General features: G+C 39.4%; 1 protein-coding gene across 1 annotated transcript; it reads right to left on the bottom strand.

The window, feature by feature from the left end:
• Positions 1–3612: 3612 nt before the first annotated feature.
• On the bottom strand, positions 3613–93914 carry tusc3 (tumor suppressor candidate 3). The gene is made up of 10 exons (XM_044345979.1): positions 93758–93914; positions 58810–58979; positions 51545–51662; positions 47942–48082; positions 41582–41722; positions 41142–41231; positions 25797–25860; positions 20254–20328; positions 6653–6743; positions 3613–3884 (listed from the first exon to the last, which is right to left on the bottom strand). Exons 1-10 carry the CDS (start codon positions 93860–93862, stop codon positions 3869–3871), a joined length of 1011 nt encoding a protein of 336 aa, XP_044201914.1. The 5' UTR covers positions 93863–93914; the 3' UTR covers positions 3613–3868.
• Positions 93915–124887: the final 30973 nt, after the last annotated feature.

Raw genomic sequence — 124887 nt, 5'->3', positions numbered from 1 at the left:
GTATTCTTTTATTTATAATACTAAAGAATAATTTACCTACACAACTGCTGACACAGATGCCATCGTTGTTACTAGGGTCTGATTTGTCTCCACTCTTATGAATGGGGGGGAAACAAACCCTTTGCACTAGATGTCAGGAAAACATCCTGACTGTAATATGATATTGAACAACTTCAACACTGCACCCTGCATCTCTGGGGTGCTGCATTTTAGCATTTCATTTTTAATGCTCTCTGAACCAAAATCTTTCCTTGACTGGAGATATTATGTCTGTGTGGTCAATTCTTTGAAAGTAACTGGGAAATCAAGAGGGTTTTGGTTGTCTTTAATTGAGTTTTTCTTTCATAATACATTGATCTGAATTAATTAGATTTATTGGTATGTCTGTACAGATTTTCAAAACGTGCTCTTCAGATGTCACCATCTCGGATATGTAATTCTTGTGGTTGCTTTGTGTTGAAGTTGTTCTACATATCCCAGAATTGATTTTGATTAATAGCATTCTCAATATCTTCAACTTTCATGTATAATTTCGTTTTTTGTTCCTAATTGTACGTTTAGATTTGCTTCAAATTTCATTTTATCTAATGCGTAAGGCTGGGTTGTTTGTTTTTCATTTGCTGTTTTTCTCTTTTCTGATGGTCTTGCATTCTTGATTCAGTGATGAATTTGTCTCCACTGTCTGGGGCCCATCTGTAAGTAGGATTTAATTCATACAGCTTACTGGTTTCCCTTTTTGTGTCACTTATTTGACCTGAGAGTTAAAGAACACATTTATTTTGTTGTGGTCTGAAAGGGGGTATTGTCTGACAGTGAACGCACTGATAGTGTAGTCTACTACACTAGACCTGAGAGCTGAGGAATATGTGAATCTCCCTAAAGAGTCCCCTCTAAACCTACTGTTAACTATGTGCAGACTTAAGGCCTGACAGAGATCCAGTACCTCACTGTCATTTTGATTTATTTCAGAGTCAAGGTGGTTCTGATGGGTGATCATTGGTGTGGTAAACAGGGGAAACTGACCAAAAACATGGTTGTTGCCCTGTGAGTCAATGACATCAGGTTCAGTTCCTGTTCATCCATTCAGATCTCCTGTTAGAAGCATGTTTCCTTGAGCCCGGAAAGGTGATTTCTGAATGGAGAGTTTCATAAATGTCTTCATCAAAATAAGGAAAATCTGCTGGGGGTATATGCCCTCACTGGTTAAAAATGCTAATTGTTGTACAGAGTACCCTTCCAGATGTAGATGGAATCAGTGAAAAATGAGGTTGTTCTTCTTCCTTCCTCCTTTTTGTTGGATGTAGTTAGTGGAGAGGACCTCTGGGTTTTTGTGCAATGTCCTCTCCTTGTGTGTCTCCCTAGCTGTTCCACTCTTACATTTAGCAGGGTATTCAATCTCCCTGCTCTCTGCTGACAGCTGTGCTGTGCTTAATATTCATTATCTGCAGATCCAGAACAGACATATTCTGTAGATTTTAGTACAATTAACACTAACCAAACATTGTTTTTGTTAAATGTTTTCCTCAGACTGTTCATTTGGATAGTGTCATTAATACTGTACCTTAGAGGCTCAGCTTTCAATTTTTGGATGTTTGTAATGAGGCCTCATGCCACAAAGGATTCAGAGAACATAGTTTCATAGACTCACTTTGAGTTAGTAGTGAAAATCAGCCTGCGTCAAACCTTCACTTACAGTAATATACTCTTATGGTGAACGCTTTCTGGCTAATTTAACCATGCAAGCTGTGACTTTTTGAAGCAGTGAAGAGATGATTCTATATGATATTATCTTTTGTTCTACATCTGCCCTCTGTCTAATATCCACATTCATTTCACTCCATTTTCCAATACTTATCCCCCCGTAGGGCACATTTCTTCTGCTAATTTCCTCCACACTGTAAAGGAAAACAGTTGAGAGGGAAACAGACAGGAAATTCTGCTCTTAGCGCTGACAATTGGCATTGTTCTGTTTTATTCACATATATTGAAGCACAAATACTTCTAGCTTCAAGCTACAACTTGGCACTTACACATACTCTACACAAAAATGATCTTTTCTCCAGTAAAACTCTGGGTCCATCAGTGAGCTGAACTGAGGCTGGTTATTATAGTGATTATTCTACTCACAAAATAAAGAAGCATAAAGAGGGCGAGTGCAGCTATAATTATCTCACATCTTTTCAGGGTCCCTTCTTGCTAAAGGTAGTTATTCTAATTATTCTACCTCTCTACAGTAAACAGGAGGGAGCTTTAACCTTTGAGTTACTTCCATTGCCTTCATGTACTGACAAGATCAAATATACAATTCAACAAGTCAATAACAAACTGAATCAAAAGATATACAGTAAGTTCAATGTATTGCAGTGCCTGACTACATAAATAAAGGGAGGAAAAGCTGGAAAACTTAAAGTGCTATGCAATTTCAACAGCCTCCAGTAATGGTTCACGTTTCTCAAGGCCTGTAACAAAAATAGACAAGAAGTCTGAGAGGGAATAGTTTTTATTTTATTTGTCAAAAATGGTCTATCTGCTGCACCATTACTGTTCCTGCCCACGCACAGCAGCTTACATAAATGGTTTCAATGCTCCAACCCACTCAGTTTTTTAGTGGGCAATCCACAAGTGAAAGAATTAGAAATCTATGTATTCTCTAAATGACCCATGCTTCTCACATTCAGAAAGAAAAGTCTTATGTGAACTCATGTGATACTATTTTGCGTCTGTGATTTGCATCAGGTTTTGGTTTGAGAAGTGAATATTCATTTAGTGCAGTAAAAAGGAAGAATGTGGAGGCTGAGTTAGAAGCATTTGTGTTTAATACTCTTTCCTTGGGTCTGTGTCCTGTCTCATGAGTAAAATTGATATTTTATGTTAGTAAATCATAATAATAATCTTCGCCTAACATCACCCAAGTGCTTTTAGCTGCCACCTATTATCTGTTATATATACTGTATTTCAAAAGTGTCATTTGAATATATATCATTTATTAATTTGAAAGATTTTCGTAGATATGTATAATATGAATGTTCTGTGAGTTTATAGGGAGAGAGACAGGAAAAGAGCATATTTTTGTCCTTGTTCAAGAAAATGAATTCCAACCACACAGTCTGGTGTAAACTCAGTCTGAGACTAGCCTGTCTCAGTCCAAATGCCAGATGCAAATATTACAGGTTATGATAAATGACTACATTTATGCATTTCCATATATGCCAGTTTTATTATATATGCTGTTTATTGTTGCCGTTAATTAAAAACCGGTCACCTCCTGAACTGAAAGCTGGTCCGGAAATTTACCAGCTGTTTAGTTTAGTTTAGCATCTTTATCAGTACTTCACCAAAAAGCTGCATATTTATCATCACCACACAAAGAGACAAGAGAGATTGCATTTATGTAGATTTTACACATGGTTAGTGAGCTTTCCTAATCACTAATCATGAAACAAGTTTTCCGCTCCTGTGTTTAACTTTTAACAGTTCACTAAGGACCACTTCCTGTCCTTTCAACACCCATTTTACTTACACAATACATAAAAGTCATCAAATAGGTGTGCTGTCAAGTCTTTGAAAATATTCAACCATTGAAAGGAAACATAACAGAATAGCAGACACAGAGACATGCCAAACACTTTTATTTTCCAGGGTAAGAAGGAATAATTTACTTTCTGTTCAGCTTGCAGAGTTGATGATAGCAGTTGATAAAAAAAAAAAGAACATACAAATAAAAGAAACCACACCATTAATTCTAGACTCAATAGTGACACTGCCTCCTCCTCTTCAAGTATCTTCTCCTTTCAAGTATCTTCTCTTTTACTCTTGTTCTCTCACCTACCACCTCTTCGTCTCGGCTCTGACCTCCACTTCTCTTTTTTTACTTAATAAGAAAGCTGTGAGACAGAGAGAGAGATAAAGAGTCAGAGTAGAAAAAGGAGAAAGAGATACAACATGTTGATGATTTTTTTTTTAACTGAAACTTCAGCTTTAGAGTCTGGAAGCATGTAATCAGATAAAATTGCTCAAAAGATTGCTGAAGATGCATCTGCTTTATCAAACAGTAACAGAATCTGAGGAAATTAGAGTAGACTTAACCCTAAAAATGCCATTCAAAATTCAAAACATGCATTTCAATACTAGGAAATCAAAGAAGTCAAATGTAAATTTTAAATGGCTCATCTTGCAGTGCAATATGCAGCAGCACTGTCTAATTTAAATACACATCTGCTATAGAATTATGCCAGATCTGTGATGGAACTTTATTATTACAGTTTGAATATTGCTAAACAGATCAAATTACTATTGCAGGAAACTTAAAAATGCATTCTGAGTTGTCATTTTCATTTTTCCCCGAGAGCTCCAGACTGAAAGACACCTAAAAGCCACAGGTCAAGTACCATTAGCTATTGCACACTGTTTGACATTTGAATATATATTATTTTGTAATCTCCTATTTTTATTGTGTAGTTAAAACTTTTTAAAAGCTTTTCCAAGGACTCTTTAGGTTAGTTAGAGTTCCAGCATCGAAACTCTGCAGCCTGCCACTGAACACAACAAGACCAGAACACAAACCCCTGCTGTGTGTCTGCTGTGTGGCCTCAGCTAGTCTGAGACTGGATTCAACCTCTTGGGAACCAGTGAACCCAAATGCTTCATTCAACCTGCTGCAGTGGTTCTCATCTGGCTGTCACTCTGGTGACCCGAAGATCACCGAGTCTGCCTCGCCGTGCTCAACACTTTCCGGGAAGTTTGCCTCATCATAAAGCCTTCATCACCACGGAAACAGTAGGAAAACCATCTACCATGCTTCTGTCTCAGAGTTGATGCAAAGAGCTATGCAAAATTACATTTTTACTGGCTTTACTTAGAGTTAATTGACCGTCATTGTGCTTTTGACTTGTTTTTGATAACATTCATTAATTTGGGATTTGCATATGTATTTGTTTATTTACTAGGCCCTTATTGGAAAGCTGCCTTCTTACATTGCCTCCATGCTAGTTTGGTCCACTGGACCACTTTACACCAGGACTAATGACTGGCTTACGCTCCATGTCCCTCGTGTTCATAAAGAGCTTGGAAGAACTGCTTTTGGCTGCTTTTCACTGTCAACCTGGAACACACTACAAAGCACTTTAAAAAGTAATTCATTGGTATCTCTTGGTCATCCACTATCTCAAACCTTTTAACTTTTGTTTGTACCTTTTTTTAATTGATTTTGTTGTTACTCTATTTTTTAAATTTGTATTTATATGTTTATTTTAATTGATTGTCTTCTTTGTTGCTCGACATCATTGTAAATGAGGACTTTGCCCTCAATGATTTGAGGCAAAGACAAATAAATTAAAGACAAATAAATAATTTAATTCATTCGGCAGTAACTTAATTTATCCATTCAGTCATGCATTCATTTATTCTAGTTGTACATATGTATATATGCTTAGTGTTTCTCTTTCATCCCTTTCCCTTGCTAGTTCAAAAAAATATCTTGATTTATCGCCAAGTCGTTGTATTTGTGTATTCCTTTACGACAGAGATGGAGGTCCCTGTATTCATAATTTATGACTATATATATATAAATATATATGACTGATTCATTTTATTTTGCTCTTCAAAGCGAAGAGTGGTGCCCCATATAATTTACGAGCAATTTTCAAATAAAGTCCTAGTGTAACCTAGACAGTATTTTAGTCAGTGCAGCAGGTCAGCTGAACATGCGAAAATGTGAAACTTGACTACAATTCAACACATATATAAAGAATAAAGTTTCAAATCAAAAAATAATGATGAACGAATATTTAATGATGTTTAAATGTTTGTTTTTTTATATTTTCCCAATTATCCTGGTTCTTTCTGGGAAATGTCTTGGAAATCATTAAGACAATATTCTGCAATTACAGATCTGAATCACACCACAACTAACCTTCTATCAATGTGTTGAAGTCACTACACAACAATCGTTGGACTTTAAACCCCTCTACTGAGCTGACACACTGCAATTTGCTCTTAATTTCAAGCTATAGGTCACAACAGGGTTCAAGCCCCCATGACAGTAAATTTTCAGCCCTGGTGAAGTGCCCTCAACATCCTGAATGCCTTCCAGCTCCAGAGGTGAGTTTCTGTTCAGTCTTTTTTATGTAGTGGTAACCTTTAGCTCAAAGTGGGACGAAATTGCTGCTGTTCTGGACCACTAAGCTGGAGGGTTTTAGTGTTCAGACTCATTCACTAAATGACGACCTCCAGAAAACATCCATGGCACATTCACAACTTCTAATATTCAGGGTAAAGAGGAAAAATATGTGAATATATATATTGAATGTACATGAAAATGTCAGGGATATTTTAAGTCAAACTTAAAATCTGTGTTGAAGGTCTCTAGTATCGGTCTCTTGAGAAACAGCCTTGGCTCTGTGTAGGTTTTGGAGGGAGCGTTACCAATCGAGCAGCTGTCTTTCCATCAAACAAATAATGGAAACGGATGGATCCTGTTTTGGCCTGGATTTTTTCACTGTGCCTGCAATACCTTCGCAGTGATTTTATGTCAACTTCAGTGATTTTAAGATTCTTTGTGTGCTTGCATATTATGTTGGAATAATCGTTGACTATGCTGGATGAAACTTGTGCAAGCATCTGTGCAGCGGTACTGTATGGTTACTATAGTTACCTGTAGGGGTATCCATGATACTTGGACCTGAAAATGGAGAGCAGGAAGCTGAAGAAGAACACCACCAGGCCAAGGCCAACGAGGCAGATGACTGCAAAGAGACACACACAGAGAGACATCACACACGTCATCATGCTAAACGGCTTGTTGTAAAGGCTTCTCAAGGTAATTTATACTGAACTACACATAGAAATGGAAGCCACTGTGCATATATAGTATCAGAAAGCAAAGAATAACAGTACATGAATAACCTGTAACATGATATCTGAAACTGAACAAGACAATAACTAATAACACAGAGGAGTTCAATGCATTAGAGTTAACATTTTTTTCAATTTTTTGCAGGTCCTGCAGACACCCTGATATATAAATAATAATTACTAGACAATGGCCCGTGAGAATATTTTATTTCTGGCTGAAGGCATTCATTTAAATCATTTCACGCACATTATAAAGACTGATGCAACTCACTGTTTGATCTCTGTTCAAATTGAATGTGCTTGCAGGGTTTAAACATGGTGTAATACATTGCATCCTCTTCTCTTTATGTTGTTGGTTCACACTCACATGTATAGTAAACACCCACACAAGCCTTCACACACACGCCGAATTGATAGAAGACAAATTAGTTACTCAAACATTTGCTAAAATGCTTGTTTAAAAGCACACCTTAAACATTTCCTGGTGTTCTCTCTAATGACAAAAGCCTTTTATGTTCACATTTATTTAGATAATTCCTCAACGTATAAGCTATTGCCTGTTTCTCATTATCAACCCCTGCAGTCTTGCAGGAAAACTGTGTTTGCAACTATTATCATCTTATTTCCTTGGTGGCCATTCCAAAGTGAAATATACATAAGCATGATCTTTAATCTGCGGGGGAATTGTGTGTCTGCGTGTGTGGGTGTAAGAGTCTATGCACACACGCTCATGTAGCGGCTAATCCTTGAGAAGCACTGTGTTAAATTAAACTGTCACCACCGACTGATATTGTTAATCAGGGATTAGGATGAGGACCTCTCCTGGAGACTAAATAGTGAGATATCCGCTTGTTCTCAGTGTGTGTGTGTGTGTGTGTGTGTGTGTGTGTGTGTGTGCAAAGTTATGTGTGTAAGAGAGAGAGAGGGAGGGGGGGAGGCATAATGTTAGAACAATTTAGCTGGGAAAATGTAAGACAGATGGTCAGAGTGTCAATCTGTGTGTATGTGCTGTCATTCATTTTCAGTGTTTTAACAGTTTGTGTGTTCTGTGTGTGTGATGTGATCTGTGATCTAAGTGTGTATAAGGGTGTTTTCACACCTGCGCTTTTTAGTTTGGTTAAATCGAACTCTGGTTCATTTTCCCCCTCGGTGTAACTCGTTTGGGAAGATCTGACAAAAACAACCGCACTGAGACCCTTTAGAGGAGGTGGTCTTGGTCCTGTCCCAAACAAAAACTCCGGAGCAGTTTGTTTGTGGTGGGAATGTGATCCGATCTTGATCTGAGCCAACTACTAGGTGTAGTTTGAGCAAAATGTTTCTCGTAGCCAGGTGAGCTTTGCATAGTTGGATGCAGATGAGTGAATTTAACAGTTGCCAACAACTGACCTGGACTAGCACAACATAGTACGTTGTATTTGTCCAGTGGACCTCCTTCAGGACCTTCTTCTTGTGTTTACATTTTTGCTCCCGCCCCAAACACATCTGACCAATCAGCGGAGTCAGCGTTCTCATGTGGCTTGTGCTGCTGCATTTTGTCTCACTTGGATTTTTCTCTGTGTGAAAAGAAACCGACCAAAGGCGAAAATGCACCGAGTTAAACAGCTCATCACCTGATTCAGACCAGAGCAAATGAACTATAGGTGTGAAAACACCCTGAGACTACATTTGCTGCCATCGCTCAGCGTCAGCTCCTCCATAACCGTTCCCCTTTCTTTCTTGCAATTTCTCTGCATATCATGCATTTGCAATTCAACACGAGAATCATGGTATATACCGACAAACCTCAGGGGTTCTATTATACTGGGACTGAGCTCTCTCTCTCTCTGTCTCTCTCTCTCTCTTTCTGTGTCTGTGTGTGTGAGACAGCAACTGATATGACATTCAAGTCATAATCCATCTACCACAGGCATACAAACTTATACAAAAACACAGGATGCCCCACTCAGTAATAAGTATATGTGCGCTTTCTTATATTTCTATTCATGTGAAGACTGAAGGGCATCAGATACAAGCTCAGGGTAAAAAAAAAGAGACTTTGTCATTCTTTACTTTAAATACATTATTTTCAAGAGGTGAAAGGCTATATCTGTAGCTATATGAAGGCAACGTTGATATCTAATTCTAGGAAATTTCCTGACAAGTATTGCAATACAAACCTGTGTGTGACATTGACTGGGTGACTTGATTGAGAGGCATTGCATATTTGAGTGTGTGTCTCCAGGGAGGCCCCTCGTGCCCCTCGTGTTCCCTGGGTTGCCACATCTACGTATGTTCCTTTGAGCGCAGGAGCAACAGAACGTCTGTGTATCTTCATTAAGTATAGTGGGATGTATTTCCCATAGCTCATCAATTATCACTGAGAGGTGTCTTAGTATGCATCCATGGATAATGACACTCCCATACACACACGCACTAAGCATGCTAATATGCCAAGTGATTTATGACCTTGGCGAAATGACAAGTTGTTTAAGCTGAATGATTTCACTCAATGACAAAAGGTGGTAATCCCTCTTTTTACTGTGTGACTTGGCTCAAGTCAAATCATGATATATTGGCGTGGTAAAATATTGTATATTTACATTTCCCAAGCATGAGCAAGCCAATAACCATATTAAGTAAAGCCTATCTAATTAGCAGGAAAAATATGAATAGATATTATAATGTTAAGTGCAGTTCATTCTTTGATGTGCAACTGACACATTAACTGACTTAACTGCTGGATGTAATCACCCACAGTTCATTATTTTTTATGCCAAATGGAGACAGAAAAACCTGCTTGTTAATGTTTACACTGCACAATTACAAGGAAACGTGAGACTTTTGGCATTTATGTTAATGAAACAGATCTGACTGCTTACTTCACTTACTTACATTCATCAAATATAGTTAAAAATGAACAACAGTCTGCATTTTAAAAAAAAAAAATCAAATTCATTCCCCTCTGTAGTATTAAAAGAATAAACGAGGAAATAACTGAACACTGTCATCAAACCATGTTTTTTCATTACCATTATTTTATTCTATTATAATTTTTAGTACCTCGCCAGAAGAGAGAATATGGCTGCATGATGGACGGCCTGCTTTTTTCATCAAATTAAGCCAAATCTTAAGAAATAAAGAAAAGAACAAATGAAGAAATGACTGAACATTAGCAGTGACTTTCCCTTGGCTCCTTATTGTTATTTTAATGTGATTTGTTTTTGCTACACAATGACAAAATCTATTTTTTAATACCTCGGTTCTTTATAGTTCAGCATAAGGAACAGTTGTTACTGCACTATAAACTAATTAGGAGCTTTATAAAGAGATACCTTAAGTCTTTGCATTTCGGGGTCAGGTCCTATAGTTGGCTCGATTTCATTTAAACTCTAATAAGCTCTGCTGTCTTGAAATCTGGTATTGCTATACCGCATGTTGGCACTTCACCAGTAAGATATGGTAATTTTTGGGGTTGTGGCCTTGCTTTAAAGTTGTTTCTAAAGTATTTTGCTCTTTCACATACCCATCTCACTTTTTCCTGACTCCTCAACTTCTCTCCACTAATTTCGTCCACTAATCGGAAGATCAGCGGTTCGATCCGCAGCCCCTACGGTCTGCATATCGAAGTGTCCTTGGACAAGATACTGAACCCCAAATTTCTCCTGAAGGCTGTGCCACTGGTGTGTGAGTGTGTGTATGAATGATTAGAAACTCCTCCTGATGACCAGGCATGTAGTATAAAGCAATTTCAGTGACTGGAAGACTAGAAAGGTGCTATATGAATGCAGTCCATTTACCATTTACCCTCTCACCCCCCACCTACCCAAACGCATATATGAGTAGTGCATATGTATGAATTTCTAACTCCATTTACTCGTTCAGTAACTCCCTCGCTGTTAAACAGTGTGTGCACGCTGTGATTTCTGGTGCAGATGTCCATGGAAGCTGCAGATAACTTCCTGTAGCTGCACTCAGCAGTATGTAAGCTATATGCCAGAAATTTAACACCACATCCAGTGATTATACTACCATTCAAGCATAATCCTCTCTCTATTACTGACAGATGACTATTCTCTATGCTGCGTTTTAATGCACTTATTTAATTTGTGTGTCCATATTTGCGCATGTGTGTGTGTGCGTATTCGTCCCAGTGACAGCGGTTGGATATAATTGTTTATTCTATCTGTGTTTGTGTGTTGATGATGTGTGTGCTTTACATAACAGCATTAGTATGCTTGTGCTGCAGTTAAAAAAAAAAAAGTAATCTGCATGATGTGTTTGTTTCAGTTTATTAAAATTAGCAGGTGGTAATTATACAAAGACTGAGGTTGAATTAAAGTAGCTGATGTAATAAAAAAAAAATACATGTCTCTGTACATATTAAGAGGAGAACAAAAAAGGGGTGAGATGGAAAAAGAGAGGATGGAGACGAACAAAGGAACAAAAAAAATAGAGACCTGTTGGATGGACCGCTGAGAGAACTGATAAATGATTATAAATTGTCTGTACTAAACATGTGATGTATCAGAATTACACAGATGATAATTATATGAGCCCGCATGCATGTGTGTCCGTGTGTGCATGTAGATAAGTGTGAGTGTGCTCTTGTTCAGTCTGATACTGAGACACAAGTCTTGAGGTAGTTATAAAATCATTATCATTTTAATTGCCAAGCTTTAACATCTCAAGGAGAACTCATGGGTAAAGTAGAACAAAAAGTTGATAATCTTGCCTTTAGATTTTTTTAGTGTGTGTGCATATGTATATGCATAAGTGTGTGGCCTCATAGAAGCAATTGAAAGGCTTCTCAAGTTGCTTTTTCATCACACCGACTCTAATTAAAATCCACTTGTGTGTAACTGTGTCTCTGTGTTTGAGGCAATTACCAGTACAGGCTATCTAATATCTAACTCCCTTTTTCATAATCTAGGGATTATGCAGAGCAGAAACTCTGGTTGGGCAGTAAAGGAAGAGGTCAGAGGCCAGTTTGTCATTAGTGTGGTCAAGTGTCCACCTCACATTTGAAGTGATGAACGGTGTTATACCCTGAACACCTCTAGACGAGACTCATCAGGAGGTGTCGAGGGACTGTCAATCATTGTGTGTCTCTTTTTTTTTTTATTGGTGTGCTTTGTTAGAACATTTGTGTTTCCTTTTGACAGCACATGTCAGTGTTTGTATGTAGCAGTTTGTATGTATATGTTGATACTGTACACTTTTGTGGGTTATAGCTGTCCTGGTTTAACTTGCCGTACCAGGTGGTTGTTACGTAGAACCATCTCAGAAGTCGTCCTTGGAAACTATTTGGAAAAGGGCAGGCACTTTTAAAAAAATACTTGGCGACTGGATTGGTGGTGATTGGATCTGTCTATCACCGTCTATCACCGTCTTACATTGTGAGGCAGCGGGATTCACGAGATTGCAAGATCATGTGAGGGTCCTCATAAGACATTGACTGGTCTGAACCACTGGTGGTTCAGACACAAGCGTATAACTTGAAGCCCAACAAGATGGATTCTCACGTAATTGTGTGATGTTGTGATCTTGCAAATCTAGCTGCCTCACAAGGTAAGTCCTGGTTGACAATGTCACTAGACTGTTCGAAACAGAGACTGCACCATGTTTTTAATTTCATGTATTAAAATCAACTACATGAGGCCACTACTGATAGGCTTTCAGCACTTTGCCAGATTTGCTGTAGTTTCAAATCTCTCACCACTGGAGAAGGGAATATAAAATGAGAAAAACTCCATATTATGGCATCAATGGCATCAACTTCTCATTTTGTATTCCTTCATTAAAAAAAAAAATCTTTTACTGAGAAGAATGTCAGACTGTAGTGACATCTGTGTTGTATTTTAACATTGTATTCCACTTGCTCAGCCTTTAGTGGAAATCTGTGTCACTGCTTTAATCAGGGAGCTGCTAAATTCCTTCATACATGTTGAAAAAGACCAGTAATACTACAATGTGACAGCAATTACCAAACCAAAGTGTCACAATTAATTTGATGATACATTTTAAAAACAGCACAAATTGCACTTTATGGCTTATAGTTAAGTATTGTGTTTTGCTTCAAACAGCAAAAAAATCCCAGTTAGAAAATTGCCTTCTTGGCTAAGAATAAAAGCTTTAAACAGAGACCCCATTATTCTAAATTAACTCCTTAAGACTATCTTTTTCTCCAAGGATGAAAAAGGGCTGCCTCGTGGTTTCAGACTTGTTCTACATCCAGAGACATTTGTGACCTATTAAATAGGCACATCAGCTTGAAAGTTTGTCATCCGAGATTCACCTTCAGTGTAATCAGTGAAGTACATCTCAACCACTTAGTGTACGTTTGGTTGATTGGGCATTCTGCTGGATTGATTAAGGTTCACAAGAGGGGCAGTTTTGTGTGCCAAATTCTCCACCTCTCAAGAGCCGGTACACATTTCCAAAGCTACAGTATGGTACTAGGTATGAGAACATTTAATAAACCTGTATTCTATAGGTAACAGGCAAAATAGCATGTACTGAACATAATACATGTGCAGAGGAGCAGTAAATAAAGAAATAATGTAAATAATAAAGTAAAAAAAGGAAAAACAGCAGAAGTAATAAATGAGCACAATATCTGATTATTTTATGACATGTGGAGGAGATGCTCTGCATGAACATGAATATGTTAATGGATGGACTGCTGCACAAATTTTAGTTAGTTGATGAGACATTTACAAATGTGCGTTTGGCTTCAGGTACCATGGGAATCTAGGGAGACATGAGCCATATCAATAATATCTTCCACCTGCTCTGGTATGAGAGTCTGCTGGACTCAGGACAGCTGATTAGTTCACTCTCCTGTTCTGATACATTACAGATCCTTTAAATGTTTTATTTCTTCTGAGCATGTACATGTGTCCACCCATTTGTTTAACATTTTAATTATATTTATTTGACTTTTGAACACACACACACTTAATTAGTGTTTAAGCATAATGTTTTCCACAGCATTCATTATGATAATTTTGTGAAGAAGAGACAGATTTTTCATGGTTGCTGAGTTGAAGTGCTGCCTTCAATTTTTTGATTTGATTTTCTTTACTTCATTAATACAGTATGTGACAGAACTGAGTACATCCCTTGTCAATATCACTAAAATGTTTAGTAATTACAAATCATTTCCATTAAGTGCAGTTTTATTTCTTTTTAGACTAGAAGAATTAAGCCAATTCACTTGAAAAACAGAATGTTTGACTAATTAAACTATGATGAAAGATCCATATTTAAGAATGAACTGCAACAGAAGTCAGCACACCCTTTATTAGTGAGACTCCATTCTTTTATTTTTTTTAAATACTTTGTATTACTGATGACAGATTGGATCCTGCTGGACATGGATGATACCATTCTTGCCAAAATCTGTGGGAGATGTTCTGTCATTCTTCACAGATAATTATTTTCAGCTGCTCTTTGCTGGAGGGGTTTTGTTTCTCTACCTTCCTCTTTAAAATACTCTAAAGGTGGATTATTGGATTCAGGTCTGGGGACATATTTGCCAGGTCATAGTTTTCACTTTTTTTTCTTCTTTAAAAACTCTTATGTGATTTTTGCAGTGTGTTTGGGATCATTGTCATGTTGGAAAATTTCTTTCCCACCAACCTTCTTGAGAATACTACTTATCTTTTCATTCAGTATTTGGGTATACAAACGTGGTTCATAGTGCCGTCTATAAATGTCATCTCCCCTACATCTATCGCACTCACGCAGCCCCACATCAGCACACTCCCACCTCCATGTTTCACAGTCGGCACTGTGCAGTCGCTGCGGTATTCCTGACCAGGTCCAAGCCAAACATGCTGGACCCCATCTGATCCAAACCAATTTATTTTTGTTTCATCTGACCAAAGAATGTGCCACCAGTATTCATCAGGCTTCTTTTCATGTTCTTTGGCAGAGTTTAATCTTGCAGTTTTGTGCCATTTTGTGAGCAATGGTTTTCTTTTTGGACTTCGTCTGTAGAGGCTGACTTCATGCAAAGTCCTGCGCACTGTCTGAGCAGTCACTGAAACACCAATTTCCACAGATAATCCTCATGCCAAGTCAGAAGTCAGTGCCAAGTCATTTTTCGAGGACGGCCACCGCACCTTGTGTTATTGGTATTATGGGTCCTCCTGTACCTCCCAACCACTTCTGCAACTGTGCTCTGGCTTCTGTCCAGTAGCCTACTGATGATCTTGTACCCTCTCCCATCTTCCATCACAATTTGGTTTCTTACTTGTTCAGGCAATTCCTTACCATGTGGAGCCATGTTGCATGAAACACATCCAGGCCAAATTGAGAAAGTTGTTGTGTCCACAGGTTCTTTTATAACCTTGTTCAGGCAATTAGTCTTAATTGGAGGTCACAGGTGTAATCACTTTTGTTGCACTGACGTTGTACTTTGAGGCCTGTATTTTCAATTTAGTCTATCTAACCTATTTGTTTTTAATTATAAATACTTTTTAGTGATATTGCACAGTGGTGTACTCAGTTTTGTTATATACTGTATGTAGCCTATTTTGATTTCAGGCATAACAAAAATTTGGTTTATTGATTGTCTGAGGTTGGCTGGCCACCGCTGAACTGTGCCTTTAAGTGCTCCTTCACTGGCAAATAGAAAAATATTTGGGTGCGTACATAGACATTACTGTTGTTGTCAAATCAGATGTTAAATTCAAATAGATTGTAAGTGCAATTTGAGCAATTCTTAGGATTTTTTGCCTTTGTTTTTGCATCCTCGCTGTTTATTGGACAGGCAACAGTACAGGGTGACAGAAAACATGGAGAAAAAGGGGGATGACATGGGAAAAAAAGACGATCCTCAGCTGAATTAAAACACATTGGAGGTGGAGCCAAATCTGAATCCAGTATTCAGAAAATCACAAATAGTGGGTTTTTAATGAATAATTATTTTGTACAAATATTTTAAAAATGATTTCTTTTCGGGAAGAAAAAAGGACATGTCAAATAACAGCACACAGCAGGGATTTGGTTAGATTGCTGTCTCTGTCTCTCTGCTCTGGTTTGCTCTGCTGTCTGTCCCTGTGTTTCAAGGATGTATAAATAGCTGCAGGTCTGTGTGTCTAATGGAGCAGAGCTTTGGTTGAGTGGTCAGAGCAGTCACCCATGGTCTGGGAGATCTGGGTTCGAGGCCCAGTGTAGAAACTCTCCTTCACAAAATAGGTTATTGAAGAACATCTATTTTAACATTTTAATAACCTAAAATTAGAAGTGTAATAAAAACAAAAACAGGATTGTTATGCCTATTTCCCCTTTTGTTCAAATACAAATAATTTTGCCGCCTCAACATATGGTATTTGTGTCAAATAAGAACAACTTTGGCTCTTACATGAATGTGAAAATAAAAATACTAGGTCTATCAAAAAAAGCAGCATTTTGAGGGACTTTAAACACACACATGGGAGGGTGTACGATAACTAACTTTTAACTGTCTCAAGATTAATTTGATTAATTACAAGCGAACTGAATCATTTTCTTGTTCAGCCAAATCAGGTTTATTTTTCGATAAAGTCACAAAAAATCTACCTGCTTGTCAACGTTCATCAACCACAGCTCAAGTACATTTAAGGGTATTTCATGGATGAAATAAAGAAAAGGGATCTTTGCATGCCAAACTTAATCAACCATTCATCTGGCCTATCTTAATAATATAGTTGTGTATTCAGAAGCAGTTATGGGGGAGGTGAGGGGTCACCTCAGTGATTAACTGGAGAGCAAAACAAGTGCTTTTCATCTTCAGAGACGCTCCAACTAATTGACAGTTATGCAAATACACATCACACTAATGAAAGTGCTGCAATGATATGTGTGTGTGTGTGTGTGTGTGCATTAGTCTATCATCCACTTCTCTACACATATATATACTCATCAATATAGTTCTTCCAGTTCATATCTAGATTTAGATTGTGGACATCAACAAGGGTACCATGCAGCACAATCAGCTTGGCAGGAGTGTCTTCCTCAAAGCTGCTGATCTTGAGCTGGTTGAGATTGAACTCACAATTATTTAAAGTTTAAGGACATGTTTCTTTTGGCAAGTTTAAACTTTTTATTTATTGTGAAAGGATCTGTTCTCTGAAATCTGCCAACAACATTTTTTCCATTTGCTGCTGGTAAATTTAGAGATGTCCACCATTGAAATTTCTGCTGTCATTCAACTACAATGGGGGTGAATGGAATTGTGTTTTTGCTCCACATAGCACAGAAAAATGATATTTCAAAAAAAAAAAAAAAAAAAAAAAAATCAAAATAAATTGGCATTGTCCACACGGTGAACAGGTTTTATATAAAATATTTTTTGGTAGAAAGTCAAGTCAATTTTACTTATGTAGCGCCGAATCACAACAGAAGTTATCTCACAGCACTTTTCACATAGAGCAGGTCTAGACCAAGCAGCAACCTCTGGGACTGTAAAATGAAGCCAATGCAGAAGTGCCAAAAACTGCAGTTCCTTGAATGGCCACTTGAGGCTCCAAACACGAGTTATTCCCCATAGACCCCCATGTTAAAATGCCCAACTTTACAGCAAAAATAAACATGTTTACAGCCTGGTACAAAAAACGGTTTTGGTCTCTATAGCTTATTTCCCTTTTCATGACAACTGTACGGCCGTAGAGTTATGCATAATGAAAGACTGCTTTGAGTGACAGGTCCACCAGCCGCTAGGTGGCTTGTTTCAGCCATTCGGCCTGCCTCTTTGCCCATTTTTGATTGGCTGGGAATTAGGCAGCGTCACGCACTGCCAAGATTTAATTTACAGAGACCCAACCATTCAAACAAATAAAACATTAAAACATATATGATTTTTGAAAAGCTTGTGTAGTCAACCCCCCCCCCCCCAAGATTACATTTTGTAACATGCTACGATGTGTCTTTAACTCATCTTTCACTGTGCCTACTGTGCCAATGTCAAGATGCAAACTATGATCAAGCAATAGAACATGTATTCTGACAAAACATAGGCTAGTAAGCACAAAACATGAGAGGAAGCTCAAAAGACATTTGTCTTATTCAGCTGTAGGACAACGAGCCCAGAAACAGAAGAAAAGTTTAATTCTTTGAAAACATTATGATTCCTTTTGGCCTAAAAGTCTGTGTGTGTAGGTTAAGGAGCACACACACATGGACCTAATGACATCTGACCTAAAGGCATAAGGATGTCAAGGAGACATGAACAAGACTAAAAACCTGTGCCTTCCTCCAGCAGCCACAGGAGGAAAATGGACAGTTTTGGAAATTAACATCTTTGTTTTTCTTTTCAGACACAGACTGCCCCCACCCTGGATAGACCATTCTCCCTTCTTCTGCTAGCTAACCATCTCTTAGTTGTAAATTTTGGGAGAAGCCACAGGTTTTGGGTTTTATTCTGTATTTTATTTGGTTAATCTCACTGGTTTTCATGATGTTTTGATGACATCGGCATTGATGACAGAAATGAGTGAATATCCAATTTGCAAGCACGTAATTTTCAGATAGTTGATAGGAAATAAAATCATCTCCCTTTTATTTGAAGGTCAGTTTTCTCCTCACACAAAGAAATGAATTAGTAATAGAGGGGTTCACTCACTTATTTCTTCCAAAACACGCCTCCTAGACTATAAAAGTTTACAACTCTTTGTCTGGCTTGGCTTCTTTTTTGTTTTGCTTGCTTGCTGTCCGCTGCTGTGATGTCTTCTGTTTGTTTTTTTTTTCCTCTAAGCCTCGCCAGCCGTGTTGCATTTCTGCCATTGGCTTTTTCATTTTTCCCTGAGAGCTCCAGAAAAGAAACTCTCCTTAAGAAGAAAGACTGAAAGACACCTAAAAACCAAAGGCCAAGTACCATTAGCCATTGCATGCTGTTTGTCATTTTAATATATTATTTCTTCTAATCTCCTATTTTTATTGTGTAGTTTAACTTTTTAAAAGCTTTTCCAAGGACTCTTTAGGTTAGTTAGAGCTCCAGCATCCAAACTCTGCAGCCTGCCACTGAACACAACAAGACCAGAACACAAACCCCTGCTGTGTGTCTGCTGTGTGGCCTCAGCTAGTCTGAGACTGGATTCAACCTCCTGGGAACCAGTGAACCAAAATGCTTCACTCAACCTGCTGCAGTGGTTCTCATCTGGCTGTCACTCTGTTGACCCGAAGATCACCGAGTCTGCTTCACCGTGCTCGGCACTTTCTGGGAAGTTCGCCTCATCATCAAGCCCTCATCACCACGGAAACAGTAGGAAAACCATGTACTATGCTTCTGTCTCAGAGTTGATGCAAGAGCTATGCAAAAATTACATTTTTATTGGCTGTTAGAGTCTTGGCCCCTCGTTGCGTTTTTGACTCGTTTTTGAAAACATTCATTTGTTAATTCATAATTTACTTATTCAGTCATGCATCCATTCATTCACCCATTTTACTTGTATTTATGTACATATGCTTAGTGTTTCCCTTTCATCCCTATCCCTTGGTAGTTCAATAAATATCTTGACTTATTGCCAAGTCGTTGTTTTTGTCTGTTTCTTTACAACAGAGATGGAGGTCACTGTATTCAGAGTTCATGGCTTTCAGATATAAGACTGAGTAATTTAATTGAATTATTTTCCTCCTAAGTAATTAATTCATTATTAATTTACTGTTAATTAATTAACCAATAGAGGAAGTGCCCCTATTAACTTTACTAGTGCTTAATATTGATTTCAAGTGTAGTGTTATTCCTGCATAGCGTAGCCTGGAGTGGTTGGAAAGCCAAGCAATGAAATGTTATTTTCCAGTGATAGTGAATGGTAGCAAGAAAAATTAACTTCTTATGAAGTTAGAGAGTGTAAGTCCAATCTTAAAGAAAGGGAATCCTCCTGGCACTTAGGGTAAGTAAAACAGAGGATTTCCTGACTGTTAATGTTGTAGTCAGTAAATGTCCTTTTCAATGAGACCTAGGACTGTAAATAGGAACCAGAAGAATTTATTAAGACCTAAATTTACTTGCCTGTGACCATAAGAAATTTGGATTAGTTAACAAATTTCGAGCTGAACAATATCTGTGTGAATGTATGTGAGTAACTTATTCAAACCTTTTTTTTCAGTTATGATTTCAACTGTACATCTTATGAAAATTGACATTTTACAGGATTTTTGTTTGTGCTACAAAAAAATAAAACCTCTCCTTCACCAGTGTTACTTCCTAAAACATTGATTATGACAAAATGACTTTGGCTGTTGCAAGGATAAACCACTTACCTGCTCGCTACAAGGCGGCTCTAACCACTATGCCACCCAGCATGAATAAAAACATACACCTTGTTTATACCTCCTGACACCTGGAACACTCCAAAATTGGGGAATTGAGTTTGAAAAAGGAAAGAAAAAGGACAATAAGAAGAACAAATGTAGAAAACAATCTTCTCTACTTACTTCTCCTCTTGCCAACGTCTCCCTTGGAGGTGGCAGCCTCATTCAGCAGCACCATCCCCATGGTGATTGCAGCATCTGGGACAAGGTTGTCAAGGAAACAACACACTCGCAATACAGGAGAGGGAGAAGCTGGAAGTACACACTGCCCCAGAAGATCTGCTGGACACACACGTATGCACTTACAGATCACTAACATGTTAATTAATTACAAATCCTGTCCATGTAATACAATTGTATTTGTTTTTAGACAATACCCAAGAAGAATTAAGCCAATTCATTTGAAAAACAGAATGTTTGACTAATTAAACTATAATGAAAGATCCATATTTAAGAACGAACTGCAACAGAAGTCAGCACAACCTTCATTAGTGAGACTGCATTATTTTATTTTATAGTATTTTGTATGCCCGCCTTTGTTTTTGATAACAGATTGGATCCTGCTGGACATGGATGATATCAGTCTCGCCCAAATCTGTGGGAGATGTTCTGTCATTCTTCACAGATAATTCTGTTCAGCTCTTTGCTGGAGGGGTTTTGTTGCTCTACCTTCCTCTTTAAAATAGCCTAAAGGTGTTTTTATTGGATTCAGGTCCAGGGACATACTTGCCAGGTCATGGTTTTCACTTTTTACTTCTTTAAAAACTCTTATGTGATTTTTGTGTGTTTGAGATCATTGTCAAGTTGGAAAATTCCTCTCCTGCCAACATTTTTGAGACTGGTAGTCATCCTTTCATTCAGTATTTGGGTATACAAACTTGATTCATAGTGCCGTCTATAAATGTCATCTCCCCTACATCTATCGCACTCATGCAGCCCCACATCATGCAGTCGCTGTGGTATTCCTGGCCAGGTCCAAGCCAAACATGCTGGACCCCATCTGATACAAACCAATTTAATTTGATTTCATCTGACCAAAGAATGTGCCACCAGTATTCATCAGGCTTTTTCATGTTCTTTGGCAGAGTTTAATCTTGCAGTTTTGTGCTGTTTTTTGAGTGTCATCCACAGAGGTTGACTTCCTGCAATGTCCTTCACACTGTCTGAGCAGTCACTGAAACACCAGTTTCCACAGATAATACTTGTGCCAAGTCAGAAGCATTTGCCCGTCTGTTTTTCAATGCAAGGTTTTGTAAAAAGCAAATTGTGCATGCCGTTATTTTTTGAGAACAGCCACTGCACCTTGTGTTATTGGTATTATGGGTCCTCCTGTACCTCCTAACCACTGCTGCAACTGTGCTCCAGCTTCTGTCCAGTAGCCTACTGATGATCTTATACCCTCCCTGTACCCTCTTGTACCCACCCTGAGAAAGTTCACAGGTTCTATTACAACCTTGTTCAGGCAATTAGTCTTAATTGGAGGTCACAGGTGTAATCACTTTTGTTGCACTGAGGCCTGTATTTTCAGTTTAGTCTATCTAACCTATTTGTTTTTAATTACAAATAAGATCAAATACCCTACACTTCACACTAAAAATACTACAATTATTGTAAGATGATACAATTTTGAATCACTTAACATTTTAGTGATATTGCACAGGGGTGTGCTCAGTTTTGTTATATAATGTACATAGAAACACTCAAGCATATTTGCAGGAACATCAGTCACATGTACAGTTACTGGTCAAATATGTATAGGGTGTTGACAGAATAACATGAACACCTGTGCAATATAAAGCAATCCAGTACAATAGCCCTAAAAAAATATTTTAAGCTCATGTTTTGTTGAGACTGCGTCAGAGACGAGCTAATTAAACTGTTGATTTTGAGGGCCGCAGTTAATGGTTTATTGCAATTAAATTATATGCTGTAAAAGAAGACTACAGTTAAAACACAAGAGACTTTGCTGACAGGAAAACAGAGAGGGACCTAAGCATTTTAAAAATGAGAAAATATGTTGAATGAATCACAAGCAGTTCTGTGCTTTTTTTTGTTATGAAAAGCAAGGATAAAGGCTCATATGGCAACACAAAACCAACAAACTGTTTTTTAAATTATTGAAATAAATCTGCTGTGTTGTTACCTTAGCCTTGTAAGCAAAACGCCACAATGGATTCCCAATTCTATGATTTTTTGTAAAAGCCCTCACATTATGGTGATGTCAAGTCAACTACAAACAGACTGACAAAGGCACACACAGTGATTGAAGTTAACACATTATTGCTTTTAAACACAAACTGTTTAAATCATTGAATAAAGAATAGGTACAGTTTGTTTACAGAAGGAAATGCATTAAATGTGATGCTATAAAACAGTTATGGTCATTGCATCTGTAGAAGACCTTTGAAGACCAAGTGCAAATGGGATTTAAAGGAGGAAGGTTGTAGTGGGTTAAATAGTCTTGTGTATAACTAAAAACTGCCTCTTAGAAACAAATGAGGCAATTAGGCTATTATTAATGAGCTCGGTGTCTGATTACCATCATGAAAATGAAAAGGTTGGTGAACGGGGAGTTTTGGTTTGTGTTCATCAAACTTGACCATCAATGAACTGTCAAATCACTGCAAGCTGCAATTAAATGTTTCTTTCTTTTATGCTTGTATAATACCTTATCAGTTTATCTCTGATAAATCATCTGGTAGTATGTTATTTATTCTCTATCATCTGAACCTGGTGATGTCACAGAAATCCCACTGCTGAACTGCACCCACTAAGTTTCTGAGTTCCTTCACGCACAGAATGCACCTGGAGAGCAGTACCAGGCGAAGTAAAGGAGCCGATTGCATAATGAGCTGCTGTCTTACGGTGTGTTCACACATAGGGATACAAAGTAGTCTGTAGTCTCTGGCCTCTCATGAATTGGCAGTTCTGTGTGTGTGTGTGTTGCATTGAGCATGTAATTTACATACTCTTCTCCGACTGGACAGTTGTTTTCTGATGTAGCTGGTGTACTAAGGCCACATTCAGACCAAAAACAGTGCAAGGGGCTGCGGTGTTCAGGGCGTGTTGTCTGAGGTAGCGGTGAGACAATGAAATATGATCCAAGAAATCGAGTTGGAGTTACAGAAAAGACTTATCAGGAGCCAAAACACTGTAAGGCGGTCTATAATACTCATAGACGGGATTTTACAACTCTGGAAAGTTAACACGGCGGCAACTGTGTTATCTATTGTTGTGATGCTCATAAGGTAAACAGTTGCATACGGCGTTCATGTTACAAAGTAATCTACCAGGAATATACACTTGCATGTATGTGACTGGCCAACGCAGTGCCTTGCTGGATAACATTGGGTTGTGTTGTGGCAAAAGTTGAGCCTGGCTCAACTTTTTGCTGGATGGCTGCTGCGTTTTTTTGCCGAGCTGGGTGCGGTGGCACCCCGCTGCAAGAATGCAGTGCCCCCATTCAGATGAATGGGAGGGCTGCGTTTTTTCATGCACTGCTCTTTTCGGTCTGACTGTGGCCTAATGAGCCAGCAGTGCTGGCAAAAAAATAAGCTTTGTGGCTGCAAACTCAATAGGCTCTTTTATACAGAGATCATGCATTATAGCAATAAAGAAGATCCATCATTAAGCTGTTTTTTACTTTGCTTTTTTACACTGAGCCTAATAAAGCCGGCATAATGCTGCCCCCATGTGTGCTTTAACATAGCATGCCGGTGTTCCGGATTCAGAGGTGTGACGTGTAACACAAAAGTGTCAGCTCCCTGCCTCACCATGCCAGCTGTCCCTTTTACACAGACGTCGATCTAGCTCTGTGACTACCTCCGTAGCTGGCTTATCGATGGAGCAATTCTGCCCCCCCACCGTGTCTGTCACTTTCATAAAGAACAGCAAGGTGGAATAAAGGCACAGCATTCCCATCTTGAACAGGTTGTGTAAAAGGTGCTAATGAAAACCACAGCACACATTTGCGCAACACCATTTTCTTGGTAAATCTGGCACTATATATATTTTGAACATCTCTATTTTACAGAATCCGGGGTTGCTCCATTGAACACCTGAGCTGTACTGAAATCACTGCAAAGCACAGCCTCATGTGGCATAAGACCTAATTACAGATTCTTTTCTTCAGTGTGCTCTGCATACTGATCCATATAACTGAAGAAAACCTGATGGGGTGCACAAACAAAGGCTTTAACATGAGTAGATACAGAGAAGAAATTGAGGCATCCTCTTGATGATATGGTAAAAGACATGATATGCCGGTGTGACGCAAACACTCTCCACACACAGCAATAGAACTGAACTATTGAAGGCAGCAGTTTGGGGCGGTTGTAGAAAGCTTTATGATAATACAGTCATGATGACAAATAGAGACCTATCAGTGTACACTGTAGAATAAGACTGTACTGAAATGGACTGTATTCTAACTACAAAAGTGGACTTTTCCAGGTCCTGCAGGGATTGCACACCTGTCTGCAGCAACAGAGCACAAGGAACGGGTGTAGCAGGTTAAATAGACCACCTTATTGACATTTTTCCTGCTTGACTGATTGATATTAAAGTCACACTAGCATATATAAGATAAAGGTACAATATTTAACAGGATTAGCATTACCAAAACAAGAAGTCTGAGAGGTTGGATGCTGAAAGCTCAAATCCTGTTTTCCTTGGCCTCCCACTTCGAAATATATAGGCCAATATAGGCCAATCAAACATGGAGAGAAGTTAGGGATGCATCTGTCTGTCTATATGACCATGTGGGAATTTGAGAAAAATACATATATCCATATAGTATATCTGTGTTTCTGTCTCTTCTAAAATGATTGGTTATGCAACTACATTTGGTACCTGTGTGTGCGTGCGTGCGCGTGCGCATTAAGGAATTAAACTGCATCAATGACCGTCATAAAATGTGTTTACACCACCTGCACAGACAACAAGAGTAGGTGTGTTTGCATTTCAGCAGGTGTGTGTGTGTGTGTGTGTTTCATTTAGATGTAATCAGATGGGCAGAAAATAAAAAATAAACTGTGCGTGGACAAACAAATATTGCTCTGCAGCAGGTGCGACCTTGGACCTGCTATTTCCCATGGGGATGAGTACAACAGCTAGGATTGAACGGTATCATTACCCACACACATACAACACAGCAGTCCAAGTACACACGAGTACACAAGCAGACAGAGAAGTAGACAAACACAAACAGAAACATCTAGCCTGCCAAACAAGTACACGAGTAAACACACACACAGACACAGCCTATCATTAGGGGTTGAATTTGGAGCAAATCAGGCAAGGAGGTGAAGTTAAAAGAGGACAATCACTTGTCTTTGTATTGTCTGTTTGTTCAGTCCAGCAGGCAGCCTCCCTATGGAGACTGCACACAGATGACAAAGCCTTTGGTGTTGAGAAAATAAACGTAGCAGACAAACAAACTTGAACGCTGCTCCAGACACATAAAAAGGTGGCTTCCTTGGTGTTGTGTGTAATAAAGTGGAGGTGCAATTGTGGTGAGAAGAACTAAAGAAATTTGCTGCAAAGATGAGCTGTTGTATATTTCATAGTGTTAAATTGCTCAGGATGATTTGCATTTCGCAGAATCATGTTTCAATTTATGTCAACACATGAAACATACACACATAAACACATCGGTGAAAGGATACTCAGGAGAAGGATGATGTGAGACTCGGCCACAAACTGAGCCTGACTGCTTCCATGAATATAACTCTGTGGAAAAGGGAGACAGACAGACATATTAGTTTAAAATCGACAAAAGGTTACATCCTCAGTGTAGGTCCAAATTGAAGAAACAAGAGAAGAAAGTGAGGGAACGGAGGGCTGAGCTATGAATGATGAAGAACAGGATTGTAGGAGATATCCAGTGGAAACAATGGATGAAGAAAAGTAAGGGTTTGTAAAATCACTAATAAAGATAAATCATAAGCTTTTATGACAAATGTTTTCATTGTTCATAAAGTTACAGAAAAAGTAAAGACCATAAGACCCATCCTGTACCATCCCAAAAAAAGAAACTGGCTTAAAAACCTAAAATGATGCCTCCCATCTCTTTATCTTTTGAGTACAATGACTGTCCCAATTAAAGGCAAATGTGGACCTTGGTTTTTGGACTCAGAGCCAAAATGGCATCCTGTTCCCAGCTTAATCATATCTTTTGCTTTATCATGATAAACACAGTAGAACTAGAACAGACTGGCCGGTAATTTGTCCTCTAATGATATGTCTCATTGCAGTACGGGAGCAGCAAGATGCTTTTGTGTGTGTTTGATGCACCCCTGCATAGTTTTGTCAAATGTATGAGCAAGAATATGTCATTTGCGTGTGTGTGCAAATCAGTTTAAGAGTGCATGCATGTGTGTGACTGTGCCTGTGTGTTGTGAGTCATAAAGAATTCTTCCATCTAGTGCGTAGGTGTAAAGAGGTGCTACCTTTTCACTGAGTGGGCAGGGAGGTCAATCTAACCCTACAGGAACACTCACACACACACTCACACACACACACACGATCGTAGTAACGTATGTTCACTGCCCAACCTCTAAATTGAGACTCACACGGCTAAACTTGCCACTGTTGTACAGTTCTCTTCTAATACATCTATCCTGCATTAATGCTGTTTCCAAATCTATCAATGAGCAAAACAGGTATGGTACACTGTTGTCAAACAAATCTCTAAAGATCTGTTTTATTCCAGAAAACAACACAAAAATGTTCTAACCTCAGTCATTGACATATTACCAATTTATCCCTTCATACGGTGACCTCTGAGCCTTTAAACTTTGATGTTTTATGCAGGGACTGAAGACGCAGCTGGTGAGTAATTCACTAAAGGATGAGGATGCTCCGTTGAATGATGCTAATAAAATCTGTGATACAGAAAGTAAGACATCTGGATGAAGAGTACTGGATTTATAATATGAGCACAGTTGGTGCATGGGCGACATATTGTCTTTTATGTTTTCAATTACTTATTGACAACATACAAATATTTGTGTACCATATTTTTGACAAGTACAATAGAAGATGAAGCCACAACCTCATTCAGATTGGATGCTTTTATTAGCATTAGAGAGAAAATGTTTCAACGAGGTTGTATTTTTTACAGTGAAAATTACAGCCCATAAATTAAGTGGTGAAATTCTTTGAGTTTACTGGTGACATTTCTTTTGTTTCCCCTGCTGCACTAGTAAATATAAAACTGTGCACAATTTCACCCCGAATAGTTGTCTTTGTAATACCATGCATATGTCTGGGTATATGTGTGTGTTTATGTGCACAACAGTGTGTTCTTGCTTATACTTGCTTATGTGAGGTTGTTTTATTCAGTTCTTACTACTTCTTAGGGTTGTTCTTGTGTTAAAGGTTGAGGGTAGAGTTTAGCTTTGAATGAGTATATCAGTTACAGGTTAGGGAGGGAATTAAATTGTTATGTCCACCAGAATACCAACATCTGTGATATTGACTCTGACTTTTTGTCTGTAAATGTGTTGTAACTGGCCAACCAATATGACACATCAATGTACAGAGCACTGTTACAGTTGGTGCTGAGGCCACACAGCTCCTTTAAAGCAGAGGCAGTATGTATCCCACTGACGATGGTACTGAGCAGTACAATGTTTAGACCTCGAACTCTATATGAGCAAGCTTCTTTGATAAGTCAGTGGCCTAATTTGACTGCCATCTATCTGTGTGATGCGGGAGGGGAGATAGACAAAGAGAGACAAGGAGGAAGTCTTGTGGAAATGAGACAAATAGATGGAGAGCGAGAGGAAGGAAGTCTTTCAGTGTGTTTCACATTGTTGAATCCCCACTTATTATTAGCGTCTAGGTTTACGGCACATCTAGGGTCTGTTTTTCCACTTGACTGCCCCAGTGTTCATTTCGTCTTCCTATCAGACAGGAATGAGGACGGAAAGATGAATAGAAGATGACAAAGGAGGAGGAGTAAAGGGTGGACAGCTTTTTCTTGCTTCAGTGGAGAGAAATGAAGATTTTTTGCACTTGAAAGCAGACATAAAGACGACAAAAGACTCAAGCCTGAAACAGATACTTTTGTCTTCAACACAAACCTGTTGTTCTGCACTAACTGGGTTTTTCTTATCATGATGTTTTTTTATTGACTAAGTAACCTGGGCCTCTTCATTAGCGCAATGAAAAAAGTTTGTTCTGATTGTGCTGCACTTTGTTTGGAGGTTGGTGAGAGATTGCTTCTTGCATTCCTAATAACTACAAATGCCACTGCAAGTGCAACTCAGTGGGGTCATGAGGAATTTCTATTCAAAGAAAGCAGAATAGAAAAAAACAAGACCAGGTCAAAACCTAGTATAAAGCTGGACTGTGTATGGTCAATGTACCAAACTGTGGCCAATGTGTTACAGTAATTGTCAGTGGTAGTGTCTAAAATGTGAATTCCCGGATATTAAATGTTCATCTGCCATTTTCTGTAGTGGCCCCAGTAATATTTGTTGCTTAAGTGCACTGAAGTAACGTATTACACACTCCTCCAACAGTTGTGCAATCATGGCGTGGGAGTCCAGGTGCAGACTGAGGTAGGGTATCTGCTGGCTCGACTGCAGGACACTCTTAACGTGCGACGAAACTTGAATGAGCTGCAGTCAATGAGTGGAACAGTTGTAAACACCCCCTGAGGACGTAATAGAAAACTGTTCGCGCCAATTCATTTTGAAAGAGCAACACCCAAAGGAGAGACTCCAACACTCAGCCGGCCGAACAATGGTGTAACTTCATCACTCAGCGACTCAGTCAGTCACCCAGTCAGTCAGTCACTGACATCTGCGGTTATAGTGCTGGCCCTGCTGTTGCATAAAATGTTAAATTCCTGGTTATGTAAAGGTAAAAATCACTAGCACAAGGGTTAGGGCACTTGCTCGTCTAACACTGACAGTAAATTAATTTGGAGAAACACAAACACACAAGCATAGAAACATCTTACGCTTCAGCTTGCAGACAGACAATTCTTAATGGCATTTGGCTTTGAGAAATGCATGCATATCAAACTGAGGAGAGTGACTTGGGTGCTCAATGACTTGCATTGTTGTGAAGTACTATGGTAGCCTGTAAAAAGGTTTGACTTGTCTGTTGAAAATTGTGAAAATGGAACTTGGCAGATGTTTCGCAGGTTCTCTTTTACACTCTGGTAAAGCATTCATTTAAAATGGGCCTTTACTACTCTCATCTAAGCTTATACATGCACTGAGTTGCCAGTTTATGAGGTATATACACATCTAATGCACTCAAACACAATAGCTTTGCAATAAATCCTACCTTTATTAAACTTTATGGAGGTGGAAAAAAAACCTTAGAAACAGCTTTTTATATAATGCAATACAAGTCAACAGCACTACAAACTATAGCCATATAGACACCAACATAAATGCAACCTTGGTGCAGTGACTACACAAGGAGTAGATGAGGCAGGTTCAAGGGAATTGGGTAGAGGGAAAAAAAATATTATAAACATCACAAAAAAGCTTGGAAAACCATAGATTAACTGCATCTGTATCCAAGGGTGAAATTTTTCTTCCATTACTAAAACTAAACAAACATTACTTCATGCTATTTTTCAATACACTGCTCTCTGCATGTTACCTCCTCAACGTAAACAGAAACTGCAGATAGAGGATAAAAGCAAGAGCAGTGCTTGGGGGGATGAAAAATTCCTCAATCCATGGCCAGGCACTTCCAATTAATCTGATTGATTAGAATGCAGGAGGTCCATTCATTCGTGTGCAGTTCAGTGTGTGTGTGTGTTTCAGTGTATGTAGCTATGCATATGTATACTGAAAACTAGTAGGTAAATGCATGTTTGTGAATGAGACTGTTTAGGGAGAATTTGTCAGTGTGAAAGAAAGTCTGTGTGTGTTCACTAGAAAGATGTCCATTGAGGTGGTCTGGAAGTAAAAGCAGCCACAGCTCATTAAGTTAACATGGAGATGAATGGAAGAGCTAACTCAACAGTCACACTTTACATCTCGCTCTCTAGCTCTCTTACTTAATCAAACACACAGGTTACCTACATAGTCTAACTGATACACTGGTGAATATGCCCATGTAGTCACACAGCCTTTAAAATATGATTTGGTGATGAATATAGCCAGATATTATGTAAAGAAGGCTCTGTTTTATATATTATTTAAATGACAATGGACTGAGACAAATTAATCTGTTTAGACACCTATATATCAAATAGATGAATACTGTTTTCAATGCTTTTGACAGCAAACATACAGCAAAAGAACTTTGACAAAAGGCCTGTGGAATCAAAAGAGAACCTTCACTGATGTACAGCACATCTACAAAGCAGCCCTGTTCAGCTCTAACAGCCCTTTTCAAATATATACAGGGTCAATCGTTCTTGTTACCCATGTCTGTAAAAGCTTGAATGAATCCTGTGAAAAATGCTTGAATCAACCCACCTTTTATTAGCATGTGTCTCTCATCCAAACTGCACTACAATGTTTGACTACATGGCAAGGACAAGGGCATGCGCCCAATTACATGTCTTAAAAGCACATCTTGTTAAATTTTGATGATTTTTTTATTGACCTTCTAGCTGTTTTTATTCTTATAAATGCTGCCAAACGGTGCCACAGGGCAAGCTCAATAATCCAAAATCATAAAGTTATGAAGGAAAAGGAAAAGTCACAGAAATACCTGATTTGAACTTTAAAGGTGAAAACCGCTGTCCAGATATAGTCAGAGCTTCTCATGTGACTCACTGTGTGGCATAATACAGCACTAAACAAGTTGCTTGCAGTGGGAACAGTGGTGAATATGAATTCCATTGCACCAGGGAACTCAGTAGGTACCGTGCTATCAACCAATTAAAGGATGAGGCAGGCAATATTCTATATTTTTATAATTGTTAACAAATCCCAAATCCCCAAGAACATAAATCTTTAAAAACAGGTCAGGATTACATACTTTTTTTTTTTTTTTAAGGCTAAGCCATTTTCAGACCTGCCAACCCTTGACAAATTTTTTGAGTACCACTTCAGCGACCTAGATGCGTCAGATGCGAATCATTGCTGTTCGCACAATGAATTATTGTACACAATTTGCATACATACAGTGGTCAAACAGACAAATAAGTGAGGGATGCACTCATAGGAAAAACCTTGATACCATTAACAGATTGTTTACAAAAATATCTGCAGATGCCTACACTGTTTGTGGTCATTTAACCCTCTTTGTCCATTTGTCTTTCACCTGTCTAAACATAGCTTACCAAGGAACACAATTTCACTTGGGATACACACTAACCTACCACTACTGCTGCATTTATATAGTTTCTATTGTTTACACTTCCACAATAATCACACTTTAAGCCAATTTGATTTTTTGAAAATATGATTTTCAGCTAATTTGAAAAGATGTTGACAATGTATCTGTAAAACCCAAACCAGCTTAAACAGACTATTTTGTGGATATGGTGAAATAAATATTTTAGAGCTGGTTAATATGACTGTTCTCATTATAGGTAGGCTATTACTTAATGGTATGATAACCTAATAACAACACAGGCTGAACATCCCTCCTGACATATTGTACTTGAAATTTTCCTCGTGTAGCCTAAGTTATAGACAACACAGTACCAACACACACACACACACACACACACCACTTTCTCTCCTCAGTTCTCTCCTTCGGTATCTTCTCCTCACTGGCCAGGCCAGGTTACTTCTCATTTGTACATGTAACCAGGAGAGGCAGGTAGATGGCTAAGCCTTCCCTAAATTTACTGCTGGCTATCGTGCACCCTACACTGCACACTATTAAAGTTAAAACAATGAAAACACCTGTGTCAGCAATTAAGCTGTTGAAAAGACAGCAACATGTTATGTAGCCCTGAAGTTACCGGCAACCCGTTAGCTATGCTGTTAGCTAATGTTAGTGCTATTAAATCACAAGTGTTCGTGGTTAGAACACCTGTTTTGTCAGTCAAATGTATATCAAACCTGTGAGTGCTACAGCTCATTTTGTTCAGAAGAAATTGGACTTTCTAGTCAATATAATCTCACAAGCAAACGGGCATGTCTGAGAGCATGACAGGTGAAATAGAAATACATGGGCTTTACCAATTTGGGAGGCTTCCGACAGTAACTTCTAACTCCACACAGTGTGGCATAACTGACATTAAAAACTATTGTACGAGGTAAAACCATCATTTTTTTTATTGGTAGAAGAAACAATCATGCCAGCTGAATGTCTTGATTGGCTTAGCGACATTTTTTATCCATTACTTAGGTGGAAAACAAGATAACTGGCCTCTCTTTGCTACCTTAAAGTAACAACACATACCAGCGTACTTTGATGTCAAAATGCATGTCTACTACGTAAAATGCTTACAGCTCGGCAGGTCTGCATTTCCCAAAACAGGTGGGCACTGTAGTTTTTAGCAAACGCTACACAAAAATGAGTAAACATTGTTTATGCTGGGGACTACTTTCAGCTGCGCATTAATACACATTTAGTGACCTAGTGAGTATTTACATGTATGTAATAGGAACATGTCAACCAGGGCAATGTGACTCACTGATGTGTTTTTACTAGTTTTTGGACAATAATGGGGGTTTTAAGATTGGAATACACAGACAATACGTGTTAGCAGGATCTAGTAATGTTGGTTTTGTTGAGAATAGGAAAAATATTAAATATCAGCCGACTTACCCTTGAAGCCCATATCTTAACAGTCAGTCTTATACATAGACATGTTCATATTTTTTATAACAAAATCATATACTATCACTGTTTTTAATGTCATTTATGCCACACCATGCTGACACATACTTTTTCCCATTTTAAATAGCCTCACTGTGGCTTATAGTCATAAATTTATGCAGGTTCACATTGTGGAGCTGTCTACTACTGCTCCAATTAATCTGATGGATAAGGTTTTAAGAGCCACATGTCTGCGAATGAGGTCAAAGCAGGTCTGTTGAAATAACGTGAAGTTGATGTATATGTGAAAAAATCTGACTGACAGGTAAAAGAAATCTGTCTTGTATAGTATGGTATGTATAGAGATTAAACCTACTTAAAGTCAGTTGACCCAACATTGTTTTCACAGAATGAACCACCTGTTTTGGCAAACATGACTTATTATGCAATGAATATATGAGCATAGGTCATTGTACAAAATGCCAAAGAAAAGAGAAATCCTCCAGATGGTCTTCAGAAAATAAATGGTAAAAGGTTAGCTCAATCAAAAATCTAAATATCAACATTAAACACTATATAAAAATATATATCGAGACCCCCTCCTCCCCCTTTACGAGAATGAAGATGTGAACAGCCTGTGTGTGTCTTTGTCTATGCGCTCATTTGAATACACTGACATTAAAAAATTTTGTTCATATAAGAAATGCATGAAACAGCCCATTTATCAGAATTTGAAGCAAATGAGGTGTCTGACCAAGGCAGGCACATAATATCCACTTAAATATACACACACATACACTCTATACACAGAGAGAGACACCATAGGCGTCTCACATATCTGTTTCTGTGGCGATCAATGATTTCCTCAATGTCGCACATCCTATATGTTACGTGTCACAGAAAACCTACACGGACAGGAACAGTACAAATAAAAATTTAACAGTTGGCATCAATGGCAAGCTATTTCAACACTGATAACTCAACGCATGTGGGCAACGAGTATACTTTGTCCCTCCTTCTTTACTATTCTCTCTCTCCAAAACCAAACCATTGTAGTGGTAGCTGTTAATAGCTGTAGGCCAGATAACCTTTACAAATAGCTATATTCATCCTTTTCCATCCCGTATCATGTATTCGTGTGGATAGCGTGTGTGAATGTGTGTGTGTGTGTGTGTGTTTTGTTTGGTAAAGGTCAGGAGGCACTCAGACAGGAAGAGGGATAAATGAAAAGTCAACAAAGCAGAAAGAACAGAGAGGAGAAAGAGTAAGTAACGGATAGGACGAGAGATGGGGTGGAAATATATGCTTCATTTATATAAACAAAAGATAGGTTTGACTGTGTGCCTCTGTGGGAATGGGTATAATGATAGGCGATCCAGGAAGTGAACCTTGCAAGGTGCTCTGGGTAAGAGTGTCAGCTGAATACCCGCTACATAAAACGAGAGCAACAGCATGAAAGAGAAAACCCTGAGAGAGACTGAATCTGTAAACTGAAAAGTAAACAACTGGTACTTTTTGTATGTACGACAGAGCTCGGTTGTGAATCAGCTGAAAATGTTGCAAAACATTAAGTCGGACAAGTTGGGCTCTGATCTAAAGGGGTGCCAGCGTGGGCGGCTGTGGTGCCCCAGATCCTCACACCCCTTCCAATAACAGGTTGGTATTGATTCAGACCACAGTTTAAACACAAACACATTGTTGTAGCCTGTGCTGAAATTGTGCCTAATGCTGGTATTTATCCAGGGTCCTCGTCCATTTAACTCAAGCTGGTATTACTCTTGGCCATGACTAGAATACTCTGTAAAGCAAGATGCACACATTGCTTTCAAAAGTCTGACGCCAGCAATAATAAAGACTGTGTTTACAAAACGGGATTTAACAAGCATCCATCTAGCCACTGCCATGTACGAGATTCTTCTGTTGGTAGAAATAATGAAGGGAGAGACAAATGGTAAAATTAAATCCCACCTGCAACCTGAAACGTTTAGGACTGTTACTGTGATACACTGAAAAAAAAAAAAAGTCTGAATGGGAAAAGGTGAGTGGACGACAACGTGAGAAAAAAGGTCATATTGAATTCAGATTGCTCTTTAAAAATTCATAATAAAGTTAATGTGAAATTAGGTGATTGGGTAAATGATATTATCGTCCTATTTTGGGTGGCAGTGAGGAGATAAACTCAGATTTAATCAAAACATATGAGCGTAGTATTTTCTTCAAGCATGTTCACATTAATTGCATTTAGATACATCAACTCATATGCATTGAAACACTGACAAAACTAGTGTTTTTTTCCTTGGCCGTGATGCACAAAGAAGTAGTTAAGAAGAGAAGAGACAGTTAAAAACAACAAATGTGCACAAACAAGGATAAAACATGTCGACTGTAACAGTATGCACCCCTGACAATTTTTGCAGCACACCCAGACTGGACGGGCAAAATCCAGCCCTGGTTGGATATATTTATAGTTTTTGGATGATGCATTCATAAGATATTCCAAGTGAGCTAAAATAGCAATAAAATCATGTTTTATTGATAGCTATAGTGGAATTTAAATATTTATTATTTAAAAGAGAAACTGCAACACATCACTGATTTAATGTCTTTCTAAGCAGATCTGAGAGCATGTGGAAAGTGATTTATCCAGAACAGTAGAGGGACTATGGGCAGGTTCACTGAACCCTTCATTTGAACAAATATGGTAGTCTATTTTAGGTATTCAGGTGATGCTTTAAAATCTCATTATCTACTAACTGTTTATGCAGTTCAATGTTTACACAATCCATGGAGAGTTTCGTTTAATTACCCAAGAGTCAATTAAAGCCATTTAAAAGCTGTTTTCTTTATTTGAAAACATGTCAATCAGTAAAATGAAGTGACTTCTCCGTTCCTTAAGTTTTATTTATTTATTTATTTTTAATATATGGAAGGTTTTATCTGCTGGCAAAGAGCTGTCAAAAAGAGCACACACACACACACACACACACACACACACACATGCAAGCTTGTGACTTAAAGGATTGCTGGTTCAATCCCATTACTGTCTGAATAAATCTAAGGCAGGAGATAAGGGAACAGCACTTGCCACTCTCTTATTACCACTCTGGGGTACCCTTGAGCAAGGTACATGTAGTTAACCTCCAACTGCTCCTTTAAACCTTCTCAGTGGCCAATAGCTAAAGTTGTACTCAGGAATATCAAAGTGTGTGTGTTTGGGTGTGTGTGTGTGTGTGTGTGTACGTGGCATTCCCGCAAAAGAGCATTCATACTCCTGGATAAAAGTAAAAAAATAAAAAAACCCAAAAAGAAAACACACACACACAGTACTGTGAGAGCAACTCAAAATCCCTTCAGTCTAAAACTATTTGAAGGTATAATTTGATATTTCTATATCACTACATTCTCTATATGGTTTGCATTTTGCCACTACTTTTTCTCTCTATTTTACTTGCAAACCAATCTCCTCCCTTTGTTTTTCTTTCTTTCCTACCTCCAGGTGGTATGTGTTTAATATATGGTTCTTAATTAAAGTTTTCTGCTAAAAACAATGGTTCCAATCACTTTGTGTGTGGCTGTGGGTGTGTGTGTGTGGGTGTGAGTGCAACAGAGAGAGGAGAAAGAGAGACTGATGGTCATTGTCTACTGGTCTGAACAAATATCCAGCCTAAAGGACAATTTATTTCACTGCTTCACTACACTGTTCAATTCACTCCATATCGGCTCAAAACACACAGGTAAACACACAAGCATTCACTCTCTCAATCAAATGCACACACACACACACACACACACACACACACACACAGAGAGAGAAGTGTCCAGGTACAAAAAAAAAAAGTGGCATACCACACACCCTCACTGACACAGAGAACACACTGATGTCCTCTGCAAGCCAAAAGTCAACTATTTGCAGAGAGCCAATAAAAGTGACAGCAGTGTTTCTTTAAAATGTGAAAGGTTAGCAGTTATGTAGAGAGGGCTGCTGCCAACAGCTGCCAAAAGCCATCAACCAATCATGTGAAATCAGCTGGAAATATGGAAATGTCATCAGCCAATAGTGTGGAAAAAAGGAAGTGCTTGGTTGTAGTAAAACCAGGGGGGAAACATTGGCTTCACAAAAGGTATTCCCCATTGTAAGTGTAAAAATAACCCCCTCCCCCCACCCCCCCACCCTCTTTCAGGCTGAAACACTCAACAACATGTTAATATTTTAAATGATTATAATTAGATATATAATTAACTTCATCATTAATAACTGAGTTTTGTTGTGTACATGATTGTAACATTTCGAGTGGGTGAGTTTGTCTGAATGGTGCCTGCATGTTTGAAGGAGTACTTGTGTACGTGAGCTTGGGTACGGTTCATGTGTGTGTGCTTGTCTTAGTGTGTGTACATTTTTGTTGAAGCACAACTGTGTCTGTGTCCCATTACGTGTGTGTGTGTGTGTGTGTGTGTGTGTGTGTGTGTGTGTGTGTGCGTGTGTGTGTGTGTCTGCACAAAAATGAGCTAGCAGTATTTTCTTGGCTGCACAGTGAGACACTCAATACAATTTCATCTGCTTGGTCGTGCTATTCGTCAGTTGACAAATCCTTTCAATATAGTCTACCTGGCCTCGCTCGCTCATCATTTTAAAGGAATTACACTGTCTGGGGGGAGAGAGAGAGAGAGAGAGAGAGAGAGAGAGAGAGAGAGAGAGAGACAGAGGGAGGAGAGTGTGGGAGATTAGACAGGAAGGTGAGAGGAAGTAACAAAAATAGGAGGGAAGGAGAACAGGAAAGATAACAGGGGTATCTTTTTAATATCATCTGCCCAGTTTAAGCCTTTCACTGTTGGGAGGATGGAGAAAGGAAAAGAAGGATTTACGGAGAGCATTGGAGGGAGGATGAAGGTGGAAAAGGTGTGAGGAGAAGGAGGAAATAAGAGAGAGATGAGGGCCATTTACACAGGATCTAATGTGGCTATCCCTGCTGCTATTCTGGTTGAGTGTCTAAAGAGTAGCAATCTGGTCTGGAAGCTCAAGAAAAAAGTGGATGGACTAAAATGTGTACTGTATGTCGCTGGGGTTATCAATGAGGCTACTGCAGTTACAGTATAGAGGAATGATTAAGGTCAGGCTATGAGACATAGGAGGCTAACCCTGTAGCAGAGATTACCAGGAAGTAAAGCCAGCCCATAATAGGTTCACATAATTTAACTGGTCAGTTGACATGTTTTCTGTCATAAGGCTGACTTAAACCAGCATATGGGAGGTTACTGCACATCTTGAAGTTAGTATTAATCTGACATAAGTAGTAATACATCTCTCTTGGTTTACTTAATCTACAAAAAGGTTAAGTATTGTTTATATGTTTGCCAATATTAGTCATCAAATTACACAGTCACTGATGTTTAGGCTGTTAGCTTTGCTGTTTCTTCTTTAAGGAGAGCCTGGATCCATGCTCTAATATCATACCTTCTCATCAGGTGAGAACAAGTCAAAGTCTTGACACATAACCCCCGCTATCAACAAGTGTACTGATGTTCTGATGATTAGTGACTTGACTGGAAGGTTTTTAAGACTACATTGTCTTCCAAAAGGTGAAACTCTACACTGCTCATTTTGTTCTTTAATTGCAGTATGACATAATATGAGTCGGACAGCAAATGTCATGATAGACTTATCTTTTGGCCTAAATTTCCATTTCATCTCCTACTTGCCTACACTATCTCGTATCAGGACAAATATACAAATAACAAGAAACAACATATAAAAGAAGGAGTATGTTTTTTTTGTTGTTTTCAGCATTATGCATCAACTTGGTGCACTGGTTGAAGGGATAGCTAAAACCTTAAGAGTTTAAAGTGGTGCAGTTTTATAATATGTTGGCAGCTGGTAGCTTTTGTTAGTCTGACAATCAATAGTCACAGTCAGTATGAATATCATCAGTCGGGGCATTTCTGTAAAGTACTTCTAAGGTGGACAAAGGTACAGTTTGCAGCTAGTTACTTAGATAACTAATCATCTTTAATTAAGAACACAGCATGCAGCTAAAAGCTAAAAGTGTTTTTTTTCACACAGATAAAAACAGAATTTTCTGAATTAATGTGACAAATTTTGATGACACATTGGACCTCACCTGGATTATTTCAAGCTGGATCCACTAGCTGCTCTTTTCAGTTGTTTCAGAGGCTGCTTTGGGGTTTCCTTTATTCCCAAACCATGAATCCCTAACTGCCTGAGTAAACTAGTAGTTTCCCAAATTCAAAAGGGCATACAATGGGCCCTCCGCCAGCTTCAGCCTTGCTGCCCCTAACTGGCATAATTTGTTTTCTGCATGCTCAGTAATAAATCTTTAATGACCTGCTCACCTTTGTATTTCAATCAGGTTGATTCAAGGAGACATATCAAACTAAACAGAGAATAGAGAGAAAAAAGGATAGAGCAAGAGGAGAAGTAAACGATGGAGTAAATGGCAAATGGAAGATTTGTCATGAATAGAGGAAGGAAGGAAAGGTGAGACACAAAATAATAAAATAAAAGATACAATTTGAAATGGGTAATTGTGCCAAATGTCCAAAAAATCATAAGATAAGCACCAAATAAAATATATCCCAACAACTGACTGATAAAAATGTCTAATAAAAACCAGAATGAACTGAGATTTCACAATATCAAACTGGTATTGATAGTTTTGACTTGACAGCTGCACCAGTCTAGAAAAAAATCCTGAGGTTGAGTTGAGGTTGAGAAGTGCCAATAACAGAGTGTCACAATAATCACAAGTTGTGACATCAGGATATTCAGCAGGATACTCTCAGACACAGTATATAGTGTCAAAAGTAGAGGAAAGTGGCACACTACTTGAAGAGTGTATTAAGTATTAGTATGTCTAATTGCATAATCATTCACTAAAAAAGTAAAAACCTCTTGGCAGCAATTTTTAAAATCAATTAGGATTTAGGACGTCATCTTCTATCAGCAACAATAGTGTCATTGTCACCTGTGGATGCTTGTCCTGGCAAGAATAAAAGTGGTTTAGAAGCAAGGAAGGAGGTGGGAAAAAGTGGGGAGTGGGGGAGATAACAGGAAAAGAGAAAGACTGAGAGCTACAGAGGATGAGGCTGTGAGCTGTTTGTTGTCAAACAGACCGAAAAATGACAGAGAGCCAACGGAGCCTGACAAATAGAATGCCTTTTACACAGAACAAGAGAAAGGGACAGTATGGGATAGCGGAAGGAAAGGGGCATGAGTGATTTTCTTTTCTCTTTTGACTTTGCGTGTGTTCTCTTGGAGTGCTTGCTACGAATACCCGTACTTTTCATTCTCTGCATGAGCTGAAATGACTTCTTTCAACAACCTCACTGTTCTGTATACTTGTGACTGTGACCTCATGCACCCGCTCACTGTGGGTTTACATGCACACATGGCACTCAGGAAACACAGTACTGTTGGTACATGATCATGTTTTAGGTAAATTTTCTTCTTCCTTCCCTCTATTCCTCTCTCTCTCTCTTCCATGTCCCTCCCTCTCTCTCTCTCTCTCTTCCGATCATCTTCTTTCACTTCTCCCTCATTTTCTCAGTTTTTCTCATATTTTTATTTTAATTTCACACTTGAATGAACAAACTTAAATGATGACCAGCAAAACTATATCTGCAAATGATGTGTGAGCATAACCGAGTGTTTGCACACATACTTGTAATAAGTGGCAATTGTACAGGAAAACTGAGAAACTGCATAAAATAAACGAGGTGAGGTAGATAAATAAAAGCAGAAGAATGAAGCGAGAAAGAAAGATAGAGAGAAAGAAAGAAAGAACAAAAGAAAGAAAGGAAGAAAGAAAGAAAGAGACACTTTTTCTGCCCTCTCTCTTACTCTGCTTGGTCCAATATGACTGTGACATGTCTATGGGGTGATACTAACACACAATGACGGCTCCCAGCTGCCCACTAAACACACACACACACGTGCGCGCACACACACACACGCTGTCCCAGTGTTGACCTGTTAGCACGTGGTAATGCTCCAGAGTGTACTTTACCGGGGGCCAACAGCTTTACAGATGTTCCTATCATGGATCTAATACATCCTTACTCTCCACACTGTAAAACAGATTCATATTAACCTTCAAATATTATTCTCCTGAAAACCCATACACCAATTGTAAAGAAAATAAAGGATGGAAGCAAGAAAAGATGGAAGGGGGCAGCAAGAAAGCCATGTAGCCAGTAAAATACAAACATGGAAGGATAGAATGAAGAACAGAGAAAACAGATAGTAAGATGAATTTATATACACAGAAGCAGGAGGAAAAAAAAAATATGACTCATACCACTTGTCCATTCTGGGGGTTTTTGTGGGCGTAAGGAGGACCTCTGATGTGATTCCACATCTGACCGGATGTCATTGCAAAAACTACACACTGTGACAGAGACACATAGAAGGAGAGAGAAAGAAATGGAGGAGAAAGTCAGACAGAAGAGAATTTGAATGAAATATCATTAGCATGGAAATGCTAGTATTATCAATATGATTTTAACTGAGCCAGTGTGAAATTGATCCAACTCAACAAATCACTATGACACATAAAAATATAAGTTTTGTTAAAATAGGCAGAACATTTTGCTAATAAGGAGATTAGTCCTTCCAGCTTGTTTCCAGTGCAGTCTCATTTAACTTATGTCCCTGGCTTATGAGGGTGGATATTTCTGGCATAGTGTATATTTAACTTTTCCCCTAGTGTGTGTGTGTGTGTGTGTGTGTTTGTCATACCAGTGCAGCCATGGCCCATCCAGTCTTGTTGTATATGAATTCCAGGTTGTTCCTTCTCAGATACAGCAGACCCCCAACCAGAGACACTAACAGAGCCAAAGCAATAGTCCCTGAATAATTAGGAGGGCGGAAGACACGGATCTGGAGGGAAAGAAAGAGAAAGAAAGAAAACTTTTACACTTTTTTCAATTATTGTATATATTCACTTTAGAATTGTGTAAATGATAGAAATGGCATTTCTTTATGTGGTCAATGCTGTGAATACACATTCTTTTTTTCCCCTGGTTAAAACCAACAGAATAAGTTTTCTGCTTCCTTTGTATGTCAGGGTTGGAACCTATCCCCAACACAATGATGTTAACAGAAAAAAATATTCTTTAATTGTGTACTACTGTATAGAGCAAGTTTTCAAAACATCACGTTGAATAATCTTGATATGGTCTGAATGTACTGTATGGTTGAATTTTTGTAGAGAAACACCTTTTGATCCAATAGACAGTTAGGAAACAGTACATACAATAACTGGATCGAAGTGTCAGGGATAAACAAAGACAGAAAGACATCTCAACACATACACAAATACACAACAACCCAGAACTAAGGAGCATGTTAATCGATATTGGGCATGAATAAAAACAGAAAGCAAGACAGTGAAAAACAAGTTTAAGTATGAAAAGATATGTTTATGACAAATTTTAGACTTGTGTTACCATTATTGATATCTATAATGGTTAAGCCAAGGGCAACTGGACTTGCTTTAGATTCTTGAAGACATTTCGCTTGTTATCTTCTCATTGCCTCTTATCCAAACTGCTTCTTCAGAACCGAATTTGCCTTTTGGATAGTACAGCTGCCCTTGAATTAAGTCTTCCCATGACTGAGAATCCTCATAGACCTACTTTAATATTATTTAAAATGTTTAGTTTTGTAATCTTTAATTAACTATTCTTTTCACAGTGCCGGCGTGGCTTAGGGGTTAAGCCACTGACCATGAACTGCAACACCCCTTGTTCAAATCCAGCTATGGATCTTTGCTGCATCTCTCTCTCTGTTTCCTGTCTGTTTTCTCTACTATAACTATTTGGTTTGATTGGACTCGGCAGTGACTCAGTCTAACTGAATGGTAAAACTCAGTTTGTGAACGGACAGTAAATGGGTAGTGCTCTCAAAAACATACAGGCTGCCGATAAAAACAAAACTGCACTGCACTGAGCTAGGAAACAAGAAGAGGGACAAAGTTAAGAAAACAAAGGCCTCAAATCCACGACAAAGTCAAAGCATAAAAGTGAGATGTTTTTTTTTTTTATGTGACCAGTTGTTAAGTTGTTAACCACTTACCATAAGTAGGAAGTGAACCTATGAGTTTAAATTTTTATTGGCAACATATGACAGAAGCAAAGTAGAGAGTCAAGTCATTAATGGTGGTGAGAATGCAGCATTTTAGGTTTAAAACTTCAACACAGAAATAGACATCCATTCACTTGTTGGCACATTTGATAAGAAAGAAATTCTGAACTTTTCCCCTCACTGGAAAAGTTAGAAAGACATTCATCTGCAGGTTTTGTTCATTGAAATTTATGGCTTAGCGGTCTTCTAATGCTATTCACAGCAATGCAGCATTAGAGCTCTTTTCTTTTATGTCAAAATGTGCCGACTGTGAGCTGAAGAGCGAATTCAGCACCATTTTATCTTTGAGTTTTAAATGCAGATGTCACTAAAATAATCCATCCATTTGTTTCCATGCTCTTCTGCAAAAAATAGCTTAAAAAGACAGCTTAAAGAAATTACATCCCATTGGATGGTTTTAAAACAAGTACAATGATGAAAAGGGTTTACTCGGTCATGTCGTTATCCTGAAACTGAATCCTGGAAGTGTTCGCTAAGTCCCTTAAGAAAAAGATAATTTAATTAAAAATGTTATAAAAAGCATGATTTGCAGGCCTTTATTTAAATGATTTGAATGATTAAAACACACCTCAAACTGTACCTCTTAGCAATAGCTCTGCAGCATTTTATTAAATTTAATAAACACAGTCCAGGCCATGACATGAGTGTGTGTGTATGTCAGTGGTGGCTGGTGACTCAAAAAATTGGGGAGGACAGGAGGAAAACCAACATGGAATCTTACAACAAACCGCATCAAACTATATCATCGTCCCACCTGATGAAATCCAAGGGGCAATTTTATATGCCAATAAAACAATTTGCTTGAGTGGTGAAAAGGCTGCTTCTTTAAAGACATTTAGCATATACATAATGTCTCTAAACAAAGAAGTGCTCATTTTAGCCATGGAGTGGTTCAAATGTGTCATTTTAACAACAAAGTGAAATTCAAATTTATAGTACTATTCTATTGTGACAACAAATTTATGCTCTCATCAAAAACAGACAACATATCACATGATTTACACGTGTTTCCTATGTATTTTCTTAGTATACAGAAATATATAAGTAGCACAAAGCTTATAATGTGATACAGGAACAGATCAGTGCTGAATACTAGAAAGATTGAACACTAAACACATTCACAGATCTAAAAGTGTAGGTTCACATCAGAAAGTATTAATGCATGTATCAAATACATGACTTACACACTCTTATCTATATGCACCACATACAAAATACAGTCTACAAAGCTGACATGTTAACACTAGGGGTGTTAACATGAACACAAAACTCACGGTTCGGATCGTATCATGGATTTGAGTCACGGATCAGATCATTATTAGGATCAGCGAAAAAAAAGGGAGGAGACAAATAAAAACTTTGTTTTCCATTTATTCTGTAACACACTTACAGCCAGAAACAGCAAGGGACTTTTGCCCATGGTCTTTAATGAAAACAACATTTAAGATGTCCAATGTTTAAATAAAATAAAATAAAATATATAAAATATTCAATGCTCAGTTATTGCAATGTGAGGCATGAAACCTTCCTCTTTTAAACAGTGAATGAAACAGCCTCTGTCCACATCATCAAAACTTGATGATAACAAACATTCACCGCTAACGTCAGTTAGCAGCTAGATGCTAATAAGCTGCTCAGCTGCAGCTCATTAAACAGCAGGTAAACATAACTCAAATGTCACATTGGAACTGTTAGAGGCTGGTTTGATTGTTGCTCTTCAAAATCCCTGTTAGCGACACGCTGTCTGCCCATGACTTGTACTTAGAGCAGTTTGTTTATTTTGTCTTAAATGAGACATTAAATTTTGCAATTAAACCACAGTTCATATGCCTGCCGAACCGTGGGGGGCGATCCGTACGGATCACAGATCAACTACGATCTGTTACACCACTAGTTAACACGTGTTATTCCAGTTACTTTAAGCTTATTACTCAATATATGGCTCAGCTTAAAAACGAACTAAAGAAACTGTCAGAAGCAAGCAGCCAGACCTCCTGCACTCATTCACTAATCACACAACAACATCAACAGGTGACTGAACAACCACTCAATTAAAAACAATGAATGAGTGAGTCCAGACAGCTCACTGTAACTTCAACAAGCAAACTAATGTTACCCACAACACATTATATGATCTCTGCTGCATTCAGATAAAAAACACAAAAAAGCCATACAGAGACATTTAACCATCAGAGATGAAATTAGCGACCAAAGAGACAGAGAGAGAGAAGCTGTATCTGACTCATGTTATCTGCTGTCTTCTTCCTTCTTTCATAGAGATGAAGTATTCATGTCATAACATCCATTTATAGCTGTTGGTCATCTTGTATGTTAGTTAACAGAACTTTATGGCTGCTGCTTAACCAGTCTGATATCATTAGCAACAATGACAAACAAGCTAACTCTCCTGGTTGTTTCTCCGATTGCTTCTCTCTCCAGCCTCCCCGGCAGCGTCCTGCTGCTGCTGCACTGCACAGTCCAGATAATTTCTCCCGCTAGCTTAACAACGGTCCTTAACAGTCCTTCTGTGGATGTATGAAGAGTCATTCAGGCTGCTACAACAAGCCAGCTGTTGCATTGGCTAATGCAAGGAGCTATCTACTGCTGCTACTCTGCTGCTTTGTTGATTGGTAAGGGAGGACAGCCTCCCTTGGAGCGTCACTTTACGTGTCATGGCCAATCACATATTAGCATGAAAAAAGAAGAAATACATTAAGTCAAATGTAAGAGATCCCGCCCTGCAGAGGACAGCAGGCTCCCGTCCTCCTCTGTCTCCCATTCCACCTCCACCAATTGCACCTCCCCCCCAACCACTTCACACACTGCCCTTTCTCCTCCCGCCCTGCAGGTGTCACTGTTGAAGCATTCTAAACAGAATTTCAGTAATGGATTTTTTACAAAGAGGAGAGAAAAATAATTTATAAATAATACTGAGATTTGTAATGGTTTATTTCAACCAAATATTCTTTTTTATATTTTGATCTCCCTTTTGCCTCTCAAAAAATAGAGGAGGATCAACCTCCTCTGCCTCTATGGACCAGCCTCCACTGGTGTATGTACATGTGTGTATGTGTCTGTGTGTGTCCATTAAGCTAGACTGACAACATGTTGTATTTGCTATTAACAAATGCAAGGGTAAAATGTTCCAAAACACAGAACACGTGTGTGTCACCAACGCTAATTATATCACCCTTCAAAATGTGTGTGCCATCTGTTGCTGCAAAGTGTTATTGGATTTAAACATGATTCAGACAGAGTAAAGGGGAAAAGAGATTTAGTCTACAGCTCTGTCACATATGAGTCTGCAGCCTGGCCTATGACCTAATATGTGTATGTAAATTAAGAAAAAAATGTAGAACAAAGACTAGACTTCATCTTATGGGTTACTCACTGTAAATATACAAAGCAAATACAGTTTTTGTGTTTGATTTAAATTTTTATGATGAGGCTTGTTTTAAGATAATCAAAACAGCTCTGTCTAGAATCCATTTAAATGTTCTAATTGTAATTCAATAAAACATTTAATAGTGCAGTGAGCAGTAATATGGGTATGACAGCGTATGTAATGTAATGTTGTCACTCCCTACATGTCCTGAACAAATGTGGTTGCCCAGACTACATTAAGTCAATCAGACAATTATTTTTGTGAAGCTTATGTAACAGAACAGAAAAGAACAGCAGGAAATTCTGGCTGTCTGTTTGCACAACAGTTTAACCTCTTGCACTATCCCCATCTAACCTTATTGTCATTAAACCTAAACATCTAAATAGTCCCTCTATCACACCAATTTATTAATTTCTGTATTTTTTTAATCATACATCTGTCCTTTCTTTTTCCCTCTCTGTTCTGTTCTTTATTCATAAAGTCACATTGAAGTGCCTGACAGCTAGCACTTAGGGTAAGTGCTCCCCCTCGCCTTCTCTGAAAGGCAGCCTTTTGAATCCAGATCCATCAACAGGATGTCAGCAGGATGCTTGGACTATGTCTACTGGTACTTGGCTGACAGGTTGTTCAAGGAAGAGGAAATTGTAGTCCGACGGTCGAAGGTTTGATCTCTCAGGTGCCAACAACTTAAGTGCCTCCAAGCAGGGGCATGTGACGCCCATGTGCATGCATAACACTCTGCTCCTTAGAGCTTGAAAGGCTATGACATGGTCAGCAATGCATCTGCCCTTGAAAAGACTAAGGGACTATAGTACATTTGCTCTGGTCCGAAAAAGTGGATGAGTTGGTAAACTTTTCGCATTTTCCCTTTGGTTGTTTTTTTTCCCCCACAGAAAAAAGGAAAGTGAATCTAAATGTATCACTAAAAGCCAGTTGAGGATGTTAACTCTACTCACTGGTTAGATGTATTTGGAGCAGTACCAAGAATGCAAACATAGGAAAGGGATCCTGAAGAGGGTCCTATCTGCCCCAATATTAGGAAGACAAAGCACTTTGTTGCTAGTCTATGGGAAGGACCATGATTATATTCTCCAACTAGCTGCATCCTAGTATGCATAGCACTCTATACAGCTATGGGAGCTGTTTAGCTCAAACTTGCAGAGTGCGCCTTGTAGTTGAGGTCAGATCACACTACCCCCCCCCCGTCGGTTTATTTAGACTGGTGTGAAAACAGTCAATCAAACTTCGGTGTAGACTTAACCTAACCAAGACCGCCTGAAAGGGAGGGTCTCCAACCACATCTAAGGTGCATCTGGTGTGTGGAACCAGTGTGGAACAACACTTCAGAAAGCACTATTGTGCAACACTACATCACACTAAATTCTTAATTGACAGAATTTTCCTTCTATGTTCAACTGTTCCATAAAGAATCTTTTTCTTTTCAATCTTTTCAATAGCTCAAACCACTACATATATATTTCTATTGGGGACGTATGTACCAAATGGGCTTTTACATTTCTTGCATATGCGCGTGTGTGGGTGTTTGTAAATACATGTGTATACAATACCTGGACATCTGTACGGTCTGCAATCCACTTAGCCAGCTGCTCTGAAGCAAAACCAATCCTTTGCAGATCAAACGTATCAGCCCTCTTTGGCTTTCCTTTGGCCGGGAAATGCATGAAGGTTGGAGCGCTGTTCATATTCAACTGGAAAGAAAGAGAGAAAGTAAATGTGGCGGGATGTTAAATTAATGTATAACTTCTCAAACAAATGAAGTAACACATTGTTCAAAGATACAAATTTCAACTCTGAGGCCTATTTTCTTTTTTGTTTAATTCATCTGAAAATGTACACTCACCAAGCACTTTACAAGGAACACCTGTGCAATCTAATGCGATCCAATACATCCGCTCTGCCATAAATTCTACTTTTATGAAAGCAAAACGTCAGAGGGTGAATAGCTAAAGTGTCCTTCAAGTAACAAAACAGAAATATCAATAATTGCTCAGGCTGTCCAACATTCTATCTATCTATGTAGCCATGTGTAATGTCCGTATGTAGGTAGGTTGTTTTTAAATCCTTTTTTACATTTCAGTCAACACACTGATAAACTGGTTCACTCTAAAAAGTAAATCCTGTCTTTTCTCACAAGGAATGTGATCATTCTCTTTGCTTAACACAGCCATTTTTAAATTTTCATAACTTGTTAAAAATTAAGCAGCCAGCTTACATGACAATAAATAAATGTTTCTCACATTTGTGACATAAACGTTGATACGGTGTATTCCCAGTATTCCCAACACAGGCAGCTTTGTGAGCGAGTGATGCCCAAAGTAACACAAACAAATAAATATCAGCCGGCATTTTTGATCAAAATATCCTTACTGACAGCAACAAGAGAGCAAATCTGCACACGCTTATTCTGTCTCTCTTTCAGTGACATTTCTCATGTGCACAGTGCAACTAAAGTGATGCTGTTGGCTGAAATCTGCATTTGAACTTCAATATTCTGCTCATGCTGCCAATGAAGGACTTTCCAAATGAAAATCCACACCTACCAACACAACCGCTATGGACTGACACTCCTCATATCTATTATCAAGTATGATACACAATAACAAACCTATAAATACTATCTGAAACCATTAAAGAAAAGCTTATATTTTATTATGGAGATCTATTCCACTGTTTAAAATATCTTACCTAAATTTGATTAACTGTTGCACTATGCAGCTGTACTTTGTAGGAAAACAGTATTGGGTGGGGACTCTGTATTGGGCAGATACTCAATATGAAAGGACTTACCACAGGAGTGGTGACAAAAAGAAAACCCACACAGATTATTAGATATCAGAAACCACATCAGTGTAATGTATTTCTATCATATCAGTGTATAGCAAACATATGCTTCTCTGTGTGTATGTGTGCATGTATAGATCTAATTACAAGACAGGAAGTGGGTGTGTTCTGGCTATTGCAGATAATAACTGGATAGAGAGGACTTCTCCAATAATTGTATTTTGCATAAATTTAATATATTCTACTGTTCAAATGCATTACTGTGTTTTCTGTCTTTCTTTTCAAACACACACACACACACACACACACACACACACACACACACACAAACACAGAGCTAAATAAAGACAATGGGTAAAACATCTTTCATCTCTCTCTTCCACCCTCTCTCTCCCTCCCTCAATGTTTCACACCTATTTAACTCCAAATCCCAAGACTCCCTACAATTATCCACAACAATAAAGTCAACTGGTTTACTCTCTCCTGTTATCTCTAAGACACCTGGAGAAAAATGGAGAGGAGGGGAAAAAGAAGGAGAGGACAGAAAGAAGTGGAGCAGAGAACTGTTATGCAGCTCATCGTTCTCCATTATATGAGTAGCCTCCTGTTTCAAGGGGTAAAAGGTGAATAATGTATAAGATACATGCCTGCATGCATACGTATGCATACCAATGTAAGAACATGTATACACGCATGTATAAAGGTGTAGCCTAAGTATACACAAATACACAATACAAATACAAAAACATACATGCAAACACATGCACAAAAAAAAGAAAACAAGTACAAAAGGATGTGCATGTAAATTACTATCATTTAAACCTCTATAGCCAAGATGTGTATAGAAGCATGGAAAGCAAATAGCCTTTAGGAAAAGTAAAAAAGATGTCACAAGAAAGCAAAAAAGCAAGAAGTAACAATTAAAGCAATAAAGAAATATAGCAAGCAAAATCATAATCATCAATAGTAGACTTCTGAAGTAAATATTGAGTACTTTAGGACCATGTTTTAATGTTACCTGCACTGTACACATCAGTCTAAAAACCAAGATAAAGGAACAAGAAAAATTAGACTATTTCTAAGTGGGCATATCTATTTAAAGTTCTGAGAGTATAAAGGACAGAATAAAAAAGGACAACAGGGAATTAACTCCATATTTTGTGTCTGTTTCTGTATTCATGTTAAAAGTGCTTGTAGACAGCAGTTGCAGGTTGCACCTTAATATTTACGTTAGACATTAGATGGCAAACTGGAGCTGTTTGTACAATGTATGAGCAGGGAGTGATCAATTCTGACCTATTCTTTCAATTCTTTATACACAGATTATTAAAACTTTTTAAATATTTCTTTTAAACTCTGTCTTGTCAATGCCTACGCGAGACAAATACAGGATGTGCTGTGTGTATGTATTTGTGCATGCAGCTGGCATATTGCTTGCATGACTTTTGTCTGTGGTTGTCCTTCGACATATGTAAACACTTATGTACGTGTGTTCATCTGTCCATGTATTTCTTTGTGTGTATCTATATGTTTGTCTGCCTTTTGTCCGTTTGTCCTTGTATGTCTTTCTGTGGTAGCAGATTGTGTGTATGTTTGTGTGCCTATATGTCCCTCTGTGTGTACTGTGACGTTTTGTAAGATCGTTTGCTGAACTACTGCTGAACCTCAGAGTGAGTGAGTTTCACTATGCAGTGTCAGGACCTATAAATTTAGCAAAGCAATTTAACATCAGCCTAATCCCATGCCAACACAACAGCAATTATCTTTGGCATTTTTTTTTTTTTGCTCTTCTAGCCTTTTAATTTAAACCTTCCCTGTCATAAAAAATAAACCAGCCATAAAATCTAAAAAATTAAAGTTTTCCTTTAGTATATCAAACAGCGATTAATTTTAAACACTTAAACTTGCAACAAAGGGTGTATTACGTGGACTTCATGGCCCAGTGTGAATGTATTTCATCCCTTCAGTGGTGGATCAAGTTACCCAAATTGATTCAGTCGGCTGAATCGATCTGTCTTCAAAAAATCTAAAGACATGCATCCTCTGAGACTACCTAATCAACTAACATGTTCTTTCTCTAACAAAAAAAAAACAAAAAACTCATTTCCTGTTGACTTATGCCTTGCAGAATGCGCCTGCAACCATGTGGCACTTGTGGCAGAGGGCATTTGAAACTGAGCGTTCAGTGGCTTCCTCTTGATCTACTGCGGCTCAGATAAGACCTCATTTCTTTGTCACTTTGGACATGCGTTTGACAAAGAAATACATATAACTGTAAAACAATGAAACAATGGAGTAAGAAAAAAAAAGCATGTCAGTTTCAAGTTGTAGTAGGTTTTGGATTGATATTACAATAAATAACTAGTTACCTGTTGGAAAACATCAGCTCCTTCATCGTAGTCCACTACTGTGAAGAAGAGCTTGTTTGAAAATGCAGATGAGTAACGCCATGAGTTTGCCAGGACCTGGTACTCCTCATTAGCCTGCCTATGATATGACAATGAGAAAGAGAAAAAAAGTCAAATTACTCATATTACATGTAGGCAAAAAAAGGACTCTTATACACTCAAAACAAAATTAAACACATTTTTATTTGAATCTTAGTTACACACACACATGTAGTGTTTCCAGCAAGACAATGACCCTAAACTTGTATTAGTGTTCAGTGCTCTGATGCTAAAATGTAAACTGTGTTTCAGTAAACACTCACATACTTTTCATTGCTTATGTTAGTGAATACTTGTATTCTTTTTCTGAAAACGTCGTTAGATCATTTTTAATTCCTTATCCACAAATTCTGTGGATGTCAAAATTGTATTTGTGTCATTTGCATCATCTAAAGACATGTGATGCAAATATTGCTATCAAAAAGGAAACATTATGGCTGCCAAAATAAAAAATGTTGCATATACAAGATGTCTTGTTGACATCGCTTCCAGTTATTCTCCTCTCCTTCTGAATGTGTTTTTACAAATACTTTTACCTGTCTTTTTTCGGTTTTCCCACTTATTTACCTGCAGAAAGTGTCATTCTGATTCTGACTAGCCATGGGTACTGGCACCGCACGAAGGAAAGCATTTATTCATACAGAGACAAATAGGAGTCTGAAAAAGGAGGACAATAACACCTGAAAAACCACAACTAATGACCTCAAAAACAAAAAGGTAAAGACAGAGATAGGGTAAGAAGAGGACACGTTAGCAGAGGGACAAAGTGAAAGAGACTATGCTAGACTCAAAAAAAAGGTGCTGGGTCAGAAAAATAGGGAGGAGAAAAGGAAGAAGATGATGTGAGTTAGAAAGGTAAACTCAACACTAGGTCTTTAGTAGTGTCTCTTCTCATCTCATATTATGGTTTTCATGACATGTGAAGGTACTACATTCTTCATTTCTCTCTTCCTCCTCTTTTTTTAGAACCTCATTTGTCACTTTATTTCTATTTCCTTTTTAGCCTAATGAACGTGTTATTTAAACCAGACACAGTCAGACCAGAATATCACCTTGTCCTCTCGCATGACAAGATAAACAGTGAAATGACAAGAAGCAGTCTCTTTTCTATCATCTCTGCGTTTCTTCCTCTGACTTAAGCTATATGGCTTTCTCTTTCTGCTAAACTTCACTTTGACATTGTCTTATGTCAACTGCCTCTTGTGCTGGCTTTAATTAGTGGGAAACTGTCTGTCAGGATGTGTTATGCGCGGTGATGTTGCATTGTTATCTTCGCAGCTAATGTTAGGGATGGTCCCTTTGAAATGTCTACTGTTTAAAAAAGTCAGCAGAGATGAAGTTGAAACTGAGGCCAGCAGACTGTCAGGGATTAAAACGGTGCTCATCTATGTCTGTGAATATCACTTTGCATGAGATAATTTCAGTTAATAATAATAAAACTTTATATATATGTCACATTTCATACAAAAAGATTCAATTCAATGTGCTTGATGTTGAGATCTGACTTTAACTGTGCTGATAATATTTTCTACTTAAAAATAGTCAGAACGTATCATTACCAGAGATACATTCATTAAATAAAGCTCATAATAAATAGTGAAACAGTATTAACATCACATCACAATCAGTTTACATGTGTTGCATATGTGATGTATTTATGTGCATAATATTTATAGGTGTTATGTGTCCGTGTACATACATGCATAATCAATAATATTGTGCATGTATGTTTATCTGTATGTATCTGTTTGTACATGTACATGTGCATGGTCATAGATCAATGATCACAGATTTGGTTTTGTTTCAGCCAGTGTTTCACCTTTTCATTAAATGTTTTTAGATCAGTTTGTATTTTTTATTTCTGTTGGTACAAAGATGTATCCCTTTTACTGAAAAAGATGACTGACCGAAAGTAGTTAAGCGCTGTGCTATCCTGCAGTTGCCATTTGCTGATCCACTTGTGGTGATTCTAATGGTCTTTATTTTTGTTACATGGTGTTTATGTTACTTATTTGATAAAAGAAAACTTGTTAAAGCTGTCATAACTAAGCAGCTTGTACTTTTTCAGTGGTGCCATTTCATTTGTTTTTGATCCATTATTTTCAGTGCTTATTGGAATAATGATGTAACGGGTTTAACAGTTAAAGTGTAGAGTAAAGTGTAGTGTAGAGTAGAGTAAATTCACTATTGACGTGTCCGGGGGATGCACCCTATTTTTTTCCCTAATAACACTACATTGTGAACCACGAATCTGTGTTGAAATCATAAAGATAAACCACAGAAACCTCGCTGTCAAAATAAAATACTCCACTGGTCATCATTTTCTTACCACCTGTGCATCTATCTTGTGCAGACGAGACTCCTGTTCATAGTCTAAATCACTGTGGCAATGCTACTTTCACTGCAACAAGACCAATCCTCGCCACACAGATTATTATCGACAATCAAAGCCACAAACTTGGTCGTGGTAAATAAACTCACGTGGCTACTGTCAAGAATGATCATCTCTAATCAATGCTGTATTCACTCATGTTGATTATGACCGATGATGCTTTACTGTCCAGGGGACGCGCCTTGTTGAAGCCATACGCATATATCTTGTGCATCCATTGAGTAGATGATTTTGGTGCTAATTTGGTGACATTAGTTTGTTTATTTGTAGACTGTGACATGGTGATGATACATTTGTGTACTGTTGTGTACTCTCTTTAATTTGATCATTTGTTTTGGTGCTATTATGTTGCTACTGTGACGACCCTCTCTGAACAGACTCTGCAGGAGCCTGGTGGGCGGAGTTGGGTCGTCAGGAGGATTCAGCTCACCTGGACTGACCAGCTTCCATATAAGCTGGAGGCAGTCCAGTCATTTGCCCTCTCTCCCCTCTGGTGGCTTCCACTATGTTGATTTTGGTTGTGTTTATCTTTAAGTTATGTACAATAAATGTATTTTTAGTTATAACTCATGTGCGGTCTCCCCTCCTTTGTCCAGCCTTGAGCCGGGTTGTGACACTACAGACACTATTCATTTTATTTGAATTTTGTGGACTAGTATGTCATGATGATGTGACATTTCTATAATGTTTTGTAAATAAAGTTTTCAGATTTGTTTAATTTCCAGATACACTTTCAACATACATGAATATAACAAAAATTATAATAACATCAAATACAAGTTTAACACCATAATTTTATTGGGGACCCACCCAAATGACCACATTGAAACATGGTACATTGAAAACCTATCGACATCACTGTGAGAGTCCATGTTATTTATTTATTTATTTATGTATTGTTGGTTTGTATGTTTAGCTTCTCAACTTTTTACTGATGGGGGTTTTTCTTTTTAAGATTAATTAAGAAATTCCATCAAATCATCATTGCAAAAAACAATAAATACATTTTAAAAAATTGCAGTGAGAAAGTTAAGATTGCTTGTGTGTTTGTCATTCAGCGTAATACACTTTAATAATACATACCTCAGTGAGCAGTGAAGTAACTCATGTTATCTGAACATTATCTGATTATTCAAAAGGACAAAAAAAAAGTGTAACATTTAATTATTAATTTTCAAACCTAAGTTATACATGAAGATTCTTGCTGCAGGCAAACACATTTTGCTTTCGAGCACTTTCCTTTATCTATTAATCCGCATTTAATACAGCAATACTTTTTACTTTTGATTTCCAAGTGTGTGTTCCCCAAACACAACCAGTGTAAACGATGTAATCCTCACTTTCAGTATGTTAATTTTTGCTGTGTGTCTCATCTTATCTGTGTAACTATGACAACTGATCATTTAATTATAGTAGCAGTCTCCATATCTGTCTCACCAAGGCATCATAAATTAACCAGCACAACAAGGTAGGGACATTCATTATTTAAAAATTACAAATACTTTTTTAAATCATTTATTTTTTAAAGTCTGGTAACAAAATCCCTACACACTGCTGTCTTTCAGTATGACATTTTGCATTTATGTTCCTACATAAATTACATTCAGTGTTTTAAGTATGTATTGTTATAGGTATACTGTAAGCAGCTGTGTTTCTTGTCTGCCTGAGCCACATTCTCTAAAAATGAAAGTACAATTTCACTGCTAAGGTGAATAAGAAAAAAAGGAATAAAAGGTTGTCTTTGCTGATATTTACTTTTGTCACATTTCCAGTGAGAAAGCAATGCTTAGTTAAAAGCCTGTTAGACTGTGTATGTAAGTATGGAACTGGGACAAAGCTTAAGAGTGATGTGGGAGTGAGGACCCCGGTGATTAGCCATCTTTTTCACTGCCTTAATGCAGATGCTCAGGTCACCATCTGACATCCATCTCCTACTCTTAATCTCTCTCTTGTTGTTCTCACATAGATGTGATGCTATCGTTTATGTTAAGAGAACACCTTTGGGAAAGAAAAGGCAGAAAGAGAAAGACAGAGAGAAACAAAAAGACAAATAAACAAACAAAGACAGAAAGAACCAGACCTAGGGGAAAAATAAGCAAAGGAAAAGGGTCTACATGTGTCAAGGGTCAGCCCCACATAAAATTATGAGTGGGTTTGTGTGTGTGTGAGTAAAATTGTAAATCTTGTACAACCTGCTGTGGCAATATTGCACTTAATTATGGTCATGCCAATTAAGGCGAATTTGGATTTGAGAGCATAGAGGAGACATAGAAATACATTATGTTTGTGTGTGTGTTGTGTTACAACTGTGAAAATAACGTGTCTGTTCTACCTGTTTGCACTGAAAAGATTTTTCATGAGGAGGAAAAAAAAGAAAGAGACATGCACAGAGATACAGAGGGTGAGAGAGAGAGAGAAAGAGGATGCGAAGAGGTGCTGACATGAGTGATGAATAAGTTATCTAATCAAGTAACTGATGAAGTAGAGGAGTGGCTGATTAGAAGGTCAATGCTGATTTCATCAACTAACTGGACTTCCCCAAGGACATCAGAACATGGGTCAACAGTCTAGTTTATACTAAACATAAAAAGGTGCTAGCCAGGTTTACAACTTGAAGCAATCATGGATTACTCTAAACTAGAACATCAAGAGCCAGTTTTTAATAGCCTGGACTGCAGAACATACTGTATACCATGCATTCCAAGGGGATGAATTTCAGTGAAGCAACTTGACATGTTCATACCTAAAAAAATGAAAAATCACAAGCCTGGTTTCCACATTAGTCTATTTCTTGATATGGGTCTCAAACCTGGGTTTACCAAATAATAATACTTTTCAGAAAGAGAGAGTGATTTGTTGTGGGATGCCACAATTTTCAGTTATTCCCAAATATCAGAGTAGCCACTGGTATACAAAGAAGTAAATACGAATGCAAAAAAATGTATAGATAAATTTATTGACAAAGTAATCAAAGCAAGAAAGAAAAATAAAACCAAATCAAATTCACAGGACCCTGAATAAACCTCTATGTGTAGGTGCTGTATGCCAGTGGTTCCCAAAGTGGGTGCCGTGAGGATGGGACAAGGGTGCTGCGAGATTATATCACTGTTCATCTATTGTGCATTTTTAAAAACGTTTCACCACATTTACATTAACACCATTTTATGTAATGTTTTCAAACACAGTAAAACAGAATAAATCAGCAAAAAATATCAAAATCACCATATTAAAAACTGTTTAATATGCAGGTAGTCGCAGCTGACATGACAACTCCCTGCTGCTGGATGTCATAGTAACACAACACGCTTTCTGGCTCGGGAGTTTTGGAGGAGCTCAGCAGTCAAAAAAGGAAGCAGCGATACAAAGATTTGAGACGGTAAATAGTGCAAAGAAATGCTGAAACATCTCAGCTCTCAACACAGAGACAAGTGAATCTGAGCCAACCGACAAAGCTACTCTGCTAACAGCTTAACAGACAGGGTTTGGCTGCTTGTGGAAGACGGATATGCTTTTTGGGTTTTGTTTGTTTGTTTTTCCTTATACATCTTAAATATAAACTCATTTTAATTGAGGAAAATGAAAGAAATACATTTAACATATTTAATAGTATCCATTGTTTATTTTAAGTACATTTATCTGTAAAAAAAATTGTGACTGAGAATGAGCCTATATAATTATTAACTTCATAATGATATAATGTGGCCTAATATAATATGAAATTGTTCAAACCAGGTGGTTTTTCATCAGGTTGCAATGACAAAAGAATTAGACGGTGTCGTCGTCTAAAAAAGTTTGGGAACCACTAGTGTATGCAAACAGCAGGTTCTGTCTTAATTCACAATTATAAGCCACAGAGGTTATCCAGCATTATCATCAATCTATAGGACAAAGCCTACATTCAACCATGAATACTCTAGCAAATTTGTTTGTACTCATTGTTTACGACCACTCATTGTGCTGCATTTTCAGTTGTGTCTTACTTATTTCATATTTGCTTCAACATGCGGTTCCAGTTAGATCAGAGACAGAGCAAAGTATATCTTGCAATAAAGACACGAGGATCCTGGGATACCCATGAAACACCCATAACATATGAGCATAAGTTGACAATTGACCTCACTCCAGAGTAGCTTTCAGAACCACGGACAGCTCCAGAGTTCCAGTATATGTTGTGTGGAGAGCTCTCCATGGTGCTGAAATCCTGGGATCATCTAGGAGTTTGAATTGATTTGATTGAGATAGAAAATAATTTAAATATCCAAACTAAAAATTTATATGAATTTGCTGATCTTTTATTAGAATTTTTAGGTGCCATGTTGCACAAGCTTGCTATTGTCCAATGCATTACATGCTTTAAGTGCAGAAGTGGGTAAGTAGGTCTTGTTGACCTTGCTCTGTGGAATTTATTCATTCACCTCTAGGTAGTACAGCCGGCTGGAGTCCCTTTCATCCAAATGTCAACATGACCCACAAGTTCTTCTTATATCATACTGTTTTCTGTGTTTTCCAAGGTGCAAGTTTATATGTATATGTGGAAGGAGGGTACGTGAAATATCAAATGAGTTCTGGGACATTTATGCTTGTGTGTTTGTGTGTCTGTGTGACTTGAGAGCTCACAGACTCTTCCGCTGTAGGTGGAACTTCAGTGAACTGAGTAAACTTGCAGGAGGACATGATTCATCTCAGGCAAAAGAGAGAAGGATGGATGAATGGCTGTTACTACAAGAGGCATACCGGATTGTGGATTATCGTAGGTGCACCAGTCTTGAGTGTTTCTCTGTGTATGTATACATACCTACAGACAGAACACTGCCTTTGAGGCTGCAGAGCTGTGAACATGACGATGACAGAGTAGTTCCTGGGTGGAGCCTTGACGAAGCGACGGAACTTGTCCCCATTCATCCGGACGACCGAACGCCGAGAGGACCACTCCATCATCTGGTCGACCTTCTCTGACAGCAGGTTCTGGACACACAGACAAGGAGAAGGGCAGAGTTTCAGATTCAAGCAGGATAATTATTCCTGTGAGTCCAACAATGTTAAGAAATGGCACTGACCAAAACACTGACCAAACACGGAACAAATGCATGTACCATAAAGTAAAAAAAAAAAAAAAGAAGTATACAGAAGTTGCAAAGACATTCTGGTACATTTTAATAACATTTCCCATTTGTACTCTCTTCTGTTCTTCCCCACAGATATCAAACTCCTTGACTTTTCTCTACTTTAAAACAGACAACATCTCTAAAATCTGATGACATTCTAAAAATCCCTTCACCTGCCAGAAGCCTTAGTGTATATACTGGCTGCTTTGAAAGTCCAAGGCTCATACATGGCAAGGTGTTGCTGGATGCGAGTTCCAAGATCTAAATTTTGACTCTTGGCCTGTACAGACTGATGGTATGCAAACAAAGAATATAGAATACAACAAACCTGGTGATAATTTCCAGAAAAGAAGCTCTGACTTGGCAGTCTAACTGTGTGTATGTGTATGTATTCACAGAAAAGCCACATTTCTTGGGTATTTCTTTCTTGTTGTGTTTGTGTGTGAACTGTAGGAGTCTGCTGTTGATTAAATCTGGTCCGGCAAACAGTACAGCAAAAAAAATCTGTTCGGGAAGCATTTTTCACTTTACACCGTAAAGCATTTCTCCGTGAATTAGACTGTGCTGAATCTGTGCTGAAGGTTTGTCATGCATTTTTCATCCAAGATGTTTGTCCCCATCTCAGCATCTTTCCAAGTTTAACACATACAGAAACACTGATAAAAATGTCTTCCCTTTCTTAACCCATTTCCTTAAGCAACAAACTTACTGTTAATGGGAATGGGTATATCTTGTTTATTTTTATGACTCAAAGAGCATTGCAGTCTGATATTCATTTAATGCTCTGGCTTGATTAAACCAGTCTCCTCATAGTTCACTATTAGCAGTAATACAATTAACCCCGATATAATAACTCCGTTCTAAGCAGCTCCGAAAAGCTCAAATTAATGGTTTGTGGTTGTACTCTTTTAAGAAACACGCCTGTTCTTCACAGTCCACAATCCATTTACACCAGTTTCAAAGGGTGACGCATGATGATGACATCTTTGGCCACTCTTGTTCCCTCTTCATCTTTCTACTTTCCCAGCAGTTCACTAGTATTGGATCAAGTAGATGGTAGCTAAATAATTTAGTACTGCTCCTCACTCCTACCGCTAATCGGGCACAAACTCTCTCTCATTCTCTAAATCACACACAAACACACACACATACACATAAATACACACATATCAGGTCATAGGCTTGGCTGCAGACAGTCGAGAGCTGGAGACTAAATCTCTCAAATCAGTTTCCTGGAGACAAGCTCGACAAAGACAAACAAAAAACAAGAGTGGGACACAGAGGGGGAAAAAAAGACAACCAGTAGCATGACATGTGTTTCTGCTGTAGTTCTTGTTCACTTTAGACAACACACACTCCTGTGCTAATGGGCCATGTATAATGAGGGAGGAGATTCACTAAGAAACACAGCACAAATGGGATACAACACACCAATACAAACACATATACATACACACAGGAGGAAGTACAAAGTCCTTTCTGTACACATTTGCTTTTTGTTGTATGTAATTTATCTACCAAGTTATGGCCTATGTGCATTCAGCTCGAAAAAAGGAAATTCCTGGATGCCAATCATACTGGCAATAATGATGCACTGCCACACTCATGTTCTGCACACACAAACGCACACAACCAACTGTGTTGAATCCATACAGAAGCAATACTTGTGAGGGAAGTATGAGATGATAAAGGTGCTGAAAAACAAAGGAGAGCAAGGCAGCTGGCAGAAGTATGTAAGTGTGTATTGTAAGCTAACATTGCAGAGTTTTATTTTATCATTATTATTATTATTATTTAGTTTTGGCATTTTATTACCCTATTTTATAAGTATGATGGAATCTTTTACTGACTAGTCAAGTATCATCATCAACATTAAAAATATGTGTTAAAACTAAAATATTTGTGTATGCTTTGTCTAAAAAAAAAGCCCTTTTGTCTCCAAATGAATGAGGATCCACTTGTGCAGTCAAAGGAGAATTAAGAGAATTAAGCTATGGCGGTTGGTATGCAAACTTGAACCAGTTAGAATTGATTCGTGAGTGCGATAGCATCAACAGCAAATTAACACAGCAAACAAAAGCAGATCAGAGACCAGGAAAACTTCTTATTATCTGACCTTATAAAACCGAGGGAATTAGAAATAAAAGACCCGTCTTTCATAACAATATTCCATCTCAAATAAAGGCCTGATAACACTCTCCAGATGAGGTAAATATGGCCACTATTTGAGAATTAACTGTAATCATTATTGCCTTTATTAACGCAAAATGATAACTGTAAATTACAAACTAGTTAAAACACTACCGAGGAGTAATTCATGCACAAAACTATTTAAATACCTTATGTTAGACCTTCAAGTGACTCCTACACATCAGTGTGATCTCTCCCTACTTTACCTGACCTACACACACAAATATATTCAACACATAAGCACTCCAAACAGCCTAAGACCATTAAAAACATTTATTTTCTACCCCACTGAGCACAGAGGGCACTGAAATGAATCACATCTAAAGGGTGCATTTGCGCATGTGTGTGTATGTACTTGTGTGTGTGAGTAAGACGCACAAATTGTCTGCAGATATCCTGCTTTATCCGTCTGATTTTGTGTTACTCAGTCTATGAATGTCATAACCACTCTCTCTCCCTCACACACACACACACACACACACACACATTATAGGTCACAGGGTGGACGGCAGACTTTATGGGTAGCACTGAACTGTGGACTAAATTTCTCTCTAATTCCCCTTTTCCTCTTTTCATCTCATTCTCTTCTATCATTACGTCCATTTTTCTACTTAATCTTCAATTCTCTTTTCTCCTGTTTTTCTTTACTTTTTCATTTTCCTATAATCTTCTTAGTAACTCCCACTCGTTTCCTCATTTCTTGTGATGCAAAGTCACTACTGTGACTTCAGAAGCGGATATCATGGCTAAATAAAGAATAAAAAGGCTAAATAAATAAAATCACTTAAAAAGAAAAATGATCTCTCTCTAGCAGAGCATCCACAGACCAAGAGGAGATTAAAAAAAAAAAAAAAGGTTGGAGAACTGAAAGAAAAATAGCACTCGGATGGGGAGGAAAAGAAAAAAAATAGAAACTGAGAGGGAGAATTGAAACAAGCGGAGTGAGGAAAGGAAATGATGAAAGCGGAGGAAAATAAGAGACAGGGAGAAGGATGACACATAGAGTGTGAGGCCGGACTGACCACACAGTAAGAGGTTATGGGTGGCATGACTGAAGACGGTTAGTTTATCAGCCAGCCGGTTCTTCAATCATACGGTCACTCTACCAGCCAGCTCAAATATCACCAGACAAATGATCAGACACTCAGATAACCAGTCAGTCACTTCATTTTTTATTTAGTCAGCAGATTGGCTAATAAGCAAATAGGTAAGTTGAAATTCAAACAGTAATAACTTACAGTGTGCAAAGAAAATGCAAATGTACCGTATACCCAAGATTGACATCAAAACACTTGGGAAGGACAGGAGAACCCCTTAAAATGAAGGGACCTCATCAGGGGGCATCACGTCTGAGCTGGTCAAATCACCTTGACCTATCAGTTCAAACTGTGTGGTCTACACTTTAGAGAAGCTAACACTGTTACGGCTGAACTCTGTCATTTATTTCCCTCTCCTAAGCAATCTGACAAAAAGGACGTACTGAGGATGTTGTTTTATAATGAGGTGGTGACCGTCATGTGTTCCGCCCAGTGATGAGGGCATAACGAGGGGAGGTTCACACTGTCCCCCCCAGCCGTGAGGATGTTTGTAACAATTAACTGTGACATGAAATGCTTAGAAATCTCTGTATGCTACGTATTTACGATGCTTATTTTAACAAGTGCTCTACAGTGCCATTAGTGTTGAAAACCCCCACAGGGTACCTTTAAGTGCCTTGTAGTCACTGGATAGGGCCAGCCTACATTTCCCCAGCCAGTCAGGGGTTTGATCTGCGAACCTTCCAACATGAAAAGCTAAGAGCATTTGTTCAATCCACAATCCCTTGCTCTGAGCGGTCTAAACAGAGGTCTATTGTAAGTGAATGGGTTTCGGCTTTGGCCATCAGACTCCAATACAGTTTCCTCCAATTCTCCCATTGAAAGGGGGATTACTGGAAATTGGCTTCGTATAACAAGGCACAAAGACTCATCTCTCTCCCTCTCTCTCTCACTCCTCCTCCCCTACACACACACACACACACACACACACACACACACAAAGAAGTTCACTGTTATTTGTAAGCAAAAAACCAACAAAAAACGTATCGCAAGTCAATTCTGGTAATCATAGTGTGCTTATGATGACTTGTGGACTTTCTGTGTTGAGTAAAACTCAAAATACTTAACACACACAGACACAAACATACACACACACACACACACAAAGGGATACCAGGAGGTCAGAAGAAATTAGGAGGGAAGAAAAGATCACCATTACTCAGAGGTTTATTTATTTATTTATTTGTAGAAACGGGAAGAGAGCGAATCAATGAAAAGGAAAGAAAAATAAGCAGAGGAAGAGAGGAAATATATGAATGTCCCTTCCACACTAACAATCACAACACAAACCTGCTATTTGCCTCAGTTTGTTTGTCCTCTAGCAGACCGGACCACACACACACACACACAAACACACAACATTGGAGGCAATAAGCGAAGTCCTGAGAACAGAAGGAAGGAAGGAAAGAGCAGTTGATCAAGTGAGATGTAAACACACACACACACACCAACTCACATTTTGATAGCGTGTCTGTCTATGTGAGTCAGTTTGTCTGTCAGTGTTATTGTCTTCTATCTCTCATCTCCACTAAATCAAACTAATATGCTTTCATATTGCCAGCTCCGCATTTGTCAGCTCATAATCTGTGATTCCCAGAAATACCATGACTTGTCAGTGAAGGGGTTGGGGGGGTGGGGATTTGTCAGCTTATCTGCCTAATAACAATTATTTGAAATAAAATGCATTCCCACCCCCCCCCCCCGCCTTTGTCCACGTCTTACCGTCCGTCACCCTCTGGTGATTTTATTTTATTTTATATCTTTCTCCCCATTAGTGCCAGCAGTTGTGTCTCTCTCTGTGATGCTTATAGAATATAATAAGATTTGTATTTTTTCCCCTACAGATTACAGCTTCTCTTTAAACCTTCCAAGCACATGTTGTGACATTTTAAAGCTAGCTGGAGTTCTTTTACATATAAATGAACGTCCATTACATTCAGGCCCTCGCCGAACAAGTTCACACAATGCTGATAAGGCCTATCCCCACCAGGTAAATCTCTCTGTATTTCACTGGATATCAGAGTTTTTAATCCGGTGTCTGTGGTGACATTCCCGTACTGGCGCACCGGTAGTGCTGCGTTTTACGTCAACCGGCAATGACTGGTTTGCCAGAGCTGAAGGGTGCCCACGGAGCATGCAAGCCAGAGACTTCCTTCGGCCAAGCCAGCTAATTCCTGTTTAACCTCCACTAACTTGAGGGATAAATAACTTTACAAATGTTATCGGACCAAATGGATCAAATTCTGACAGTAAAATGAGTCATTCTGTGGGGGTTGTGATGCTCAAAACAATTTATCCAACATTTTAAAGCCACAACAGTACCGACGGGGACCGGCTCACGCATGTAGAGCCACAGTTACATCCAGGTAATTACTACTTACTCTCACTGCCAGAAGGGGCAGACAAAAGTTCCACATGGCAGGTTTAAATCTTCTGTCATTTCCTTTCTCTGCGGCGCCTGGAAAAGTCTTTTGTGTTTGTTGGTTTAGGGTGTCTGCAAGTTTCATCAAGTGAACTTTTTCCAGATGATTTAAATGCAACTTAGGAGGAGATATGAGACTAATTTTGAAGCTTCAGCGAAATGTGAAAAATAATAAAACAATATGCATTAGGTCTGGGTGGCTAGGTTGAATTCTCATTGGAAGAACACCAAATTATAACACAACTGAATTAAGACCACAAACTAAATTAAGGTTTTTTTTAATATAAACTGTTTTAACAGAAAATTGCAGCTTTTTTTTTTTTTTTTTAAATCTATTTATCTATTTATTTCTGGGATTGTTTCCAGTTGTCTCTGAACTTGCCCAGTTCAGTTTTCATTGGTTATTTATATCTGCACAGTTTGTGAGAGGAGGAAAGAGAGAGAGCATTACTCATTCACCTTCTCTAGCCTCGCTTTGTCTGTTCAAACATATGGGAGAATATTTAACAATACACTATATGGTGTGAGAAGCCAAACTACAGCTGGTCCAGTCATTTGAACCATCAATACACCGGGTCCATGAGTAATGTAGTTACTGTACTTTTTTTTTCAGTCACAGAATAGGAGCAGCGTGCCGAGGCTGAACTGTTTAGTCAGTCTGCTTGACCTCTCCTCACCCCCTCTTTCTTTCCCCTCTATTTTTCTTTACCTTGTCTTTGCAGGGATCATTTTTCTGGGGAGAGCACATACTCCAATTGAGTTTATGGGGCATCAGTGCAGTTTGATTTTGTTATAAAGGCATCCCAATAAAAAACTAGGGATGGACACAAAGGGCAAGCGGCCAATCCTACTGTAAAAACAACAGGGGAAACGCAAGCACTCGAGGAGCATATGGTCACTATACTGCTCCCCACAATAAAGCAAAGATATGGGGGGGAGGAGAATAAAGTAAATGAAAAAAAGGAGGAAATGAGGGGATAAGGAAGGATGAAGAAAGGAGGAAAACGATTTGGGCAAGTAAAAAGAAAGAGAGAAAAAGACAGAAAGCAATAAAGTAAGAAAAGGTAAAGAAAGACAGTAGTTATAAAATAAATACCAACAATTAAGTTCTGCGGGCAGGCCGCTAGATCTGAGAGGCTGAAAAGACACCAACATGCTGATTTTATGCTGGTAATACATGACTAAACCTGAATACAGCTGTAGGTTGGTGCTACAAATCAAGTCAAGAACAGAGGGAGCTGCTCCTAGTTTTTACCAGCGGCTACTGGGCAAATACGATGTTAGAGTGTCGACCAGTCGATACCACACTGGTATTTTAAGTTGATCAATGCACAAATGTGCGCAAGTCCTTATCCCTGCTGTAGTTTAAGATGATCAATGCAATACACAGTGTGCAGTGCGTCTTGCCTTGATTCTGCCTGGCACGGCTGCGTCGCATTCCCGCTGCGACGCGGTTTTGTTCCCGTCCTCTGCACGGCTTTATACCCCACTGGGAGCATTTGAGAAGCAGAGCGTTTTGTTCCAGCAGCTCCGGAGAGAAAAGAGCCACCCCTCTCTCTACCTGGAGAAGAAGCCAGGGGACCGGGGCATGGCAGCAGCGGTGTCATATAAAATCTTGTCATTTTCCACTTCCAAGATGAACCTCTCCTCTCCTCATGGTGACAAATATCCTTGGACTGGTTGACTCCTGGCCTGGTGCCACCAGTTATAACGTAATGTTGATGTAGTGATGTGAAATATGATTGGGAGTCTGCAAAGGGCTTTTTATTTTCAAAATTGACCAGATGCTCTACGCCGTTCCTGTGTCTGACTTCCCGCCCGGTTCGAGATCTGCTACATGCAGCTGAACGTGGCTTCCGTCAAGAATAGACTAGGCGTGTATGTTTAACGGAGAGAAGCCGCTTTTAGGGACGCTTCTGAAACGCGGTGCGGCACGTCTGGTGGGATGACAAGCATTGACTAGAGTGGCAACAATCAGCTCCAGCCGCCGCGTCACAGCTGGAACACGACGCAGATGTGCCCAGTGGGATCAAGCCATGAAGCCAAACAAACAAACAGAATGATTACCTTACTTTTTCAGTTTAATAGCCGAAAGCATGTTATAAAGAGAGCGCATGATTATCTGGCAAAATGCAAGGAAAAACAAATCTGTGTTAAATTAGTTTCCTCAAGGATTTACATTTATTGGGGGGATTTTATGTAAGCTTAAAGCAGTCAACAGCAGGTGAAAATGTGATAAAAAAAAAAAAAAAGCGCATCACTAGATTTGAAAAAAGTAATTCAAATTCCTTGAGGGGACAGGCAGGAAAATCTCTGCATAGCGAGGAAGTAAAAGATGCTTTTTCTCTCCTCTACAGCTACATCTGTGGCCCTCGTACCTTGAACCAGGCACCTACGGGGGACTACAGTAAAGACCTCTGTAAGCCATGCAATCACTCTACTGCTGGTGCAATAGATAAACATTTACCAGATTAAATTACTGTAAAACCTGGTTGGGACATATTACAAAATATTCCTTTATGTGATATACCAATCTCAGTCCTGTACAAATGAGTTGATACATATAACTTTTCTAGTTCAGGTCAAAACTAAAACCTCAGAAGGTTATGAAGTTGTAAAACAACAAAACAAGCTTTCATGGATCTGTGTCATGATGTAAAAGAACTTAAACAAGAGCTGAAGGATACCTGAGAACAGGCAGAGGAGGCGGAGGAAGGACCACTTATGTGTGAACAAAGAAAAAAAAAATCAACAATATACTGAGAAATTAGCAAGATACGGCCAACAACATAGACTTTTTAGAGAACAAATCACAACAAAACTGGATCAGGATATTTAATGTGAGGGGCGGAGCTAAGGGGGAAGATGTAGTTCAGTTTGTGAAAGGACTCCTAGCTGTCAAACTGGGAATGAGTCATAATAAACTAAAGATAACTTGAGCATACTGTTCTTTTCCTAATGCAGGAGCTCGGCCCCACTCAAACGGGGTGAATTTCCTGATTTGGGACACAAAACGGCTTGGGGGGGAGAAAGTAAATTATGTACTACAGAAAAAAACTCTTATTTCAAACAGGATTTCGCTGCAACAGGGAAGAAAATGATCCACTCAAAAAGACCTCCAGGAAAAAATAGGTGAGATCACATGTTCTATTTCCTGCTAAACAGAGATATTTAGACAGGATCATGTTGATATCTATGAAGATGTCTATGAAGCAAGTGACAAAGATGCATGCAAGTAACCTGCAGGAGAAACTACAGAAAATGTCAATGTTACTATTATAATTACTGGTGGTGATAGTAGGGTTACTTCTTTTCTCTTTGGACCAGCTCCTCTTCCCGCCTTCCACTTTATTTAAAACGTATTTCTCCACTCTTTGTACTTTATTGTAAGAGTTCGGCTTTTTCATGCAGCGCCACATGTGTTTCTGTGGCCCAGTTCGTCTGGTTTTTAGACTGATATTTGTGTTGTTGCGTATAGTGTTCAGGCTTCGGGTAGCTGACGTCATCAGACTCGATGGGGGCTTTGGCTCCTCGGCTTCGCAGGAGATTTGGCTGCCTCGCCGACTTCCACTTTAGGTGAGGTTTCGACTGTTTTCATCACTTGCACTGTCACCGACGCTTCAGCTGCTTTCATCCATTGCATGGCAACTGACTTTTTTGGCTGCTTTTGTCTCTCCGGGAGCAAGTTCAGCTGCTTTCACCATTTACATGTTAACTGACATTTCTCCTTTCAATTTGTGCACTTCGGCTGGCACTTTTTTTTCTTTTTTTTTTTTAACACTTCCACTTTGGCTACTGTTTCAACTGCTTTCTGGCTGCCGCTTCAACAACAACTTCAAGTTTTCTCCTGGAAATGTTGCTTTTACTAGTTAATCAACTAGAAGAAAGTGCTGCTGTGGCCAAGAACGACGCTACGAGACCTGAGAGAGTGAACCAAAGAGATCAATTTGTGGGCTGAACAGGTAAACAATGAGCTGAAACTTGCTTGTAGTATTAGTATTAGTATTATTACGAGTAGTAGTAGTATTAAAGAGTATTTTAGGGTGGGAGAGGTAGGGTATGTGGCTACTGACAAAGTAATTGCAATTTATTTTAATTCCTTGAGATGTAATCATTGTAATGGATTATAAATACTACATGCTGAAAGTATAGCCAAGTTTATACATTTCTGTCTTTAGTAAAAGAAAAGAACAAAGCAATCAAAACCAACTTTAGGGTAAAAACTTTAAAAAACAAAAACAAAAAATATATTTGGAACTAGTGGATTCTTGTAAGAAAAGACAGAAATTGAGCCCTAGAGAAGTGTTGGTCATTCTGTTGAATCTGAAAGGAAGACTAAATGAATATGAGGGCTCCTTCATCTCTTTGACACATTTCATCTAATTCATCATAATGTAGGGGGACATGTTACCATCAAGTCTTTCCACACCCTATTATCTTTACTTGAGCTCAGTCCCCTTTTACTCTGAAGAGGGCTTGAGTTAAAAATAAATAAATAAATAAATAAATAACTTATCAACTTGCTGCTTCGGGCAAAATTATCCATGGGTGAGTAATCACAAAGATTCAAGGCTCTGCATGTTTGGGCTCAGACTTACTGCTGTGACTGTGTGTGTTCATCTGCCTGTACTTGAATGCTCGCCTTCAAAACAATGTGCTGTGTGATCAGGAGATGAAAGAGCCATATAGAGTCCAAATTTTGCATTTTGTTTGCTTAGTGATTTTAGTAACGTGGGTCAGCTGTGAGTGTTCTTAAGGTGTAATTAAGCTCTACAGAGAAAACAGAATAAGAAGTACAGCTTGATCTACAGCTGCGTCCTTTTTTATTCCATCTCACATCAAATTAGAAAGAAAAAACATCCGTTTGATTAACGAATCTTAAGGACTTCAGTCAAAGGATGTCAGAGGTTATGATAGTGTGTGTGTGTAATGGTGAGCGGGTGTGTTTAAAAAGGTTTTTGAGTGATTAAAGGGTATATCATTAGCATATGACCCTGTAGAAGTGAAAAAGAGAGAAAAGAGACACAACAAGGAGACTAAAAAGAACAAAATAAGGACTGATGAGGAAAGAAATGCAGTAAATTCTGAGGGGAATTTAGCGCACTGACAAATTCAGAGTTCACAATGTGCCCAGTCTGACACCAGATGACTACAACATTAATATGCTATGCCATCCACTTCTATTTAATAATTAGATCCAACTCAAAAAAAAAGAGACTTGAAACTTGAGAGAACTGAAACTTGAGACAATTGAACATTATTTTTTTGTGCGAAGGCGAGTATTTCCTTATCGCTGTGGTAATTTGATGCACACTGAGAAGTTTGGCTTATTACAGTGAAAACCATTTTTGCAGCCACTAATTTTCATCAACAATCAGGTTAGTGTCGGTTTCCTCATAAGTTCCACTGTGATTGAAGTTTCTGGTGATACGAACATAATAATTCCTGCCGCTGCTTCACAATTAAAGCGTTTCACCGGTCAACTGTTGAGACTTTTTGAAGTACAGCTTTCTGTCAAAGTACGACTATAAAGATATGAACTTTTTCCCTCCCTGTGGAATGATAAAGAAAAAAAGAAGCACTACAGTGAGCTCATAAGATGGAAAAGGGGACACAAACATCAAAACACTTATCACCGAGGTTGACATACACACGTTGACATGCCTGACGTGTGTACATGCTGAAAATAAGTAACCAGATTTCTTCTGTAAACCCTGCATGGTTTGCTTATTAGAATGGTATCAACACAGAAGACACTGCTTTTGTGTGTGTGTGTGTGTGTGTGTGTGTGTGTGTGTGAGTCGCAGCAAATAAATTACTTTGTATTAGTTTCAGCTTTAGGACTTTGGATGGAATTATTTTAAATACAACAAAGCATTGCTCTGACTAATTATCTCTCCTTTCATCCATCTGCTCCACTGTTACTTTCCAAGTCTGAAGTTTTTATATCATGAAATGTAAAAAGCCGATTAGAAACCCTGTTACCCGTGTGCATAGCAAAAAAAAACATTTATATGACAGGTTGGGTCACATGGTTACTTAAGTCCATGTATATGCAATGATTGTTGCTGTGCTGTCCTTTCACTGTGGTAAGAAAAAGTCTATACTGTCACACCCTCGTTTCCAGTTTCCAAGTAGAGGAGAGAACCATCTCACTCCTGTGTGACTGACCTGAATTCGCTTCTGTTGCCAACAATACTGTAGCAGCAATAATTGGTGTTAGAGAAAAAAAAGAAAAAAAAAAAAAAAAGCTCCATGATGAGAACAGAAAGGGGAGAAGCAAAGGTGGCAACTGCTGGCTTATGTGTAAAGTAAAAAGACAGAAAACGTGGAAGTGAGGGATTTGGACTCACTATAGGTCATGAAGTTGCTAGCCTGTCTGACTATCAGGTCAGTTGCCCTCCTCTGTTCTGTTTCCCAGGTGTGCTGTGTCTCACTACTGTGTGACCTTTATCTCTAAACCCTCCATTTAGTCCTCTCGCTCCTTTAACTTTATGCACCTATCCAGCATGCAGACTTTATACTCTGCCTCCTGTAATCATTTTTAATGGTCAAAGTCAGGGGTAAGCGCACAATGCATATATAAGCATATTAGAAATACAAGTGTAATTGGCCTGGTATGCTACCTCATTAGCCTTTGGAAGCTAACACTAGTAATAGTGCCTAATAACTGTGAGCTTAATGGGATCCTAATTAGCCTTATAAGCCATTCACATTTGTGCTTCTGCTTAGGTGAGCATCCAGTCTCACTAGACTTATTACACGTGGAAGAATAGCAGTCAAGAATCTCCAAAAATATCTCAAGTACACTCGGCTTATTGTGCAAAGGAAACAGAGACTACCCACAAGTTACCTTAAAAAAAGATATTTACCCCAGTTAACCTCTTAAACTCCTCAAGGAAAAGTACAAGGATCAGTCCATCACTCAGAACTGAGCGGAGGATGAAACAGAATCAGAAAACACACCAAGTGATACTTTACAAGTTGTTCTACCGATTAATGAGGAATGAATAAATAGCCATATTTAGAGACTGGTGTTACTGTTTACAAAGGCCTGGGGCTGACGTTGAACTAAGTCGAGTCTGAAAGTAGACCATCATATAATGTAGATGATTTGACATCCTGGGCCAGGGCCCTCCATGTGCTGGAATACTGGATGCAGTATCTGCACCAGGAGGAGAAGAACTGGACCAGCCAGGCCGAGGACAAGTTACTGATGCAGGTCCTCCTCCATGTACAGCCAGGCTGCCGAGGATATGGGGGACGAGCTAGAGGACGACCACTGCTTTGAACCAGGACCGGAGCATCCTGCCCGCCATCCGAAGAGAGTCACACTGAGAGCAGGCTGTCAGAGCCCCTGTTTACACCTGGCATTAACATGCACCTCGGGTGATCCAATCACAAGTGGACAGCTCTAAGTACAGGTGTGAAAGCACCCAAGACTCATTGAGGACGCATTGAGATCCAATCACTCAGCTCACATTCACAGGTGGTCTGAGCCACATGCTGCCACATTCATTTAGCAGTGTAAACATGATGTGTCCTGGGTCCTAGCTCCCTCCTACCTTGTTGACATGCTCTCTGAATACACACCAGACAGACCCTTGAGATCATCAAATAAAGGTCTTCTCACCACACCTAGAATAAAAACTAAATCAGCTCATGGTGCCTTCAGTCATTATGGTCCTACTCTTCCACATTTCTCTACCACATGAGCTCAGATCTGTTGTGACAGTGTCTTCCTTTAAAAACAGACTAAAAACATATATATATTTTTGCAAGCTTTTAGTTAGGTTAATGGGTAAAACCTTCTTTTTAGGAACAGTATCTTTATTATTTCTTTTAACAATGATAATAATAGTACCTTCTTACCCTACTCTCCTATTGTAATTCCTTCTCACCTTCTAATTTTTTTATGCTGTTTTATATGTTTTTATATATGTAACATCTTATTTTATGTTTTATCTTATTTTATGTTTTATATATGTAATGTTAATGTAATGTTATATATTTTTGTCATGTATGATCTTTACTTTTTTGAGCACATTGAGTTTACGCCTGCCGAAGTGTGCTACATAAATAAATTTGACTTGACTTGATAACAGGATAAAGAAATGCATTTTTTTGTTTTTCATATGAATTAAAAAAGCGTAATCCACCTCCTGTTTTTTACTGTCAAGTTAATAACTACAGTTTTTAGTTTTGCTGCACTGCTCGACATAACAGACTCAGAATTTATCAGGAGGACGGCTGCTTTACTCCAAACAGTATGAACCTGGACTGTGTGCGTGTGTAACAGCTGACCTATTGGATGTGTAGAACACAGAACATTAATTAACATTAGATCCTGACCGATCCTGTCAGCATGTTATTCAGTGAAGTAATGCTGCTGTGCCTCGTGCGTAAATGTGCACAGCGTCTCTCAATGGGGAGACGCAGCTACGGGGAGATCACTGCATATAACTCTGTAATTGTTACACATATATGTTCTGATGCTAAAGCAAATCAATAGGACGGACATTTGATTTTCATGACGGGGCACACAATACATTGTATATTTGTCTATCCTGTTATCAAACAAGTTGAACACAGCTTTGTACGAAGGGTACATGGACCTCTGGTCCTCCCACCAGTTAAAAACTAACGAATCTGGTCTTTGCAAACGTAAATGATGTCTGTGTTTCTTTGCATGTAGAGTGGGGAAGTGAAATCACAAGTGGTCACTCAAGACACATGAGGAGACACATGTTAATGCCTGATGTAAACAGGGCCAGGGAGCAGGAGAGTTTCTGCTAAAAACTAGCACTGAGAGCTGGGGAGTAATGAGAGCAGCTGCTCACTAACAGCTACGTGTGTTTACAGCAGAGAGCAGGAGGGAGGACAGACGTCTCACTCTGATATCCCCCCCAAAAAACATATTTAAAATAAATAATTAAATTCATGTCATAAATGTGCGATGATTAGTCGACTAATGGCTTGAGCTAACACCTACTTGTCAACTAGGAAAACCTTTGGTCGGGGGCAGAGATCTCACTACAGCCTTTTTTGGTTTATTAAAAAGTGCTACATAAATAAAAGATACGTACTTATGTTATAGTTGTATTCATTGTATTTACATGCAAACTTAAGTCTCAAGTTTCTGGTCTGAAACAAAGTGCTAAATGAATTCAATGACTCACACAGCTGAGTTTTTCTCTTCCCCACAGAGAGAACGTATTTCTAATGTTAGTATGCAAGAGAAACTGTGATTACACATATAGTTGCCTTAAGATAGAATTTTACCTCAGGTAAATATGATGCCAAAACTATGAGTGGTGTGCAATTTGTAGGGAAAAAGCAGTGCTGACAAGCATTTTTCATGAGCAATATATTTCAAAATTGGACACAAATGAGGATAATATGAAGACTGCTGCTATGCTACCGCTGCCTCGATGGATTTAGAATTCCTTTTGTTAAGATTTCTGTTCAGACAGAGAAAAGATCATGTAAAGACAGAGAGAAAAGACATTGTACAACATGACATGCTGGGAACATTTTACATAATGCCCTCTAGACATGTTATCACACAATAATTTTGATGAAGCAGTTAGACCTGAATGGGCTGGCATACTGACTAAAGAGCTCATTTCAGAACGAGCCAGCAATAAAGCTACCAGAGGAAAGCTGCTGTCCACAATCTTTCTCCTTTTATTGTCTGGGAAAAAAATGCATGCATTAAAGCCCCCCCCGCCCCCCCCCCCCATCCAAGTAGTCTGAATGCAGCCTTACAGTGCTCTGATAACAGTAATGTAACTTCTTCTAGCCCAGCAAGCTACAGCTGTCTTACTGCCAAATACAAAGTAGTGTCAGTCTCACGAGGGAGATGGTGAGCTAGTTGCACTAATCATTTCTTGCTCTGAGCTCTGCTGGTGAGACTAATTGGCTGGTCAATAATGTGAACAGCTGGGAAGGCGAGTGACCACCAGTTGCTCAGTTGAAACAAGGGGTGCAACAATCAGCACAAATCAAGCTCCTCATTAAAGACATGATCTGTCAGCCATAGTTCAAAGAGCGTTCCCTTACCCTCCTTGTTTATTTTAGTGAAGACTACAGTTACAATCAGGGTAAGTTTACACTGCATTCCAGCAGGGGGGATGTCAAGTCTGAGAAAATACTGTTTTTTTTGACAGCACGGGATTCAAAACAATCTGTTAAGCTGGGGACATGGTCATGACCTATTTGGTATGAGGCATTTCATATTGTATTGGAAATGGACTATGGATGGTGTTGATCTGGCTGTTGTATTTTAAGGCATGTTGTTTTCAAGTGTTGTCTGTACCCAGATTATTTAAAAGATTAATTAGCCTAAAACAGATCTTGCCTAGATTTTAATGTCCCATGCATCCAAAAGTTGTATTTTTTCCTGGTCCAGGTAGACACCTTTTCATCACGACTTACAATAAATGAGTCTTGTATGTCTTTGAAAAATATGGTGTTTCAAGCCTGGATTTTGCAGGCAAACAAAAATCGACTTAAATTGTGAATCAACCCAAAGCTTAAAAAAAAAAAAAAAAGAATTTGATTTTTTTTGGCCGCTATCATCCCCAAATAGCAGATTTGTGGACTCAAGTCATGTCTCTGATGACTCAATTTGACAAATTGACTTGACTTGACTTTGAATATAATGATGGGTCGTGTTTAGGGAAGAAATGGTTACTGGTTTCATGATAAACCACAGTGAAATTGCCAACGGTTAGTGTTACCATTTCAAATTTTAATCATTAAAGCTGTGTTTGAACACCATGCTTTGAAAAACTGACGGTAAATACTGTCCAGTATCAACCAAAGTTAGCAACAGTCTCTCAGACATGGGCTCGCAGGCGTGCACAATTCATATGTGCCCGCTAGTAAACGGGGCTGCTGTGTGATAACTTTCCAGAGTTGTAAAATCCACCCTGTGAGTATTACAAACTGCTATGCTTTGTTTTTCTGATCAGCCTTTAAGCAGACTTGCTGGATCGTATTTCATTGTCTCAACCAGCATTTTAAAACAACACGCTCACACCAACACAGCCCCTTGTATTGTATTACACAGCACTGCTTTCAGTCTGACTGCAGCTGAGTTCCTGTATGTTGTAGAACAACAAGTTGAAAAAAGAAAAGCAAAAAGCAACAGCTTAATGAGAACAGGGATACAACACATACATACAATAGATGAGACAGACATTCCTGTTTGTTGCAGTGCAAAGTGCATTTACCTCTCATGCCTGCATAGTGCCATCTGTAATGTTATCTTTAATGTATTTCCATAAGGTATTGGCTATGTTATTATTTTAATGTTTATGCAAACAATAAGTTCATAGTGTTGCTAATTGTATTTGTGGTTTTCAATATAAAGCTTGGTGAGATGATTTCAGTGTGTGTATCAGCACATTTTAGCAATACTGATAACTGTGATCATTTTGCTCGCTATCATGGTGATGTGAAATTTTCATACTGTTTCATCTCTAGTGGTGATCTTCCTTCTGTTTGATTTGATATGAATTAATACATTGCCCAAGACCAAATACTGAAAATTATGATATTCAAATCATTCTTCCATCTGTCTGATTTACTTTATAAACACAAAATGCTTCACTTCCTTTCATTACTTACTGCTACAGTGACAAGTGAAGTGATGATGGGTTTGTTGGAGGTGTTGAAAAACAACTTTACTTTAAGCATCCTTACTGAGGTAATGATGTCAGCATCATGTGAATTCAGAGACAAAATATTTGGTCGGTCCATTCACGCCACAACGACACATAGAGGCTTTTTCTGATCTGATGCCAGGATCAGTCATAAGTACTATGGCCGCTAGAGGGTTTAGTCAAAACTTTGAAATGACTGATTCTGTCAGACAGTCTTCTCCAGTTTGCAGTAATAGAAGAGCTGCTCTTACTCCTGAATCCATAAATTGCCCGTACAATAAATTGCTGATTCGTTTTTTCTCCTTGCCCATGTTTCTATTTCTACGTACCATAATGCACGTCATCTGTTTTGGGTAGTGATCACGTTGAACACATGGATGGTTTGAAAGCATTGGCTTTTGTTTGCATTATTTACCATCAACTACTTTCTAAATAGGTTTAAGCTTTCAGACAGCATGTGGACAGTGATCCATGAGCAAAATGAGCTTCTATGCCCAAAGCTGATGCAGTATGTCTGTCCTGTTTTAGTACAAAAAAAAACATTTCCTCCCATCAACATTTGCTGAGCCGACTTTTGAAATTTTTAAAAATCCTGACTTGTTCATCTCCATCTTTATAAGCTGGCACTCTTTTGATCTTTTTTCCTGTTTATTTTAGTTAGGGGTTCAAGTCATTATAATTTGGTTTCTTTGATTTTGTTAAGTCACATTCATAACCTTCCTAGTCAGATTTGTTTTATTTGTTATGTTGGCCTTTATCCACCCTGAGGTCAGTTCTAAGTTCCCTCTATTTTAATGCACATTGTAAATAAACACCTCTGTTGTTACATCTCAGATATCCATCTCTGTGGCTGCTCGGGACTTGGGAAAGATGTGACTTTTTCATGTTTTGTCTCGGTCGTACCTAGACAGGGCATTTGTCAGTGCTTTCTGGTGGACAAACTACGTAATGGCAACACTGTCTTTAAATCATCTCAAGCAAATTTTGCATGTCTTTACTGCCACTTGTTACAGACTTGTTACTGTCTGACATACTCTGATACCGATATATCTGCAAAAGGCTAATATGGGCTGGTATATCGACCCTGCTGATTTATTGGTAACCATACTCTACTTCCAAAAAAAAGTAGAGCAAAAAAGGTAAACACAAAAAGAGAGTTAAGGAACAGAGTGGGAGTGAAAGTGAGAAATTGAGAGGGACAGAGAAAAAGACTTGGTCTGACACTAAATGGCATTTAGCATTTATCCTGACTACAGCTTTATGCTAAACTGCTTCAGTTCATCATGTTATATTACCATTTTTCTGAGTGTGTGTGACTGTGTGTGTGTGTGTGTGTGTGTGTGTGTGCTTAATAACTTGTTTTGGGGCCATAAATAACCTGTCAGTTACACAGGCAAGCTTAGACAGAATTGTAATTCCTATAAATCTTAATGCAACCAGGTGGAGGAGGATGCGCACATTTCTAACTTTTTCTCTCAGGACTTTAACTTTCAGATGAATTTTTCTACTTCAATAACCAACGAAGCCTACAGGTTAGAGATGCCTGCACCCCCCCTCGACATCACACACCCTCCTCAAGCTGAATCTATAATACACCTACAAGACCACTGAGCAGTGACTGTGTCTGAGCAGGAGAAGAGCTAGAAAGACCATGGTGATTACTTGACATTCCCTGGATAAATACATGCTTTCAAAAGGCTATGTTAACATAATTCAATAATTCATAACCAGTTCGATTATTTCTAGGTGTAGCTTTACTTAACAAGGACTCACTCTGGCTACAAGAGCACTGTCCTCAGGTCAAACAAGGCAAGACAGAACTCTGAGAAAAAGAAACCTGCCTTTCTCAGTTTCTCTCTCCCTACTAGATTTGGGTACCATTAACATTTGAACTGATACTGTTACCGGTACCTAGAATTCAGTACTGGTACCCAACATTACCTTTTTTCAGTACATTACTCTCTCTGTAATAACAAACTAATACTACTTTGTTATTACAGAGAGACTATACCTAAACATATGGTCTCATCCATATGTTTATATAGGATTAGCATGCTAGGCTAACAGTCCATCAGCTGTGTGACTGTGTGACTCTGCGCACAAAACACCATAAATACAACTGTCACCTGTGCTGTTAAACTGGAGAAACCACAGCTACACCTTATTTTTATACGGCCTATGGGCTACACACAGCACAGCACGGCCATGCTAGCTAGCTAGCTGCTAGCCGCCGTACAGGCTGGTAAAATGGAGCTGCCGTATTTCTTTCTATCTGTGGGTTAGTGCTCCCGTCAGTGTCAGAGCCTCCGTGTAAGATGTAAGTGAGCTGCACTCTCAGTCCCACAAGGTACCGAAATTTGGCACCAATTGTTCTGATGTGAATCAGTGCTTGGTAGTACCAATGTACTACAGCTATTCTGTCAGTACACTTAAAAGTTCGATTCCCAACTCTACTCCCTACTGTCTGTACTTACACTGTCATGACAAGTGATTTCAATAAGGCAGTCTTATGACAGCCTCTCTACCATGCAGTGAAACCCAAAACACACACACACACACATACATAGTCTTACGCCTTGTGTAGAGTGTTAACAGGCTTTCTGAGTGTTAACAGGCTTTCTGCCAGTGAAGCAGAAAGACTAATAGTTTAATAACAGAATCATCAGATATGTGTGACAGGCAACATGTACACACACAAAAACACACACACATATATATTACGCATACACAGCTTTAGGAGAAGCTCCACTATAAGGTGTCAATCTAACAACCTAGTACATTTCAAGACTGTGTGTATCTAAGTGCATATCTGTTAACATGTATACTTATGTGTTTCTGTGTGCAATTATGTATAAGTATATGAGTGTGTGTGTGGCCTGTGAACCGTCACGGCAACACAGGTCTGTCTGGGAGGATAAGAGTGTGACGTCTTATCAGCCACAAGCCAGACAGACATACACACACACACACACACACACACACACAATGGGGTAATATGCCACCTCATATCAGCCATACGGCAAGGCCTGTCACTGCGGGGGTGTGTGAGGGGGGGCGACAGGAGGGAGCGAAGAAGGAAGGGAGTAGAGGCATGGAGGATGAGGGGGAAAGAAAATGGAAAATGGGATGAGAGGAGAAGTGAAGTGACAGAGAAGAGACAGATAAGGAGAGAGGGGGGGGGGGGGGGCAAAGGAGAGTTATGACAACTTTTCCCTCTGGAGATAAGGAGTGATGAAGAAAGACAGGAATTAATGATCAGAGAGGAGGTATAGTCGGTTAGTCGTTAGCAGGTAGACAGACTGTCCGGCCAGTAAACAAAAGGTTGGACTATCTTAGCATTAGTTGTCCTGATGCAACAGTCAGACAAGACAGATATTAGCGTATTAAAGTTTGGCAGTCACACAGAAGTCAATGCTTGAGTCAATCATTGACTGAAAATCTAATGCCCTATTTGTCACGTTAGCGGAGGGAAATATTCCCATGTTTATACATGTGCACTGACAATATAACACTAAATGGATATAAATTTCAGCGTTTCCCATACACAGGCTCTACTTAGACAGCCCACCCAGGTAGATTAAGACCCACTCAGGTCTGAGTTGTATGCTGCTCTAACTGAGTGGGGACTAGAGGCTTCTTGGTGCGCAGCCGCCTAGCTTGCGTCTACATGTGAGGTGTTTAAGGAACATTGGTAAATTGCAGCATCTACTGATAGTCTGCATGTGAGGCGTTTAGGGTACATCTGTAAATTGGAGGGTATGCTGATGTCTGAAATGTGTGGCGTTTAGGGGACATCTGTAAATTGTAGCATTCACAAATAGTCTGCATGCGAGGCATTTAGGGGACATCTGTACATTTCAGCTACATAAAATAACCTTGGTTACACTCTCCCCCTCTAAACTACAAGAGTCTCTGCATGCACATCGGTCACAGGCGGCGCCACCCACCACCACAAGTAAATTCTAAACCTGTGGGAAACACTGAATTTGGGTTTAATCAAAGACTGACTTTGGCTAAAATGATGCATCCATGTTGGTGTTCAGGTGATTCCATTTTACTTAGCACCACCTGGATATGTTTCCCAGTTGTAAATACAAATTTAATGTTGACATAAACACTATTGACAAGTCAGAAAATAGTAATTACAGTAACTCCAATATGACATGAATGGGTACTAACTAACTCGCTGAATGAATGACAAAACCCAGGATTGAGTGACAGACTGAAAACACACCTAGTAATTATTCATCAATGAGAACATGACTGCCTGACTGACTTATTTCCTGAATAGGTGACCGAGTGAACGAGTGACTGACGATCAGATTTGATGACTGACTGCAAGTCAACATATGACTGACTAAGTGAGGCAGTGTCTATGCGAATAAACGAATGACTGAGTTAACAACTACATCAAGCTACAGAGCAATTGACAAAAAGACGTTAATGACCAAAGTTATAACTTGCTAATAATGACCAGACACTATAAAACGATTTGTAACTAAAAGAAATGTCTGAGTGAGAATGACTGAACGGTAGTTAAGTGAGTGAATGAGTAAATTAATGATATCATAAATAACTGACTGATTTAGTGAATAAATAACTGACTATCCAGCAGAGTAAATGACTTACTGAATGGCTAACTAGGCAACAGAGAGAGGGACACTTCTGAGGCAGCAAGTGATGAATGACGCTGAGAAATGAATGTTCACAACAACAAGGAAACACCCTGCACTCCTTTCAGATTGAACAGGGCTGGCACAGAAATTAGCCTCAAAAATGTCAAGAAAATGGTGAGTTAGGAGGGAGGGATGAGGGGAAGGAAGAGGAAAGCAAAGAGGAAAAGGAGAAGACCAGATGAGGAGAAAGGTAGGTGATGAAAAAAAAAGAGAGAAACCATTTCATGACTTACTTACTTGACTTAAGCCCTTTGCTCCTCTATGGAGCATAGGCCGTTGACAAATGTCCTCCACCTCACTCGATTGTTGGCGGTTCTTTCGAGATCCTCCCATTTGAGCCCACTCCCAGACATTTCTGCCTGGAGACCTTGGGGCGACCTTTTTTCATTGTTCCTTGGAGGTTCCGTTTCAGGGGTTGTAAGGTGATGTTTGTAGCAGATTTTCTGAGGGTGTGTCCAATCCAACTCCACTGTCTCCTTCGAATTTGTAAGTCAATGGGATCCTGGCTTGTTCTTTTCCACAGGTCCACATTGCTTACTTTGTCTCTCCACCAGATGTTTATTATTCTCCTCAGGCAGGTGCTAATGAATGTTTGCAGCCTGTTTGTTGTGTGTTTTGTTGTTCTCCGTGTCTCGGATCCATACAACATCACCTGCTTCATGTTGGAGTTTAAGATGCGTATTTTGGTATTGCTCCAGATCTTCATGAGCATGGTAAACATCACCCTAGCCTTATTGATCATGCATTTTATGTTGGCATCAGTCCCTCCGGTGGTGTACACAGCACTGCCTAGGTATGTGAATATGTCTACCTCCACTAAGGGAGTGCTGTACATGAGGATAAGGTTGCTGGTTTTGGAGTGGATCACTTGTGTCTTTGCTGCATTGGGTGTAAGACTAAGTTTTGTCACAGCTTGTGAGAGTCTGTCTGTCTTTCTCCCGCATATGTATCTGTGTGTGTGTGAAAGAAGAGCTATATCATCCGCAAAGTCAAGGTCATCTAGCTGCTCCTACAATGTCCACTGAGTCCCATTTCTTTTCCCTTAAGTTGTTTCCCTCGTGATCCAGTCAATTGCCAGGATGAACAGGGATGGTCATAGTAGACATCCCTTCTTGACACCCATCTTGACATTAAAGCTCTGGGACAGCTGGCCTGCATGCACGACTTTACATGAGGTTCCATCATACAAGTTCTTGATTAGGTTAAGATCTTGGTGGGAATTCCATAGTGGTCAATTAGGTGCCATAGTGTTGTCCTGTCTAAGCTGTCAAACACTTTCTCAAAGTCAATGAAGTTGATGTACAGGGGTGTGCTCCATTTAATAGACTGTTCAATGATGATGCATAGTGGTCTGTGTATGAGCAATCTATCCTGAATCCTGAGACAGTTGAGGATGACCTGGTAGAGGTCTTACTTGGTACAGGAAGTACAGTGAACCCTCAGTAGCTGTTACATTTTCTTTGGTCACCTTTCTTAGGCAGTTTCACAGTGTATCCCTCTGCAATCAGTGTACCTTTGTCTCAATTGATTTCATATTCTGAAACTGAAATCAGAAAAAAGTGTGCTTTTTTAAAATTATCAATGTTTGTAACAATGTTTTAAAAATGGAAATAGAGCCATTTTCCATTGAATTTTATCCTCAAAATAGAAAACTGTGTTGTTTCCTTATTATGGATTTTCATTTAGTGAGTCCAACACAAAAAATCCAGTTTCCATTACCACAAAATGCAAAACTGGGGCAATTTTAAATGATCTTTGTTATCCAAAGGTGAACTGGAAGCATTTTAATCTTTTGAAGTTTAATTAATGTCTTGCTAGAATTAGTTATGATGGTCATTAACTCAACAATTAATATGACAGTATCCATTTCACATTATGGAAAGTATCCGCATTAGACTGGTAACGTATGCTTTTGTCAGTGTGAAAGCTAGCAAACACATACCATCCAGATGCATCCGGTAGAATGTTTATTTCTATAGCAACAATAAAGAAATTATAACATTCATAATGTTCAACTGAATGCAGCTGAAGGTATGGCAGGTCGGACTTCAGGACTGTGGACTGACAAGGAGACCTGCGTAACTGCTTGATATTGCCCATGATTATATGAATAACCGTTAGCAAGAGCGAGCACTCTTCTGATGGACCTGTTCGACTGTGTCAGCACTGAGGGTTGCATTGGGCGGATGTGGCTCAGAGGCAGAGTCCACTTATCGGAAGACCGGCGGTTCGATCCCCAGTTCCTCCAATCCACACGTGGAAGTGCATTAAAAACTCCTGATGAGCAGGTTGGCAACTTGCATGCCAGCCTCTGCCATCGGTGTATAAACGCTTGTGTGAACGGGTGAATGTTGGCGTGTAGTGTAAAGTGCTTGAGTGGTCGGAAGACTAGAAAGAGATTATATAAATGCAGTCCATTAACCATTGTGCACCCCAAGCTTAATGCTTGCCCTATACACACACAGTGAACCAGTATCAAGTATATTAACGAAGTGTGATCATTTTATTTCAATAAAATCCCTGATTTGCATCATTGGTTTGATAATACAACCCATATAATAAGAGCATAGTTAAGAGAGGTTATGCAACAAGGACTTTGATTGCATCTATGTAGTTGTAGGCTATTTATCTAAATATGCAACAGTAAATATGCATGTCAGAAAATGGATCTGCTTTCCTTCAGTAGTTAATTCAAGACAAAACAAGAGATGATGCACAGGCAGACATCGAGCTCGCACAACGTTGCCTGTGCGTGCTGGTAGCCTGTTTAGCACCTCTTTGAAATGCTCTACCCATCTGTTGAGCTGCGCCTTCTGGGTTGAAAGCAGTTGGCTGTTCTTGTCTGTAATTGGTTTCCTTGTAATGGTAGATAACTCCTTTATGTTCCTTTGAGTCGCCACAAGTTATGTCTCCTTGGCTAGCCTCTCCACCTGTGTTCTCTTGGCCCTCCTGATGTTCTTTTGCACTTCTTTGTGGCATCTGTTGTAATACTTCTGGACTTTTCAGCTCTTGTCCTCGAGTTATTCACTTTTTCTTTTAACTCTCTCTTCTCTGTTGAAACCCTCAACACAATCTGTTGGATTGTGTTGAGGGTTTCCGGTGTTATTCACTCCTTATGCTTTTGGGTTCTTCTCCCTAAGCCCTTCTGACAGGTTGAGCTCCAAACAGCTTTTAGGTGTTCCCACTCCTTGTTTATTGTCCATTCTTCCATCCTCCTCTGCTGTAGCTCTGTGTTTTCCCTTATCCTTGAACTACTTCGCCACTCGACCTTTGCTGAGGTATTCAGTGTTGTTCTGCTCTTCTTCTTGTTCTGACTTCTTCCATGGACCTTCTGAACTTTTTACAGATACAAATGTGGTCAATTTAATTTCTGTGACATGGTCTGGTGACACCCAAGTATTTTGTGGATTGTTTTATGGGGGAATACACTTCCCTAATCACTAGAGTATTGTTGACACAGGTCTCAGCAATCATCTCGCCATTTTCATTCATTTTCCCCACTCCATGTTTTCCCATCGCTGCCTCTTATCCCTCATTTTGGCCTCCAATCTTGGCGTTGAAGTCACCCATCAGGATAATGAGGTCTCTGGGTCCAATACTATTGACTAGGTAGTACTGTCATAGAACCTGGCCTTGACTTCATCATCTAAATCTGTCTTGGTGGGTGCACAGCATTGAATTACATGGACTTTCACTCTCCTGTTAATGGTTTTGAAGGTTGCAGAGACGAGGGTTTGATGCTGATGGGTTTCCATGCAGTTAGAGCCTTTCTAGTTCCTTCGTCATCATGATGGCCACTCCCTCTGTATGCTCCCTAAACTTCATGTCTGGAGTAGATAATGGACTGCCCACTGGCCAATTTGACCTCCCCTGACTCGTGTCCATCTTGTTTCTGCCAAGCCCAGGACTGAGAGATTGTAGCACACCATTACTTTGGCAATTATGGCAGCCTTGCCAGCCTGGAGAATGGTTTGGATGTTCCATGTCCCCACAGGGATGGATTTATTTGGTGTCAGAAAATGTGTCAATTAATCCGTGGTTCACATGCATGCCGAACCGTGGGGGCAATCCGTGCGGATCACAGAACAACTACAATCCGTTGCACCGCTACCTACCAGGGTTATAAAACCCTATCCAGCGTAGCTCTCAGGACCACTGGAGTACACAAATCTCAAATTTCATAACACCACATAATTATAGAAATGTTAAAGGGGTGCGCTGAGAAGGGTGATTGAGGGAAAAAAAATACAGCAGAGGTGACACAGGAGGGCAAAGGGTGGGTAAGGGGATGGAGAGCGGGAGATTGAATCCTTTTGCCACGCAGAAAATTAGTTATAGAAGTGTTGGAAAGAGGAGAGAAAAAAGGAGGAGGAGAGGGAGGAATAACAGAGGTGGAAAATGACTTGGGAACACAGGCCATCAGTCACTGGGAAAACAGGCCTGACACTACTGCATCAATAATTCAGATGACTACGGCTAATGAGCGAGATCCAAACAAATCACCCCTGAATTCACTGGAAGAACACTGAAACATTTCACTGCACAAAATATGGCACCATTATGGCTGCTTTTTAGCTGCAGTTTGGACTGTATTGGCAACACACAAGGTAAAGGGTGGAATGGATACAAAATTCATCTCTAACACTTGAAACATATTGAATACATATTCATTTTGATAAGGAAAAAGGGACAGAGGGAATCAACAGAGACTCAGAGAGAGACGAGAGAGCGAGAGGAGCACCAAAGAAAAAGACCCATTTCACAAAAGACTGAAATAAAAGGCAGAAATAAACAAAGACTGTAATAAATTAAGTGAAACAGAAAAAAGAAAGAACAGAAGCAATGATGTTAGAGTGTTAACAACTGCTGCTGGAGTGCAGTGGTTGTTAACAAAAATTGACAAAAATGTAAGGACAAACACAGTACAATTTGGTAGCACTAAGCCTAAATCAAACCCAGTGTGGTGTCTGTTAACACACACACACACACACACACACACACACACACACACACACACACACACACACACACACACACACACACACGAAGGCATACACAGTAAACAACTTCCTTCCTTCCGACTCTACACACTGACAACAGCACCTACACAGCATGGGACAATATTGAAACTACAATCCACGTTCTCTGCACAGCTTGATAAAAGGCACAATGGGTTTGTTTAAAGAGAAGGGCTGGCTTTTCATGGAGGCAAGTTAGCAGCAGAAAAACATTTCTGAACTCCTATGGCCAATAGATTATTTGATGATCATGCAAGAAACTTGTTAAGTCACTTGGTCCGATTCACAAACAGTCCTGAAATTGTCAACTGAAGGTAGTGGCCTCATTGATAATGACGGGGCCATAAAAATGTACCACACTTAAGGCCTTTAAACACAAGGGGATGTGACAAATAAATGACATGAAAATGCAAAATACTCACCTGCGAATATTTTGCATCAAAACTATTCATACTGGCAGTGGTACAGTTTGTGACAGAAACACAGAAACACGCATTTGCAACAGCTCATTCTGTTGTTCGTCAGCCTGGTGAAGGCAGTTTGTCTGGCCGCTGTCCTCTCAGCTCCCCAGGAACTGCAGCTGACAGGCAGCTGCTTTTGTGGACAGAGATGCTGAATGCAAGTCAGAGTCGGAGTGGACTGAAGGGATTTAAGACTCTCCTCTTCTTTTGTCAAGCAAAGAGGAGGAGGAGGAGGACATCATCATCGTCACTGGATGATGTTGACAACATAGTGATGATGTCAACATCATCCAGTAATGATGATGATGATGATGATGATGATCTCCGACCTGCATTCAGTGTCTCTGTCCACAGAAGCAGCCATCTGTCAGCTGCAGCTCCTGGGGAGCTGAAAGGACAGCGGCTGGACAAACTGCCTTCACCAGGCTGACTGACGGCAGAAACTTGCCGAAGCAAAATGGTTTTCATATCGGCTCAATGGGAAGAAATTGACAGTGTTTGTATTCATAAATACATTATGATGATGCATGTGATGATACATGAATCAATATATTGATTAATTGGCTTTATTTCACTGGGTTTTGACCAGACTGACAAAACAAATATTTGAAGACAGCTCTGACGGGGTCCTGCCTTCTTTGCAAGTTTTTACACTTTTTGGCCTCCCATAAGTATTTGGAGACTTCAATTTAGGCTCCAGGAAATTTTAGAGACTAAAAAATAAATATAAAACAATAATAACTACATTAATCGACAATAAAGATAGTTGCAGCCCTAATCATTTTCTCCATCTCATTGCTTGTTGTCTATAGCCATGTGTCTCTTTCTTGCCGTTTTCTCTTCCTTGACCACTTCTCTCCTTCTCTCTGCTAAACTTGATGAAGGCTGGCAGTAAAACTCAACTGACCCCATCATGTAGTCATGTAAAAACAGCTGTAGATCATATCGAATGCACTATAAAGACAGAAGTAGTAGTAGTAGTAGTCAGGGTACGGTAGTGATGAGCCAATTTGTTAAGTGAATTTGATAAAAATGGATGTTTTTCTGGAGAGTTTATGTGTGTCAAGATGCCACCTGCTGTGTGGAATTTCACACAGAAAACAACAGGCAGAGTTTTTTAATGCACATCGTAGGCTGTCAAATAATATTACTTGAAGGGGAAAATTAATACGAGCAAACTTAGCTTCACAACACCCTGCTTTCAGTGGGTCACCACTGTGCCACACAAAGCTAAAGTTAGCTCACTTTGAACAATGCAACACTGCTGTAGCTCAGTCGAAAAGAACCGTTTGAAGTAACTGAGAACAACTTGCATCACAAACGTGGTCAAACAGTGTCCTGCAGGTGTGCCTGTGATGTGAAGAAGGTCTTTTAGCCGAGCAGTATTTTTCCTAGTTGAGGACAGCCACATCCCAGCTCCATACAATATGTCCCAGAGTCAGATATTTGCAGTATCTCTCAACATCACATCTGTTTTTATCATATCACTCCAAACATGTCAATGTGGTAGGCAGTGGTCATAAAGAGTGCAGATTTTCTGAACAAACACATCTTGTATAAAACTATAAATTGAAACATGTCAAAAACTAAATATGCATTAATGGTAGGAATTCATCGTTAAAATCTTTTCTCAGATAGTCTGTCTATACTATAAAATCCATGGGCAGAAACCTACAGTGCAGAATGTTTAAACAGTGAGCTATGGTTTATTCTCCAATGAACAGGTTAGACAGAAAACCAAGAGTCAATACTGCTTACACAGTGTTTAGCTTCGTAAGCCCCAGTCTAAACTCTGCAAGTGGCTTGGGTTATGCCCTGAAGGGCCTACCCGGTAGTTTATTGCACCTCTGTGTGCAAAAGTAGCCGGCTCTTATTATTCTGTTCCACTTACAAGACTGGTCCCTGGGTGTGGTAGCAAGCCCACTACTTTGCAATCTCTATCTCTCTATAGACATATAACTCTCTAGATATATATAATTCTCCTTGCCTCAGACTCGCTGCCCTGGACTTCTTTTTTTCTCTCTTTACCTCCCCTGCCTCTATATGCCTAGTTATAGGAAGTGCTTACATTGGTTCTTTCTTTGTGCTGTAGTCAGCCTTAAGACAGAAACACAACACAAGCTAGATATAATATCTAGCAGAGCTGGGGTGATGAACGAGGGAGTATTGAAGGGCTATAAATATTCCTTCTCTCTCCATGACTATTTCTTTCACTCCCTGAGGGGCATATAGCAGGTTTTAAAAAGACAGGGGTCCAGCACTGCTGCCCTAACTTCCTTTTTTTTTTTAATATGGTTTAATTTCCTTCTTTCTTACAGTCTGTCACAATCTTGATGCTTAACGTTTCTTCTTAACTTCTCCTTTTCCCTATCAGAGTCCAATTTTCTCTTTATCTTTCACCCACCTGTACATCCATCCTGATTGCCTCTAAGGAAAGAAAAATTCTTGAACATAAATATCAGTGGCTGGAAACGGCTACTTCCAGTGCTCTGACAGTAATATCACTTTCCTTTGGCATGACACAGCACACTTTTGAAATTCCATTGCAAACTCATGAAGCAAGATGACTACGGCTTAAGTGTGGTACACTGACCCACTCTGCCTTCTGAGCAGAGCCAAAGCATGACAGCGCCCTTCCTCAACTGAACTTCATCGTCAGTTAACAGATTTGCCAAAGATGTGATTTCCTGCCGACAAGAAGAAACGAAGAAATATGCGTGTCCTGAGTGATGTAAGAGTAGAAGCGACTTGTTTAGCCAACTTTGTACACTTGTTGTACACTCCTCTGTGTGGCGCTGTCCTTCACTTCCATCACCCTTCTCTATTTCCATCACAGTTATTTAGTTAAAAATGTGAGACAAGACTGTTTACAGCCTGTCATGCCAATTTCCTGCATTGTTCTGTGTACAATGATGCAGCAAAAAAAAAAAGAGGCAGTAACTCAACTGACAAACTGCAAGTTGACCCAGGGGCTTCCAGCAAACACAGCCAGTGTGAAAGTTTGAACAAATGACTGTAACATGCAGATTTTCATGCTTTCTTCTTCTACAGTGGCCTTCTCCTGTGCTTGTTGTATTTGTCCACAGCGCCTATTACAGTTTCATAGAGCGATAGTAACTCTGATCAGTAACACTACAAAAACACAAGCAACTTGACCCAAAGCCTGACAGCGATGTTTTAATGTCAGAAGTCTCTTTTCTCTTTCTCTTCCTGTCTCCACACTGCAAAGACAGAGTTGACAGCCTAAAACTGCATTTAGTGCAACAGTGAAACAAAGACATGATTTAGTTTGTAGCTGTCATTATAACCATAATAATTAAGTAACTGCTGAACCAAGGAGGGGAAACGAGACAAGGACAGACAAATCAATAAACGCAGCTTTGAATACTGAGTCAATATTTAAATACGGCTGTAACAAACAAACAAACATTTGAATGTTGGAATGTTTATGGACAGCCTTCATTATAACTTTTAGCCCATGTTACCCAGCGCTGCAGTTAAGATCCAAAACTCATGGTGACAAATACAAAACGAACGGCTGTGAAGGAGAGCAGAAGTTAGTGAGATGAATACAAAATGCTGTTTCACCATTTTGTCCGTTTCCAGCTAAATAAGATCTTCCTCCATCTCGTCCACCTCCTCTGCCATAGCCCCAGGCAGGCAACTGGGAAGGTACATTTCTCACATTATAACCCCTCAATATCTCTCCTGTGGCTCATTGAAAGTATGTCTTGTGTACGTGTGTGCAGCTTTCTGCTGTCTGCTACTCGGTACAGCTGTCCCCAGTAATACTACCAAGACCCATCTTCTTATGGACAGTTACGCAGCTGAAACCAGCAAAGTGCAGAGTCACACTCAGATCTTTCAGACGGGATTAACCAAAGTTAAATGTTGACGGACAAAATATTTAACTCAAAGGTTTAAAGATAGTTGCGATGTCAATGTCAAAGAAGCAAACTAATAATAGCTGGATACATTTCAGCTGGGTAAGTGATTGAGAAATGCTCTCTGTGTCACTCATTAGATAATGTAGAGTTGTGTCCTTGAGTAGGTCAGTGCCTAACAGTCGCAGACTGTGGCTATAATGGGCAGCTCCCTGGTGTACTTTTGTGAATGTGAAGCAAGGCATTGCTGAAAATAAGCATTGGTGTCAGTAGACTGTCCTTGGGCAAAAAAAAAAGGTTAAAATTGAAGTTTAAACTCCTAACTGTAACTGCTATAGATATTACAATTTGGTTTCAGCTATCCACAGACTAGATTCTGTCCAGATAGATAGATAGATAGATAGATAGATAGATCTTTGTGTTTAAATTGCAAGATATAATTGCATATTCATACACATTACATTTTGGTTCTATACAATCATTTAACTAGTTCCTTGTGTCTATGTGTGCAAATATTAAGAAAAAAGTCTCCCAAATATTAGAATAAAAAAAGAAGTGATGAGTGTCTCCACAGCTCCAACGGTTGTGACACCTTCATTACATACTGTGTACTGCACACCTCGCGAGCCATCAAAATGAGTGATAGAAAAAAAATGAAGTGTTTGCAGGGAACTGCAGGGCAAATATGTCAGTCTGAATTATTCATTCGTTCTCACACTCTTTCAAACACTTTTCCATCAGTGTTTAATCTGTCCATTTATTCATCAGTTTATTCTTTCATTCAATCAGTCCTTTGTTAATCAATTTGTTATATTCAATTATTTATTCATTCATTCAAATATTTGTTGACCTGTCAAGTATTTGTCCATGCATTCCTTCTTTTATTCATTCCCCCAATTTGTCCACTCAATCAATTTTCTATTCATATGCAAAATCAGCTGAGAAGAAAGGTGCTGATGGGGGGGGGGGGTGCAACATTATAGTTACGACAGCACGAAGGCTGACAGTTATTTCCATTATCCATCAATCTGCTGATTATTTTTCCAATCAATAAATTGTCTGGTCTATAAAACATCAGTTTACTATGATGTAATACCAAGCAAAGAACCTGAAACCATCAAATGTATTTTCCTTTGAAAAATTACTTCAATTATTTATCAATTATCAAAATAGTTCAACATTAATTTTCTTTCAGTCGACTAATTGATTCCTCAGTTAATCGTTGCAGCTCTTAACAGCACACGTTCCCCACTAAACGTCACTGGTTCAAGCCCCTGATTTGAACCTCATGTTGACAGTTGAAACATCAGTCATCAGTTTGATGCTTCAACTGTCTTGTCTCCTCTTGTCTCAAAATATTCTAAACAGAATTTTAATGGAAACAGGGACAAAGGTTGTAGAAAAGCAGACCAGAGAAGCATAATCCCTTATTCTTGACACTCTATTTTTGCACACTCTCAGCTGCACTGGATGTTTGTGAGGTCAACTAAACTTCACCTGAACTAGACCAGACGTTGGCACTATTTCCTGTGCTTCCATCCAATGTGATTACAATCTCGGCTGTCAGTGCTGTCAGTGGGGGCCATGCAGGAGAACTATTCAACAATGTGTCAGGTATCTTCTTACCGCACTATAATGAGGATGAGCACTTCTTATTTCTTTGATTGTGTGAAAATGTGAGGTTTTTATATTGTAGCTGATGCAAGTAAAGGCACTAAAATGTTAGTTGTACAGATAAAACCTGGAACTTGACATATAATCTATTGAAGGAGTGTAATTTGAGACAGCTGCTCTGCAGGTGCACTGGACTGTAGTGTAATTGGAGAAAGGCTATGAATAATATAGTTCAACAAAATAATCCCACAGTCTACAAAAGTTGGTGGAAAGCTTTGGATCTTGGGTTAAGATTAATTAAACTTCTATTTCCATGGTCAAGTATTAAATTTCATGCTCCAATGACTAATACAGTATTTGTCATAATTCTAAGTAAGGTATATTAATGAAAATTCATCAATAATAATATTTCTAATAAAAATATGTATATATCTATAGATAACAAAAAGCAGGAATTACCAGCACATAACCAAATGAACTAAAGATACCTTAAGAAAGACAGAGTGGTTTGGAGTCTGTGTGTACCTTGATCTTTAAAAAGATCAAGATACACACAGACAAATGAATAAATATGAGTAATAATCACAAAGATAATTTTTGTTCTATCACTACAAATTGCACATCACACTTCAACTGTCAGGGCTTCAGATTGAGCATTTCATTCTGTTTAGACCATGTAAAATTGTGTACACTCATAGTGCGGTGAGACAACTCACACCAAATCTATCACCAACACGTGTGTGTGACAGTACTATAATCACACTAGCATATTTATAACTAAATTCAGTTGATTCCATATAAAGCACGTTAACAGACACAATATGTGAGCCAACAGCCCTTTCAGCCCAGTAACAAAATAGAGCAAACAAGCCAAAGAAGCGTCTTCCGCATCTCCCTTTCAGCTGAAACAGACCGACTATCGTTTCATTGGAATTAACACATCTCCGCTTTCTCTAAACCAACCGCAGTGATATGTGACTGTTTCGGGAAATGAGCAGTAACCTACATACAGCTAGCTACTTGTGACTAGCTGTACAAGATGCACGATACTGTGTGATTCTCGCTACTGTCAAGCTTCCAAAAAGTAAAAGCACTTCCTGTATGGATACTCACTATTTTCGAAATTAAATTTCTTCTAGCGCTCACGCAGCGATGTTTTGGAACCGTGAGGCTATTTTCAAAGTCATACTACGGAAATACAATATTTAGTTGTCCTCCATCACACCATTGGCTATTCTGTGTATGCTGTAGACCATATAAGATAATTTTCTATGTCCAATCAATCACAGCCATGTAAGTTACGCCTGTCATGTGCAGAAAGCTAGCAACGCTCATTTGCATAGAAAATGGCCAAAACAAAGCGTAAACCGGACATCTTATAAGCAGTGTCTCTTTGCTAGAAAAAATGTTCACATTTAACGTTATCTATTTCGATCTGCATTTATTGTACCTGCATAACACGAGCTTGGCTCTGACGAACTTCCTGTCCTTCTCTGACTAACCCTCGCTACCTTAACGCACAACGGCAGATTCAACCTGCACTCCCCTTTCATTAAACGACACGACAATATTCACTGAAAAATACATTCAAACGGTTGAAGCATTACCTCTTTCTTCTTTTGGCCTCCCCCGGGCGGCAGACATAGCAACAGGAGGAGGACAACGGACAGGGCCGGCAGGTTAGCAGAGGATTTAGCCCAAACAGACGCCATGACGGAAGGATGCTCTGACTGCAAGACACGTCTCCGCCAACGGATTGGATTCTGAGTTGACCAATCAGCGCAAAGAGATTTGAGACGCGGAAGCCTCTGGGTTTTGTAGTTTTGGAGGGTGACAGAAGCTAAATGAAAGTGGATCCTTGTTGATGTGTGTTGTGTGTCTATGTGTAATGTTTTAATGAACTGCCAGATGGGCCAAAGACAGTTTTACACCTACATTTTTACAATAAAAATGTATTCTATCCTAATTATTGTATTCAATGTAGACTACATATTCTTACTATACTTAAAGTATACTCACATTTCAAAGACATATCATCTATTTCAGTTATGGGTTATTTAAGGAAATGCTTAAGCCACCATAAAAGCCTATAGCCTAGTCTTTACCAGCATGTAATGGGAAACTGTTCATGCCTTATACTCTGCATTAACATGACATCTGGACCTGAACTTGGTGTATAGGCTAATAAGAAAAGGGCATGTAATAAATTACTGAATAAAAAGGGCTCTAAATGAATATTCTTCTTTCTTGGATGGACACCAAAGCAGGAAAATGTAATTTTGTACAAGAGACAAATTTATTGGCAATATTTAAAAAATGCAGACTGAATTTGAACCTAAAAGATCTCTGTTAACTAAGTCTGTTTTTTAACCAGGCTTTTATGGCTTTCTGAACTTCATCAGCTGTCAGACAGAGAGTTCACCAGAGTTCATCAGAAGTCAGGATTATCTATATTATTTTAGTCTAAATGCTACTATTTTTTAGTTTACTTCATTCAAATATTCAAAACTAGTCAGATGGCTGAGTGAAAATGTCTTGCTGATTAAGCACTGGTCTGCTGCTGTGCCTAAAATTGTCAAAACTGTGTTAGGAATGTGACGTCAGTCTGAACCAAGAACTGTAGACTTTCTCTTTGTCTCTTTGTTTCTCTAGGAGGAGGATGTTCTGGGACGGGTGGTCGAGTTAATTGAGGGGGGCAAATGATTTACGTGAAATCACTGGGCGTGACATGTCTCCCTGTCTCCCCATGAAATTATACCCAAGCACTTTTTGAATACATTTGCCTCATATTACCTTTGAGAAACTTTTCACAGTCAGAGAGTTGATTCTATGGCATTTTTTATACTGTGGTTGATGTATGCAGATGCTGTGCATCTTTCAGTGTAGTGCAATCCAGTGAAAAACACCACAAGAAACTACAGCCTCATCATCTTAACACACTTTCAGCAAGAGATGACCATTAGGCCTATAAGTATGTAAGTGTCAAAGGATATTGTACTGGATTGCATTACATTGTACATGGGTTTCTAGTTTTCAGGCCACTCTGTGTAATTCCCTGGCTCTAACCCAGAGGCAAGCGAGAGGAAGTGCTAATCTACTTGCTGTGTTGCATTTTCACTCTATCGAGCAAAGAGGGCTTCCTCTCTGTCTGCTGTTTAGATTGCATGCCTACTCAGTTGATGTACCCTTTGTTGAACCACATTATATTACTTTCAGATAGTAAATAGTGTTGAAAATGCACTGAAAGACCTGTCTATCTTAAGAGCAATTTAAAAAGCAAACAAAAAGAAGTTTTTTCTTTCATTCGTGTGAGACAGTGATTACTAGTTCAGTTTCCCCGAAAACTAAACTCACAGTGGCAATAATTGATCTTGCAAATGATACAAAAATGCAACAAACATTGAAAAATGATGTTTTTGACAATCACACCAATACAGGTAGACTAATATATAACCAAAGCAACAGGCATAAAAAATAAACACTGCTTACAAGAACAATGTAAATGGTCATTGAGGTAAATGTCAGATGGCATCGTGTGTGGTGATATGTTACAGCAAAACAGTCACTAAGAATAAATCCCTCCGGCTAAAAGGGGGTCAGGGGGAAGGGGGTGGGGGTGCTAATGGCCCAGTAATAGATGCGTAAATGGCTTGTGCAAAATCTAATGACGAATTACTTAAACTTAAAAAGAACCTGTGGTACCAAATGGTAGAGAGAGAAAATGAACTGAAAATGAATGACATATAAATAAGACACACACACACACAAATAAACACAAAAGTCCTTAATTAACAAGTGATGAATGACGTCATTTTGTATGTATGAAAGAGGGAAGTTTTTATCACACCAATTTTCCTCATCACTCTCAATCTTTTTCTCTCACATACACACACACTGCTGAAATGAAACGTATGTTGGAATATTAAAGTCAATGCACCATGAAACAATCAGTACGTGTTGCAGTCTTGTTAAACCACAATTCATTTGCTCTATAGCAGCTCAATCACGGAGACATTACCAGATTTGCTGGGGTTGGATGCAGAACTTGTAAAATGCCTGCCTCACACAGTTACTGCATAGAGCTGACGTTCCATACGTTTTTAACGTAAAATTAATAAGCTTTACGCTACCAATTTAATTTGCTGAAGGCTTTGTCCAAGGGACTGCTATTCTGACTGCAATGATTAATTTAATTATAGATTATTTTCTCAGTTGAGCTATAAGATGTCAGAAAATAGTTAAAATCCTCATCACAATTTGCCTTTGCCCTAGTTGACATATTAAAATTAATTGTTTTTTTTTCCAACCAACAGGACAAATCCCAAATATATTTTGTTTCATGGAAGAAAGCCAGAAAATATTAGAAACAATGATTTTCCCCTCATTTTTGCTTACAGATTACATCAATGATTGATCAATTATTCCAATCGCTCTTCTTATTCTGCATATTTTTTGCTGATCAAGAAGTTTTCTATGTGAGTTTGCTCTATAACTCAAGTAAACTCAAACTATAATAAACCTATATCACAGTCATAGTTCATCCACCATTTCTTTGTCATACTAAAAAAATTACTATAGTGTAATTTTATTCTAGTGCTGATATAGTCTCTAATTGTCCTCACTATTATGTAAATGCTACAGTACTGATATAATTCTTCAGTTTACCAGGGAAGCCTTGAACTCCTCCAATGCCCTCATATCCTTCTTAGCAAGCAAAGCAGACACTAACTTTCTTTTTTTTTCCATTTTATGAGCAACAGTTGTCACCCCCTAGGCTATGGAATCTTAGATTAGCTAACTAATGCTAACCAGATAACTTGCAAGTTGCTGTCAAACTTTGTGCTGCATGGAAACAAGAATGATGTGACCCTCCCGTGAGCTTTTACTCTCCCTGCAGCTAGCAAAGCAAACAGCTGCACTTTGCATTTGAGCAGAAGAATAAAGCTCCTATCTGATCACAGCCTAGAGGAGCATTGTAAGAGGGAGAGAGCAGAGGGACGGAGAGAGAGACAGAGAAGCCTGTTAAAGTCAGTCGCTGCCACTGCACAGCTGCATCATGTTGTTTTTTTGTTTTTTTTAGAGTGGTGGCGCAGGTAAAATAAAACATATAGACATAGTCATGATGACACTTTAGTAAAGAAAAATAAATAGAGAAGATGGTACATGCATACATGCAAAGAGCAACTATTACATGACCAAACATGCACAGGTAGCCTATATATCAACTATACAAAAATTACATCACACTATCGATTTCATGGGAAATGTTTCTTTCTGATTCATGTGCATTTTTATGAGAGAAATGACATTTAGTGCTTTAGCTGTCTTTGTTTTTGATGAACAGTTGTGGCACAAAAGTCACTGAAATGAGAGAGAGGGATTCTGTGCATTTGCATATGAGCAAGCAGCTGAGATATAAAGCCAAGTAAATGAGAGACAGTATGGAAGAGAGAGAGTGAGGGGGGGGAGAGATAAACTGTTTATGGTATTTTAAAATGCAAGGGGATTGGAGGCAGAGAGAGAGAGAGAGAGAGAGAGAGGAGGAAGGGAGGGATGGGTGATGTCATTTCCAGCTGGCACAGGACTGGGTGCCCGTATCCGAGGTCAGCTGCTCCCTTATAAAAAATAACAAGTCCTCGGAAAAATGATTAATTGCCCGACAGCACAAAGTTTATAGAAAAGAAAGAGAGGTGGAGGTGGGTGGTGGTGTTGGGTTGGGGGGAAAGGGGGGGGGGGGTCCCTGAGTTACAGAGGAGCAGGAAATAACAAAACAGAGCGAGTGAGAGAGAGGTTGAGAGGAGTGCAACATCAAAAGGGAAACAGAGAGAGAGAGATCTTGGGGTAAAGAGGCATCGAGAGAGAGAGGGGGTGAGAGGGTTGAGGAGAGAGAGTAAGAGAAACGTGTGTATCGAGAGGGAAGAAAGAAAAGCAGCGAAGAAGAGAGTCAGACAAACAGAGAAGGAGGAGCAGAGAGAATGAGTGAGGCATTCATTAATATGATGTTCGTTATCTCTGACTGACTCCCTCAACAAATGTTCCTCTGTGTTCTCTAGTGTGCTATTCAATAGGCCTATAGCTGTGAGTGTGTGTGTGTGTGTGTTTGCCTATGTGTATGTGTACATCAAATCTCTCAGCTCTGTACCGCGATAATGTGTGAACGCATATGTGTGTCTATTCTCATGGGCAAATGCATTGAATTGAGACTGAAGCCTATATGGCCTCACAATAGTGGAAAATGGGAAGGACTCGTAATGGTCTTTAATACAGAGACTGATAACTTGCAGCAGAAATCTCCGCTGAACTAAGGATAATGAACAAATAAAGGATTTGTGTGGTATTCAATTGGGCCTTGCAGAAAAAAACAGATAAGATAGGAGTAATGTTCAAACTAAATAAACAGTCTGACAACAGATGTACAGTACATCTATTATAGATTAGATATTGCACATTGTCTGTTCTGAAAAATGCTCTTGTACAGTATTCAAGTCTAACACACTGACATAGTCCAGGCTTGTCTATACAGAAATAGAAGGTAACTAGTAGGCTTATTAAACTAAACACAAAACTTTGGGTCATTGAAGACTTATAGAATATTGATAAATAATGAATGAATTATGAATAAATGAAAAGTAGTTCCTGTGGTTTATCAGTCCTCAGCAGAATTGGATTGGGTGAAGTGATAATCATATCCCTCCTTGTTACAGCATGGCAAGGTGTTTTCTGCTTGGCTAGCTGACGATATCTGAGTCTATGAGAACATTATTCAGCATATCTTATCCGTCTTGCCTTGCCTCCGGTCACATCTGATTCCGTAGGTGCGGCAGATGGTGGTAAAAATTTCATTGGGCAAAGTCAATTTCAAAATCTGCCTTTAAAATTGTGTACATAATGATGGAGTGTAATGATAGAGAGAAGATTTCACTTGTTTGGTGTTTATTTATCTGCACACCACAGATTCAGTGTGTGGTATGTACCATAAAGAAATCTGCCATAAATTCGTAGTGATAGGTTGTGGTCCACCTCATCCTCACTCATTCCCTCCTCTCTTCTTTTTTTCCTTCTCCTTCCCTCTCCTACTTTTTCTTAAATCTTCTCTACTTCCTGCCATCTCCTCTCTTTCCCATTCTCTCCTCTCTTCTCCTTTCCTCTCCTCCATTTGTGATTACACACTTCATCTCCTCCCTCTCCTCTCCTCTCCTCTTAACTGCTGTTCTCCTCACTGAAAAGGTATGTGACAGATAAAAAGCCCTGGTGGTTGGTGGTCGGCAGGCGGCGACACCTTATTATTATGCAGAAGGATGAGGACAAGAAAGAAAGAAAGAAAGAAAGAAAGAAAGAAAGAAAGAAAGAAAGAAGAAAACAAATATGATATATATATTATTATTGTCTATAATATTCTAATAGATAAACCTATATGTACTAGGCTATGTGCACTCAGTGATGGTTTCACTGTACATTATGATATTTTTTAATCCACTATGATATCAGAGTAGTGTTCCTATCTGTTTGTACACACACGTCCACACACACACATACACAGGAGCAGCAACCCCAGACTTTCTGCAACAGCCTTCCAACAGCCTCTGCATTTAAATCTCTTTCTTGTCTTCAGTGGCAAAGCAGCATTTCGCTTCATCTACTTGATTAGAAAGAGCCCCCCCCCCCTTCTGTGTTACACACACACACACACACACACACACACACACACACACACAAAAAGGTGCGTCAGTCATTGGAATAATATACAGCATAAACCTTCCTTCCTTCTCTCCTCCCGTCTCAACTCTCGCAGCTCTCCTCATATCCTCTCTTCAGCATTTCTGCCACCAGGTCTCTCTCTCTCTCTCTCTCTCTCTCTCTCTCTCTCTCTCTCTCTCTCTCTCTCTCTCTCTCTCACCCTCTCTCTCTCTCTCTCTCTCTCATTCTCTCTTCTTTCGGGGAGAGCTGGTATCTCTGGCGGTTTGCCGCATGGAAGTCGCCCAGGCAAGGCAGAATATCATCTATCTGATCCGGACTCCTTCTCTCCAGTTGCCGACCACTGCACGAGCAGACACAACATCACACTCACATTTACTGGGATTCAACGGGATATAACGGCATTCATCCGCTGACCGACTGACAGGAGAGTCTGAATTCCGGGTTCATTCCAGCAGAGGGGAACATTTCTAATTCAGATGTAACAACAAAAAAGACGCACCGGGTCGTTAAGTGCGCAAAAGCCGCAGCTTGAAACATTACGCACTGCTAATTCTGATCTATTTCTATCTATTTTCGCATCCCTCCGTCTCCTGCACGGACAACCCAGGGACTGGAGGTTGGGGGACTTTCACAGTATGGAGTCCTGATTTTACCAAGCGACCCACGGGGAGAAATGAAACTGAGAAAATCCGTCGCCGTGGTGGAATATTAAAAATCTGATCCCAACAATAACCCAGGAGATGTTGCAGCAGAGTTTGGGACTCTAGAGAACATCCCAACTTTTCTGGTATCCGTTTTAATCTCTTCCCCTCTCCTCTACTTCGCCTGTGGGACTTCTATTTTCGTGACTGATTTGCAGTACTTCACTCTCTGTCATGGACCGTTCGACGTCTTTGGATATAGAGGCGCTCAAGGTAAGACGCTCGCAGCCGGGTGCCGTGCATTTGCTCCCGGGGATAGAGTTGCGTTCCCCCCCGCGCTGGATGGGTGGATAGATGGATAGATGGGTGGCCTGTTGGGTGTCTGGGTGTGATGGGTGGCACGTCGGATGACTGTTTTCACCGGGCGGCTGGCTGGATTAATCCACAGCTGATTGGCTGATGGGTAAATAGCCTGGTATTGCTGGGTGAATTACTGGGTTACTGGATGGGTGACCGCGGGTGGCAGTTATGGCTGGCTGGTGAACCCAGTGGCTTGAGGATGCTGTGGAGCAAGGCTGGGTTGAAATAAACGGAGGAGTTCGCCACAGACAGAGCACCCAGTTTTGTGTTGTTGCAACACTATCTAAGAGCATCTCTCTCTCTCTCTCTCTCTCTCTCTCTCTCACACACACACACACACACACACACACACACACACACACACACACACGCACGCGCACACGCACACACAGTCGTGTTTCCATCACTTCAGAGGACATTACGTTGACTTACATTCATTTCCTGGAGACTTACTCTAACCTTAACATAACTCTGAACTTACCTCAACATTAAACCAAGTCTTCACCCTAAAATTAATGATTTACAATAATGGGACTTGCTTTTTGTCCCCATAAGAGAGGCGAGTCCCCACAACATGAGGAATACCTGGTCCACACACACACACACACACACACACACACACACACACACACACACACACACACACACACACACACACACACACACACACTAACTACACTCTTTCTATGTTGGTTAGGGAATAAAGAGAGGGAGAGAGAGAGAGAGGGAGTGTGTATGGCAGTATTCTGTGCGTGGGGTGAATTTCAATATGCTTTGCTTGCACAGAGAGTTGTTGCAGAGCGCTGTTGTGGGCGTCGGTGGGACGCTCGGTAGACGGGACGGATTTGCCCGACTAGCTGTGCAGAGGGTCTGTATAAGAATTTAAGGGGAGGATAGAGAGTGACCAGTTATCAACTCTCTCTATCCACCCCCCGCCTCCCACCCCACCCCCCCGTGTTATTTAAATAAATACTCTCAATTCGTGATCAGTTCAGTGCATATTACCTGTTAAAAAGTGAAATCAATGATTCCTCTAAACAATAAGCATTCTACGTGTGTGCACTTGTGACGTGTGTCGAATTGTGCGCGTGTCTGTGCATCAATGTGCGTGTTCCCGAGCGTGTGCGTGCGCGTGTGCGTGTGTATGGACGGTATGGGATCTGGGTCGCTGCATGTACAGCTTTTCATTCGGCACACACACACACACACACACACACACACACACACACACACACACACACACACACACACACACACACACTTACCCTTGTTTTGTGTGTGTCCATATGGCCATCATCGTATATGTCATATTGGCATATTGGGAGATTACTAGTTGTGTTGAGCATATTGTAAAGCTCAGACAACCTCCATTTCATTTCTAATCTATTTAGCCAAATGATGTGCAGGTAAAGAATGATGTATGGGTGTTTGTGTGTGTGCATGTCACTGGTAATCTTGTATGTCATACTTGATGCAAAAACATTGAAAAATCCATTTGGATTCCACATGAAAAGCAGTCGTTCATGTATACCTCTCATTTATCACTAAGGCATTCATTCAAATGTTGCTCATAATTTCAGTCTGTATAAGCTATAAACTGTTTTCATGTATCGTTCCACTGGAAGCCATCCGAAATCTGAAGAGTGTCTACATTTGAGTGACATAATGAAAACACTTTCACCCAGCAAAATTATGGGTCTCCAAAAGCTCATTGTAAAGAATCAAGGATGCTCATTATAGAAATAAGTGAGTGGTAACATCAGCAATAATAAGCCAAAAAGTTCAGACAGGTCACTATCACTAAAGACATTAAACGCCACATAAGTACTGTAGGTCTAATGTCATGCAGAGTTTTCATCAGGGATTGTAATGTAGACAGGAATTGTAGGTGGAAATGTTCATTTTCTATGTGCTGCTGCTGTTACTGATAACCAGTTATTGGATAAATTAGCAAATCGATGAGATTCCCCTGGGGTTTGACATTTCAAGTAGCATTTTATGTGATCAAATTTCTGAGAAGGGGACCTCAATATTGCACTGATGCAGTGCTCCAAATTGACTTTGACTCGGCTGGCTGGTTGCAGATACCGCAGATGGAAATTGACATTCTGATTTAAAAATGACCTTAACTGTTAGCCAACGAACTTGACCTGCAGAACTGTGGGAGTATTGATGTTTTGGTTTTTGTAACATGTATGGGCTTTCTGTTTATTTCAGACGCAATGTTTAGTACAACCTATTTATGGCATTTAATGGATACTATATCAGAAAGTGTATCATACTCAGAAATGAAAGTTAAATATGTATATAGTTCAATGCAAGTTATTTGTCCATGAATGATATATTGTGAGCTTGAAATCAGGCTCTATCTGACTTATTTTGAATTATAACTGAACTGGCCACCTATTTGCCATCTTTGAAAGATATTTTATGCAGGTGTGGTGTAACTAGAGCAGTAACTTTGATGGGTTAAATAATTTAAAAATAAACATGGTAGTTTTGCCAGCTAGGGATGTCAAATCTCTGATGTTTAATATATCAGAACTGCACTCCCAGAAAAAAACCTTACAATTCCAAGACCATGATATGTTAAAAGGGAAATTAAAAAATTAAAAATTAAAGGGAAATTCCAGTATTTTTCGACCAATTCTCATAATCGTGGCCACTCTAACTACAGTTAATGCTAACTTTGTGATCTGCAACTTAATTGCAGAGATTCTTGAAGTGCAACTCAAATTGCAAGCTTCCTAAAGCCCTCCAAAGAAACTTCATCATTTCCATCATCATTTCCATGGCGGTAAGTAATTAACATAGTTGTGAGACATCTCCAGCTGTGGGCCCCAAGAATCCTCTTTTACCCTACAAGTGACAGCCTTGGGTGCCCACCAATCAAATCTCAACCCTGACAGTGTTAGTACATTGTTGAATTTAAAGGATTTCCGTCTACTTCCACCAGTCCATCTATCCATCCATCTGCTAGTTGTTTTCTGCAGAGCTGGTGTCATATCCTTGGCACTGCTGACAATCCCTGAGTCCTAGTGCATTGGTAGTTGGCACTCAGATACACACATACACACTGTCTCCTGCAGTGAGCTCTATTTGTAGTGAAGGTCGCCACTGTGTGCTTGTTGTGTGGGTTTGGACTGGTTTATACACACTTGTAAGGACCCATCCTTCACACCTACTTATGAATATATGGTAATAACTAAAAGACAATACAGTGTCCTCACAAGCATATTAAAATAAATGTGTGTATGAGTGTGTACAAGTTTGCTGGCCAGCTGGCCTTTAAAACTTTGAAAAACAGAGACACACACACACACAGCAATCCAATCTAATGAAAAGCCAGATTTTTTTTTTTCAGTCAGTTGAGTGTGAGTGTGTGTGTGCCTCAAAGAGCAATCACAGGAAATGAACAGCGAACAAGGGCAACATTGGGACATTGGGAAGACACTGCATTATATCAAATATACACGTGGAATGTTTGTGTGTGTGTGTGTGTGTGTGTCTGAATTTGACCAAAGACCTATCTGCTTGTAAATCAGCGCAGGTTTCAATATCAATGGAGCAGTTTAAGTGCTATTGATCTTTAGTAATAGCTGCACCATAAAGTATATGCAGTATAATAAAGGCAGTCAGATTGAATTTTACCCTCTAGATCAGGGACTCCACTTGTAACAGGAACCGATATTGGGAAAGCAAGGAGTAGTTTCATTTTGGTTGAGCAATATCAGAATTATAATTTAACCAAGATTTAACCAATCAACCAGGCAAGTTCAAAGAAAACAAATTCATACTTATGCTACTATTGTGTCATGGCAGGAAGCAAAAGAAAAACAAACAAAAAAAAATGTGTTCACTGGTCACTGTGGATGGCAAAATCAGCGCTTTCATCATTTTTCGAGCCAACAGAAATTAAAGACCTAAAATTAGGGTAGGACCTCCAAATTATGGTTGGCTAGCTGACAATGTGGCTGTTAGTCTAGATATATTTATCAAATACTTTCACCATTTTACAGGCCAACTAGATTTTCAGAATAGAGTAGAACCCCCAAATGAAGGTCACTTACCTGCCAAAGTGGCTGGCAAAGTAAACCAACTTATGGTACAAGCCACAGCCAGAATGAACCAGCATTTGCATGGTGGCTGCTTTCCCACCCTGGTCGCACTCTTTCACACACCCCCATTTGGTAACCACCCAGTGCAGCCTCAGTTTTGCATTTCTGGCCACTGAGCAGCTCAATTGGAGCAATTGGGGGTTCAGTGCCTTTTCCAAGGGCACTTCAACAGTAGCTGCTGAGGGATGGGAGAACATTACTCATTCATTTAAGCCAGCCAGCCCCAAGCCTTCCTCTCTAACCTTCAGGCAAGCACAATTCCTCATTTGTGTATAAGCAGGTTACACCGGTTCAGTTTAAGCATGTTACAAGCCCAAGCGTAAACCACTCGTGAACTGATGACTTAATGTGCTGCAGTGTGAAATATATCAGGTTTGTTGAGGCTGCCAGTATGACAGCTGCACAATTTGAAAAGTGGCTGCCTCACTCTGAGCCAAAGGCGCCTCATCTCTGTGTTAGTGGAGCCTTCCCAAACTTCTGTATGTGCATGCTCTCCATTTTTTAAATCGTAGCAGATAGGCAACCATTCATTAGGATTACCTAGGGTGACATAACATTAATAACAAAACCTCATCTGGATGCCAAATGATTCCACAGCTGTGTATTGATAGGGAGCCACATGCGAGTTTGACTACCAGGCAGTTTCTCAGCCTTAGGGATGGGACCCCCTCATCCGCATCCACAAAGAAACAAAGATCTCAATCAGACTGATTGACGTCTACCCCATCCTTGGAACAGCTATCATCTAACATCGCTCTCTGTTTTATTAATTATTCTAATCCAAAAACATCTTTGGGTTGCTCCGAAGCAAAACAAAAGAAACCAAACACATTTCCGAGCATGCAGCAACCGTTACAAATGTGTAGCTCATAAGCATCTCTAGATTTATTACCCAGAAGTGCATCCTTGTCCATTCCTCACAAACAAAGGTGTGTGTGTGTGTGTGTGTGTGTGTGTGGTGTGTATTTTAGTACTTGCTGGGAAAAACAAACACAGAGATTCCTACTTTAAACACTTCCTCCATGTATTTACGTGCATGTTATTTGTGTGTGTGTGTGTGTGTGTGTGTGTATGTTGCTCAAGTAGCAGTGTTTAAAGGTCTAATAGCTAGCGGGCTACTGTTGGTCTTCTAAAGGTTAACTTACAGTATTTAGACTGTGTGTGTGTATGTGTGTGCATACATATTCATTTGTGTGATAGCAATTGTATTATGTTTGCTGAGTAACACTGTGGATCCCCTCACCTCCACATTGCAATGTGTGTGTGTATGTGTGTGTGTGTGTGTGTGTGTGTGTGTGTGTGTGTGTGTGTGTGTGTGCCTCTCTGTCAGGGTATGAGCTCACCCCCACTCCACATAATGAAGTGGCTGACGGTAAACTTAACCAGCATTTGAGGAACACACCGACATTCTGGGAAATAGACTTATTCGCATTTGACACCTACATATTGCATAACCTCTGGAAGCCACTAGGTCCTTGAAGATCTACATGCACTATCATGTTTTTGGGGGGAAGGATAGCCTACAATTTGTGTGCCATAGCTCACCACACACAGAACAAATAGCTAATCTGGTTGAGTCTTTATAACACTAAAACAGCATGTACCATGTATTTGGAGCTTTTAAAACTGTCAGACTTTATTTTGTAAATTGTGATGGTGACTGGTGCAGAATACAGATTGCCAGCTAACAGGAGGGCTTGGTGCAATGGATTATGGAACCAGATGGGTGCTGTGAAACTCCCATGGTGCATAAAACAGCAGCTGCAGGCGAATGTTATGTTAAAAAAAAAAACGGGTCTGTGCAGACCACTAACCTACATGCCATCTATTACCATTATTAGTATAATGTCCAATAGAGTTTGGGGGTCAAACCGAAGGTTAATGAGCAGCTGGCTGAAAGGGGCAAATTTAATTATTTTTAAGAAATACTGGCACTGCCAAGCCAATGTTTTACAGAAACTAGTGAGTGCTGCCAGTTGAGCTGTGTGCTCTGCAAGTAAATGGTGTCGGAACCTTAACACACTATGCATAAAATTACACGGTGAACACTGACTGTATTCAAGTAGAATTTACTCTAAGACATTTCACAAGCAGCATCCTCAGAGTCACAATTACTGTTATAGAGGCCTTTTTAAACCCACAGGGAAGAAATTATAGACAACGATGGTGAGTGTGTGGGAATGCACTGCTACACAGTAGATGTGCACCTGGGGAAGAGAAGGCCGAATGGACTGCAGACATGTTTTGTAATCGGAGAGAAAACATGATGGTGTTGAACTTTGCCCAAGGGAGGCTCAAGGGTCCACATCGCTGTACAGCTGTAATAATTACACACACACACACACACACACACACACACACATACAGCCCCGCAGACCATCACTTACTGCTAATAATAGCTTGTGGGGGGAAATGTGTGTGGATGCATTAACATATAACCCTTGGCATTCACATACAGATTCACAAAGTAGCAAAAACATATGATTGCTTCAGGCATATTTACTGTTCAGCTTGGCCCCAGATCACCACTCATGGCAGTAATCACTCCCACACCTCACACACACACACACACTCACACATATCCCCATAGAGCCTTAAGCTCCCAAACGACTGGTCAGTTAAAGCAGTGACTGATGCTTCACCTCACTACCTGCCACTCAAATTTTCCTCTGTAAGCCTCAGGGTGTGTGTGAGACCGTGTGTGAGTGTGTATGTGGGGGGGCTTTTATAACCCATGTTCGTCAACCCTGTTGTGTTGTGATGAAGTACTTTGTCCACTTGGTGCTCTAACATACTGTTGCAGCCACACAGTAGCTTTTGCACTGCTGTCATTTTGACATGTTTATGTGTTTGGGTGATTACAAGCAAATGTGCATGTTACCAACGCTAATGAATGTGTGTGTCTCTGCATATATGCAGTAATTCAAATGCAAATCGTATAGCACTATACTTTCTCTGCAGCAATTTAGAGCCTACTGTATATAATACATCCAGCATTACAGATTGTGCTCCTGTTCCATGTCATATTTCCACATGATTATTTTTCTACTTGTTATCTGCACCAGAGCCCTGTTTTGACTTTAAGCGCCGTCACTCAGTATACTTTTTATCCCAGTCCAGAGAGTGTTTGTTTTTATGTGTGTGGGCTTATAGCACCAGCACTTTAAGTGGCATCTTACTCCCTATCCCAGCAAAAGCAAAACAACTACAACAATAATTAACCAGTTTACACACATAGAAAGAATATGAGTTTCCTTGTTGGCCTGGATGAAATGTCTGCTGAATCCTGGCTGGAGGTGTGTGTATTATTGTTTTAATAAACAGTTACCCTGTCATCTGTCATTTTAGGTTGGCATTTTGGGGAAATATGGATGAAGTTGGCCTATGGTTACAGCTGCAGCCGGCAAGATTTTGATGCACAATTGCAGCCATTGTGCTAGCCCAAATCACAAAGTAGCACTGCAACAGAGAACAGCTGAATGAATAAAAAATCGAGAGTAAAATATAAGCTGTCACTGTGCTCACAGCAGTGAGTGAACACTCAAAACATAGAAAGCAGCAGCTTTGCAACACTATATCTGTTTCCTTAATTCTTTGATATCCTATGTTAGTTGCAGAGATCACACGGTGCTCCTGGGTAGTTTCAAATAATACCACAAGCCTTGCTGTTGTTTGGTAGCTCCAACAGGCAGCTTAAAGTTGAAATTCAGATGCAGTATATACACAGTATCATCCATCTCTTAGTGGATATTCCTACATATCATTACAAAAAGAAGTATACACGGATTATATGGATTAAGCAAAAAATCAGAATAATAGAAATTTCGATCAGATTATGTTGCTTGAAAGTTGCTTAAAAGTCAAGGGATCATCAAAGTTCACTAAGACCAATGAATGCACCAAAATGCATGCTAAACCATGCAACAGTTGTGGAGATATAACAAATGTTAACCTGCTGGTGGAGCTAGAGGAAAAGTCAGAGGTTCAACTAAATCATTAGGATTCATCCCAGCGGCTGTGGCTGTGGGGCGGCAGAGGCTCAGGAGGTAGAGCTGGTCGTCCACTAATCGGAAGATCGGTGGTGCGATCCCCGGCTCCTCCAGTCTGCATGTCAAAGTGTCCTTGGGCAAGATACTGAACCCCAAGTTGCTCCCGAAGGCTCTGTGTGTGTGTGTGTGTGTGTGTGAATGAGCATTAGAAACTCCCCCTGATGAGCAGGTTGGCATCTTGCATGGCAGCCTATGCCATCAGTGTGTGACTGGGTGAATGTTGGCATGTAGTGTAAAGCGCTTTGAGTAGTTGGAAGACTAGAAAGGCACAATATAAATGCAGTCCATTTACCAATTACCATTTACCATCCCCTGGGGACCACAAATGTCTGTACAAATTGCATGGCAATCTATCCAAATTATAACAACACCATGTTGTCATGAAGAAATACCACTGTATGAAGGAAGGAATACCACTGTAGAAAATGCTATTTACTCATATGTGAGGGGGATATTTTTATCATCCAATATTCTCTAAATTGTTTTAAGAGGCTTCAGCATTTGTGTGCTGTTTCAGGCAGTCTATAGTGGAATGATGAATGTGAATGTGAATGTGCTTTCAATAGTAGCATAGTGATCAGGACTCAAGGTAATGGTCAGCCTTGATACTGTGTGTCAAATTACTTGATTGATTAGCCCTGATATAACAGCAATATAATCTAGTATTGACACTCAAATGCTTATATCAGCTGACCTTCCAGTGACATGCTGCATAAATCACATTTATTATTACAACTTCAAGATATATTTAACAGCCGGTGCATAACTTCTGCTTAGCTTACTGAAAACTATAGCTGCAGACTAGGAAGAATGTGCACGTGGATTTCATCTATATGTGCTTTTCCTCCGGTTTCCCCTTTAAGTCCTTTAGAGACAAGGTGATAAGTTTGTACGTGTCCATAAGATTGAAATTATTTGGTTCCATTTCATCTGCAGTCTAAATCCCTGCCACAAGCCAGTTCACTACATATGGAGTATTAGACTTTAATATGAGGTGTATCCCACCATGAAGGGCCATTTACATTTGTCATTATGTACACTGCCGCCAGCTATGTCCCCCTGTCCAGCAATGACAAGTTAATAGACTGCTTTCCACTGTGGGGCTGAACAGGACTCACATCTATTATTAATTTAAGTCTCCCCAAATTGCCATAATCATTTGGAGATTATTGCAATATGACTCAATTTGTCAACAACATTATGATTCAAAATGAAATTATGCTACAATGACAAGGTAATCACGATCTGGTAATTATTACCTGATACTGCTTTGACAAATTAATGATCACCTGTGTTTTTGTCAGTTACACAAATCAATGCCTCTTTATTGTGGCTTTAGTACAAACATACAAGTTGATGTAGCAATTTTTTAACATGGATTATAAATAGAAAAAAATGCTTTTAGCTCCTGCCTCTAAACTTAACTACAGCTACAGGTACAGCAATTTTAGTTGTAACAAAAATATAATAGTGCGTATTGACTATGCACTGAATTTTACTCATTTCTAACAAGAGAAAATTAGTAAAATTAGTAAATTTCAAAATGTTGCAGCCAAATCTTAAGGAGCTTGTCACACTATTTTCACTACCTGCCTCCTCAACCCCCAGCTCACACATGTGGCATAACGTTTATTAGCCAATAGCATTTAGTTTGTCATGTCCCTGCGGCAAGCCAGCTATCATGTGCCCCAGCCTGGCTATCATTTACAGAGACTGTGGAAGTGATTCAGAAATGACAGGCTAATATTCGTCTTTTCAGCCACCATCTTGTTCTGTCTGTCATCTCCCAAACCGCAGCCTCTGCTGCCACTCATGACATGAACTCAGCTCAATATCAGAGGCAAAAGAAATATTTGGGTGGGTTGAATTGCCTGGATGATAATTAACAGGGTTTCTACTATCAGCTAGGGAGACAAGCTAGTCTAGGTTAGTCAAGTTTTGCCAAACCAATTCTGTTGATTTTAATGTTGTAGTCAAGATTCAGATTGATTCAATCTGATATATAGTTAATGAGCCACACCGTTGCACTGGGTGACATGTTCCTTCACCCCGGAGAGTTTGGGTATGGTAGTTTGTTTAGAAATGGCTCCAAAGACGAATAATAGTGATCACGTTTTCAGTCTCTGCAGAGTAGTTCTGGAGACTGATGCCACTGCGCGTCACAACCTCTTGACTTTGAACTGCATCATAAATTTCTCAGATGACTTCAGTGCAAAGTCAAGAGATTGTGATATGTAGCAGTGGTGTCTGCCTTACATGGAACTACTCTCTGGAGACTGAAAACATGATCGCTGTTATTTTCTTTTATTGTCTTTGGAGCCATTTCGAAACAAACTACCATAACCGTAATCTTCCGTGTGAAGGAACATGTCACCTAGTGCAACGGTGTGACTCATTGGTGTGTTTTAATGGTTTTTGGAAAACAACGGAGGTCTGTGGCACAGAGGAATAAGATATATCAGGCTTTGGATACACACACAATACTTGTAAGTAGGATCATTTCAGTGTTGGATTGCTGGTTTGTTGGATTTTAATCCCAGTTAGTTTTTCAGTTCAGTCCAGTCCAGTCCGATCAAGGTTAGTCCAGGTCAGGCAATTGTAGGTTAGTGTTATATTCCACTCAAGTATACTTTTAATGGTGCTTCAGCTTTATTTTGCATTGTACAATAAGTACTTTCAGCCAAGCTTCAGACCACATGATTGCAGAAGAGTATACCTCTCTAGGTTGGAGAGTTAAGTACAATCAGAACTACCAGAGAAACAGGGGTGACATATGAATCATGATTTGAAACAAACATGTACTGTAGCAATCAGACATTTGCCCTTGCTCACTCTGCATCAGTGCTCCTTCAAGCTGTACTGTACCACCAGTATAGCCCAACATCTTTACATTATCCCACCAGCAGCACAGTGCATTTATCTGCCTTTCTGTCCCTCAACCCCCTGACAAGTAAATCATCTCTTCCCCTGTTGTGACAGCACAATCCTGATGTCTGTCACTTCTACAGGCCAGGCTGGGCCACACACGTACAGAACATGCACACACACACGCACACCCACACACACACACACACACGTACAGCACACAGGAACAGACATGCCGGCAATCACATTACACACACGCCGGCATCAGCACACGCACACAAACACTTTTTGTCAGAGGGGATTCTCGCCCACTCAAGGGCAGAGCGATGACACCTCATCATGAGCCAAATGAAGCAAGAGTGGCAAGGAGAGGAGGAGGAAAAGAGGAGAGATGGAGGGATGGATGGAGCGGAACGACGGAGCAATATGGAAGGGGATGAGTAGAGCTATATGCCAGCGAGGCGACTGGCGCCAGATTTTAGGGGCATGAAATAGGCTCTGGGAAACGTGGAGGGACAGAGAGAGGAGAGAAAGAGGGTGGGGGTGCATTGTAGTAAAAAAGTGAGGAATGAAGAGAAGCCATGTCTTTTTAAATTCTGAATAACAGTCATTAAGAAACGCTTCCCTCAAATATGTACTAGGAGTGTATTACATATAATTGCGTCACACTTGCTGGAAGATTTTCAGTAATCTGTCACTTTGTAGGATAAAACACGGCAAGTAAGCATGCAAAGATATGATGCACTAGCAACAGGTAAGGTGTAAGATGGCTGATATCACAACCTATTCTTCCACCAAAATATCTGATCTGCAGTACAGTATCCACTATACATTGAAGTTACACCACAATCTCTCTCTAACCTTAACCAAGGTGCTTTTGTTGCCAAAACTTAACCTCACAGAGTACTCAGGATGCAAACTCACGCCTCAGTTGCCGGAGTCCTGAATCTTGTACACCTTCCATCCACCTCAAACTCCTCCCTCCAACTTCAGAGCGATATATAAATGTGTTGCCTCATTCATTCAAAAAAAAAACATAACCTGTGAACATAATCCAGGCAGTGATTACGTTTTCCAACTCAACATGATTGGGAAAACAATATAGTTGTATTTGAACGTAATTTCTAGGAGATAGGGTTGGATATCACCGTCATTCCAAACAATCTCAAAAACTTTAAAATGTATAATGTGTAATATATTATATATAATTTTTTTTTTTTACAGATGTCAGAAGGATATCTACTTCCTGATTTGACAAAACATATGGAGAATTTATGAAAGATTATAGCTGTTAAATTTAAATTAGTTAATTTATTTATGTAGATGTTCAGTGTTGGTACAGACCAACAACAGCATGAACAATTTGTTCACCATCAAATGTTTACTGGGTAATAATAGCCCATCGTAATACAGTAAGATGCATATTGAGTGCCCTTCAGTGATAGATTGAGTGACCACCATGATATTTTTAACCATTTTGTTATTAATGTGACAGATCCCAGTCTATCTGGTTTTATCAATTGCTGTTTGTTTTTGCTACTGTCTTTGCTTTTGCAGTATGTTATGACAGAGTATCTTATGCCAGCAAACTGAAATTGACTTGAATGGATTCATCTATGTGTGTGAGCCAGAGTACAAGAAACAGGTGGATCCTGTTTTCAACTCACATTAACATGCTTTCCACATCACGCCTCTTCTCCTTTAATTCAGTTGGATTACATTCACACCTCACATAAAAATATGCCTCTTGTACACAGATTAAAATTGGATTTCTCTGTCCCTTGCTAAAATGCAGATGTCACTTCCTTGATAATATTCTCACCCTGTAAAAGTGACTAAACACCTCATCCTGCTTGTGAATGTATATCCTGACAATTCATTGCTGGATGCCTTTTTGAATTGCATAAGTTATTTGATTGAATATGTGCATAAAGATTGATATTCATTCACACCGTCTATGCATGGATATGTGATGCATTGCATTAACACTTGCTTGTTTATGTTGCCAAATGTGTCTGTGATTACCTCCACATGTTGTTTGGATTGTTGATTCTTCAATGCATTTTAGAAGCATTTATATCTGCAGTTATTGTGATTACACTTTGATCTTCCATAGCATATGTTAATTCAATGCAGAAGTGGTGTAAATGAAAATGTGAATGATCAAAATGAAGAGCAAAAAGAAAAAAAGTCCTTGATAAGAAGCAGAGTTAATATGTAAGAGAAATCAAGTAGAATAGGACAAGGTCCTTGTCACCGCATGTCCCTGTCATTTAGAAGTGAGAGAGTGAAGGATAGATAGAGATGGTGTGATGGAGAGGAGGACAGCGGGCTGTGTTTCGCCCCAGAGAGCCTCAGATGGAGAGTGATGATAATGCAGCAGTAGACAGAGGACAGAGAGAGGAGGAGAGAGGGGTGAGAAGAAGGGAGAAGAAAAAGAGAAAGGCATGATTGTATAGAAAGGTTCTAATAATGAAGATAGAAAGACAGAGCTGAGTTTGAAAACAAGAGTTAAGGCTAGGATGAGCAGAATAGAACAGAAGTCCAAAATGGTGAAAGCAAAGTATGCATTATACCCTCCAGAATATGTCAAATTGCCACAAAAGTGACAGCTATCATCATCACTAGACCCTCTCTACTCTGGAGATCTATACAACTTGCTGGGCTCTTTGCCAAATTTAAGCCTAATTTTATCAGGAAAATTGACTGAGACATTGTAAACTGACAGCTAGCATAAGCATGTGTCTTGAATCTCGTTTGATGCCCTATTTATTACTGTTATAAAAATGCAATCTGTTTCTACATGTTTTATTTGGATAATCAGTCTGATCATTACCTTTGCATTTGCATCTGGTACTGTTTGCATTCACTGTGATCAGATTTACAGTATCAGTCAAAAGTTTGGACTTTGGTGCTGTAATTTTTGTGTATATTCTGCAGGCTATAGGTTAAATGGAGGCACTATAATCTTGAATAAACATGGCAGGTGTAGCGGATCAGTGATTGAATCGTCATTGGAAATGGACAGAATCATATTTTATCACACTTTTGAAGGAGGCAACAGAAATATCTTTTCCCTTATCCTCACTGAGGATAAGGGAAAGGAGTGATGGCTGATGGGAACAGATCATACAGGAGTTATTCAGAGTGAGGATTCTGCCCAGAAGGCAGGACTCTCTCACAAATGAGAACATAGAGTACTGAGTGCACACACTCCTGGCTAAGATCTGACCACCCACAGAGGTGGTCTGGTATCACATCCCCTCATATTTTGATTGTAGACGGAGTGTAGATGGCGTGTTTACACGATTTGTACATGTTTTCCTTTATTAGTCAAGATAACCAAATCCAAATTACACATAGTGTCACATGAATTATCGTATGGCATGAATATGCATCACACTGAAATCATATTTCTGGCACATTCTCTTACATTTTTCTTATTTACGATTGTAAACATCTAATTTCATTCCAAAAACAGTCACACAACCACACTGATTAGCTTAAAAATACATGAGCTATTCAAGTGTCCTACCCCGACTAATCATTATTTGCAGCATATGGGACAGTAAATAATCTCAGAAATGTGACAGATGAAGTTCAGAGGAGTTTGAGGTGGAGGTGAACTGGTAAGACAATTTCACTTTTGGTTGATTTATGTATTTTTTAGGCTCTCTTACATGATCAGCATTTGTTATAAAGAAAGAGAAAGAAGTTTGTACTCAGTGTATGCCATAGAGCAAAGGGTGCCAATAAAATAAATAAACCCCAAGCATTTGTGATAGTGAATGAACACTCAGTAGAAGATGAAGGGTCTTGTCTTAACATTGCAACAAGCTCTGGAATAAAATGACAAAATACTTTGTCCATGCCCTCCAGAAAGACACACATAAGCATTTACTGATCTGACGCCCCTATTGGCAGCACAACTTCTCTTGCCAGTGCCTTCCAAAACAGTTATAAACCCAACTGTTTCAAAAATATAAACATTTTTCTGATCTGACACAGCCACAGCTAAAAGTTGGTTAGATTTAGGCACAAAAAAAAAAACTTTGTGAGTTAGGCAGTAATTGTGGTCACACCAAAAAGAAAGCAACACTGATCAGTAGGAGACAGGGAGCAGGGAACAGTTTTTTTTTTTTGTTCTTGGTTTTGTTGACTCATTAAACCACCCCAATGTTCTTATGTGGCTCTACAACATCACACTATTTCCTCCTTTGCTCCCAATGGACAAGAGATATAATTCCCATGGCCACTAGAGGGCTTTGTCACTTAAACATAAACATATGTCATTATTTGCTTAAATGACTGATGGTGTTGTTTTTCTTGAGAGGGAAGTCTCTAACAATGGCCTGAGCAACAGGATCATGTTGAATATAATGTTTCTTTTCTACATTCCAAAAATAATTCAAACCTGGATTTGAGTGATGAGTGATGATGTGGTGGTCACACCACACCCTCCCTGACCCCTCCACCACAGCCCCAGGGGTGCTTTCATGTTTCTCCCATTGTGCACTGTGTGTCTGTGTATGTGTTTAGCATTCAGTCTCCCCTTCAGCAATCCATACAATATGGTGTATAGAAAAAACTCAAAGGGGATCTCCTATGCTCATTTCCAGCGTTATATCTTTATTCTGGGACCACTAGAGTAGCTTTGAATGATTCACAGTTGTTTATTAAGCTTATACTGGCCCTTTATGCAGTGCCTCAGTTCAGCCTCTGTCTCTTTAAGGCCCCTCTCCCTATGAGCTCACTCTATTCTGATTGGCTAGCTTTCCGGAAGTCTGCAGAGGGGCAGCCGTATCAGAGTCATGTTAAGTTACCACTGATGGAAACCCAATATTTTAATAATATAATGTGAAACTTTTATTGTAAAGAGTTGTTATTGTTTCAGGAAATGAAACATGTTCCTCACCAAATTAGCAGAGCTTCATTAGCGGCGCTAAAAACCAGTCGACACAACAACATATGGAGATATTTGGAGCTCTTTATTCAGTGGATCAATTAGAAATAATGCAGGGAGGAATAGTACAAGCAGAAAGAGCCACAGTGATGATGATGTTTGATGAAGAGCTATAGGCGACCAGGTAACTCCAACAGGAAAACAACTTATTTTACTTTGCCCTGCTGTGTAATGGAAAAACGCTCACAGCGTGACAGCTCGACTCGAGTCATGGCTTGGCGTGACTACCCCCAAAACAATGGAAAAATGCCTTAATGTTAGCGGTGCGGAGCAGTGAACTCGCGTGCTATGTGTGGAGCAGATGACCATATAAAGAAATCCGTCACAAGCTGACATTGGCTTGGACTGAAAGTAGAAAAAACATTGGAAACCTAGCATTCAAAGTCGTAGCCGATGCTTTTTGCTCACAGGGATTGCTTTTATGTACGTTTACCTCATTATTTGACACTTTGGCCACATTCAATATGAACATCCGACATTGTAACATTATATATATGACTGAAAATAAGGAAAAGCATAAAAGGTCCCCTGTAACAAAGCAGTGACACACATGCTCAACCAACAATGTGCTAGGAGATGTTGGTTAAATGTATGGAGCTTGATCCACGTGTTATAGCTCGAGCTTATTACCTGTTGTGAAATAGCTTTACATATTGTTCGTGCAATGAAAGAAGATGGGTAGCTCATGCGCCTTTCATTCTTGAAATTGAAAAGTGCATTGTGGGAAAATAACTTATTCCCTTTTCTTCTTGACATGAAAGAGACTTATTTTGATATTGTGTTGTTGATGGGTTTTTTTATGTGTATATTCTCTTGATCTTGTCCTTATACCTGCTTTTGATGATTGGTGTGCATTCGACTGTGCAATGTTTTTGTGTGTCTGTCACTCTGTATGTATGGGCATATGCTTGTGCCTGAATGGTTTGATGTCTGTTGTTTGTTCTGTTTGTATGGGTTGAGCTTTTTCTATCCTTTCTACCCTCTCCATCCTTTCCCAGCATGCTGCAAACAAATGTGAACTTGTAAAGGCTGCAGGCGTTCTCAAAGCAAAATATCCACTGTCATCTTTGAATGTGCAGCACTGCTACCCACCTCTTTGTCCCAAAGTCACCCCGACTTCTCAGCAAAGAAGACACTCTAAGAAAGTGATTTTTTCCCTCTCAGCAGCAAACAGTAGCCACTTGGAGTATCTGAAGTCTGAAGTAAATACATGTCCTCTATCAAGATTTAAGCTGAACAATACTTTTTGTTGGAAGTTGAGATGGACCCAATAGCTGTTGTACTGACAAACAGGCAAATCAGCCTGATTTCCGCAGGATAATGGCACACTTTAAGAAAAACCCAATGTAATATATATAGTATGTTTATACACATACAGTGTGATCCAAAACTCTGAGACCACTTTCCCATGTAATTCTCCCATTTTTTCTTCCAATTACCAACCATCACACAGACACAAGCGTGGGATGCAGCTTATGGATTTCACGCATGTACCAAGTGTCAGTTCCCATCTCCATAACATCCTCATTACATTGGATTCCATATCTGTTTAATGATTTTCTACCAGGCTGATGTGAAAAAAAGCTGTTGGCAAGAGGCATAGCACACTTTCCATAAAGATTCTTTTAGTAAATGTGAGCTCAGTCAATCAGTCTCTTTTCAGAAACAGTGACACATAGTTTGAAAGCAAAAAATGTGACCACAGAATGTATAATTCGATTCGATTTAGTTCCCAGGTTTAGTAAAAAAACTAAGGACATGTAAAATTTTAAAAGCGTATGTGGTCTTTTATGTGTGTGCATGTCTCCTAGCTAGACAAGATGTGTATTTACATTCATGTTAGACCTATCACATCAGAGAAATAATCCATCAGAGTTGTGTGTTTCTCTCTGTTCCCCCCAATGAACTCTGCCACATTTCCCCCCTTTTATTTATTGCTAGTTTCAAACCTATTCTCTTTATTGGAGGCAAACAGAGGGAAGAAAAAGAAAAGAGTGAAATGGCTTTGATGTGTAGATACTGTACTATTCCTTGTGAGGGGCATCTCCGCATATATGCTGCTTTTTCATGCTTCCTCTCTTTCTTACTTCCTCTCTTTCTTTCTCTCCTCTTGCATACTATTTGTCTGTATTGATTTTTTCTCAGACATGAAAGGGGGTGCAGATAGCGTCGGTATTGGATGGGTTTGATGCGTGTGTGCCTCTACGTGTGCGTCTGTTTGACTTTCAGTTTGCATCTGTGTGTATGTGTGTGCATGTGTGTGTTGCATCCCTACACTTCTGCCAGATTCCTTTCAAGGGCATCATGCATACAACCTTTGTAATTTTACCAAGAAGAGGCTGTCTATACTGTTTTCCACCCATTTGAAAGTGATGCCACAAGAAAGGAAGTGGCTTCTTTGAAAAAGCCTAGAGGTTCCTTTTTTTTTTTTACCCTTAGTAGTCACGAAGGGGCATTGATCACAGCGGCATGCTTGACTCCTCTCTCAGTGGCAACAAAATAGTGCTGATGACTTTAGATGTGTCTGGGAGGATATTGGAGGGGGTCTGGCTCACAGAACAAAATAAAAGCCAAACGTTGGACTGATCTGCCCTGCTTGTATTGGTTCAAAAGGAGCTGTGATTTTTGCTGTGCCTATCGATCTATCTTTGACATAGCAGGAAGCACACACACACACACACATATACATGGAAATACATACACCTCAGACACACAATTCTATACATATTTGGGTATTTCTCTTTTTTAAGTATGTTAACAAGCTAACTTACCTGTACATTAAAGCCTTAAAACACATTTATACATCATGTATGGGTTTTGGGATGGTGCATTACTTTGAAGCAATGATACTTCCCTATTCAGTATATATAGCACATACATATTTGGAAGACACACAGTTTGGAATATATAACATTGACGCATTAAGATTCCCTGTACTCAGCTGAACACACAATGCCAGGCTTTCTCATCATCATAATAATAATAAAGAAATGGAAGATGGGAAGGAGAAATGGTTGAGGAAGAGAAAAATAATGTGAGGAAGAATCATTGCAATATATTGGAATAGTTAAAATAAAACCAAGAAAAGATGAAATGATGGAAAACAGTGCAAAGAATGCAAAAGTGGCAAATATATCTGTGGCATATACACAAAGTGTATGTATATGTATATGTATGTGTGTGTGTGTGTGTGTGTGTGTGTGTGTGTGTGTGTGTGTGTGTGTGTGTGGAGGTGGTCAGGCAGTCAGGAATCGTGTCATCCTGTTGCTATGAGACAGCTGGTCTCACCAGAGGGGGCGAGAGAGAGAGTGAGAGAGGGAGACAGAGAGACATTGGCAGGGAGATGGAGAGAGAGGTTTACTAAGGCCAGTTCTACACTTTTCAGAGCCCCTTGGCATGATTTTGTTTGGTGGCCAACTTTGGATTACAACTTACCAATTACAATTCAGAAGACATGCTGTTTAAAAAGCATTTTGTGTTGTTATACTGTTATACTGAATGTAAACGTGATACAATGAAAGATATAAAGAACAAACAGGAACATTTCAGCTGCAGACTGAAACCCAACTGTAACTACGATGTGTCACATTTACCAAATTACTGTAGATGTCCCAGTATCTGGCAGGATTTGATGATAATTTTTCAACATTTATCGGGGCATCATGCATTAACAAAAGCATATGTGTCTGCTCTGAGGCATCATTTTTGGGAGCCACTGCCTATCAAATGTATACACACTTGTTGAATTAGTTCTAATTTTTGCTTTAATGATCACGAGCATGAAATACAAGCAATCTTTATTATTAATAGCAAAATAAATTGAAGGATGCAAGCAGGTGTCATTCTACCTTTAGATCAAGGTAGGAAGGAGAAAGAAGAATGAAGGAGATTGCAATTGCAACACTTATGGCTGTAATATATATAATGTATGTGACAATCAAGGGAGCAAATGAAATCGCTGCTCCTCAGGATAACTGACACACATCAGCTCTGGTAAATAAAATAATGGTGTGTGCTAAAGTGTCGATGTGTTTCAACCCACATTAAAATGCTGCCAGTGTGTGGGCTTACCTTGAAAACAGTAGGTACAGAACCAAGCCAACCTTTCAGAGCCAAACACCTGATTTTTTTGCTGCGTTGTGGGGTTTGCATTATTATACACAAATTGTGTGGTAAGGTATAGACAAGAGGCAGCAAAGCAATACCAAAAAGATGGATTTATATCCGTTCATGTGTCAAGATCTGAAGCAAATTCTAGAGGTAATTCTACACAATTACTGAAAGTCAATGGCATCACAAGCCAGAACAGTAATACGGATTAAAATAGCACAATAATAGTATTTTTTACAGCTTAATGAACAAATCAAGACACTGATCGTGATTATAGTCCAGTAAAAACTTAACCCGGACTAAAAAAACCTCATCCGTGCACCACCCACCATCAAAGGATCTTGTCTCTCCCAGCTCCTGCCCCCATCAAGCCCCACTGCCAAGTCACCCATTGTTGCTCTTATAAATGTTGAATGGATGGGTTGAATTTGAGTTCAAACTCTTCGAGGAACTTATTTTAAAAAAAAAGTTCAAATTTAAAGCGGGTGATAAAAAGAGGAAAGAGTAGGAGGGGAAGAAAAAAATATAAACGCAGAGAAAAAAAGATGATGAGGAAGGAGAGGAGGGGAGATGGAAAGATAGAAGGCAAGTAAATGGGAAGTGAATTGAAGGATTTAAGGAAGATGGGGACAAGGGAGGTGTGTGTGTGTGGGCGTGCGTGTGTGTGTGTGTGTGTGTGTGTGTGTGTGTGTGTGTGTGTGTGTGTGCGTGTGTGTGTTTGAGTGAGCGAGGCACTTAAACTGTTGTGTTCATATCCCTCTCTCGCTCTTCCATCTCGAGCTGAAGGCAATAATATGATGATTGGGATATGATCTATATGGGTTTGGCCTTGAGCAGGGATTGCTGTCTGGTTAGCCTTCACGCACACACGCACACACACACACACACACACACACACACACACACACACACACACACACACACACACACAGAGAGAGAAGGACCCGCTTTAATCTAGCATGCATTTAGACTAGACAGACGATTTTGTCTTACCCTGTAAATATGTCAGCCAATGCTCTTCTCTCCCTCCTTTCTCTCATTTACTTTTCTGTCTATTCTCACTCTCCACCTCACATCCCTCGCTCTATCCACCCTCCGAGGTTCTCTTTCTCTCTCTCCTGTCTCGTTCGCCCCTGTGTCTGGTTTTTGATCTCCACCTTCTTTCCTCCTCTTCCACCTCTTCCTCCTTTTCCATCCAATCTCTTCTTTTCCCCTTCCCACCTTCATCCTGCAATCCTGCCTTTCTGCCATCCATTTATCTTCCTACCCCCACCTTGCACACGCCACACATACACACACACACACAGATGTGACGGGAAGGCCAAGTGCGTGCACGTGTGTGTGTGTGTGTGTGTGTGTGTGTATGTGTGTGTAAGTGTGTGTGAGCCAAGAATCTGTCACAGCTTGAGTGGTCTGACTTTTCTTGCTCTGGATCAATGAACACGAAGAATGGTGTCCCACGCTGCCCCTAGGAATCTACGTGTGTTTGTGTGTGTGTGTGTGTGTGTGTGTGTGTGTATGTGTGTCTGCTTGTTTAGACTGAACTCCTCAAACAAGTATATCTAACATATTTCCTGTCAACACTGCGGTAGTTAGAAATGCCGTTGTGTTTTTTTCTTTTTGTGTGTGTGTGTGTGTGTCCCTATGTCTTTGGTATGTGTGTGTCTGCATGTGTGTGTGTGTGTGTTTGAGTGTTGTGTGACCAGTGACCTATGTGGTTTGAGGCCTGTAGCAGTAATCTAAGCTGGGGTCTGGAGGAAGGAGCGGGTAGGGCAGTCACTATATGGATCAATATGTCAGCAGTGCACAGTTGTTCTCTTTCTCTCCCTCCTTCCTCGTCCCACCTTTTCTCCCTCTGTCGCCATCTTTCCCATCTCTGTATCCTTTCTTTTTTTCTTTCTTACTTTCTCAGTCTTTCCCACTTTTCCTTTCCTTTTCATTTTTCAAATCCTGCTCTCCGTCTGTAAATCACCCCCCAACCCCCCCACCCCCCCTTTACTTATCTTTCTTCTGTGCCAGCTTCCTTCCCCACATCCCTTTCCCATGGCCACTTGCCATTCCATAAATCTATCTTTCTCTCTCTAAATCACTGTCTTCATCACCTCTCACCATCCTCCATCTCCCTCTCTTTCCACTGAGATAGCCGGTCTCCCCTCTTTCCTCCTCACTCCCTCTCTCTCTCTCTCTCTCTCTCTTTTGTCTCTCTCTCTCTTTCAAGGCGGGAATCTATTTCTGTGCATTACTAATCTGTCATTGCTGGCCTCCAACAAAAAGACATATTCTACTTTTCTCTCTCTCTTTCTCTCTCTTAGCTCTGTTCTATAACTTCATTGTCACGACTGTTGAGCAGAGACACTATTAAAAATTTTTTTTTTTAAAAATGTAAAGAAATGTCCAAGAAAATTTGTGAAAAGGTTCAACAGAGTCACCACAATATTCCTATATTATCTCTACATGGACTTCCAGTGTGTCTGTGGTTCGGTTCTCAAAAGCGAGTTTATGGTGAGCTTGTGATAACTGGCATTTCTCATCTCCACCTGGTACATCAAGTATATCAAGAAAAAAAAAGAGATAAGGACCTGTTGTGGCTGTGCAAATTATGACTCTGTCTGCTAGAAGCTAAGGAAAGTAGGGTGACATTGTTATACTTTGAGAGGAGATCAGGGTGAACGGAAGAGTCAACAACAAAGCAATTTACTTGGACGAGGAAGACGTCCTGTCAATAGCAATTGTGTTGTTTTCTTTTACCCTTGAACACGATCTTTACCAAACATTAACAAAAGTGTTTTGTGACTAAACCAAGCCAAACCTGATAAATAGCAGATAGAAAACAGTCAAGGATTGTTTTCATATGTGCCAAATGTGTTTTGGACCCTCAGGCTGTGGACCAGTGCTGGGCCTCTGAACATTGTTAGCGGGCTGCGAGGAAAACCAATTGATTTGGCAGAAAAGCCTGAGAAAAAAAGCAAACTATTCTTTTCGCTGCAGAAGCTATTATAGGATATTTTACGGTAATTACCTTAAACTTGGCGCAGTCTGTGCTGCATTTTTCTTCATCACTCCCTGTCACACCCAACAACAATAGCCTACTGATTTTTAATGAAAGCAATAATAATGATAGTGACAATATATTTATACTTAAACGCATACATCTGGTGAATATTATGTCAGTGTTGTTATTTTGGTTTATTCATGTTCATATTTTCATTATTTACATTTTTTCACTGCAATTTTGTCTCTTGTTTTTTTTTTTTAGTAACTGTCTTTGCATTATTAAAAAAAAAAAAATCCTTAAACACTCCTCTGTTATTTTGCCAAATTTTCTCTCTCATCCCTCCTTCACTCCTCACTCTCTCCCCTCTGCTCCTGTCATCCATCTCAAATGCTTTTGAGGAAAGAGTGAGAAAAAAAGAAAGATGTTTGATCAAATGAGTTGTTTGGATAAGTCATGACAAGCCAAATCACTGATGACTGGCGCATACACACACACACACAGGCAGAGTGTATAAGGCACTTTCACGTCTCACATTCTCTTCTTTTTCCCTTTTATGTCAGAGGAAGATTCAAAGATTAGCCCGAGGCACTTTTTCTCCTTCAACTCCTCCCAAACTCCCACAGTTTCCCCCATTTTTAGTTCTCTCCCCCTTTCTCTTCCTATCTCTCTCTCTCTCCGAGACCACGATAGTGATGATTTAACTCCATGCTCTGAGAATCTGACGCTAAAATCTCTGACACACACTCCCACATGTACACACACACACACACATACCTTGGCACCCTGTGTGTGTGTGTGTGTGTGTATATGTGTCTTGTTTGTCATATGAAGCCATGATCATCCAGTCTGAAATCTGGCATCTCTGGGGTTAGACTCTCATCCGTGTTTAGCTTTCATCTCCCTCCTCAGCTCTTTCTCTCGTCTCCCTCTCTGGTCCT

This window comes from Thunnus albacares, chromosome 3 (genome assembly GCF_914725855.1).
Source record: "Thunnus albacares chromosome 3, fThuAlb1.1, whole genome shotgun sequence".
NCBI classification, from domain to species: Eukaryota; Metazoa; Chordata; class Actinopteri; order Scombriformes; family Scombridae; genus Thunnus; species Thunnus albacares.
Note: the sequence above shows the minus strand (reverse complement) of the source record. Positions and strands in the feature narration are given on the sequence as shown.

Bases quoted from the DNA above. Each gene is read 5' to 3' on its own strand.
- tusc3 (XM_044345979.1), bottom strand. From the start codon at position 93,862: ATGGCGTCTGTTTGGGCTAAATCCTCTGCTAACCTGCCGGCCCTGTCC. The intron at 48,083-51,544 runs GTAACTAGTTAT...CTTTCTTTCCAG, and splicing joins GAGCTGATGTTTTCCAACAG to TTGAATATGAACAGCGCTCC. The intron at 6,744-20,253 runs GTAAGTAGAGAA...GTCTCTTTGCAG, and splicing joins AGACGTTGGCAAGAGGAGAA to TCATCTGCCTCGTTGGCCTT.